The 144,179-nt window shown below is 37.0% G+C and overlaps 3 long non-coding RNA genes across 5 annotated transcripts; all 3 read right to left on the bottom strand.

Annotated features, from left to right (window-relative positions):
* Positions 1–10,203: 10,203 nt before the first annotated feature.
* LOC140002885 (uncharacterized) lies at positions 10,204–11,480 on the bottom strand. Its single transcript, XR_011810501.1, has 2 exons — positions 11,364–11,480; positions 10,204–10,470 (listed from the first exon to the last, which is right to left on the bottom strand). It is a non-coding gene; the product is annotated as an uncharacterized lncRNA (long non-coding RNA).
* An 18,072-nt stretch (positions 11,481–29,552) lies between these two features.
* LOC106016405 (uncharacterized) lies at positions 29,553–81,140 on the bottom strand. Of its 3 annotated transcripts, none has more exons than XR_011810526.1 (5): positions 81,044–81,140; positions 80,176–80,217; positions 47,512–47,596; positions 30,866–30,992; positions 29,553–30,436 (listed from the first exon to the last, which is right to left on the bottom strand). It is a non-coding gene; the product is annotated as an uncharacterized lncRNA (long non-coding RNA). The 3 variants fall into 3 exon arrangements; XR_002401107.4 differs by having other exon boundaries at positions 29,553–30,458; positions 80,797–81,124; XR_001189111.5 differs by having other exon boundaries at positions 80,797–81,124.
* A 19,222-nt stretch (positions 81,141–100,362) lies between these two features.
* On the bottom strand, positions 100,363–113,204 carry LOC106016398 (uncharacterized). Its single transcript, XR_003498575.3, has 3 exons — positions 113,030–113,204; positions 107,873–107,973; positions 100,363–100,961 (listed from the first exon to the last, which is right to left on the bottom strand). It is a non-coding gene; the product is annotated as an uncharacterized lncRNA (long non-coding RNA).
* Between the last annotated feature and the right edge of the window lie 30,975 nt (positions 113,205–144,179).

The raw sequence follows: 144,179 nt of genomic DNA, 5'->3' as shown, positions 1-144,179 counted from the left end.
AGGACACTGTAGATGATCAGAAAGAATCTGACCTCCTGGTAGAGATGTGCTGGAAGTTATTCTCTGCAGAGCTGAGGGGCTACAGCCCCTGCTTGGACTCTGTCAACTCCAGTGTCCAGCTCTAGACATTTCAGTCCTAGTCGATAAGCCAAGATGACATTGATTAAACAGCATAAAGTCTCCCATACTCATGAGCTGCTTTGCTATAAAGTTCTCTTCTGCCTCCCTCCTCTTTTGTCATTGAAGTAATTTGACAGCATTAGTGCTGTAATTAACAAAGTCAAGTTCCCCCGTGCAAATCATCTGGATAAGCACTTTCTGTCTCTACACAGGAGTCATCATGAATGCCCCTAGTTATTGGCTACAGGACAAGCTACAGAAGATGTGAATTAAGTGTTATTGTACCTCATTCAAATGCCTTAAATTTCAGAAGGTGTTTTATGAGCTACAAAGAAAAAGTATTAGAGTACCCTTCCCCCCCAAAAAGAAGTTTTACCTCTTCTATCTCAAGGACTGAAGTGCGCTGCCCATGTGAAAACAGTAGAAATAAGAGTGAATTTTCAAGATAACAGCAAACAGCCACATTAAATAGCTCTCAACAAAGATGTTACATAAAGAACGAAGAGACCTGAAGCATGCAATGCAGCTACATCAGACACCAGATGGAAAAGTACCATATGAGGAGATGGAGAGAGTGAAGTACTATAACATCAATTAAAAGAATAAATCAAAGGGTAGTTATGAAGTACAATCTTTTTCCACTTTGGCTTAAGGTCACAGGCCATTAAGAATCTAGAAAGGTCAGCAAGAGCAAAATCTCAACTATCCTGCATGGCCAATGCCTACCTTTCATGAGATATGATACACATCATTCCCTCCCTCAAGTCACAGCTAAAGGTTAATTTTAGCTTGAATGCCTCTAAGCCATTGAAGTCTACTCATTCAGTGTTTGCCTATGTACAATCCAACAGGGACAAATGGCAGAAGACTGCAGGGAACACTCTGCAATGCCCAAGTGAAACAACTGACTCCACATATATGCACAGGATGCATGAAATTCTTTCTAATTAAGTAAACAAGACAGAGAACACAAAAAGAAACTGAGTTGTCTAGACTAATATAAGAGAACATTCTTCATCAAAAACTGTAAAAAAAAATAATATATATATATTATATATATTATAATATATATATATATATATATATATATATATATATATATATATATAAAATAATATATATAATATATATATATTATCACTGCATGGACCAGAAGTGATGAGTAATTCTAATCTTCTCCTCACATTAATCTTCATGTTGCATTACTTCCAAATATCCCCATTGTGCTAGGTAGCAAAACCACCTCAAGATTTAACAAGTGCCTTAAGGTCTTGAAGATCTGCTGCTAAAGCTTTGCTCACCCTCAAATGTTAGTGAAGGGGAGGCTCACATCCTGCCTTTTAGTACAAAAGGGCTGTCAGGTTGTTTTTTTATTTGTTTTTAATCAAAGAAGTTACATGCATGTGTAGAAATATCTAGATTTTAAGGGCCAGATACAAAACTGTGGCAGAACTGTGACAATACTTCGGCTTCTCATTTTCTATATTACAAATTGTGGAAGGTGTCGTGCCCAAGAATCCCACAACAGTCATGAGTTGAGTTCATGGTGCAGTTCTCAGCCAGCCAACAGGAAACCCCAGAGACAGGTGTCTTTTTCTCAGCTTTGGCGTATAGCTAGAGCAAGTAGGTAGTCATCTCTGTGATGTAGTGATTCACACTACGAGACCTTGTTAGATCTAATGCTTGGCACCCTCCTTCTTACTCTAACTACATCCTTACTCTAACTCCCATCTCACCCCTACAGAAACCGTCCTGGGACACAAAAGAGTCTGGATTTCAGGAATTCCTTAGTGTCTAACCCCAGAGCTGAGTTCCCCTCACAGCTTTTGTCTGCAGGGAAGCACTGAATCCTATCCTCTCCAGTTTTCTTAATTGACTAGTTTCATAAAAAACAAGAAACACACACAAAAATGCATAACCACATACCCCTCCCAAAAACAAACAAACAAACAAAAAAACATACACTATATAGGCTCTGATATTTTTATCCCTTTTAGTTGAAATTGGGTAAAAATCACAAGTTCCTAGGCAGAACTGACATATATGCATAGTACTATGCCTTAAAATGAATTTTCTCAATAGAAGTAGCTTATAATAAAAAGCCTAAAGAGCAAGATTTAGAATTTAACTTTCTCAGTCAAAAGGGGGGAAACACCACACTGGAGTACAAATCAAATCACAGCAATATATTTTATTTATTTATTTATTTGGCTTGATGACTTATCTGACATACTGTTTAGGAGCTCTCTGCCTACTTTACCAGTATTATTTTTGTTTCTGATTTTATACAAAAGCTTTGGGAAACAGTGTCAGGTAAGAGAGAAAAGACTGATAGAACTAGAAGGGGAGTACAGAAAACAAACAAATAAACAAACAAACCTTTTAATTAAATTCCATTGCAAAAGTTCAACACAGTATGTATTTCAACCAGATCATAGCTTCCCAAACCTAGAACACAGAGGACCTGGCCACACCAAGGTTGACAGATAAACTCCTCCACAACACGGCTCATTCCAGAAAGAGAAGCAGAATATCAATTTGGTGTCTATGTCCTGCTTCAGCTTAGCAAGGCGGTCACTAAAAAGCAGCAGGGAGCTGCTCATCTCAGAGAATGTCACCACACAGAAAATAAAGGCAAGACACAGACAAATGTAATTCCTATTGCCTTGTTCTTCTAGGTTGGAACGTTTCATACATATATACAAATCACCTTCAATGAATCATGCCCCTACAGGACACCAGTTGTTTTTTTTTTTTTCTCTCCTTGCAATGCCACAATTTCTGTCATAGCAATGGTTCCACTCAGCTGCCTATGAACTTCCTGCAGCCTCATCACTCATGCCATGTCCCATGATCTCACATGCCTTGTGCAGAAACCTCAGGTAGCAATGTACATTCTGGTAAGCCTTGCATTAAAAGGGGAAGGCACAAAGGGCTAAGGAGCATGTCTGCATAAATGCATGATTGCTCTCCAGGGACCAGGAGCATTCACTCACGTTCTTCTTGCTGCAGTTTGGAAAAAATAAAGCAGTCTGCTGGATTGTCTTAATAAAAAAAGAAAATAAATTAAAAAGCACATGCCATTTTAACTAAGCCCATCATTCATATCACTAGGTGTAAGAGACGTGATCAGCCAACTAGAAATAATCCAGCTGGTGGGAGTCAAGTGGAAAAATGCTCATCCTCAGTTCTTCCTCCACCTACTACATAATAAACCTCTAGTTCTGAAGAGTTTTACTCAAACCTTACTAAAACTACAACGGTTCATTTTGACCTGTAACTTAAAGAAAATCCTTACCAACAGCACTGGGAGTGCAGAATAGAGAATGGTTAAAGTAACACAGGGAAAGATTTTAATACACTTCTACCCCTCATGCATATGATACTTCAATCCAGACCCCAACCTTAATACCAGCTTTGCTGAATTCATAGTTATATGTAGCCTGCCACTTCTGGACTGATCCCTAAAGCTGCTAGTCCTCAACGACCAGCCTATATACTTTTTACTTGATGTTCCTGGTACCCAATTCTCACCTCATACTCCTCAACAAGAAATATTCAATATCTGGAAGCATTCTAGGGTTGCGGGAGGGCCTGAAGTTGCAGGAACATCCTCTGCTGCTTATCTTCCAAAATGCTTGTTGCTCTCTCTCAGTGCTTTGCAAGTACCTACGTCAGGTGGAATCACAGAATCACAGAATTTCTAGGTTGGAAGAGACCTCAAGATCATCGAGTCCAACCTCTGACCTAACATTAACAGTCCTTCACTAAACCATATCGCTAAGCTCTACATCTAAACGTCTTTTAAAGACCTCCAGGGATGGTGAATCCACCGCTTCTCTGGGCAGCCTGTTCCAATGTCTAACAACCCTTTCAGTAAAGAAGTCCTTCCTAACATCTAAACTAAAACTCCCCTCGCACAACTTTAGCCCATTCCCCCTCATCCTGTCACCAGGCACGTGGGAGAACAGGCCATCCCCCACCTTGCTACAGCCTCCTTTAAGGGACCTGTAGAGAGCAATAAGGTCGCCCCTGAGCCTCCTCTTCTCCAGGCTGAACAAGCCCAGCTCCTTCAGCCGATCCTCGTAGGACTTGTTCTCCAGGCCCCTCACCAGCTTCGTCGCCCTTCTCGGGACCCGCTCAAGCACCTCGATGTCCTTCTTGTAACGAGGGGCCCAAAACTGAACACAGTACTCGAGGTGCGGCCTCACCAGAGCTGAGTACAGGGGGACGATCACTTCCCTAGCCCTGCTGGCCACACTGCTTCTTATACAAGCCAGGATGCCGTTGGTCTTCTTGGCCACCTGAGCACACTGCTGGCTCATATTCAGCCGACTGTCCACCATCACTCCCAGGTCCTTCTCTGCCAGGCAGCTCTCCAACCACTCATCTCCCAGCCTGTAGCTCTGCTTGGGGTTATTGCGCCCCAGGTGCAGGACCCGGCACTTGGCCTTGTTAAACTTCATGCAGTTGACCTCAGCCCATCGGTCCAGCCTATCCAGATCCTCCTGCAGAGCCTTCCTACCCTCAAGCAGATCGACACATACACCTAACTTGGTGTCATCTGCGAAAAGTGGAGGCACTTTCCCTTTGAGAAAAATGCAATTACTGACTTCCTGAGCATCCTGCTGGTTCCTGTTTGTGAACAACAGCCAATCTTCCCCCTCTAGTTATCAATTAGCACCTCTGAACAAAATGAGACAAAACCACCAGCTGTACAGTGACATTGGCTGGGGCTTTAATGCAGTTTCTTACATTATAAAGGGTCATATGGAGTGAATATCCTATTGTGTCCAAAGTGAAAGTTAACTGCTATTCATCATGACTCTGGGGATACAAACAGCATGACTACACCAGAAAACAATGTTTCTTGAAAGGTAGTAGGAAACTATATTTTCAATCTATTTTTCACTTTTGCCTCCTTTTTGGTGAAAAAAGAAAATACAATGATGTTTTGCAGCACCATGCTGTTTCAATACTAGTTTATATGTGAAAATAAATCTCTATACAATTGAAATATTTAATTTCATTTTGTTGAAATTGAACATCCTAAAAAATGCATGCTGTAATCCATAATTAACATCCAGTTTTATTTTTTCAGTTAAAATAAATACTTAAAATAAAAATACTTTATTCAATAGCAAAACCAACCCCTTCTTCTATGAGATTTTAAAATGCTACAAAATAAAAAGAATGCACAAACAAGCCACACAAATATCTCCTGCTGAAACTTCATTGAAATCAATTTTTTTTCCAATAAATCATTTGGCACCAATACATTTAATTTAATCCCAGTAACTGATATGATTCAAAACATTCTTACAAACAGAAACAAACACATAATGCTACTGTCTGTCTCAAAAAGAGGGAAGAAAGTAAAACTTCAGAGAAACAGCTTCTAGTTCTTTTGACATCTGCCATTCAAACACAGCATGTTTTTAATGTTCCTTCCTGTTACTGAGCCTTCATATATCCAGCTTGATAACAGATGAAACAACCACTGCATAACATTTCTAGAGCTCAACAGAAATAACAGTTTTACTACCTCATGACTTGCATTTGTTGATGTATTTCCTCCCAAAGTGTTTTACAAACAGAGGACATCTATGAATTTGATATTTAGAGAAGCAGATTCATTCATGTAACAACTCATAAAATAACAATGAGAAAAGATCATATACAATTCAAACTGTTCCTCTTTCTCTTTTACTGTGAGGAAGCATTTTCTTTTTTTCATTAGAAGTCTGATAGAAGTGTCAGTGTATTCACAGCAATGAGTCACCTTTTTGTTAAGTGAGGTGATGAGCTCAATGGCCTCCTCCAGCTCCTCAGCTGCTGGGGCCCAGCCCCGTGCCAGGAGACCTGGGGTCTCTCCCCAGTTTGGGGGACATTCCTGCCCCTTTCCCCTTTGAAGGTGCAACAGCAGGTAGCAAAGGTGAGCTCATATCCCAGAGACACACAGCCAGGACACTGACAAGAACAGTCGCACAGGGTGTTCAAGGCGAGGACACTTAAAGCAGACATTCTCCTTCTACATACATTCTTACACTCTTCACAGTACCTTTTTTTTTTTTTTTAATGTTTGGCTAGCAATAATTCTGTCTTCAAAGAACAAAAGTCAAAGTGGTATTTAACAAGAAGCTTTATAAGGACTGTGCTCACTGGAAATGTGGCATATTCAGCAAGTGGTTTATGCCTCATGCCCATCAGTGTTCAAGAGGCATTTGTATAAAACCACAACAATATGCTTTATCTTTTGGTTAGCCCTGCAATGGTCAGGCAGTTGTACTAGGAAAAAAAAAAAAAAAAAAAAAAGGATAATTTTCTGTAACATTTTTTGTAACAAGTCTACAAACTGTACGAGAGGAAACAGTGAGCACTAAATAAAGCAAACATATTTCAGGATGAAAAAGAGGAAAAAGGGACATCAGCCCTGCCTGGCATTATCTCATTCCATCAAACAGCACAGAGACTCTGAGCAGCTGCAGAGCTCCTCTGTTTAGATCAAAGTTGGGCATGGCCTCACCATTTTAGCTTCTGAGACTTTGTCAGGGATTTTAAGCTCTTCAGATCAAACCACTTGCTTGACAGTGATAAAGCTCATTTGCACATCATATGGATAAGTACTTAATGAAAAAAATAAGAATTGCTAAAAATAATAAATGTTGCAGAGCCAAGGACAAGAACGCTTTAAAGAAAATCACAAAAACTTCATTATTTCTGGAAGTAATTTGGAGTCTAAAGGTCCATTGGACATCTCAGCAAGCTACAGGGAAAACTTCATAAGTATCAGATCCTCTGTATTCTGATCAGTTATTAAAAGGCCTTCTTTTTCTCCCACTGTCCTTGCCATACACATTTGCTTTGTCACAAGCTGGTAACCAGATCTAACAACAACAAGGACTGATTTGATGACCCTGCCATCTGTACAAAGATGCTCATGGTTCTCTGATCACCTCTTTTGCTGAAATGAATGCTCTTTGGACTTGCAGTATTGCTCTCCCTAATCTACTAAAACCCTCTCTTAATTATGTTATTAAAATGCTGTTAAGATTATTCCAGGAATTAGATTTATATATATATAAATATATATATATATATTTATATATACATAAATATATATATATATATATGTGTATATATATATATATATATAAAACACTACAAAAAGTATTTCTTCTGGGTCTGTTAAACTAGTGTAGGAGGTGATGAAAACTTCAGAGTAATATGTTCATATTTTACAGAATGCCAAATTTAGATATGACAGGGGAGATTCCTACAGGGGAAAAAAAAATAAAAAAAAGAGAGAGAGAGAATAAAACATAAATAGAGTATTTATGTTTTGAGCTTCACTAACTTCTATCAAAGTCAATGGAAATGTGGCTTTAATCCTGAAGAACTTGCATCTAGCTTTATAGAGACTAAAAGGGTCACTTTTTTTTTTTTCTTTCTTTCTTTAAATAAGTTTCTGACATACTGTCCTGCTCTTCACCCACCCCATTTAAGAAAATTGCTGGCAGCTGATGTGCTATATCACAGCTTTGAGGACAAAGGAGCAACAGTACAAAATAACGAACAAATAAACAAATAAATAAAACAGAGGACCCAGTCAACACACATCCTTGATTTGGAAGGAACTTACAAGTGAAGAACAAAACTTCTCTAAAATTGTTGGGAATCTGTGACCAAGGATATAGTAGTAATATAATAGCTTCTGACTCTGTTGAATTCTGCATGTCATTAATATCAGAAAAAAAATTATTCCTTTCCTAGTGGTCAGTTACTGAAGCTAACACAAATTTCAGCTTCTACATTTTTGCCAACAATTTAAAAAGTAAATAGGAAAACAATCAAACAAAAAACCTTTCCACACCATAAATATATGAGGGAAGGGAAGGGAAGGGAAGGGAAGGGAAGGGAAGGGAAGGGAAGGGAAGGGAAGGGAAGGGAAGGGAAGGGAAGGGAAGGGAAGGGAAGGGAAGGGAAGGGAAGGGAAGGGAAGGGAAGGGAAGGGAAGGGAAGGGAAGGGAAGGGAAGGGAAGGGAAGGGAAGGGAAGGGAAGGGAAGGGAAAAAACAAAACAAACAAACCAAAACAAAAAAAAACAAACAGGAAATCCATATTGGTTCTGTTTTTCAGAGAATGTAGTTCCCAGCATCCCTTTGTCCACAGTTACCTAAATGCAGATAAATAAGATTCAGGTCTCTAACTTCTGATTTGTTCTTTTAGTGTAGGAACTAATAGGAAGACATGTCACAGAGATGTCCTGGTCCATGCTGCCCCAATCAGAGAGATGAGGTTCTCTGAAAAACACTGACTCTTTCCTTCATACGCAGAGTGATAAGTAAAAAACTCAGCAGTTTGTCTTGGAAATTATTTTGCAAAAGTTAAAAGATTTCAGATGTGGTCTGAGGCTTCTTTTTAGCTCTACATATTAATTTATGCAGGTTTGCTAGTTTAGGTCTCTCCATATAAATGAAGGCCAGAATATTCTCAACAGAGAGCTTCTGTAACTGCCTTATGCAGAAAATTGGCTCATAGGATTAAACTCTGGCAAAAAGCCTAAAACAATACTTATCCATGGATGAAATCTATTAAGCATGAAAGAATTATAGGTGTGAGAAAACCAAGGATCAATGGTGCACTGTATGCTTCCTGGAGATACATATGTACGGAAGCTACATGAGATGGCTGAAAAACACTCATATTGCAGAGAACGTGAAAAGAATAGTAGTAATGAAACATTTTAAAGAAAATATTTACTCAAGAACATGATGGGATTGCTGAAATGTTTACCATAAAAAGATGAAGTCAGACTTTTCTCATATTCTTCTCAAAGTTATTCTTATATGCCACAGGAGAGCCCCTTCACCCTCAACAATGCTGAAAAAAAAAAGAAAAAAAAGAAAAAAAAAAAAAAGGAAACAAGACAGGAATGCATCACTGGAAGAAGTGGAAAGTTTAGTGTAAATGATTTGTTGTCAGTGGTGGTCTTGACCAATACAGTGATAGTGACAAGCTTTACTGGAGGATTATGTTTCTAAATAAGTACAGAAAAATATTTTTTCCTCAAGTTACCCAAATATATCAATAAACATTTTGAAGCAGCAAAGAAATACAAGAAAATAAGAATTCTCCTTCTAATTTCTTTTTTTTCTTTTTAAAAGTTTGGGAAACCTTCATTTATGTGAAGTAATAAAATTACAAAAGTAGTTTGACCTCAGTTTCAGGACTGTGGATTGCATTTCTCAGTGAGTCAGGCTGTTTTCATGTACACCTTACAATGCAAGTTGTTTTCATGCATGTTTCTACTCAGCCTCTCTGGCATTGCAGGCAAATGGCTGTGTACTTGCAGCTCAGAATGAAACTCTATTTTCTAATTATAACTAAGTAGAAGCAAGTGGAGTCTGATTCATAGAAACATGGAAGTGAAAGGTTTATAAAAACCTTTTCCTTCTTTCACAAGTAGCATTGACTATATTGACTATCTCTTAAAGAAGCTCATAAAATCAGTGGAGATTGACAATACTGTGTGATGTCATTTACACACCAACTGAAAGTAGATGGTACCCTGCTTCCCCAGGCATACAGGCTTTTTTGTTGTGCTGGGGGAAGCTAACTGAAATGAAACCTGAACATGCTGGTGACACCTACCTAAATTAATCAAAAAGACTGCTGTTTAGCTTACATTCAATGAAGATTCAATTGACACTTATGAGATCTTCCCAGTGTAATTGGGAGACAAGTTGTCCCTTTCTCTTTCAGTTCAGAGTTACAGAACATTCTATCTATATCTGTTCATCAACCTTGCCTTGTGCAAATACTTCCATAAAAATGGAAGCATCTTACTTTCCTGGATTAAAGCAAACAAACAACAACAAAATAAAATAAATAAAACAAGAACAAAACAAACAAACAAACATCAGGAAGATACCAAATGATCTTGAAAAACACCAGAATTAACATTGTGATTTCTGGCACAGAAGACTCAAGGGTAAGTCCATCAGTGGCAATCTAAATTTCCAAAGTAAAACAGACCCAGGAACAACAAAATTTGATAGCAATGACTCAAACCAGGGACAACATCTGTAAGCGCTGCTTTATTTGCACAATTTGAATTACTGCTTAATGTCAACAGCTAATTTCTAATCCAGATAACATAAATGGAAATACATATGGAAATACAACTATCAGAAAAGTAGAACAAATGTACTAGGTGTCTGTCTGCTGCAGAAGACTAATGAATACTCAATTCTTACAAAAGGCTGTTACTGAAATGAGCATGTCCTTGTGACTCAGCAGCTTGCAGAATGTCTGGTTTGTATTGAATCAGGCAAGCTATCTATGTGATCTGCAAAGGAAAGAGAAAATGTTAAGCCAGAAGCCTGTAGCTATGTTATCATCTCTCTTGCTGATTCATGGCATACCTTGGATAACTTTGCAAAGTTATGTTCTTAAATATGGACAAAAAAAATCTTAGAAACATACAGATTCAGTGAATGATTAAAATGGTTCTTGTATAATGACATTAGTGCCAGATACCTGATCATGATCACTTATGACCAACATGGTGATAAGTGTTAACAGTAAAACAACTAAATGAATCATGCTGACGTGTTGCCCTGCTTCTGTACTGATCTCAAAGTGATGCTGTCACACATCACTGAATTACAAAAAAAACAGAACAAAACACAATGCACTCATACATCAGTCAAATATTGTGACACAAACTGGAACAAGTCATCGAATTGAAAGCTAACATCAATCATGAGGACTTTCATTCTGGCCACTGTAGATACAAAAGAAAAACCAATCAACCAATCAAAAAAAAAAAACAAACAAACAAACAAAAAAAAAAACATGATTTGTCTCAAAATCCAGTTGCAATAATATTTTTGTTTGTTTGTTTTGCTGGCTTTTAAAATAGTTTTAATCCTTTTTAATCCTAATCATTATTTATAGAGAGGTTTACATATTTCCAATACGTGCTCATTGATCACCTGCTTCCCTCAAATAATAATATAAAAATAATAGTACTAAAGGTGTATAAATAAAAATACATGTATAAGTAAAAAAAAATCTCCACAACCAAACCCCCAGTTTAAGAACACTCTGTTGTCTTTGAAAGAATTTTAGAACTTAGCTGTTCACCAAAATACAAGTTCTAGTCATTGTTATGGCATAACCATTATTGCACTAAGAGAATAAATTATACAATGATGAGGATTAAGATGTTATGCTTACACTTTGCAGGAAGACTCCAGAAGAATCTTTGAAAAGATTCAAGCAGATTTTTGCCTGAGGATCTGTTGCATGGCTCTGAGAATGATTTTCAAGTCTTACCTCACAGGTGGCCTACAGACATAAGTTTAACAGAATCCATACATCAAACCATCATCTAGTCAAATTATTTAGTAAATTGTGAATAAAAGAGAGCAAACTTTCATGCAATTAAGAGATAGCTCTTTAACCTGAGAAACAGACGAATTCATCACAGGTAATTATTATATCTAATAATCTGCTAATAATACCAATCTGTAAACTGTGGGAAATCAGATAGAAACATACAAAAAAGAAGCATGAAAATCCAGATAGATGAGTATTAATTCAGATCATTGTGGTACAACTATGCAACAGAGAAGATAATAGAGGGCAACAGTGCTAGGAGGGCTTAAATGACAAAAGCAATAATCATGAAACTTTCCAGCAATATGAATGCATTTGTCATGGAAAAATGCTGGGGAGATTACAAAACAGAAGGGTGAAAAAAGAGACTTACAGGAAGTGCTGGTGTTTACAAAAGGCTGAACATAACAGGGGGAATGGAATCAGTTACTTGGAATGAGAGCAGTAGGGATTAAGTTAGCAGTAAGTTTGATAGATGTGTCAGTGGGGCTTTGATCAAACATGAACTGAAAGTCAGTAATAGCCAGATTTTAACATTCCTGCTGGTTAAATAGTACTCAGATGCAAGAATAACTCACTGCAGTCAAAGACACTGCACATACAATACATATGGCCAACATTAATGGACTGTTCTTAAGGGCAGTCTGAACCCATGTGCAGCCTGAATACTTTCACTGTAGCTTGCTGGCAAAGCAGCCACAATGGGGTAATACAAAGAAACAAGACCTCTTCTCACCCATTCTGTTTGTACCCTTCCATCTTTCCCATCTCTGAAAAGAAAGCACAGGTCCTTTGCTCAGCTGGAACTGGCCTTGGACTACTAAAATACTGTGTTGGTGGCAATGCTGATTAGGTACTCTGCCTGGTTCTTGCTCTTCACCCAGGGGAAACAGGATGCAAAGGGTGTTTTTCAAGTCAAAGTATACGAAGCTGTTTACAGTCATGTCTGTTTTTTTTGGTTTTGTTTTCTTTTCTTTTTTTTTGATTAAATTTGTGGTTCATTCCTAGATTAGGAGATACATCAAATTAAAGTGTAATTCTGTGTGCATACACATAAGGAAAACACATTTTAATTGAAAGCTAAACAAACACTACATTTCTAGTGTGAATGAAGTTCTACAGGCATCATAACTGCCTGCTTTTGTCCCTCAGTAACTTCAATGCATCTTAGCCCCTTTCCACTGTACATCCATATTAGTTTTTCCTATGGCTTTGCACTCTTGGAGTTACCTTACCTACAGTTGTAAGCAGTGAAGTTCCTAAGGTACAGAGTCCCCTGTATCAGTGCCCGTCTCTGTTCTTATGTGCAGTAGTATGCCGGGGTGATTCATGAGCCTTAAAGGAGAAGCTTTGATATGCTAATCTTGCAGTATGCATGTGAGTGAGATCAGAAACACATCCATGCAAAATTACTGTTAAATAGCCATGCTGACAGAAACAGGCCCAGAGTATAGGCACTTCCACTTGTGCAGCAAATAGATCCATCCTCTTTTAAATGTGTTTGCATCCCAATTTCATCTTTTTTTTTTTTTTTTTAAATCCTTGTGACTGTTGAGATTTTTGTCAATCATAACAAAAATGTTCTCTTTCTACCTGTCAATAAAATGTATTTTCATCCTTCTTGGGGCAAAATATTATTTTCCTTTAAGGACATCAGCAAGAAAAAGAAAAGACAATCCTACAAATCATCCTAAATGTGCAGGCTCATCTCAGGGACTCACTGCATGGAAATCGTTGAAGGTCACCACAGGATTAATATGTATGGATTAAAATAGATAATAGCAATGTGAAAATGGATGGAGATACGTAGACATGGGCAGAGAGAGAGAGGGAAAGGATGAAGCTTTTACTTGTTTTTCCCTTTGAGGAAAAAAGAAGCGTATATGATGCATAACATGTATTATTATTATTATTATAGAAAGGACATAAAATTTGTTAGTTTTAGGTTAAACTGCTGTTGTGGGTTAACCCCAATAGACAGCTAAGCACCACACAGATTCTTGCTCACTCCCCTAAGGTAGGATGGAGGAGAGAATTGGAAGGGTAAAAGGGAAAAAACTCATGGGTTGAGATAAAGACAGTTTAATAAGTAAAGCAAAAGCTGTGTGCACAAATGAAGTGTGATAAGGAAATCATGCACTGCTTCTAATCAGCAGGCAGATGTTCAGCTATGGTGTGCATGTAATTGCTTTCAGCACAAGTGTCTGGGGGTGGTGATGGGGTCCAGTCCATCCTTATCTCCTCTTTGGAATCTGCAGTGTTCTCCAAAAATGTGGCTGAAGTTAAGGGTCTCCCAATATCACTGTTGTGAAAGGGCTGTGAAAACAGCCAATGCCCCAGAGGTGTGCTTGGTGGCCCTGCAGAGAAGGCCATTGTGCAAGTTCAACACTCATCTGGCATCAAAAAACACACACCAAAGCCGAGCTTTTAGATTTGAATTCATACAAAACCAGTCTCCTTTAGCTGACCCCATATTCCTAGAGCCAGTTGCTAGATCCAGGACTTTTCTGATGAAATAAATTAAATGGAGCAAATTGCTTCAAACCTATTGCCATTTAACAGAAGAGCAGACCAGTAAGCCCTAGCTTATATGATGTCACCCCAAAATTACATGTGATTGCTCCTCATTCAGAGAGGGATTAATGTATGATGAAGTGAACAGCTGACTGGGTTTCTATCCATTTCGGCCTGTTTTGTTACTGTAAGATTTTGAATTAATCACATTTTTCTAAAAAGGTATGACACATCATTGACTTCTAAAATAAAACCCAGACTGCTTTAATCTAAGTGCTTCTTTGTAAGCACCCCATTATCTAGGAAAATAGATATTCTTCAAATCTCTAATTTGCAAAGACATTTTAATTCCTAAAACTCGTGATTATCCACATTTCTTTCTCTATAAACACAGAACAGGCTTAGATTATAACTGCTACTGTGCTGATAAGTCCCAGCTCAAATGAGGATGCTGCTGATTCATAGTGAGAACTAATCTCTGCTACATCACAGACAAGAGGCAGGTGAACTATATAGGGATCATAAGCCATCCTCCCATAACAACAGCAGCTGAATGGGAATACAGTTGATGTCAGCATGACAAGACAGCTGGACCTTATTCCCCATGATAAATCCCAGTTTTGCAGTTGTTGATATCAAAGGGGTCAGCTAGAACACAGGAAAAAACAGCCTGTTTGGGCATACAGGAAAGGCACAACAATGAATCTGACTGGAAAAGAGTGAAGATCATTTCCTTCTGTGAGGAAGACAAGTTCCATGATAAGGATTTGTCTGTTATCAACATGTCTATACCTGAGACTTGTACCTCTTTGCCAAAATTTCAGTGTAATGCATTAAAGACATCTTTGCCACCTTCTCAGTCACAGGCCTCCAGGTCTATGACAAGGTCATAAAAAAAAAATAAATAAAATTCCTCTCAAAGTTCAGGTTTGCTTTGGTTTGTTAATAACTTTTTTCCTTAACAGTGAGACACCAATCTATATTTGTGTGCCTTCTTGGTTGGATTATTGACATTTTCTTGTTTAGTTTAAATTATGTAACCAACCTGCATTCAAGCTTTTACTCATTCCAAATTTTCCTGTTGCCACGTTTCCCCCGTTTTCCATGCATTGTACTGAATTCTATTAAACACTCCATTGATTTTAAAATCCTTACTTTAGCATTTAACAGTTTATGTTCTCTTGCTTGATATGTTTCAGCAGAATTTAGGTCAGAGGTTGGACTCGATGATCTTGAGGTCTCTTCCAACCTAGAGATTCTGTGATTCTGTGATTCTGTAATTATAAGATCATAAATTAAACTTTTTTATTTTCCCTCTCTTCAGTTCAGTCCAAAGTCTTTTACTGTCTAGCCAAAATCCCTTTAATTTTTATACCTAAACCTCAGAAATCCTACCCAAAAGATGCCAAGGAAATGGAATCCATATTATGTACAAAATGGATTTTATTTTCAAATACAGGTTCTGATATATCAGCCTTGTAGCAATGGAAGCTGTCCCAGTAGATCAATAGAGGTTGAGTTTTCTACTAAAATAGCTGCCCAAATTCCTGCAGCATTTCACATTTAGTGCTATTTAACCAGATCTCAATATTAATAAATCGCCAATTATTTTTTCTTCATTAAGTTCAAAAGACAGGTCCTTTTGCAACATTTCCACAAAGCAACGGATTTCATGTATTTATAAGCATGGGAAATCATGTGCTTCATGTCCCACAATGCTCCCAGTTCCTCTTCCATTTTGTGCTTCAAACATGCACAACAGGTTGGATGCCCCTCCTCTGTAGAGCTCTTCAACGTAGCACACTCCTCACTCATGGCTGTAAAGGGTAATTGTTTGGCTTTCTCCTATGGTTTTATCTATGTGATATGATCTGTCACTCTCCCATTTCCCTTTCCCTCCCATTAGCTGAGAGCAATGGTTGGGGTCTCACATGTTTTGAGAGAATTCTGAGTGCATTCAGCATGCAGCCTGTGCAGGCTGGGGTAGTGCCCCAGATCTGCAGAGACAAAAATGCGTTGGAGATGTGTCCAAGGAAGATTAAAACCAGGAGAGTGATTACGAGAACAGTTATGTTTCTGTTACTTGCTAGTGCCAATGACCTGTGTCACACTGAAGTTATTGGTGTGATGTATAAAGAAAAATCAATTGATTATAAGATAAGTATGGAAGTATATATGGATTGGAAATTAATATTAAGAGAATAATTCTTAATGCAGAAAAAAAATAATAGCCTAAACATGTAACAGCTAGAAAGAAACGCTTAGAAAAAAACAACCAGTTGTCTCAAGAATCTGTGTGTGAAATTAACAACAGGATAAGGAAATAATAGCAATGATATTGAGACATGGTTTCCATTTTATAAATACAGACTATGGATATTTGCTTAAAACAGGCTTCAGATGTGCACAGATGTGAGGAAAAATTATGAGAAAGATAATGAATAATGTGTTAAAATGCTATTCTGAAGTATATAAAGAATGTGTGAGGAAGAGGGAGGAGAGGAATGAAAACATAATGGAACAATTTTACAAACTCTTAGGTCCAGGTCAGGAGGGATTTCAGCAAGAGTCAAAAACCTATCAGAGATTATGAGAACTGTGGAAAGAAAAGACTCAAGAGATGCTACTTTTCCAAAGGTATATGTGTCACATGACGCTGCCACTGTTGCCATAATAAGGGGTATGAATAATCTCATAATAAATAAATTATTGAGACAAATTAAGAGCCATCACATGCACCACATACCCACAACAGTTAGACATCCAACATTTTTTTTAAAATAAATAAAAATAAATAAAAAGATGAGGAAGGTACAAGAAGGAAGAAAGGGAGAGAATTATAATTTTGGTCTAATAAAAAAATGAAAAGTCTGATTTTGTTTCTAGATATTTAAATAGAGAAAGAAACCACAAACAGTAATAATTGACTTAATGAAAAACAACACAACAACAAAAAACAGTCATCAAATTAACTGCAGTATTTCAAAGTAAAGCAAGAAGAAATGTATTTGAAAAATGTTCAAATGAAACTGCAATTGCTAAATATCATGTTTGTTTTTCCAATCAAAATATTTTTGGCCGAATTAATTAGTTATTGTCCTAAAATATGCATTAAAAAGAAAGATTTAGAAAATTAAATATTAAACCCTCAAATTTTACTCACGAGAAAGGACAGCATGATGTCTATATTCAGGTCTATATACAAACACTGACTTAAGGCAGGCTATGGTGACAACCTAACATAAAACAATCTATTTTTCGCTCATTTTAGAAGTAGAGAGGGAAGGGATACATTCAAATTGACACAGAGACCACCAAGGCTCAAGTTAATGACTGAGCTATGAAGTTGTATACTGTCAAGGTGTAGGAAACATGCAGAAAGGGTGAAAATACTGCAGGTTTTCTAAATGCTGGCATCTAACTTGTCAGGTATACCTTGTGTAAAACATAGATGAAATCTTTTGTAAGAGGTAATGATTAGAAGTGATGGTTTCAAAAGCTTTACTTTTATTTAACTAAATGGAATTTCAAATAAAGAAAATCATTTTACCTCAAAAAAACCCTTGCCACTAACAACAGAAACCTAAATGAAAAAGCTTGCCTGCCTGGTTACTAAGAAGCAAGATATTTTCAATTTACAAAGAGTGGAGTGAAACTCAGAAAAAAAAGAAAGGGGGAACACAAAATCAAAAAGTACATAATTCTCCTAGGAAAAGAAGAATTTTTCATTCAACTCTTGAAAGCATCTCAATATTAAAAGAGCTATGAAATTAACATATTGTTACATGTCACATAAATGACTGAAAAATTCAGTCAAGTCCCACTTGTTCCTACAGATTACCTTTTAAAGGAGGAAAGGAAAAAAAAAAAAAAAAAGGCCACTGCAAAACTTATTTTCAGTGTTATTGTGAACAATTTCTAATCATGTGACTGGTCTAGCAGTACCCAGCTCTGGAGGGATGGGTGTTTTTTTTCTTGACAGGTTCCCTTTTGTTCTTTCTATTTTTAATAGACAGTATTGTATTCCACTAAATAAAGTAGTATTTCAGACAGACAGATCCTTGCTCAGATTTCTTTAAAATGCACCTTCAAGAGACCCTAAGGATCACTGGCATTAACAAGCATTCTTCAGGTTCTCATCAGAGCTGCCTGCCAACCCATGACAAACTGCATTTATAAGCAAATAGCAACCTTAAAGGCATTATTCTATAAGGTCTGGACACCAAGGAGGGGAAACAGACCTGGAGGTCACTGCTTCCCTCTGCTCTCCTCAATCAGTACCTCACTTGACAGGCAGACAGTAAATCCTACATTTGCTACCTACCATGCAAAAACCCTACTTCATGATCAGAATCCAGCACTCAGGGCTTTCTTTATAAAACATGGAAGGTGATTTCTTTCCTGATTGCTTTCCAAGGGTCTTTGCTAGGGAATATGAGACCTGTGTTAAGATGTCCCAGGCCCAGGAGAAGGTTCAAGGCACAGTAAAGTAGCAAAGGTGAGCTCAGCGTACAGTGTGGAGTGGAGAGGACACTCTGGCTGAACACAGCAGTGAATACGAGTTTGATGACAGACCCATCCTCTTGCAGATCTGGAGACTCCAGGCCAGCACTGGCTGGTGCCATTCCAGTTCAGAGTATGAGGAGCATACTTGCCTGCCCCAGGTGCTGAAGCAAAGCCATGCTCCATCCCTGATTCTCCCTTGTGTCAAAGCACCACAGCTCTACCCATAAATTCTACAACAAACTCAAAAATTTGTCTGAAGTATCTATCCCTTCTTTTCCTCCCTGTTCTGCAAGAGAAAACATGGTCACTCTTCACCTACCCTAGTTTTCTGCTTTCAGGAATATACTAAATTAGACAAAAAGTTTATACTACAATAACTAAGGCACAGAGAACCGCACAGAGAACCACTCCCTTCATCAGCATGGTACCGTGACAACATCCTTCTGTACTCAAGCAGAGCCGGTACCAAAAGTTGGGCAATATCTTGTATAGGCGCAGGAAGCCACCTACCACCATGCAGCTCTGCTATCAGAGATCCAAACACATTCCTCTGGAGAGCAGAAGTAAGACTGACTTTAAAAAGTATACTACAATTTCTTTATATAAAACCTCATGAGGACATCCTTCCCTTCCTGTCCCAGAACTATTGCAGAATAATTTAAGACTGCTGTTCGGTACAGCATGTAAACACACCTCTAAATCAGAGCACCAAGACTGCAAGTGACTGAGGTGGCTAAGAGACTTCTGAGCTTTATCAGTTAACACTTGAGGGTACTCCACATAGCTGTTGACAAGTGGATAGATGAGAACAACTTCATGAAGATTTTTTTAAACTATTTTGTAGAAAAGGCATTGTATCTTTTAAATGTCTTATCACTAACTTCTCTGTCTTTGGCGTGTTTCTGTTTCTCCCTCAAAAATTCAAAATTCTGTATGTGGATAATAGGCTCAGCAGTGAACTTGGTATGCAGATTTACATTCAGTAAAAAATCCTTATGCTTTTGGCTAGAGAAAGTTCCAAAAGCCATAAAACAGATTTATTAGTGGTAGCTTCTCCATTATCTAATTATAACACCCAGTATAACTACATCTTCAGTAGCCATGAACAATTTTTTATTTTCTCCCCCAATATCTTCAGTGCTACCAAAACCTATGGCATGCATTCCAAAGCTTATTTATTTATGCATATGACTTTCATATCTCAAGGCTAGATGCATAAATTTTTTAAGAGCTGACATGATCTTCAGGGGAAAAAAAGTTCCCCCTCTGAATTATTTTATTCACTCTGCAGCTATCCACTGCTACCCCTTGTTTATCAGCTCATTACTATGACTGAAAATAAGTTTGTCAGGAGAAATATAACTTAAAGAATGAAAACACAAACACAGAGGGCATCTTGATAACTCAGCAAATATACATTTTTGTTTTAAACTGAGATAAAACTTTTTCTCCTAACATGCTTTGAAGGATAATTTCTCAAAGCTTTTGTAAAAAGGATCAGAGTAATTTTTACATGAGTGCTTTGGAAGTTGTTTTGCCTTGCCATACATGCCTTCTACATAAAGGAAAAAGGATCATCAACACAATCTGCTCTGAAGATAATCAGTATTTTGTAATTTTAAGTTGCTCCAATGCTGAAACATGGGTCAAATAATTTGTTATTTAGAAGGACGTCTAAGTCTCATCACAAACTCTAAGAAATCAATATTTTGCAAATCTCTTTTTTTTTTTTTTTTTGGTGTATATGTGTGGCAGGGAAGGTAGAACAAGATAGAAGAATGTTGTGAATGAATTTTGCTGTCCAAACTAATACCTTAAAAGTTTTTATCATTTTGGCTAAAGTCCATTTTGAGTTCCTGGGCAATGTGTTATTGTTGATCCTCTTCCTGTAACAAAGGAGATCCATGGAGAGGTGGCAGTGGGGCCAGCCAGCTGAAATCTTGATCTTCCCTTTAGGAAAGAGATTACACATGAAAATGGATGCGAGGAGCTAGTGAAGCATGTGAGTGGAGGAGGGACGTCCCGTCATCTTATAATGGAAGTTTTTTCTAAGACAACAAAAGAGCCAGCAGTTTAAATCAAGTTATTTCCCTATGACATGCTGAGGAACAAGTGCTCCAGCAGAGCCCTGTCTATCTGCCCCAACAGCAAACAACTCTGTCTCCACAGCTCCGTCTTCCAACTTTAGGACCACCACTACCACCAGCAGTGTTGAAACAAGACTAAAGGAGAGAAGTGCTTTCAAATATTCCCAGGATAAACTGATCCATAAATTATGCTGAATTGCACACAGAAGCAGATGGGAAGCTACTGAAGTGCATTTTACCTGTTGACCTCAGCTATCTCCTTTAAATAGACAAAGCCACACATCCTGTTCCCCAGCTGAAATTTGAAAGTAGTCTTCAGACAGGATCCAAAATGACCTCAACATAAGCCTGAGTGTTGGACAGCACGTAAGGCCATGTAGTCAAGCTACTGGTCATCTCCATTCCAAATATTTTACAGCAATCCCCGGATAACTACATTTATTACAGTGCTTCCTTCATTTTGCCGTTCAAATTTTTTTACCCTATTGTTAACTGGTCTGTGTATGTCAGCTGCACATTTCTGTGAATCAGCAAATATTAGCCTTTCTAACTGGTTTAATATACATATATATATATTTTTTTTCCCTGGAGATTTAAGCAAAATACATTCACCTTGCTTCGTAAGAAGGAAGGTATGGGTGGATCAATGTATGTGATGCAACTTGAAAGGTTGCAGTGACGTGTAAGTCACTGTAAGACAAGACCTGTGCTTGGGACAGTTTAAGCCCAAATTTGTCCCCTGGAGATTCTCACCTATAAACCAAGTTGGCAAAGAAACGACCCTCACTGGGATGGACTCATGTTTAAAACTGCCTGCTAGTTTCTGCCTTCCTAAGATTAAAAATTGGGAGAATAGCTCCAACATAAGGTTAGGGAAACTGACTGTGTTAGTTTGAGTTGAATTGAAGTGAGTGAAGTTTATCTGTTTTTGTTTAGTCTTTATGCTTGTTTATCTTGTATTTCTGCTGCCAATTTCATGGCTGATCAGACAACCCAACAGACTTCTTTGTTGTTGCAAGGTAAGGCAAGTCAATAAACAGACAAGTTAAGAGGAAAATATACCCTAAGTGACACCTCCTTTTCCCCTAGCTTTATTAGCCTAGTGCTCCCATCAGCTCCCAGATCCTGATGTGACTGCAATATCATGTATATCACAAATAGACTGTAAGGTTAGGACCTTCCTTTCCACTGCTTTATAAAAACATCAGCCAGACCAGCAGCACTACATAAATATAATAAAATAATGATGATAATGGATGATAGTAATGATTAAAAATTCATATCCCCTCTAGACATGAGATCAGGAGATATTTGCAGCTTCCCAATTTGACTCAGAAGGGACAAGAAGATGCAGCAACATATAAAAGCCAGGAATAGAACCGTGGTCGGGGAAAGAGAAACAACAACAAAAAGAAAAATAAAGACAAGTTCAAGGAATCCCTGGAGAACTCCAGCTTTTGAAGTCCCTTGCATGCACTCACAGCAAGGAACCTGTGACAGCTGCCGCTGTGTATGATACCCTCCCGGCTCCAGTTCTGTCATTTACCAAGCTATCCTGTCATCAGCCAGCACAGAAATAGAGTGTGTTACCCCAGGTCCCATCCTCACTCCTCAGAAAGTCAAAGCTTATTCATAGATCAGAGCTGTTTTGAATGCAAGCATGAAGAAATAGAGATGGCAACAAAGCAGTATTCTGGGCTTTTTCTTTTGCTTTGCTGATACTATAAGAATTGGGCAAACATTTCCAGATGAAACACACTTTTAGTTAGGAAAATGAAGAAAAAATCACCTTAAACTGCAGATCCTGCAACTTCAACATGTTTAGTGAATTGTTTTATTTTTAGTAAGTTGCTCAGGAATTAGAAAGGCTAAAAAAAATTGTAGAAGCAAAGAATTACACTACAGTTTTGTAGATGTCTTTATGTCATGTCAGTCTTGCTAGTGGCTGCTAACAGATACAGAATTATATTTGCACTCTAAATATCCCTTCTTGCACCTCACTGGTTGGTTTCCGTTTCATGTGGTGATGTGGTCAGAGTTTTCTGAATGATTACTTTTGTTGCAATACAAAACAAATTTGGCTCTTCTCCCCTTCCACCTTGAAAACAAACCTCAAACAGTAATCCCAGCAGGAAGTGGAAGTGTTTTTTTTTTTTGTTTGTTTTGTTCTTTTTACCCCCAAACACAATAATCGTTCTGCAAGTCAGAAGTGCCTCTTGGAATGCTGATGTATGTTCATATTTCTTCGAGACAGGCAGAATACATATCCTCTTCATCCATCAATGAATTCTGAGTTAACAGCTACTAATACTAGCACTCTCCTGTAAATACTTTATTGATGCATAAATGCTCATCATAATTGAGATTTTCTTATTATTTTACTATCAAACCCATCTCATGTTTAGCAGCCACATGTCTCCAGAAATTCTAAATTTAAAGGAACAGCTCTATTTTCAGGACAATTAGAACACTAGTGTCAAACTCAAGAGTTACAAACAAAATCCAAATGATCATATTCATGCTACAAGTTCTAAAAAAATATCCTCTCTAAAAGCAAGACATTCATTGCATTAGAAACATTAGTAAAACTCCACTATTTTAAGATTTTGGTATCTAGGTTGTTAAGAAATAAGCCTGAGTATATAAATAGCCCAGTAGTATAAATCAAGCAAGTGTAACATTAACCAAAAATGGGAAATTATATTCAGCAGTATTTCACCAAACACACAAGAAAGGACAATTTTCAGGCAAAACAAATACTTTCTTTAAATGTTCTTCTGTGTATATATAAGGAATAATCAGATTAATAAAACAACAGCGAAGTATCTACAGGGCTTATGTCCCCATAAAAAAAAAAAAAAAAAAGTATGTTTCAGAGTCTAATTTCTTTTCTGACAAAAGCAGTTGTTATTAAACAATTGCAATCTGATTTTGTGCTTTCAAGAGGAGTATTTATGTACAAAGCTAGTGTGCTGCAGAACTCTTGTTAGCTTTACTGAAGTGTGCATGCATAATACATAGTTGCTGGAAGTGAAATAGAACTACTAAACCAAACCAAAGAGCTGGAAAGGGAGAAGGGATGAAGAAAAAGACTAAAATGTCTTTAAACATTGTCAAAAACATATCAACAGTATATGCATATATAATATGCACATATATATATAATGCCCATGGCTATACACCAAAGTTGTGTTGTGAAAAGCAGATTTAGAGAAATAAACTTTTCAGTTAAAAAAAAAAATCTGCCTTCTCAGCAGAAATCACCTTTACTTACTTTATTTTTTTTATCTTCTAATTTCTTTTAATCCTTAGATAGATTTTCTCCTATAGGCTATGTTAGAATAGACATCTCTTTTTTCACTAAAATCATTCTACTTTATATAAATGCATGCCACAATGTTAATTAGAGTGAGGAAAAAATGATCCTTCCCCTTCTAAGCTGGGTGATTTTTTATTTTTTCTTTTTGCTGCAAGTCCATTTCTCATCTCCTTCCTTTGTGAATTCCAAGGGAGAATGAGATCAATTTCCCCTCCCAACTGGTGTGAATGAAAAAGTTTAGGCATTGAAGTTCATTTTACATTAATTTTAAACATTCCTGGCTTTTTTAATTTTCAGGTACTAGGCAATAGCAAAACGCCTCCACTTTTTAAACTTTTTTTTTTTTTGAGGGCAATGCTGAAGGGCGTGGAAAACGGAAGATAAAAGTAGTAGCACAATACTAAAAGGGTTGAAAAAATACTCAGAAAATTTCTTCTAAGGATGGAAAAAAAAATAAAAATGTATGACTTAGATTCAAAAAGCTCAATCTGCTTAATTTATCAGAAAACAATGAGAGGTGACTTAGTTGAGATATGTAAGTATCTTCACAGGGAGGAAGTATGATGCATAAAGAACACTTTAATCTTCGGGTGAAAGGCATCACCAGAGCCCAGCAACTGAAATCAGATACGTAAGAGTGAGAAATTTCCTATGTGCATACTTGACAAGGAGATTGACTAAGAAATTCTTGAGAAAAACAGTGGGGCCTTGTTTATCTCCTCTTTTCAAAGCCATGATTCGATGTCTTTCCTTAACCAAATATTACTTTCTGTTCTGAAATTGTCTGTTACAAGGAGAACGGAGTGGAATTTAACGTCCTGTAATATGAGGCCAGACATATACATCTCAGTCTCTTCTAGCCTAGACAAATCTGGGATTACAAAGAGGAGTAAACAAAGCGTTGGAAAATACAATTTCATCCTGCATTATCAATCCTGTAGATTGGGATAGCTGACATTGTGGAGATCAGTTCCATTGCTCAAGGCCTTGGCATTGTGAGAATATGGCTGAAAACACAGCAATTTTACCAACGTATATCACTTCGTATCTCTTGAACCCCCAGGATATAATCAACCAAGATGTCATTTATTGGTTGATTTTATTTATTTATTTATTTTAACTATTCATAGTAATAATGCAATATAACTTGAGTACCCTCTTATGTACTTATAGATGAAACTACTTTGAAAATTAGATGGCAAAATTTGCAAGCTATAATTGTAAGGCACTAGTGATTTCTTTCCCCCAGAAAATAAAAACACAAGAAGTGTTATACTTCTTTTGAATAATTATCATATGGCCACCTACATTGTAAAGGGGAGCAACCGATTAAGAGCAGACATGGAAAAAATTATAACAAATCAATTCATGAAAAAAATAAGAATAGCACATCCAACTGAAAATGGACAGGGAATGTAGCTAGAGAGAATAGAGACACAATTTGGAGCAATGTGTTATTAAAAAATAAGTCGAGAATTTTCAGGCTTCTTTTTTCACCACTGAATAACAGAGATGAAGAACCACCTAAATTATTTAGACTGCCTCCAGGCTACGTATGGGGAGTACTATTTGAAAAAGCTTGGGTTTGTGTTCAGGGATTTTATTGAAAGGACAAAATAAAACCCAATTCCCTGGCCGGTAGCTCATTAGCTGCAGCCCAGGATCTGGGCCATTACCTGCGACCTGATGATTTACTAGGTAGCACTATGAAAATGCTGGAGACCTGCCATGGGATTGCAATATACCTACTGCACCCACATCTTTCCTGCTGGCTTCCATCTACCCAAAAACTAATATCAAGGTTTGTGGCAAAAAAAAAAAAAAAAATAAAAAAAAAAATCTGAGGCTGATGTGGAAGTGGCATGGAGGAGAGCAGCATTCCAGAGGGCCAAATTAATTTCCCTAGGGATCCCCTACTTGTAAAATCCCATAAAAAAATGTCACTTTTCATTCGCAAAGCTACTTTGATTGCTAACAGCAAACACATGCCTTACTTTGGCATAGAACTCCACGCTATCAAATTAAATAATGTTTTGTTGTTGTTGTTGTTTTTTCCCCCCTAACAATCTGTCTCACACATTCCTTGGCTGCTTTTAAAAGTCACTTGTAAAGTTTCACACTTGCATGCTGTGAACAGCAAAGCTGGAAAGCTCAGTGTCTCCAAGGATCAATAAGCTTTGAATCATTTTTGTTCAAATGGGGTGAAGCAAGTCCAGCAATTGACAACTGCCATCTCATGGTGATTGCAGGAAATGAAAAGGCAGGTCTCCAGATCGTTCCTGACAGGCAAGAGAGAGCATCATGTGATGGCCTGATTACATGTTGCGTACACTTGGGGATATCAGAGATTAAGCAAAAGACATTACAAGGGAACACTCTAAGTTCACTATAACAACAAAATTGAATACTAAAATACTATAACACCAGAATGTTCCTCTGTGCCAGCACCTAAGTATCTTCAAAAGTCTATATTAATGCCAGCAGAAAACATTATGGGGCCTGGCTCAAAAAAACAAATTTATACTAAAAATCTAGGTTAGAACAGAAAAAGCACAATTTAGGCACCCTGCCAGTGTGAGTCCTCAAAGCAGACAACTGGTCAGACAAAATAATTATGTCAATAAAAGGAAGGTTCAATGTGGTGCTGGATATGGAAGTTTTTGGGAAAAAAACAAAACAAAACAAAAGAGAACAGGTTTTAAAATATTCTTCTCAAAGTAATAAATAAATAAATAAATAAATTTAGAAGAAAAAACAGAAATCTGAATAAAATGCTTACACTTGGGGCAATATTAATCACCATACCCTTCTGTGGCTCTTATGAGAAATGTATTTGTGGGACCTTCAGGTCCTAATTATTCCAGAACACTTTGCTCCAAGAAACAGAGAAATGTCTGGGGCCATCTTGGTCTCCCTGTAGGAATGAAACCAGTCTGGATATGTAAGTTTCTTTCAGCACAGAAATTAGACTCTTAAACAATTCCAGGAATAACTCCTACTTAATCAGAACTAAAAGTATACCCTTGGACCAACATGGAAAGCCCTATATCTCTTCATCAGCCCGAATTGTGTCCCCTCTCCGGTCTCCTTTCTAGTGCAGACCCTGGGTCAGGCTTCTCTGCACAGGCTCTGCCTGGGCACCTGAGTGCTACCACTGATTTCAGTTCAACCAAGCCCACATCCACCCTGTTGCATTAACTACATGGTGCTTCATGTAGTCCACTGGTAGCCAGTGCTGTCTGATGCAGAAATCTATTTACATTATAAAAGTCATTGGTTGATACAAATCTGCAGTGTCCAAAAAGACACATGTAGTACTCAGTTCATGTATTTGAAATAGGCTTTTTTTCCTTCTCAATTAAAAAAGTTATAATAGAAGTTGAATGGAGGTAGATGTTGGTATTATGTGGACATAAATTACATTGAGTGCTGATTCCAATACCTAACACTAATTACTCCCACCACCTTATCTAGAAATAATTAGTGAACATTCGCTTGAGAATGGTATCCCTGATTCTTCTCTTTCCTACAATAAAATTACTCAGGCTTTACACCAGTGTAACTAAGCAAAGGATTACTGTCATTGCCTACAGTTTTAAAACTCTTCTCGCCTGCTGAGTGAGCATAGCTTTTTCAGTGCAAGATATCAGGAACTGATTTCCTTGGGAATTACAGAGCATAAAACCTGAAGACAGATACACACTTAGCAGTAAGCCCAAGATTACATGTTTGTACTGATAACAGAGAAGTAATAAAAAGAAGGAAACACTTAGCTTAAACTCTGAGCATATGGAACAAGAATGTGTGTGGAGGGGAAATTCAATTATTTAGTGAAAAAAACATTTTCAAAATAGTAAGTGTTTCATTTTCATGTCCTGCTGTTTTTTCTTTTTTTTTTTTTTTTCCTCCCCTGCTACTCATTTCTTTGGTTCATTTTCAATCCCCACCTGCCTCTAGAGCAGCAGATAGACCTAGCCAATCTGCAAGTCCATAGACCTTGGGATCAGTTGACTTGGGTTCTGCCCCTGCTGAAGCCCTCTGACACCACAGACAAATGGTATTCTGTGATGAGGAGAATTTGCCAGGCTTATTCGGTTTTATTTATGAAAATTGAACACTCACCAAGAAAACATACTCAGATTCCTGAAACACCATCAAAACGTCTACATCTGAAATGGAAATCCGTTAAACCTCTGTCACTGCTGAGCCTTTAGGCACCTATATTCATCCATGTCAAAAATCTGATACTTCTATGCCCATTTGTAGCAATGCCAGGAATTGCCTGAGAATTTACCATGGGGAGTTGCAAACTTAACCTTATGTCTAAATAAATAAATGTGGCCAGCTTTGCTTCTCACCCAGATAGCTGGTCTCTGGGTGCCACCACACTCATTTCTCAAAATGAGAACTACCTATTCAAGTCCAGTGAGAAAGAGAGAGGAGATATATGGCGGTGCCACACCAACCATTAGCTTGGTGGACAGTGCTGCTGTGCACAGCAGAGAGACCCCAGACTCCAACCCATTCTCCATCTGTGAGAGTTTGAACTCATCCTCCCTGCATTCATTTTCTAACTATTAGCCTAAAGCATATTTCAGTGATAGCTTTCTTGACTGGTTATCAAAGTAATGTTCATTTTTTTGTTACTATGAAGATGATAATGAGCAGAAAGGTTTTTTTTTTTTTTTTTTTTTTTTCACATTAAGTGGAATATAAAAAGATATCTTAGCATTACATTCCTGTACTAGATGCTGTTTTGGGAAGATTGGCACCAAAATTTTACCAGTCTCAACAACAAAATCTGGGCAAACTATTTCCGTAATTACATTCACCCTGTGTGACAGCCCTTCTGTAGTTATACTCATGCATATTTGCATATGTACATACAAGATATATTCTATATCCTTCCACACTACATATATACAAACCTCAGGGGATCCTTCTGTAAGGCAAATCAAGAGTTGTCCTCTCCATCCTTTTTCAGTAAGATGTAGTTCACAGACATCCATCAAGCCATTTGCTGTCCTTGGATTCAAACCCCAAGAATGATTAACCATGCTTAGTTAATCTCACTATTACAATCCATCTCATCTTTTATTACAATAAGGACAGAAATTTGCAAATGTAGGTGTTGGGTTCTCCAGCATCTTGATTGGCAAAAGAAACATATCAGAGCTGATTAGCTAAAGAGAGCTCTGGCCTCTTCCCTTCCCTTCCAGACTGCACAATTTCACATCACTCTCAAATGATATGGTAGCAAAAGAGCTCCAATAAATGCTCTTAGCAGTTAAGAAAAAAAAGGTACATGGAATAGGCCCTTTTTGGCTGGCCTTCTGCAGGCCAAATATCAAGGGAGAAAATGCAGCTATCCTGTGGATAGGGAGGAAGGTGGCCAACACATGCCTTTCTGTTTCTGTAATATATTTTACACCAAAATGTATTTATTTCTTCAGTATGAGGTATCAAACAGCAGGGTTTTTTTTTCAACATCCTCAGTCTAAAATGCTTCATGGAAATAGAACCAGCTGGGAGCTTTACAAAGAAATGTGTTGCGTTTTCACTACTATTTGTAGAAATGTGTTATTCAGGCAAATTTCTGAATTCAAGATTTGGGATTTCCTTCTCCCACTCTTTATTCATACGTCATTTCTTGACATTTTAAAATTAAGAGGAACAAACTTTTTGTCAACTGACAAACATGAAAGAGTAGAAACAATGTTTTCAAGATGTTGGAACAAGTATTTTGTGTATCTGTTTCAAACCGAACATTTTAAATACCTTCACTTATGACACAAAAAGTATTTGAGGACTCAAAGATTGAGACAGGAAAGTAATTTCCCCTCCTTATTCCAGTGATTCAACTGTATAGCAGCTGTTCTACACTTTTCCATTGCACTCCACTCCAACAGAACCAGCCTCAAATCTTTCGTAAACATCTATTTTTACCACATATGTCTAATGCAAAAATGGCTGGGAAGACATTTTTTTCTTCCCCTTCAAGTTAATTGAATAACATGATAAATGCCTTCTGCTGAGATCCTCTGATCATCATCATCATCCATACAGCTTTCAGTTATGATACACATTGCAGCTATGCAAACTAGGAGCATTTTATCACTTGATGATTCAAACCGCCCCATCCCACCCTTACCCCAAAACAAGGGAAGAAAAGGCACAAAATATCCCAAATGTCTGAACAACAAAGTAAAAATTCAGTACCTCATTCTAGCAGGCACCAGAACACAAAATTTACTGTCAAACTGGCAGGAGTTTTCAGTGCTAAAAAGTTCTAGTCCAAGTCCAGAGAGAGAATTTTTTAACTGGCCTTTCTCCAGCCTTCGTTTCATTTCTCAGCAAGCTTCACCTGCACTTTGAGAACTAAACCAGAGCAATTAGCTTTTAGCCCTACCTTTTATAGCTAATTGCCCTTAAGGCAACTGCACAGATTCCCAGGTGTCAGCTTTCTGTGGTGTTTATGCAACTCCCTGAAGGAAGCAAGCAAAGGCACTGAAATAGAAAAGTTCTTCAGAACACATATACGTAAAATGGGAGCTTAAAAAGCCAACAAGGCAAGATGATCATTAATTTTCTATGTATATCACGTTCACTCACTGAATTATACAACATGATAGCATTACAAGCAGAAAAAGCTTCTTAAAGACAAGGATTAAAAAAACTCCTCCAATTTCTGCAACCTTACAATGACCCCTAATTGGCACTTGAAATCCTTTAGCCACCAATATTATATTCCTAAAACCCTTGAGAGTGTTTTTATTATTATTTTTTCCTCTCAACATTCGTCTAACAAGCTTATGTGTTGTTTGTCTGAAATAGAGGTCAGCACACATTGCAGGAAAAAATTCTGCTGGCTGGAAGGGGAAAGTTTCCTTTTCAGTCACTGTAGGTGAACTCACCTATTTGTGCAAGCAGGAAATACAGCCACAGATCTGGTTCTCAGCTGAGATTTCAGTCTGTTGGTTTGGTTTTAGGCCCCTGGAGGGGCATTCCAGTGGAAGGTGGCACTGGGGACTCCACATCACCCTAAAGGGGGAGGAGATGAACACTCAGAACCCACACAATTCTGCTGCTGCCACTCAGTAACCTCCAGAATACTCAAGGACATGGCCCTGTGAAGCTTCCACTAAAACAAAGCTTGTATTTCCCAATTTGAGGCACTTTGAAATCTGGTAATGCTAATAGATGTTGACAAACACTTTTTATTTTTTTTTAAAGCAGCTAAGCTGTTCTGGACAAGTCCAATATTTACATTAAAAAAACATGTTATTGTATACATAGTCAAAGATATCAGACTCATAAATGCCCCCAACCTTTACAGTTTCCCACCATTATCTTAACACCTGTCTTGGAGTTTTCCTCTGATCCTGACTACCAGGACAGACCCCTCTTATTCTGTTGTCAGCTTGGAAACAAGATTTTGCAGCTCAATAAAACTGTTCAGACAAGGCCTATATGGTACTTGACCTACAGTGAGGTGTCTTTGCAGAGACAATCATTAGGTTTGTCGGTAGATTCCATGGTTCTACATGGGGAAGTCCATGCAGCATTTCTGTGTCCACAAAGTGACATGAAGACTACCTTTGTGGAGGAAAAGTCAGGAAAGAGGAAAACAAGAGAGCAGGTTTCAGTATTTGTGACACTGTTAATGCCAGGTGTTTGTACATGCTCAGTTGCTCACAGATCTACTGGCTTCTGAGTAATTAGCAATCTTAAGTGGTCCAGCTAAGCAGGTGGCAAACTGGAATGCATTGTTTGTTTTGGTGCCCATATTTCACAGTGTTCTGTTAATGCCTTTTTATTTGTATTTATATTTTTTGCTGCCTTGCTTTGTTTTATAAGTGTTCAGAGTAATGCACAGCATTATGGTACACTATCATTTTTCAAACCATTAAATGTTAACTTCATTTTCTTGTGTGAATTATGCTTTGCTCTTTTAGTTTTGTAATGAAAAATAAGTACAGGTTATGCAAGCAATAACCCCTGTGTAAGCAGCAGCTATCTTTTTAAACGGTTTATTATGCCACAGTCTGGTACTCCATTAAATATAGATTACAGACTGTTGAATAAATGAATATCAACTAAGCAGACCCATCCTTCTGTACATATCAATGCAAATAATGAATCGTGGCACCTCATGAAAATGTATAACCCAGAAGAGTGGGTCAAGAAGTAATTACACATTTGTCTTATCTCATGCTTCTTGCTCTCAAAAACAGCAAAATGCATTTGTGATGGTATGGGGACACTGAGAAAGCTCTTATGACCTGCTTTTCCTGAAATGTGAAAAAACATATATTCTTACTCATAGTTTTATGTAGATGCGTTTAGATTTCCAGGTATATTCTTTATAATACCCTTTGTAAAAATATGCTGTTGTAGTTAAGGGTCTAACTGTAAAATTTGGTTCATATTTTAGCCCTTCGTCATGTTTCCTGTTTTACAACTGAAAGACTGATTGAAGGATTCTGTTCTGGAAATGTAGATAATTATCCAATTAAATAGGCTAGCATATGATTTTGACATTTACTATATTCCATTGTGTAAAAAAAAAATCACAAAAATGTACAAGTGTACTTGTTTATGTAGTTATAAGCATACAAAAATATCTTAGTAATGGACAGCAAATCCGGACAGAAAACATGACTATGATATTCTCTAAAACCAACAAGATTTAAACTGATACTGATTAGAGATAACTATAACTAAAATTTGGAAACAGGAATTTCAATTATGCTTGCTTAATACTGAAATAAACTAACTTGTTGCATATGGAACAGATTAAGAACTGGAATGAATTAATCATTAGGTTATTAAAATAATACCCATTAACATGAGCTGTATAGCAGGAAAAGTTATCTTTAGCTGCTCAGGAGGAATTATCTGCTGATCCCAGCTTGAGTAAATGGACTCAGAGAAGAGGCTATATCAACAAAGAGAAAATAAGCCAAACAATTAACTTCCTTAAGTATCTCTTGCCCATATCTTCCAAGGCAAGTTTTCAGCTACTGACAACTGTCACAGTTCCTCTGATTTCAGCGTTGACATGCCAATTCACATTGCTTGTGAATAATAATTGCATCTGCTTGATAAATGCATCTATATTAATATTAAAAATCTATTCACTGTCACATTCATCCAGGAATTTCTAGCATTTATAGCCAGAAAGCTGGGAAAATAAGATTCATTTTTCTAGTATGGAAACAGAAACAACATTGTTTTTTTGGCCTGAAAGTAGTTTGTTAATAAATTACTAAAGAAGAAAAAATCTTCTTAATTAAAAGGATACCAACAAACTGGATAATTATTGTATATACATTTCCTACCCTTCCTCCACCCAGCCAGCTATGACAGTTAATGCCTGGAACCATGCAAGTTACAGGTAACAACCACCCAGAGCAGGTCATGCTGTGAGCCAGTTAAACCAGCATTGAACACTTTTCATGGGCTGACTTCCTCTAGAGCACCACTGTGCACATAAGAAGAAAAGGGGAACACAGCTTGTTACTGAATGGGATCAACATTTTTATGTTTATTTGAATCACTTGAAACTCTATCTTGGTGAAAAAAAAATAAAATAAATAAAAAATCTCCAATTGTTTTTTTTTTCCTTTATGCGTCAAACAAGAAGTTCCACAAATTTCCCTCAATTGAACACAGAAGCAAAGAATGAAAGACCGAACTGGAAGAAAAAGCATAGAAGGAATTCTATTGTCTGCCCATCAACTCTTTCTTGTTATATGTGGCACATATATTTCTCTCTTGCCCATGCAGATTCACTGTTGTCCTATGCTGTTCTTAGGACACAGTATTTTATCAACATCACAGATATGGACCAGTGAAAAAACATGGTTTATGACAATTTATGGCTCCAAGATCAAATCAATGTTTTATTCCTTAAAAGAACACAGAGGAAGCAGACCTTAAGCATCCTCTAAATTAGCTCCAAGATATACTTTAAGCACTTTTTATTCTTTTTTATTTTATTTTATTTATTTATTTATTTCTTATCACTCTTCTAGGGTCTTGAAATTCACTTAAAATTTGGGGAAAATCCCAATACTACCCTTGGAAAAGCAGAGAAAGTAAAGCATAGGGGGAAAAAAAATGCAAGGTCATACAGAACTTATCTGTTTTTTGTTTTGCTTTTCTACATCCTTATCATAAGAGAGCACAAGCTATCATTCAAAACACTGAGCACTCCGTTCCTAGCCACCAACAATCAAGGAACACAAATCAACAGCCATACACTCCATTAACGGTTCTAGATATGTTTTTTCCAGACAATTGTCTTTTATTTGTATTCCAAATAATCACCATATCGTGGTAATATTAGTATTCTCAATTTATAGGTATAAAAATTGGGTTAGAATGAACCTATATTGTTTAGGCAGGATAAGAGACCAGAATGAAATAGTATCAGTCTGATAAATTTTTCACCATTTTCATAGCAAGCATATATATATAGCTTGCACCTGCAGAGAGACACATATTGTTACATTTGGTCACGTGAAATTACAGGTATCTATTTCCTAGAGAATGGAAGAACCACTCCATTTTCTTCAGAAGCCTTACTTAAGGCTTATTATTTTTTCAGTGATTGAGGATGCTGTTTCTATTAAGAGCCTGCAGTTATGCTTTCTTGAGCACTCAGTGGTGTGGTGTGTAAAACCACAGACAGGATGGGTTCACTGATGTGGTAAAGAGACTGCACTGAAATTCAAACTGTGTGGTAATATGGTGGGAGAAAGATGGTGATTTCATTTATCACAGCTGATGCTACCCTACTTATAGGGAACTTCACAGGTCAGTATTGCAATAAATAACCCAGCACAAGGCAATGATCAAGCTAGGGTCTTCATACAGACACATGACCATTGCAATTGTGTTTATATATTATGATTCGCTTTGCTATCTATCCAGAGAGGACAATATAAAACACAAACCTGAGATTAAAACAAACAAACAAAAAGAAAAAAGCCTACCTAATATACTGGTTTTGCTTGTTTTATGACAGTGTGATTTTGGGAATATTTAAAATTCAAGAGTGCAATTATTACAAAATGCAGTGAGCAGCAAATCTTCTAATGGTAAAGAAGAAATGTGAGAGGTAATGGCTAAATCAATAACACCTAGCTCTTGAAGTATGTTTAGTGTGTCTTATGTGAAATATCAATAATTATTTATAGCGTGCAAAGACGTCTTTAGTGTTCAAGAGATATGCAGAAGAGAAATGCAACATAATGAATTATATACTTAGGTATGCACACTCAATTCAGTTCCATTTTTAAACTATGCTATTAAACATGTCTCCAATAAGCCTCACAAACTACTGATGCTGCTTCCTTTTCAGATCTGCCTGTTCTTGGGGCAGTTGCACCTAAACCAGCTGCCCTCCCTCTATCTGATCATTCGGATCCACACAATTTCCCTTATATTAATACTTAAATACTAAGGTTTTCTTGTCCAAAGATCGAATTGTAAAGAGTGTTTCTCAACTCAAACACTCTCAAAGAGTGTTTCTCAAGGGTTGAGGGTTTCTCAACCCTCAAGCCTGCAACTGAAGTCCAGGTACAGATTTTAATTTACCAAAACCGTCAGTTTGGCATCTGGTCGTAGTAAGAAATATTACTGTTTCCCTAGACCCATAATCACGGTGTAGATCACATGTCTAATACATATCACAGAATCTACCTGTTCAAATTGTGATCAATCTGCTCCAACGCAGCCCCTTGACAAAAAGAACAAGTGGTGCTGATCGCTATGGTCTTGTCAGTCTGGCCCCTATGCCCTTATAAATCAATGAAAGGGAAGTATCTGAAGAATATTGTAAATCTGAGTAAAAGCTATTGTGAGTTTGCCCACAAAATTTTCTAATGTCCCTCTGAAAGAACACCATTTCAGTACTTGCAAATTAGACTGATCATAAGGTATACAATATAGCAAGTATTTCCCATCTAATTTTCAGTTCTATATTCCAGAACACATTTCAGATGTTCCATACTAAGATGACCACAGTGCCCAAAGGCACAAATCATCCTTCAGGTTCCATTGTGCTAAGAGTTATTCAGACACTCAGAGGGCCTTTTCCCACGTAGCTTGTGAGCCTAGAATACAAGCACTGTGCACAGGCTGGGAAAATATGGTTACAGTCACATACATAAAAGCTGATATATCAGCACATCAGGTTTAATATTAATGATAGAAAAATAAATGTAACTGCCAATAAACTTAATCTGCTATTCATCAAGCTTTCATTTGTTGCATGATTTTATAGTGGAGGGGACACTGGAGTAGAAATTTGCATTAGAAGAAGCTAGTAGTAGCCTTCTGCATCAGCAGAGAAAGCTCTCTGATGTGGTATGCCAGACAGCACATTACATGTTAAAAATAAGGCCATGTAATACAAAATATTAGTCATACCCTGTTCAGTCAGGTCCTAAATTCTACTTCACTTATACAGCAATGAAACATTCTAAAGAAATTATTTCTGTACATGTGGATCCACTAATAAAACATACCCAAATCCATTTGTACTCTTTCTTTCATATAATGCCTGAATGGTCACAAAGTTTCCAAACCCTGAAAATCAGCCAGTCCTTTTGAAAATGAGTAGAATGCGTATTAATTTAAGGCAGACAGAAAAACAATGTCACAACCAGACAAATGGAAACAGAAGACTAAGGCAGGAACACTACTCATTCAACTCTGACAAAGGTACAATTCCTGTAATACCAACCACCTCTTTTTCATGGTTTCAAGTCCAGAAGTAGGACTCTTACTTAATATGTCTGCTTGGACACACATAAAAGCAAAAATTGCTTTCATCTAACTGTCCATCAGCAGTTCCAGGGTTCCTTTTTAAATGAATTATAGTAGTGGCAGAGTTCGGGCTACTATAAGCCTGAAATACGAAATCCTGATTAACGCAAAAATTCTAATATACAGTTGATAAAAAGAAAGTTTTTCCCAAGAATATTCCACAAAGATAGGCAAAAGTTACTAAAATAATTTAGGGTGGGGGAGCAGAGAAGAAAAATCCAATTATAAATTGAATGGTATTTGAACCAGTGAATCCAGAAATGACTTTGTTTTGCATGAAAGGGAAAGCTGAAAACATTGAAGAAATTTGGTCTTTGTTCTTAGTGCTACATGATTAATTAGAGATAAGAAATGTTTCAAAATGATTCTTCATTTATTTTTAATTCCCAAGAGTTTATTAGTTTAACTTGGTTCTATGAACAAACTTTAGTCTGGTAAAAAAAAATCCACTTTTATATATACAACTTTTTTTTTTTTTTTTTGGGGGGGGGGGGGGGGGGGGAGGGGAGGTGGCAAGGGTGGGAATAGAATATTTAAAGAGGGAAGATTATTTTCCTCCATTTTATCTTTTACCCGTAAATGGCATATTGACACGCTTGCTTATAACGTACAAACAGGATGATATTTATTTTATCTATAATATGTTGAATTTTCTTATTATTATACTGGAGTGTTTCTATAATCTTCCCAACTTTCTCAGATTCTATTTAGATACCACAGCACAAGCAAAATTCTACTGCTATTCTGGGATCTGCAGTCAATGTAAATTGCTGTATCTCAGGTGTCAGCAGCTTAATAAATTTGTTTGTTTACAGTTCATGACTTTTGAGTGTTCCTGCAACAAATCTTTCTAAATAGTGGATCATTTAAAAAGTATTCTAATGAATGTTTACTAAGAACTCTGCTTCATTGTGTGACTAGCCATGTTATTTTCTTATAGTGCGTGACAGCTCAAGTGCTTTAATATTCCATACAAAATTAATCTATTTAAAAGAAAAATCTAATTACACATGAAATGCTTACATAATTTTAATCTAATTACATAACTATTAAATGATTTCTACATTATCATACCCCCAAATATATTTTTACTGTTCAGATGATATTTCATTATCATAAAATACATTTTTCAACAGATCTAAATTAAATCCTTGTAGAAGATACCATGAGGATGAATATGACTGATTTGTAATTAAAATGGAAGGTTAAGTCATTTAGGCCAATATTTAATGCTGAGCTAGTGATGATTGGAAAGGCAACATTTCTAGCTGCCTAGAGACTCTTGGGCTGAGGTTTAAAGATCTTGATGGTAGAAAAAAGGAACTGTGAACACTGAAGTTCAATCTGCACACGTACTCTGTACTAACATTAGGAGATCAAAGGCTATCCACTGAGATTTTCTAGGGCCTGGTGAGACACTTCATTAGGAAGTTTTAAATGTGGATAGTATTACTGGACAACAGGCCACAGAAATATGTCTTATATTGAATGCCTTATGGACAACTCCTTAAAATTGAATAAAAACCATTCATTTCACTTGGAAAGCCTAGTTCTGGAAAGACAGGAATCTCTAAGGCTGCTAAAAATATATCAGAAAGAACATCCACAGCCATAACTAACTGACAAAGTTGTTAAAGTTGGTGTTTCTGATTGATTAAAAAAGTTCCATCTAGTGAAGCAAACAGCTGTGACTGTGATTAGAAAGGTATTTTATCACAGGTACCTTGGATTGCCTAGAGAGATCTATGCCAACACTTTTTTTTTCTTTAGTCCTTTCAGCCATTTTCACCCCAAATCTCTCCCGTTCCCTATCTTTTTTTTTTTTTCCTTTTTTTTTTTTTTTCTCCCCGAAGTGGAAAATGTACAATACCAGGTGAAAAGAAAACTCTTAAATGAGTCCATCATTTCTCCCATTTATCTGCTATCCAGGACAATCTTCAGCCTCTCCCATAATCTTCCCTGTAACTAAAAGTTGTTGCCTAGCTCTTCAGTAGAGAGCTACGAGGAAACATTCTCCCAGGTTTTGCTTTATATCATCAATCTCCCCCACAGTCCAACTGCAGTTTGTTGCCAGTTTTGCCTTTCCTGGCTGGCCCTACCTTCTCCTTGAGCAATGCTAAGGTAGAGGCATGATGCCAGTCTTCAGGCTCTGACCCTCATTTCCCAAGGTAACAATTTTACAGATCCATAAGTCTTACCTATGCTGCACTGCCAATAGTTGTAGCCCTGATTTTTCACACATAGTAAGTTGTGAAGGATCTGAAAGGGCAATACATTGGTTTATTGTTGCTACACAGTCAACTTGACCTCAGTAAACGCTACTTTTTGTTGTCTCTTAGACTTAGTCCCTCCCAGCAATGTAGTGTGTGGCCTCTTTTCCCAAAGACCTTGCTGAAGACAGACAAATAGCAAACAGGTTTTCAAAAAAAACTTGCTGTAGACTTTTTTTTCCCCCCATGTAACAAATCCCCCTGCCTTCCATTTGAAGCAGAGAAAATGGAACATGTGTCTCACCTTTCCAGTATGTCTCTTCAGCACTGTCCTCCAAAGGCGTTTTCAGGAACCAAAGAAAATCCTGGCCGGTTCATATTCTGACCATATGACTGGTTTGAAGGACTGACCCTCTACATCTAATTTATTTCCCCCTTCTTTCTACCAAACTTTTGGGACATTTACAGGTGACAGTTGCTGCACTTCGACACGAATCAGGTAGGTTTCTCTCCTTATGTTTGGTTTATCCCTGCCCCAAAGAAACAAAAACTTCATGACCATTACATTCATCCAGCTATCTCACTAGTAAGGCACAAACCCTCCAGTCAGTTCCAGTATGGCAGAGGGAATAAAACTGATCCAAACTACAGCTCTGCTCCAACCCCCACCTGAGTACGCTCTGTTTTTGACTACCTCTATGAAAAGTGCCATAGCCCTGCTGCTTCCTTTATCTGCCCCAGAGCCTTCAATAAGAACAGCCACTCCAGGGGTGGTAGAGGTGTGTCAAAGATGACAAATCCTCCTAATAAGGGTGGGAACACAGACGCGTAAGAGTGGCCGAAACTGTCACCATCCTGCTGTCCCCTCCCAGCAGGAACTGTGGCAGACTAACCCAACAGCTACAGTCAGGTCAGGCCTTTGACCGTTTGCTTGCTTTTTTGGCAGAAGTTAAAGAACAATGGATAATTTGGTAGTGTCTGTGTGAATTCAGAGTACTTCCATACCTTACAGAGCCTGCAGTTTAAATTCATTTTAATTCTTCAAGCTCTTGCTGTCTCCTTACATAAGTGTCTTTTCTGGTGCAAAGGCAGAGACCAATATTAATATCCTCAGCTGAAATAATCCTTATAGCTCTGCAGCTTAAGATAAAACTGACAGCTTCCATCAGGTTTTATTCTTAAGGACACAAACTGGGGGTCAAGGAGGCATTTTTTCCCCACAAGATAACATTGCAAATTTGGTTCCTATCAGGATTTTTTTTTTCCTTTCCCTGACCGATCCTAGCACTATAGAGCTAGATTCAGCACACCAGATTTCTACAGAAGTATTTCTGTGCTTTATTCAACTAACACAAACAGAAGCCTTTCCTTGACCTCCTCCCCTACATTAGTAGACACTCATCCTCCATCCTAGATACCACTTTTAAAAAACAGATGAATGAGGGCAAAATCCTTCCCTTATTCAATCTATTGCAGTCACTTTCCACACATAGCATCAAGCCACCTGACAAAGTAGCTCAGAGCGCAAAAATGTAAGGGACAAACACCAGCTATACTGCATTTTATTTATTTATTTATTTTTTCCTCCAAGATGGAATGGAAGTTCCTGCAAAAAGCCAAAACAGGATATATTAATGTCCTCCCCTTTGGCTTACATTTTGGCTTACCCAGAGAGAAGAAATAAAGCTTCTTCTCTAGGGGTTAATAGCATACACTCTCCTCCCTCTCCTGTATGACAAGAATCTACGTATTTGAACAGAATGAGACAGTTTTAATTATACAGAAATGCTTTAGACAAACCAAATCATTCTGATATTTTGAGTACAATGATTTTCTGTGTAAACAAATGGGGTTTAAATTTTCTTTCTGCTTTATATATTTAAACATTTGATGACAAAGTAGGCTGCAGAAACCTTTCCATGAAATCAACACAAGTATACACAAAATATAGCAAATTGAGGATTGTTAAAGTTAAAAAAAAGCAGCGGGCCATTCAATTCTAGTTGAAACTGGCCTGAGACTAGAAGGGCATATGCTTTTGTAAGCACGTACCAGTAAGGTTCAACTGGCTTCATTGAGCTGTTTTTATTTATACCAATTAAAAACGAATCTGAAATTTCTTGAAGGGATAATAACCTATGCAAAGGCTTTTTTTTTTTTTTTAAATAAATCTCGTTTTCTATGAGAGAACCTAATTATTACACTCTGCCAGATGTAGCAAGTCAGACAGATGTGACCCCAAATTTTAGATGCATGAGAGCAGCATTCAATTATTAAGTATGATTTATGCTTCTTTTACTAGTAGCTCCATCTAGGTATTTATGCATAAATTTTAAAGCAGTGGGACTTAGGACACGAGTGAGTTTTGAATACCAAAGGGTATTTTCCTTATGACTTCACCTTTATTTTGTTTCAGATCTACCCTTCTGCACTTTCCCCTTTCGGGTTCAATATGAAACAAGAAACATGATTTCATTCCTTCATAACTCCGAGAAACTTATTTTATTGCAAGTCAAGTGTCTTAATTTGAATATAAAAGGGATTTTAAAATTAATTAGATACAATTAAGGAAATAATTATGCATAAAAGTAACGGATGAACATTTGTCATAGCTGTCAACACGGAAATCTTTTTCTTCTCTTAAAAATCCACAACTACATGTTTGGGAGGTCACAAAAATGAGGGAAAAGCAAGTGGGTGGGTGATTAGAGATAGAAAGGGTTGAACCTTTCCCAGCTGTGAAAGAGAGGATAGTACTCAAATTTGAAGTTTACAGTGGCCAAAACTGAGGAAGAATAGAATAATTATCTGCAACAGAAGGAGGTTTTCCAATTTATATATACACCATTAACGTACCAGGCTTATTTAAAAAAAAAAAAAAAAAGCTTTCTCTGCACTGCAGACTGACATAAAATTCACCTTTCAGTGACTAGATTATGTTTGAAATGAAGTTACAACACAGATGGCTTGTAGCTATATAATACACTCTGTGTATCTTCACCAGAAAAGTAAATGTAAAATGCCAAAACACTAGTATTAGTATGCCAAAATGATGCACTTAAAATAAATAAGGGGCCTTTGAAGGGTTCTTGCCAGAAGCTTGCCAGTACATAATAAGCTTGGAGTCTCCTATAATAGGGAAAAAGAAAGTGATGCTTTCCATAAATCTTCCTTAGCTGTCTATAAAACTTCCAACCTCTCCTTTTATCACACGGTGGGAGAAAATGAATTTCCCAAAAGGAAATAGTGGACAAAGAGAAATTAAAATTACTTAGAGAAAAAGGTATTTAAAGGTATTAAGAATTAAGCTTTATTTATTCAAATGAGGACTTGGAATCCAAGTGCCTTTAATAATCTAAGTGACTAAGAGCTTTGGGTCATACAGAGCAGGACAGAAATTAAGACAGGATTCAGTCATTTGTTTTGTCTTCAGAGCATTTCCCACCTGCCTTATCCTTCTCTGCAAGCTTTTAGCCTCACAGCACTCCAATACAAAACAAAGAGTAAAGGAAATATTTTTAAAAAGGATTAGTAAAAATAAACAATCTAGAAAGCTACATTCAGAGTTCTCTACTCTTGAAGCAAAGAAAATGCTGTAACACAGTTTTTTTTCTTTTTGAAGGAGGGAGGTGTTTTTATTTTAAAGATGAAAAGAGGTGAATTTGGGTCTGAAATGAATAAGGAGTGTTAAGAGGGCTGATATGACCCACTCCCATATTTTAAGCTGTCGTGTTGTGCTACCAAGTGTGGGATCATGTCAGCTCACGTCAGTCAAACTGTGCTGTGGTGCGTAAAGCAACGTGATAGATTGCCAGCCAGCTGTCCTTAATGCATGACCGGCAGAAAGCTGACAAACTGAAACAACATTACAGGAAGATCTAAAGGACAAGCACAGTGATTAGTGTGAAGACTCGAGGCAGATAAATAGCTATTTACTAATGAGGGATGGAGCATGACGAGCTCGTACCCTGGTTGCCTGGCAGAGTCAGGGAAAATAGATGGTTTCCAAGGCTGCATTAGCAAGGGTCACCCAAATCTCAGGTCTGGGGTAAGAAAAGTGTAAGAGGCTGAGGGCCCAGCCAGAATGGGGACAGACTGAGTACCAACAGAGTGGGGAGAAAAGGCAATACTTCATACATTGTTCAGTCCGCTAATGGTAAAAATACAGAGTTCCCTAGAAGGGGAACAAGATATCAATTCATTAAATATAGATTTAATCAGGTGTCTCACTCATAAAGAAATAGCATGTGAGAGCAGACCGCACTTAAAACAAAACCCCTGAAGACAGCCTGGATGCTTGCCCTCTAACTTGTTTAAAACAAACAAACAAATTATGCTCTGTTTACTTGCTTAATCACCCAGCAGTATGAAATCTAGGTTTTTCATTATGATTTTTTTTCCCCCAAAATTCACTTTTCTTAAAACTTCACATCCTGGAATGCTGTGACAAGACTGCGAACTTCTGGTCTTTCATTTGCCTGAGTTACTCATAAAGGAGTATAAATGGATGTTTAGAAACATTTGGCACTTTCACATTTTAAGATACCTTAAATATGTTAGTGCACGTATTCTAGTCAGCTTCAAGTGTCTTTGTGAGAGTCTAGCCATTATGGTATTAAAGAAAAGCTAGAAGTTATAACTGAAGAGGAGAAGCTTCAGAAAGAAAAGACAATTTAAACAGCTAATTAAGACTATTTGAAATCAATCTCTTTTGGAACATAGGTCTATTTCAGTTTTCAAGACCTCAGTTGAATATGCTCTTTATATAACTGTTATATGGCTTAACAACTATCTAGCAAGAAAAAAATACATAGAGAGAACTATATAAACTGGCATTATATGGAAAAGTTTGTGGTTTTTTTTTTTTCCAGAATATTCGCATGCATTTTAGTTGAGCTACTTGTTCAATTAAATGTAGTACAGTGACAACTGATGTGTGCTAGAATAAAGCAGCTGTACCTAGATGAATTGATGTCAGTTTAATATTATTTCAAAATAAAAAGACATTTATGCCATGTTGTATTGACACCCACAGAATGAGAGGACATAACTGCTTGAGTAAGACAGACAGATCTGACACTAGACACTAGATAGATCTCTACCCATTCTTCTGCTGCTCACCTGTCCCAGCTCTAATGTGGAAGCTATGGATGTCAGGTACTCCTGAGAGGACCTCTGACTGACTATACATACCAAGGCAGGCCAGAGAAGTCCAGGTTATTCAGTATCTGACAGTAAGAACATGCTCAGATAAAACATGAGCTGCTTGTAATCCAAACTGACTGTTCAGTAAAAGATGGGAGCAGAAAAAAATGTACAGAGTTGTGTCTAGATTTAAGAAAAATTTTGTGAATTGATAGCATAGAAAACAGGTCTTCAGTATATCAGTATGGTTGTTTTCATTAGTACTCCCTGAAAAATTCATGTTTCATGGAGAACACATGAAAAAGCAAATACAAATACATGAAAAAGCTCTTATGTGACCAAACCAAAATAAATTCAAGCCACATCAGAAATTTATCCTGCTTTGTCAGAAATTGTCAGAAAGGCCAACTTTTTTTTTTTTTTTTTAAATTACGTGCTATAGTTTCTATCCCCCTTAACACAGAATAAGGATTGGACTTTTCAGTTAATTTCTTAAAAATTAGACATCACTTTCAATTTCCCTTACTACTAGGACGTTTTAATAAGAGTTTATAAACCGGAGTAAAGTTCAGAAATCTCATAAGAAAAAAGAACCTTATCTTCGCAATTGCAAATGTTCAGCTATTGTAAGACTTCTTTAGGTGACAAAGCAGTTTTAGAAAAGCATTCAGATCTTTTTCCTTTCAATACTGACTTCTTTTCCCAACTAGTTTTTGTAGTGAAAAGCAATGTAACGCATTCATTCACCTACTTATCTGTAGCCTCATAACTTTCAACTACATTGAACCTTTGACAATTTGCTGGATTTTCCTGGGCTCTGGTAGGTGTTTCTGCCTCTTATACATTCACAAATATTTTTTACAAAGTTATTCCCTGCACCTCCTCCTCCCCCCCCCCCCCCCAATCTTGTATTAGTTTTCATCTTTAACTCAATAGAGACAAACGATGCTAAAGAAATTTTGCATCAGCTCTTGTTAAATCATAGAATATCCTGAGTTGGAAGGGACCCTTAAGGATCATCAAGTCCAACTCTTGACACCGCACAGGTCTACCCAAAAGTTCAGACCATGTGACTAAGTGCACAGTCCAATCTCTTCTTAAATTCAGTCAGGCTCGGTGCAGTGACCACTTCCCTGGGGAGCCTGTTCCAGTGTGCAACCACTCTCTCTGTGAAGAACCCCTTCCTGATGTCCAGCCTAAACTTCCCCTGCCTCAGCTTAACTCCGTTCCCGCGGGTCCTGTCGCTGGTGTTAATGGAGAAAAGGTCTCCTGCCTCTCGACACCCCCTTACGAGGAAGTTGTAGACTGCGATGAGGTCTCCCCTCAGCCTCCTCTTCTCCAGGCTGAACAGGCCCAGTGCCCTCAGCCGTTCCTCGTACGTCTTCCCCTCCAGGCCTTTCACCATCTTCGTAGCCCTCCTCTGGACACTCTCCAACAGTTTCATGTTCTTTTTATACTGTGGTGCCCAGAACTGCACACAGTACTCGAGGTGAGGCCGCACCAGCGCAGAGTAGAGCGGGACAATCACCTCCCTCGACCTACTAGCGATGCCGTGCTTGATGCACCCCAGGACACGGTTGGCCCTTCTGGCTGCCAGATGTTTCTCATAGTGGGAATTAGGTCCTATATCTTGCATTAATCTTTTTAATAAAGAAATACGATATTCTGAAGGCAGAACATACTTAAACTAGCTTTGTAGCAAAACAGCTGGAAAATGTATTTTAGGAATAGCAATGTTATAGACTTTGGAACAAATTAGAAATTGTCATCTTTTATTTCGCTCCAGCTCCTGGTGCGACTGGACTGTGACTGTACATCCAACTGCAAAGAGACTGAATTGGAATATGAACTGAGATATGGGCCTCACCAACGAATAGGTCACTGTTGCAATGCTGGAATTTTACAAAATACCTTCTGATCTAAATCTCCCATGAGAGAACAGAGTGGAAAGTGTTAGCATAGTTAGTCTATACTAATTGAATATTCCATCCATTTTATCCATTATTTTATTACACAATCAAATGGCAGCAGCTACCCTGATGTTATACCAATTTGATATAAGCAACACTATTCGCATTTTTTCCCACAAATACAGTGAGTACTCTGAATGTCCTGAAAAAAGCTGATGCTATTGTTTCAACATGCTCCTTACTAGCAACAGTAATATTAAATATTTACTTAACCATAGTTCTTGCTGAGGATTTTGTTGTAATCACGGCAGGCACAGAAATACAAAAAGAATACTAAGGATAAACTGATGGCCAGTTTAATGTCATTTTGTCAGCCTGAAATGTGCCTGAAAATATTTTAGAGAATTAAATTAACTTAAAAAAAAAAAAAACACAGAAAATTGCTCCTATTGAAGTAGTCATAAATCTTTACACCACGAGTCTGTTGTCAAAAAGTACCTGTAAAACTGCAAAGCTTCATATCTCTTTAAGGCCTGCTTACTTAAAAACATATGAAAAGAACAAGAGACTAAAAAATAAAAAAAAAATCCGAGAGAAGACTAGTCGGCCCAAAGCCCACTAAAATTGAGCTATCGCTTTTCTTACATTCCCCCATATGAGTAACTTGCATATTAAATTTGATATTACTATGAAACCCAGGATACTGCCAATAATCTGAGAATAACAACATACAGTGCCATATAGTAAGACCATCATTCTAACAGTGGATTTTTTTTAATGAAGATGTGTCAAAAAACTCAATGCATTTCAGCCAGCCTCTGGAATTTATGGAACACATTCATTCAAGTTGATTATCTGAACAATAAACTCAAGCAATATTTGTTTGCAGTTAAAATACCTTAATTCAGCACCATCTGAAATTAGAATGAACCCCAGTGGCCTTCTGCATACAGACGGAAGACAAAACCTTTGAAAATATTCTTGAAGGTAAGAAATATATTGGATCCCATCACCATTAACTCACATGAAATCAATGGAATTATACCCAGGTAAAGCCAGTCATTAATAAGGAAAGACTGCACCATTATCTGGAAATTATTTTGAAGAGCTTTGAATACTTTATATTATTGTCTATATGCCCAGTACCATTTAAGAAAAAATTAATACCATTACAGATGGTCTGCATTGTACATGTGATTGGAATTATTTCACGGAGTTAATTTAAATACAGATTTTTTTTTTATTATTATTATTTTTTTAACTAGTTAAGCTTTACTTCTTTCATAAGTAGATTTGCTGGTTAAGTCCCTTCAGCTTAATGCATTTTATCATGTTATAGAAAAAATACTGAAGAAAAACTAAATCGGTTGGAAAAACTCTGATGGCAGCGCTAAGCTCTATAAATCTTGGCCATTACCCAGAGAAAGGAATTTAAAATCAGCATAGAAATTCTGTTACCTTCGTACTGTCCCATATCATCCCAGGAACATCCCGTGGCCTTCATCACATCTTTGTGGGTAATCACTCTTAGTGATCAGTTAGTCTGAATAAGGAAGAAGGAGGAACAAAAGTGAATAAATTGGTACTTATTGGGTCTAAGGGAAAATTTCATGATGAGCAGAAACTATGGAAAAATTTCCAAGCAATAAAAATTCTGATTCTGAGAAAAGTGGGACTTCTGAGTCCATATATCATCTAATGGAATCTGAATTCAAAAGCTGTTTGTTTGACTTAGTTTTGACCCTGTCTTCTTATGTAGCCCACGTGAAGTCCTTGTGAGTCTGACAGTCAGCAGGAAGGCTCCTGCTGATTTCAGTAATGTGATTCCCATTATCTCTTTGTATCTGAAATAGCCATAATACTCCTCCTTTTTGAGAAAATAATAGGAAGCCTCAGGAACCTATGCAATCCATTTGATCAACTAGTCTGATTTATTTGGATCAGTTTGCAAATTTCAAAATTTTTTTTGAACATTCTCAACATTTGTTTTCCACAACATAATTAGTTAGGCCTCATCTGACAATATAATAACAAATGGCGCTTTATCTAGGTCTGACTCCTGTAGATCCCATACAGCCATCGAGAGTTAGTTGTGCATACCTACTCCTTATACATGGTATTGCAACCCTACAACATTCATGCACATAACAAAAAAATTAATCATATGTTTCTCTGGTTTGGATATTAGAATGTCATGTAAGATTCAGAAATCCTACTGCACTCAGAACACGTGGCATTTTCTTCTATACATAAGGCTTGTCACAGAATACAATTACATTTATCTGACATGACTTGTTCCTAATATCCATGCTGACTGCTACTGATTGTTAGATTTTAAGTGCTTAAATATGGTTTGCTTGAATGTGTTTCAGTTTTTGATATTGTTTTCTGGTGTCAGAGTTTAAACTGGAGGTATATAAAATTGTCTCTTTTACTCACTTTCAGAGAGAAATACAGTATTTATCTCATCCCAATCTACTATTGCTTACCTGTCTTCCCTCAGCTACCTAAAGAAACATAGTTAAATATAGTATTTTTTGATATATCCTGAACTAGTCCATATTAAAGCACATAAGTCCAGACTGTTTGAAAACAAGCAAATTATGTGACTGATCTGGAACATAAGTAATACCTAAGATTCGTCACTGGTGCTACTTGTGCTAGATTTTGGGTCATAGCTGGCATTTTCAGGAAGACAAGAGTCGTTTGTACATCTGTTTTCTTGGTTTCACTGGGTAGCTGTTTGTGAAGCCTTTACACTTTCCAGAGTCTGTCTTTTGTACCACACTGGCACATTAGCTATTCTGAGCTCTCCAGGGACTACTGATTTCCTAGAAACTCCAGTGATTTACAGCTCACCATTGGAAGTCCAGGTAACAGTTGCTTACTCACAGGCCACTGCAGGTTTTCTAGAGCTTATTTTGAACCCTTATTCTTCTAGAATGATCCAGTCAACCTTGTCCTGGCACATAGCTCTGTGCATCACTGGACCTTCCATCCCTATTTCTCTGTTCAGTACCATTCTGTATAGTGGATAGCAAACCCAGCATTATAAGGAGGTGATCACACAAGGGTGGCAAAAATCATACTGGGATTAAGGAAATTCTCATCCTTAAAGACCAAAAGTTCTTTGCATAGACTTTCATTAGTCCCTTAATTGTCTGCAGACATCTCACTTGCTAATTTATTATCTTGCCACATTTTGGGCATCGTCAAAACAGCTTTTCATTATTCCAGCTACATGCCTACCAGTATTAGATTTCATATTTTTCCAGGACTTATAGGGACTGCCAACACACTGCTGCACAGAATACCCAGCCACGTCATTCTTTTGTGGTCTTGTTATTCCTGGTATTTTCATACACTATTTATGTATTTCTTACTAGTTATCCGTTCTTGCTATTTATGCCAAAAGCTCCTACATCATGGACTCACTAGTCTGTAGAAACATCGCCCCGTACATTAAGGCTATTAACATCACTAGCTATAATGTATGTTAAGCATAATAATACATTCCCAAGTCAGTATGACATTTAAAGCAAGATGAGATAGCCCTGGAGAATGTATATTATGAAAATTGTCTTCTAATCATTGCCCAATAGAAGATTATTAAGTCAATTAAAAGTGCATATTTCTTTTCTTCTTCTGACATACCATCAGACTACTATCGGCCTACCCCAAATAGAGCTAATGGGAATCTTTTTTCTTAGTTTGTTTGGCTAATGATGGTCACTGATGTGAACACAAGAATAGACAAAACCCAGTCACTTTAATATCCAGTATTCTGGGATATAATGTTTCACAGAACAGGGCCAGACATAAATCACTGATAACATTCTTGCATATAGATACACATACACACACTAACACCAATAACATTCCTTGCTCACAATCAATGTCCTCCTGGCACCAAAAACAAATTTACAGAAAAGTACTCAAAAAGTTCTTTGGGATAGTTTCCAAAGTATCAAAACTTTGATGTTCCTGTTCTGGTTAGGAAGAAACAACCTCACAAGCCTTCAATAAGTAGAATGTATAGCTTGTTCTGTGAAGCTGAAAAATAGATGGGGTTATTCTCCTGTTTCAGTGCAATCATTATCTCTCTGTTTACTATGAAAGTCTTTCTGTAAGTCATATGGTCACTGATAACAGACATTTTGGCTGAAACATGAAGCATCTCCATAACTCTGTTCAACAGTTGGAAGAACAGGCTTTCCAGATGAGTTTTAGTATACTTCTATCCAATGGGCAGCAGCCATTTTAAAGGGCGTGTAACAGATTGATGAGTTGGGCATTTCTTTGTCATTTCCTGTTTGCCCATTTTTCCTTTTTGCATGAAACCTTAAAATTACCCACTGAACAGTAAATTGTAACCTATTGCCATTTCTCCCCTCTCTCCTCTTCTGCACTGAAGAATTGTTTTATTGAAAGAATTGTTTAATGAAAGATAAAAATTAAGACCTCCCATCAGTTTGGGAAATCTCGACCACAAAGCTGCTCAGAAGTTGAGTTTCCCTAGGGCTGCTGCCAGCACATTATCTCATTGCTATAAGCTCCACATGGTAGGTAGTGGAGTACCAGGCAGAGAGCAAGCTACGACTTCTTAATCAGCGCTGATTAAAAGGTCAGTGATTCCTCATGACCGTTTAGGCCAAAAATCATAATCTTAATCACAACTGGAATCCAGCTAAGGTCTCTTATCTGATATGATTCAAGAGACAATGTTTTAATCATAAAATTGCAGTACTACTTCATTTAAAGAGAGTAAAAGGAAAAAAAGAAGCCCTTATAAACTTGCTAATTGACCTTAATCTAATGTGATGTGCAATACTCTCAGCATGCAACTGTGACAGGGGCACAAAGAGTAAGAACACTTCTTAAAACTAAATTAAATTTGAAATAGTAGATTAGATTATTTCCCATGTCCTCAAACAAACCTCTGCATGTTGAAATTTATCTTGAGATTTCCAAGTACATTAGGGACTTCCTACATGACAACTGTAACGTACCTTGAGTACAGCTCAGAAAAGCTGCTTGGACTTAAGCTCTTTATTCATTATAGATAGAAAAACTCCAACTGTTGCAAGGATGAGCATATTTGAAGATCTGCAACACGGTCCTTTAGGTGTCCAGATCTGATGTCCTCTGTTACTTACTGAAGCACTTTAAAAAACAAACAAACAACCAACAAATAAAAACAAAACAAAAAACACACAACAACACTACCTCTTATTCTATAAAAAACACAAGCAAATTGCATTTTGACCTCCTGTACTCTGAAAAAGGTTGTCTGTTTTACTGGGAACAGAACTGAAAATTAAAACAGGACTTTAACAGGAAGTTTAAAAAAAAGCCAGTTACATTCCAGTGTCTCTGAATCCCCTCTTACTTTTTATGTTTTGTGCCTATTTCAGCTGCAATTTCTTCTTGCAAAGAATTTGCGTAACATATTCAAAGGACATTTCACGTGGTTAATCCATGATAGAGTCTTCTAATTTGTTTAAAAAAAAACAAAAACCAAAAAACAGGTTAGTCATAGGTATCAGCACATCCGCAAGTTTATGAACCTGATGAAGATACACTGTGGCATCTATTCTATAAATAATCCCATGTTTTAATAACATGGGTGAAAATGGGTAAGTATTCTTGCCATGAGTGGAGCTGTGCCTATTGTAACCATATGTTGAGTACTTTGAGACGTAGCTATATTAATCCTCTCCTGTAAATTTTAATCATTTGGACTCTTTAAAGCTCAGAGAAGAGTATCTAAAATGTTACTGTATTTCCTAAGGCATCTACTTCACTTTACCCTGTATGTTTTCTTTCATATAATCCATCAAGAGACAGACCTTTAAATGACTTCCAACAGTGAGGTGCAATTCTGCTGCATACATGTTAAGTGGTTTCTTAGGACATTTCACATCACTCCTGCTTCTGGTCCAGACTGCTGCAGTACTAGCTGCTATGAATATGCTGAATAAAAAGGTGATCATTACCCATATAGTTTACAGTGTAGATAATAAGATAAAGGTAGAGATGAAGCAGCAGCAAGGAAACAGCAAAAGAGTATAAGGCATAGTGTAGAAAATAGTTTTAGCCCATTTTTCACCCTGCACTCCCCACTCCCCTTTTGCAAACACTGTAGCAGAGGAGAGCTATGAATAGCTACCCCTAGAAGAATAGCAAGGCAGCTCTTTTCATCTCAATGTAAGAAGCAGCAAGGCTCAAAGTTTGGTTATCTTTGTTTTCCATGAAATTAACAATGCACAACTGAGACCAATTTGATGAACTTATCAAGAGAAAAAGCTGACATCTCAGTAGCAAAGTGCAATAGCTACATATGTATAACATGACTACAAAAAAAAAAATTATTCTTAATGCCTCACATTCTTCTATCCATTTTACCTACCATTGAAATAAACACATGGCTAAGAGAAGAACAGCTCTTGGTTTAGCAGTACTATTTATGCTCTGTGTTGTGATGTTCTGTCCTCCGTGGGTATAGTTATCCATTAAGGTTGTTTTCTGCTATAACAATGTATATTTATAGATTCAATCTCTTTCTAGAAGAAACACTTAAAAAAAAAAAAAGTATATGCTCCTCTGTTTCATTGCCTTCAGTTGTTTGGGACTAAGTTCATAAGATTTATCTTACACCTCCCTTTCCTCTAATTTGCAGACAAACTTTTCCAAGGAAGGACCATGCCACCTCCCGCTGACTTGCAGCAGACCTATGTTTTTAATTTTATTTTAATTTCTTTTCCTCCCAATGGAGTGAAAATTCCTGCCCCCAAACCAATTATCTTTCAATTAGCAAGTAAAATTAATTTTCACACTTCATATGCTAACATGAGAATGACAGAAATGCTTAACATTTGTTAAATCTGTCAGTGGAAAAGAAAAAGACAAATGTGACACTAGATTTTTCAGAAGAGTTTAGAGTCTCAAAGCTCTCTTTTTTTCAGTGAAATGGTAACTTCACAAAGATGCTCTGCATCCTGTTGTATTTGGAAATTGAAGGCATTCACATAGAGAGTACTTGCTGGTTTACTTTTAAAATAAATTTTGTTGAAGTAAATTTTATTAAAATAAATTTTTTCTTCCTTACTAGCAGTACTAATAAATGTTTTCCTTTATTTTCCCTCGTTTTCTTAAAATCTGAAGTAACTTAACATCTGAGGCCAAGTGTATCACTACAAGCAGGCTAACAACTTTCAAAATTGTTATGGAAGTAAATGTAGCCTAAGCAAGATGGAAGACTGAAACCAACTAACTAAATGGTGCATTCTGAGGAAACGACGATTAAATTTATCCCTTGCTTCTGATAAAGCATTAATATTTCATAACACTTCAAGGGATAAATATTAACACTATCGTTTATTGAATAGAACTTTTATAGCAATTTGGTTTCTTTCCTAGATTTTATTTTTTAATATGTATCCATAGCCACAGAAAACTATTGTGATAAATTTGCTAGACTGATGAAAAACTGAAACAAACACCAGGAAATGGAGCCCAGTAACATGCTTAGAGGCAACAAAACGTAAAGGTGTCAGGAATCCAAGTGAGCAGCATACAAAGTGCAGCTCAAAACTATCCTGACTTATTGGCACACATAGGAATATGATATGATGAGGCTCACCCAAGACTGTCATAAGTCTGGTCCTAGGATTCATTTGTAACTCCACAGTTTTCAGCAAAAGATAGCTTCTATTCAATCCATTCAGCTTTCTCCCTCCCCATTAACTTTGGGATGTGAGGCCAATAACAAAAAAATAAGAGAAGTTTCACTTCCCTTATCAGGGAAAAAGATCAATGGAAAGAGAAAATCCCCATCTCAGAAGAAAAACACTGGTTATGCCTGAAATTCCTAGCAAAGTGCTGACCTGAATGCTCACAGACAGAAATCTAAGTGAATTAACAAGAGAATGGCTTCAGAAGCATTCCTGGTATTGTGGCTGAAAGCCTAATTCCTGTTATATTAAATGGCAATCACCTCTTACAACTTAGGCTCCAGCTATTTATACACTAAATTACAAGATCTGTAGGGTCAGCACAATGTTTTAGAAATTCTTCCTTAATTTCTTAGTGAGGTGAAAGCTCAAACCTGCTATCACTGATGACTCCATCTTAAGTAGGAAAACATGTCACGCTTACATGGTGTAACAGAAAAATGAATATTCCATTTTACTCTGATGTTAATTGCCTTCTTCTCCCTAACTAGATGGCAAGTGACCTTTACACATTGTTACTGCTAAGTGGAAAGAGGGAATAATAATGTTATTTTAATTGATTGGTGAATTATTGAACAGGGTTGCTAATACCAACCCTTTCTGACTGGAAGAAATGATTACATTTTCTATATTTGTTATTTAGTATTTTGTGTTTTCCAGTCTCATGTTTTTGTTTGTACGCAATCATTCAAAAACATACTTAGAAACAGAAATATAGCATTACTACAAAGATCAGTTAATGTGAAACGTGAATTTGTAAGGTGTTCAAATACAACCCCCCCAGATTTTAGAATGCGGAAACTTCAGAGTGGGAAAACGTGGGGAAAGACATCTAACAACAGATCACTGTATCCCTCCCCCCACCCCTGTCCCCACAAAATAAACACACAAAAAAATTAAAATATTAGTGAATCTTAAGTCTATAGATTCACCTGGAAATCACCTCAAATGTTCAATCTGTCTTTTCCAGTGAACTGTAGCAGGATCATCCTTACCCAAGTCATTCCTACCACATTTGTCTACACCATTTTAAGGACCTCCAACAATAAACACTCCACATCTTCTCTCTGTAAACTATTCTAGTGCTACACTATTCTCTATATACTGCCACATATTTTTCCAGACTGCAGTTTTGGTCCCCTTTGCTGTAATTTAGTTCCTATACTTCTAGTGGTAGAGAGTCCTCAATAGCTATTCAAAGAGAAAGCAAGTTTTTGTCCCCCACAATCAGCTTGGCATCCACCTTGTAGCACTTTAATGAGATGAGAAACCTGTTCCTCATCTTGCTTTTGATGAAACAATGTGAGAAAACGTCAGAAAGTCTCCTATGGTCAAGATAAATTAAAAACGTATTTTCAGGTACAACAAGGGAAATCTTACCTCCTGAGTATTGAGTTTAACAGAAAGGGGCTGTGCTATTCTTCCCCACCCTCAGCATGATGAACTCTCTCTTCAGGGTTACTCAGTCAAATTATCTTCAGCCCTGACATCCTCAATGAAGTATTTATTTAGAATGAAGCCTACACAATCTTCTTCTAATAATGTCATCTACATTATATATAAAATTTGTCTACTAAAGTACTCCAAGAATTTTCTGGATTATCTGAGTGTTGATGTACTTCATTCCCAGCAGATGCCTAGGCAGTAAAAACTTTTGCCAACACCAAATCATGGACTCTGCTTTATTTAGTTTTGTTTGTTTGTTTTCCATGAAGATGCCTTTTGCCTGTTCCACTGGCTTTGGTGTTTGAAAGCAAACACCCACCACAGAGTTCATAATTTGTTGTTGTTTTTCCCCTTTTTCTTCCCCTCTCTTGATTTCTTACCACCTAGGTGTTTTCACCAGGTCTACCCAGCACTAGAGATCAGACCCATTTACATGGTTGCTTCGTTCTTTCTAAATGAACTCACACACTAACTATGCCAGTGACTTCAATTGCTCTAGAGTCTCAGCTTTTAAGTTAAATTAGTTAAGTCAAGTCAATTCATCCTTTTAGTTCTATATGAGGAATTCCAGGTCCTCCCTTTGCCCTTTATTAGTTTTTGGACAGCTTTGCCATCCAGCAATTTTTGGCAGACCAGCTCGCTCAACTCTTCATCCCTTCTTAAGAAACAGGGATTCCCAGTGAAACAGCTTTACTTGTATAACCACAGACAAGCAACTTTTGTCTCCGCTTATCTGTGTTTCTAGTTCTCTTATCCTTTTAAATATTATTATTATTATTTTCAGAGGAGGAATTTGCACTGGGCATCCATAGCAAAAACTAAATACAGCAGCATCCTTAACTGCACTTAGGGCTATGTCAATGTCTCCCCATAAGAAAACAACTGTTGTATGCTACAAATGAAACACAGTTCGCTGTGGTAGCAGAAGAAAAACAAACAAACAAAAAAAACACACACACATATAAACACACCAAAGCAACAAACACAAAACCACACCAAAAAACAGGGTTTTACCTAGTTCATTTATAAAGTATAGTCTCCTTACCCTTTTGTCCCTTCATACTCAATCTCACTGCAGGTCAGTGTGAAAGTTTAAGTAATTAAATGATTTTAAATAAATATGTGCGTGTGTGCTGTCATTTCCTTAGATGTCTGTAACCAAATTTTAGTGTTCAGTGGAAGTAGCACATCTGTTTTTCAAGACAATTAAGTTATTAGATAGAGATTAATTCAATAAGCCCAACAGATGATCTGAGAATTTTGAAGTATAATCAATAAACCAGGAATGTGAGAAATGGAAATTGGATTTGGAAGATTAACAAAGCCTGCCGTTGAAAGATTGATTTTTTGCATAAGTGGTTGGTTTAATCAGAAGTCCCAAGGGGCCTCATGCAATAGCTAATTAATAATATTGGTTAGAAAGAAATATGAAGAAAGAATAAATATCAAGGAGCATGACTCCAAATACACTAAAAAATGTCTTTTTGTTTCAGGCTTCAGGGAAATAAAAACATGTAGTTCCTTGCATCCATACTGCAGGATACAGTGAGTTTTTTCTAAGTTCCTTTAAGCAGAATTCAAAGTGAGTGGAAAACACAAATTTGAAGGAAGATAAAACAATGCTACTCTACTAAAGATTTAGTACAACAAAGACTAAACAAGACAATGAAGCTCTCTATGAGACAGAACATGGGAAATCTGTTTTCCCAGCACATCATATCTTGCAATTTTATGGGCCTTTTATAGGGATTCTTTGCAGTACCACAACATAATCAGTCCACCGTTGATTTATGGTTAAGATCTCCAGACCAAAATTGACTGTCCAATAGTCCTTTTGGAGCTATATACGATCTTAATTCAGAAAATGTAATGTTTCATTACAGACATGTTAACTGTAGTATGCTTCTGTCACCACACTTTCTCTGTCTAAGCATTGAGAATACACCATTGTGTTTGGGTTGCTGCAGCTAAAAGGTGCTGCAAAGAATTCTTCAGCATGTGGTGGTTACATATATTTAAAAATCAAGGTTGCAGAGTATAAATGCTTTATGATTTGATTTAATTCATGAAGGAATCATTCCTGATAAACAGATTCTCAAGTTGTTTCTTTTTCTGTATTGAAAGACAATTTCATATTTTTATTCAGGCTTTTCTCATTCACAATAGCTCTTGAAGGAAGGAAATCCCTTCACAGACAAGAATTCCACCTTTAGATATAATAAAGAAAAAGTCTAGGTCATTATTCTTTTTGTGTTTAGGCAGAAGAGAGATCCTTCAAATTCCCCAAATACTTTAAACTAAAAAACTACACACACGTTTTTCAGTTTAAGCAAGACTTTTGGGAAAAAACAGTATAGATGATTATGGTACAAGTGTGACAGCTCAAGTAGATAAGGTAGCTTAAAATAATTTATATATATGTTAATCTAAGGCAAACTGAAGGGGATTTTCATGCACCAACTCCATAAATAAGGTGCCTAGGAATTTCTTCTAAAAGCAATCAAATTTCCTTTATTTAGCTGCCTTCAGTGTCAACAAGTGCTGAATTATGCATGGAGGCTATGATATTCTGATATTCACTTTCAGTGACTTTATTAAAAATGGAAAGAAATCAATATTGGCTTCAGTACTGAAAAATGCTGGACAGCTTGATGATCTGAGAAGGCAACCAAAGACATTAAAAAGTCAGTGTCTAGTTTGGTTTTTGAAGACTCAGTGACCTCATGCGTCAGAAACTTGGCTCCTTAAAACTTTTGGGTCTGTTTAAAAAAAATAAAAATAAAAATACCTTTACAAAGGAAATTTATATTATTGTTCCCTGTTATCACTGTGGTCTCATTAATTTTGCTATTAACTTTTATTGAATTCTACATTTGTCTCTGGTTAGTCCCAACAGTGGTAAACAGGAATAAAAATTCGAGATACTACAGAAGTGTTTTCTTATTAGAGGTAGAGCACCTCCTGGGAGTCAACTATTACCCTGTCCAGTAACTGTTAAGTGGAAATGTGTTTCAATGAATCTATCTAGTTTCATGAGCTATTTCTAACTCCTTTACAACACTTTTTTTACTTTTGTCCTCCAGACATGCTGTGCCAATGACTTTCAGACCTGATTTAGTCTCTTTGGTGAAAAGGTAATCTTCATTTGCTTAAAGCTTGGTTACCTTATAACGGCATTGGTTCCCTCTAAGCTATTGAATTGTAAAAAGGTAAATACTCACTTTGTGTACATCTTTTTCTATCCTGTTTCATGGATTTCTACCCTGTTATATTCCAACCCCACCCCACCCCCACTTATTCTACCCTTTGTTTGGTTTATTTGTCTATATAAGCTATTCCATCTTTCTGATCCATCTATTTGCCCTTCTCCAAACTTTTTCTTAAGTTGTTAAATCCTGTTAAAAAGATGAGATGGTCAGAGCTCTGTTCAGTATTCAAGATGTACAGCAAAGATTCATACAATGGCACAACGTTCTGTGTTTTGTCATCTAATCCTTTGCTAATAGCTTGCAATATTTAATTTACCAGTTTGTTAGCTTTTCTGATCTGATGTTTCAAACGAGTTATACACAACAAATCAAGTATACCTAAAACTTCATACTACAATAAAATGTTCAGGTCAGATTGTTACAGATTAGAGCTAAAAATTCACAACTACCTACTTAAAATTACTAATATATCCTTAATAAAGCTCAATATTCTTATCCATGGAATTGTTTCAATGCTGAATATTTGAAGACTGGGAAAGAATATATCACTGGATCCAGAATAGAGAGAGGTGAACTAGAACTAGCAAGAATGGAATGAATCAGTACTACAAGCCAACTCAGAGTTGGGAGGGAGAAAAGAGACATATTCAGAAAAGACAGTTTGACATGGCAGCTGTTAGGATAACTACGTAATTAAAATTCAAAACACTAATCTGCCTTAAACAGTAGTTTAAAATTGTCATGATACTTGGCCAGAGTTAAATATCTATTTCCAAAAATGCAGTTATAACTAATATTCATACTTGAACTCTAATTTTTGTCTTTAGATTTCTTTTCCTCCAAATCATTCTCTTGCCAGTTTTACAAACAAACAGATGTTGCTATCCTACTCTTCTATAACCTTTCATTGCAAAAACTCTGGCATTAGGTCAATAGAGAAATTAGTGGTATCAGCGAAATTGATTAAAAAAATAAATATATATATATGGTACTGTTTCTGCAGTAACAATGCGTTCAGCATTATACTACATTCATAATATTGACCTTGTATGCTTTGGTGTCTGTCTAAATCAACAGACAGCAGCTTGTGTTGGAAAGTCTCCTTTGGGCTGCCTTTGCTGTACAAGTTTGTCATGCATTTTTTCAACATGAAATAATGTATGCTGAGACAAAGTAAGATCTTTTGTCTTGACTAAAGGGACACTGCATCCAGGTCAAACCTTTGACAGATAAGAGCCTTGACCAATGAGAATTTAAAAAACTTAAATAGTTTTCATGAAATTTTACTAGTAACCACAATAAAACCTCAGAAACCAAGGGGTTTGGGGAAATTTAGTAGCCTTTGGATAAAGCCTTAAACACTAATCATAATTAAAATTAGTTTTTTTTGTTTGTTTGTTTTTGCAATGAACACTTAGAAAAGAATGTGAGTAGTTCAGCATTATGAAATACACACCTATTCAATAAAAAAAATTATCAGTAAATTCCCCCACCCCCAAAACAAGTCAATCAGTGAGCTTGAGACCTCATTCCTTCACGTTTTACCGAAGCAACTGCTTTGACTCTATCAAAGCTGTGCTACTGCAACTGTTCTAAGGGGATATCACATCTGAGGAGACATCTCTTCTAGGATTACGATCTGTCTTTGGCTTTTCTCCTGCCTCTTGAACACTGTATCTGTGCATCACAGAAGCAGCTGATCAGAGCATCATGGTGCTTTGATTGCACTCTTGGAGATGCATGAAAGGAAGGATCCTCTTGTGGGTAAATCAGCAGCTGGAGGCATTACAGCGAAAAAATCTCATTCCAGCATGCCACAGTTACATATCTGGCCTCAGGCAAAACTGTAGCTCTGTACCTCAACTTCCCCAACTGCTTTAGAAAGCCTCTACCTCAAGGCTATTGTGCAGATTCATTCATTAATGCTGATTGGCAGATATTATACAAGGAAAAACTGTTTATTAGAACTGTTATCATATATTTTAATGTATATCACTGTTACCAGAAGAATTAAGTGATATCATCTATTTGTATCTACACACATACACATAAATTTAAAAATGACAATTCCATAGGTATCTCGGTTCTTCTAATAAGAAAAATGATGCATGAATCCTGATTAATTGCTTACAGATGGCTTACTTCAATAAAGCTTTTTGCAGAAACTTTCAAAACTTGATAGCAGCATTATTGATCAGGACTGCTAAGTGTCTTCATGCACTCCATACAACTGTTAGCAAAAAAAAAAATTAAAAAAAATCATGTAAGCCACTGAAGTAAGTTATTTTCTTAGGTGGCTTGGGGTGCTTTTTTGTTGTCTTTTTTTTCCCCCCTCAACCAAAATAAAATTTTAGTTGGCCAAACTGAGACCTAACAGAAAAAGAAAGGACTTTTGTAACTTGAAAGGAAAATGCAAACAATGATTTATCCTGTAAAGGACTCAGCTAGTATAGAAACAGAAAATAATGCAGAGTGCCTGCCATAGAGCCATCAAGCACATGTATAACAGGCTGGAAAGACAGACAAAGTAAACTAAGAAAAGACTGTGGAGCTGGTATTTCTTAATGCAATTGTTCTTCTGTTGGGGGGCGGGGGGGGTTGTTTCATGAGCAGTCACTGGGTGCTTAGGTCTCAAATGAAAATTTATAGTATATGGCAAAAGAGGTGTCTTCTGTTACTTCTGTTACAGATCACTTTGAAGGTGTATTCAAGTTCATTATTTTCTATTTTTGACTGACAAATTAAGGTCGTTTTCTCCTTGCATATCATGAAAGCACCGATTGACATAATGCTTTAATGAACAAGTATAGCACCTGTCTTGACACTTGCAAACATTAAAGATCACATGAACACATAGAGGAAAATAAACACAGCTTCAACACTACAACTGAACTGAAGCATGACATTTTAACTTCAAGCCTTGGATCTTCTAGCCCTTTGCATCAGTAACACAAAACCTCCAGAACAGTTCGTCAGTAAGATTTTTTCATTGCTACCTTGTTTTTGTGAAAAACGCTCTGTGCTTGCTTGTTTTTGTGCTTTTTTCACCTTCTAAGTCAGTCATTTGCAAAATCAACTCCATCAGATACTTCTTTCTCTTACCAAATAGTACTATGTTATATTACTATGCTACAGCAGAGCACTGATTCCTGTAGCAAGCAAGTTGTGAAAAAATATTGAAGTATAAAAGTCTCAGGCTTGGGTGCATTCAAAATTCATATAGATGGATGTGTTTATACAGCATGCTGTATTTCCACTTCTTTTTTCATGTGTAATGACCACATCAAAGAACAATCTTACGAAGTGTAAGAACAGAGAAAAGGTCTCTTCCTTAATTCGAGGAAATATTTGATTCTCTGCTCAACTTGATCCTTTTAGCTTCTACTCTGGGCCCTGTGCCTTTTCTTTTTTCCTCCTGTTTTACCTTACTTTGTATCATTTGTCCTTTTCACGTTATAAAACAGATTTACTTAGAATGGTTGTATTCTATAGCTACTACAGACTGCTGAAGTAAGCGTGAGGCAATGAAGATGTGTGTATGTATGTATATATACATAACCTTAACATAGCAAAGAGTCAACAGCCTTTGATAATATAGGCAATTAAGAGTGGCTAGTCATTAAGCAGGTATTTACTGCTTCAAGGGCTGTATACTGCTTCAGGTAATAGTCTTAGTATATGCCCTCAATCTCCAAACCACTGATCAAATGCCCTCATTGCATATCTTGTAGAAATTACATTGAAGATGATTCTCTGTTAGCAACAATGTCTAAAAAAAGATTGTATTAACTATCTTTATAAGTTACCAAGAGAGTTGATCAGAATATCTGTAGTCTGTGATATTTATAGATGTGTCCCAGTTTCCTAGCTATCAGGATCATAATGGAATTCATTGGTTAGTTAAATGGTTGTTTTTGTTTTGTTTTTCCTCCCTCCATGCTGAACAGCTTATATAGAATCAAAGCCATCTAGGTTGGAAAAGACCTTGAAGATCATTAAGTCCAGCTGTCAACCTGACATTAACAATTCCCCTCACTACACCAAATCCCTTAGTGCCATGTCTACACATCTCTTAAATACTGCCAGGGATGGTGACTTCTCCACTTCCCTGGGCAGTCAATTCTGATGTCTGGCCGCTTCTCCAGGTGAACACGTTTATATGAACATATGAGCACAGTTTAAGGCCCAGGATCATATTTTTCTTGACTAAAAAACTGAGAGGCATCATATTGGAATTGGTTTCTACCAGGTCCTCCACGTTCTGCCGAAACCCTTTTTCAACTCATGGGTGCTTACTCAGCCCCAATATTAATTCTAGAAGTTTGATTCGTGTGCTTTGTATATCCTTTTTATTCCCCAGGGCTTTGCACAGTGTGCATAAGTGATGATCAGTAGGCTTGATGGAGTTACATGCAACATGCTTTAAGAAACTGTTGAATATTGGTGTAACTTCAGCCTTCCGGCAAACATTCCCCTCCCTTATGAGTCTGAATACCAGTGTACTTGGTCAGCTGACAATGTTTCATGCTCTTAGTTATAACTTCAAGATAAATAACAGTATTTCCTTTTAGTTTAAGATGCTATTAAAATACAGGAGTCCTCAGTGCATTTACAGATTGTGACCTTTCTACAGTGCTGATGCAGGTGTAGAAATAATATCATTCTTTGTTTCAGACATTGTTTCCAAGGCTACATACAAAACACTCTGTTGCCCCTATTCTTAAGGCTGTTTTTAGGTTCTCAGGAGATCAGCACCCTTCACTGAGTTTCCTTTCAGTACTGGAAACCAAATCTATTCCTTTGCAAATGAAATTACCCAACTCTTCCTACCCTTTTCAGTACTGAAGCTTTATTACACAAAGAGCACATATCAAATCTATTCAATTTAACATTCAACTCAACATTAGAGACATCAAACAAATCCCCTCAATAACTATCTCATGGCCACAAGAGTTAAAAATCATTTCACAAATAGCTTTTCAGAATCTTAGATCTTTATTTATGAATGCAACAGTCTAAAGACCATGTTCAAATTAAAAATCTGATCATCTCTCCTCCCATCCACTAAAGCATCCCTCCAACCCACATTTGTACTGATCTATCATCAGATTCTGGAGGCAATGTTAAAGTAAATTGATCAACAATTCCTCCAACACACATTGAAATTCATATCCACTTCTCCTGTTGAGTATTACCAGATGTGAAAATGCTTGATAGAACTCATTTCAGCACCCCAAGGTATTTTCAAAAACAAGAGTTGCATTCAGCTTCAGTTTTAGAACAAGGAAAGGAAGAGCATCAGACTTTCACTAAAAGTTGAAAAGGATTGATCTTTTGACTGCTAATAGTAAAGCCACATGGCTGAACATTGCTAGATAAACTCAATGGAAGGTCTGCAGGATTCCCTCTCCTCTTCTTAACTCTGCCGCATTTAAGTATTCCTTTTCCCCAAATGTACTATTGCTCTTAAATTCAACCAGCTACAGATCCCAATAAAGAAATTCTTTGCACATGTGAACCTGTGTCAGCATTCTTTGTGCAGCTCCAGATTGACAGATTTGCTGTATAAGCTATAACAAAATGCTCAGCGTTCTACTAAAAATTTTTGTAAGTTAAGCTCAGATATAGTTAAGAGCTGCAAATTGTAGCTGTACACATGTATATTCTCTTTACCATCTGAAAGAAGAAAGCATTCTCATCCTTTTTGCCTAGAATGGGTCCCTCTCCCCCCTTTCAAATAGAACATTTTGCATGGTTTGAGGCTGAAATGCATACCATCTCCAGCGATAGCAATTTTCTATTATATATTAAAATTTACTCATGTTCTTAACTTGAGAAATCAGGAAATTAACTAATAACACACACACAAATCAAGACACCCCACTGAACAACTTCTCTACACCACAGTTTCTTCTTTGTTGCACTTAATTTGGTTAATTGGTTTTTCTTTGTTGGTTTTAAAATCACTCCAGGAGTGCACAACTCCTGTAAGATCTTCAAGTGATCTAAAAGAACTGCAGCAATTAACAGCTCTCAACCATATTCCCCATGAAGCAGCTGGGATTGGGCTAGAGTTGCTAGCAGATATTCAGTGAAGCCTGAGACTTCATTTTTATTAGGATACTAGTCAGGATAGTCCCCACTAATGTTCTTCATGATATCGTCTGAGCTCTATTATTCCAAATCTTTGTTAATACACTCCCTGACATGCTTTCATTCAGTATTTTATTTGAACTAACCATGCCAGGATTCCTCTCCTCCCTGATCTGCTTGAATGTATAGCACCCAGCGCAATAGATTTCCAACTGTGTGATATGGGAACATTGCTATAATATAATGGAAACAGACTAGAGAAAGCCTGGAGCTAGCACTCGGGCTCCAGCTTGAAAACACCATCTCAATGCATCAGAGCACAGGGACTTGAGTTCCAAACAGTATGTTTTTGGACTAGTAACAAAACAGTAGAGAAAAACCTAACCATCATTAAAGAGAAGAAAAATGGGAGACAAAATAGGAGTAGGAAGAAGTGAACAAACCAGACAAGCTCTCAGATGCAGGTCCAGCTCACCTCTGACAACATGGGCTCCATACACTCAATAAACTCAAATACTGATTATTCCCAAAAGTTCTACTGAGTAGACATGCATTTGTCAGTCAGGCCAAAATTCTTCACAGCAGACTCATTTCACCACATCCTACATAAACAGGTTAGGTGATTCAAAACCACAAGGACAAAAGAGGACTTTAAATTTTTTCCACAGACAACTTTTTGAAGTATTTATTACTCTACAGATTTTAGACTTAGTAAGTATAAGCTTGCCTCTCTCTAGTTGCTGCAGACACCCTTATGTCAGTGTTGGTTTCTTTAGCACAAGCACTATGCTTCTCATGCCAAGTATCCAGACTCTGCTGATCAGTAAAGCACATACTTATCTTGGCAAGGACAACCTGTAATGTTATCGGGAACAGTAAGTATATAAAGGCCATAAAGGACATCCTTCAACACTGGTATGGACCCAGCACAATTGCTTCTGCTAGCAGAGCAAGTGCTTTATCCTTTTTCTCCCAAAGCTCCTATTCTTTGCTGATCACTACTTCCAGTTACCTCCTCCTAATCTCATTTCTAAGTGGTAAAGCCTCTAAAAACATAAAATGAACTGCATATGCAGGGCCACTAGGACAAATAGACTAGTTTATATCTAGGAAATATGCACAGCTATTTCCCATACTTGCCATTCAAAATATACATAAATTGTGGTTATCCACAACAGATCATTAGCTGTTTGGGTTACTACACTTTTTCTATAGGGTCACAGGTTTTGCATAACTGCTAAAACACAACACTATATGAACAGACACTTTTCTGCCTCTACTCCCCCTGTCCTACAGGAAGTATATTATGAAGCACCTGACAGAAATACCCGGCCTTACCCTGCTTATGTGACTAGGAGACACAGGAAGTACTTCTCTCTCATGTCAGCTGGGCAGGCAGGTGGACACACTCCCAACAGGGAAATACGATATCCGATCTGCCATCTTGTGGCTGTTCTGTGACTACACCCTCTGGTTTGCACAGTGTAAAGGACTGTGTCCTACAGCACTCAACTAGTTTCTCACACAATGCTCTGGCAAAAGCAAAGCAAAACAAAACACACAAACGCAATCCTATGATGAAGTTAAGAAAAAAAAAAAAGCAGAAGTAGAAATAGACTTATCCTGTAGCATGAAAGCCAGGCTGCTCACTAATGGAAGCTTCCTGAATTCAGGTAGCAGAGCACTGCAATTAGCTCTCTGGGAAAGGTGTTGGCAGCTCTGTCACTGGATGCTTTTAGGAAGACAGACAATATCGTATTGGAACAAGAAACCCCTGTAGACAGATGCCCCCACTCCCCATGGCCTGGTGGGAAAGAGCTAGAAAATAATACTAATCAAGATGATCAGCCTCCTGTGAGAAAAAGCAAAAAAAAAAAAAACAAACAACAACAACAAAAAACAACAAGCACAAACACTTGAGCAGACCTTCACCTGGCATTAAAACATAACAGTTGCCTAGACTCCTTAATAGTTTTGGTCATGATTTGATATTAAAGCAATATGATGGAATGTGCTTGGTTAAGAAAAAGAAAGAGCTATTTCCCACACACTGTTTATGAACATTTTCAGAAATTGTACAGGTTTTCTTTCCCCACAGAGAAGGCATGCTGTGATTTATGGACTGTAATAGTGAGCTTAATTGGGAAGGAGATATCATTGTTGACAGCTTTGTCTTCGCCTGGTAAATAATGGAATAAATCGGCAGGGAGCACTTACTCCCCATCAGGGTTTCGGACAGTGAATTTTGGAGGCCACATGCTTCCTGTTGTATTTGCAGTATTAGCTTGCATCCTGTTGTGGTTTTACTTGGCAGCCAGCTAGGTACCACACAGCCATTCGCTAACCTTGCTCCCCTCTTCTGTCCCCCCACCTCCCTAAGTCGGATGGGAGAAAGAATTGGAAAAAGGTAACTCATGGGTTGAGAGAAAGACAGTTTAATAGGACAGAAAAGGGAGGGAAAATAATAATGATGTGTATACACATGTACACACGATGCATGATGCAATTACTCACCACATGCAGACTGATGCCCAGCCACAGCCAGTCCCTGAGTATTCTTAAATGGGTCTGGAATTTGTTGTTTATTTAGTAACAAAACATTACTTTAGAAAAAGGCCATTTAAGCTTTTTCTTGAGCACATTTTCATTGCCCACACCCATTATCAGTTTCAGAACAGAGTTTACAGAACCAAGAGACCTAAATCATACGCATACATATTGCCTGTAAGAATGGAGCTCAAACACATAACACCTCATTCTCCCCATCCCAAGAGACAGTTAGCTCACACCAGGCTGGGGCCTGCCACATTAGGTAAGGTAACAGACAAGATATCTCAAATCAGATTTCACAGTTCATAGGGAAGGTCTGCAGATCATTAGATTAATATATATATATATATATATATTCATTAAACTAAGGGACAACTCAAGATTGAACAACTACACTATTGTTTGCACAATATGAGCCATATGCTTCTCAATACTAGCATGCATTTCTTACATTGACAAGTGCCACATAAATAGCATGAACTGTGGCAGAAGCTGCTGAATGCCACTGTCATTCTGGGTAATATAGTCCTCCTGCCAGTATAAGGGACAGTTTACTGTTCTTAGCTGCAGTTCCACTTCAGAGAAATTTTCAAAATCATAACAGGTTCTCCATGCCACGTTCTATTGTTTCTTAGCTGCTAGTTTCCATTTGTTTCTCCAAGACTATTCAGCTTGCATTATAAGAGTAGTCGGACTGGCATTTTGCATGGCAAGGGGGGAAGACAGAGATTACAGAAAGTGTTGGCCTTTTTAGTTGAGATAATGGTATTAGAACAATCTGTTGCCCTAGGATACTACTATCAAGGCTCTGCACTAGTCTTCAGAATTCTATGGACAATGAGGCAAAGTAGTTTCACAGAGGTCAAGATGAAGTATCATGGAAGAAGTAGGGGAAAAAAATAAATGATTTCTAGCTTCGAAGACCAGCAGACTGAGGAATGACATCGCATGTGTTTCACAGAGACTCTACACCCTAGTGACCCTAGGTGTTCTGCTTCCCACTCCATTGCCCATGGGGAAGCCAACACTTCAACATATTTGTGCTTTCAGTGACCAGATGCATGCTTTTCCTTCTTAGCAGAAGACAGCAGAATGCATCTAGTCCAAACTGTTGTATTCTAAATCTAAAAAAAAACAACAACAACAAAAAAAAAAAAAAAAAAAAAACCAACAAAACAAACAACAACTATTTTTGTTACTCTTAAACACCTATTCTGAATGTCACAAACTGTCCACTTCTCTTTCCTTATGCCATTTTTTACCTGAAGAATATGCTAATATGAAGTCTTTAGTATTGTGTCAAGATGCCAACCTTTTCTCCTCAGAAGAATGATTCCCCAACAACAACAATTTAATGTGGGGAAACCCAAAACACTTTTCTTGTTTATTGTCTTTTGTGCTATCCCATTGACCTCCTGAGAAGTGGGCATCCTCCCACATATCAAGATTTCATGTTGAAATTCTTTGCTCCTTTTTCACACCCTAATAGGCATGAACTTGCAGCTCAAACTCACTGACTAATCATTCTGGCCTTAGGTTTAAATTTCTTTTCCTTTCTTCCAGCAGAGACTCTCCACCTATTTAAAGTCATGAGAGCACAACACTACACTGAAATAAATACATTTCAATATATATTTTATATTTTCCCTAACAGTTTTCCAAGGTTGCTTTACTCTACAGTTAGAACAAGACAACAAAAGAAAAGCTCTTCAAACTGTTTAGGGAAACTAGAAGTAGTTTCTGTGAAAAGACTGCATTCACGTAACAAAAAGTCAGGTGTTGAGTTTGCCATTAGCTGTTGACTAGACTGAAGCAGTTTTGAACAGTTTTTAATTTGCAACATCTGTGGAGACTATCACTTTGCAAACTTAACATTACTCTCAACAGGCTTGTCTTGGTTTGTTAGCATTCACAGACCCCTAGAAAGAGCCATTGGGTCCCAGGAAGAAAGCAACAGCACACAGAAGCACTATATTTCTCGTAATACTAAATCTGAGATTTGAGCTTACATGAAACTACAGGGTTTAGAGAGGTCAGGGTTGTGGGGAAAGCAGGTTACCTCATCTTGCTACCAGTAAAAAACTAGCCAAAGGTTGGCCAAAGGTTTGATGCCAGAGCTCAGGTGAAATAGGTCAGGTATGACACGGTAATTCATAGTGAGGTTTGTAGCAAATACTGACACTTCTGAGATCATTCTGACCTCACAAATCATTGGTTGTGCTCATTGTACCAAATCACCCACAATTACTCATTATTACATGGTATACACGAGCTGGTATCACGTGTATACATAACCCTTCAAGCTTTGACAGCAACTGCAGAGCCCAAAACTATTCAGAGACTAAAATTATAGGCAATTGTTGAGTATGCATCATATCAGTTGAAATCAATCCCAGAACAGGAATCCAACTCTACCTAATTTGCCATCCTTCTGAAGTAGAAGATCTCACCAGAATAGCCCTACTAAAGGGGTTTGCACACTTTCTTAGAAGTACAGAGCTAGGAGTTGCTTATGTCAATTTACTCAAACTTTTCTCACTGCAGATGATCCTACCATGCAATCCTTTTATGAATTGAAGTTCTGTGAACTTTTTTTTTGTTGGAATTATATTTCATTAATTTGTCCTTTACTTTTAAGCAGGAAGTCTTAAAATTAACACATAGTAAAGTGAGCAAGGTTTAAGTAAACTTTTCAGGAAGAGTGAGTTCTAATTGGATGTGTTTTTTTTTTTTTTTTTCAGGGAAAAAGATTATCAGAAATACATTAACCATATGCATGGACACCGAGGTGCTGAATTACCCCTCTTAACTGTTGTTCAGATCTTTTCCCCTCCACATCCATTCAATATAACCTTGCCTTCTTTTCTCCTTGCCTTTATTCATGACATTCTAACTTCACTCCCCTCAATGTTATTTAAAAAAAAAACAAAAATAAAAAATGAAAGAATAGTCAGTTACACAGACTTAAATTTGGAATCCTAACCTTTTTTTCCTCATAATATAAAGGTGGTCAGGGTGCTAGAAATGCAGTTAAAATTTCCACAGGGCTGTAGACCTCATTGCCACGGAAAATCAGTGAGGAAAAGATGTTGGAAAGATTCCTGGAGTGACTACATATTCACAGACACAAGAGTGTGTGAGATTTTAATCATTAACGAGAGTCTGATTTTAAGTGGGAGTTTTGATAGGCACGTGAGAAATATTAATGATATAATTTAAAATTCTTATGCCTTCTTCTGAAACTGGTGATGCCCACCACCACCATAGAACATGAATGATATCTTGGGTGTGATTTAGTCAGACAGTACCCAACTATACCTACCCCTATGGACACCATATGAACCAGGAACCTAATAACTATAAACAGAACAGGAGACACAAAGGACAGTTAAATGACCTTAATGGATATTATCCGGGTAATTAGTGTGAATAACGATTGCCAAGTTTTTAAATATGAAAACTTTGGAAAGAATAACATGAGCAGTGATTAATAAATGTGATTGTTACTTTCCTCTGTACTGTTTAAGAAAACATCCCTAATATCCAGAAAGTTTCTGCAGCCAGAATACAGACACAGATTAACCAGGCTATAACACAATCTTTTTCTCCTTTAGAAATGAAGATTATAACAAAAGCCTCCAACAAAATGCAGGGAGACCAAGAACATCCTACTGGAGTTATGTGTCTCAGCAAGGAATCAGAAAACTTCCTAGATAAATTATATCAGCAGAGTGAAGCCTTCAGCAGATTTCACAGATTTATCTTGTCCACATATCTGCATATTCTTATGCAGAGTCGCTGTTAGAAAGTGTACATCTCTCTATCAGAAGGTAAATAGGCAGGGATATTAACATTCCTTGCATTCATATCAATAATGTGAAAGATCATCAATGATGATTCAGACCCCATGGCATGTCTTCTTATAAGCTAGCTTATATACCTAATTACTTACAGATACTCATATGTTGCAAGAAGGATGATAAATTACTTCTTTGACTAGCACCTTTCTTGGATTCACAAAGAATCCTCTTAGAGTTGTCATTTTCTCCACTGCCTTGTTTCCCACTCCTTCCCACCCCCACCCCCTTAATCTTTATTTCAGTAACCTTAACTCATAGAAAGGTAAGTGACAGGAGCAAGTGGCAATATTGCTTTCGCCAGCTTCACAATAGGTAATTTCTTGCAATATCAGTTTAGCAACAGGAGGACAATAAAGTGTCATCTGAGAAAAGCAGGGGAGAAGAAAAAAATACGTAAACAATTTATTCTTCCTAAGAGCTAAAAAGTGTGTGTGTGTGGGGGGGGGGGGGCTCACTCATTTCTCCTTTTCTTCCTGTGTCCATTGACCTGGTAGCATAACAGTGACATACAGAAATACTGCTTTCTGTTAGGTCCCACAGGTTAAAGTTCAATAATGAGCATTATCTAGAAAACAGGAGCATCCAGAATGTCTCTGTCTCAATATGTTATAGGGAACATGAGCATTTCTTATCAACATTTCAGTGAGATATGGGACTTTCAGTCTGGTGTGAGCAAAGCACACTTAAATATTAGAAGCACCATTTCCCAAATTGCCTGCCAATTTTCAAATGACAGTGCATAAATTCAGGATGGTTGACCCACTAACAGTTTCCACACCTATTGCCCACCATGTAAAAGCCAGCTTTCTACAGACTGAACAGTTACACAGCATATGTACTTCCAAGTATCTGAGAAGTTGGCATGCCAGACTTTGATTCATTTTAAAATAGAGATAGAATTCAGGATCTTAAAACAGGAAAGTACTTATGCTTCTACCACCCTTTACAAACAGGGAAATTTTATTTTATAGATGTAGAGGATTTGTTTGTCCTAAAGGGCATTTTAAGGGTTTATGATCTCTCATCTTTCAGTTCAATGTGATCTTAAGACCATCCTCATGCATTCCATATAGCTGTTTCTCCCAGCAAGACCGTATTATTCCCTAAGCACCCCATCATCCACTACATTTAAATATAACAGAGGAAACTCTTTGGTGAAAATTTACTCAGTTTGAACTTTTTGTTGATTTAAATTGTCTTTGTTATGCCTTTATTTGAAGGTGGACATGCATTGTAAACTCCCCACACATCCACCAGTAACTAACAAGTTAATTCCTATTAATTATGCCTTTACTATTTAAGTATCAGTAGATGTTTCCCCAGTTTAGAGTGTTGAGTGCCTTCATTTAATGGATATTTAATCCAGAGTTTTCAAGGCAGAAATTAAGTGCTGTTTAAATACCACGTTGACTTTGAAAGATATGTCTGAGTCAGTGACCTCACTGGACTGACTCCAAAGAGCAAAAGAAACACATATGATTATAATCTAAAGAATATCTTAACATTTAAAGGAGGTATTCACATCATCTTACTGACATTCAGACAGAATTACTATAACACTGCATGCAGATTCCCAATTAATCAATACAATTAATCAATCAATTAGTCCAAGGTAGATACAGCACCTGCATCCCCCTGGGGGAAGCCTGATGGTGACAGACGCCTGTCACATTCTTGCCCACTCTGGCTGCCAGCAGTGCAGAGTGAGGTCAAGCAGGGTCAGAACTCTCCCTGCAGCATTTTCCAAATTTATTTTGTACCTGCCTGCCTGCCACACACCCCAGGGTCCTCAGCATATTTCTCTTCTGCATTACATCACCCATCCTCACCATGCCGTGTCTTCTATTTCCTTATCCTCATCTCCACTCTTCCGGATGTTCCCCACAGCATTTGCCTTCATCTCCCACTTCCACCCACACCCTCTCCTCTCTCTTCACAGACCCCATGTGACACTCCTCATCTTTCCTGCTGCAGCAGCTTCTAACTGGGCAGCTTGTCTCTTCCCCTGTTCCTAGCTGATTCTGACTCCTCTTCCACACTTGATAACGGCAACCCAGACTTCCTCACCTGTAACACATCACACCCTTTACCTGCATATTCCTCACCTGTACAGTCTTGTCTGATACACAGTTCAAGTTTATGTATATTATGCAAGGTGTTTCCTTTCACTGTATACACAAGCCTAGAAGAGAGGTGCTTGCCAACAACCTATAGACAGTTCTGAAAACTAACCAGATATAACTGCCTGCTTCCTGGGGCCTAACAGAAAAGGCTCTAGATAGGAAATTTAAGGGGGAAAATAGCATCCTTTGTGACTTACACTACACCCTGCAGTCAAATTATATCACAAAATGAAAACTAATGTAGCTACATCCTTAGCAGTGCTTATGTACTTAGAAAAGATGTACAAAGTGTGTGCAATAACTCCACCTGGTGATTCTCAACATGATCTAGTTGGCTTAAAGTTGTCTCTTATGAGTAAGAGCGAAATATCACTGCTATGCAAAGTAAAAGCCTAATTTGTAATGTAAGCAGCATATAAGCTCTGCACTTTGTTCTTATCCATTCTTTGACTTGACCTGTAGATCTCATTTCAGACTCAAAACATTTATAAACTGGAAAATAGTATCTATCTTGCTCTCAGAATACATATTAAATGCTTGGTATGATAGTAAGAGCTGTGTACATCCTATAGAAGACAGTTAAACAACTATTAAAGTATCCTCTAAATTTAAATATCATATTCAAAGGCAGAATATAAAAAGCATCACCACCCTCCTTCATAACTCATTCTTCATTTTCTAGAAAAACAGTGCATCTGACATTCAAAACACAAAACTGAAAATCAAATAGACCATCTTCCCTCTCACCTTTAAAGCACCAAGATACCAAGAACTGTCCAAACCTATCCATCAGAGGAAATTGATTTTTGATACTAGAGCTACAGACTATTGTGGATTGAAAGGAAGTGTATTGTTATCCTATAGCTGTAACAATAACATTTCTCATGTCTTTCAGTTCAAAATGAGGGGTGCTGAGCTACATCTCCTTGCCTCTCACACAATATCCTTAACACAAAAATTTTTCCAAACACTACACAGAGCCTCTCAGGCACACAGATACAGATTTAATTCTCTGCAGTATATTGTCAAAGCTTCCTGCTTTAAATGGAACCAACCAAAAGTTGTATGTACATACACATTTGCAAGCATGTATTTCAGGTTTTGCTACAGGTTCTGCACATGAAATTTCTCAGCCTCTTGGTAACTGATACTGTCATATACTTACAAGCAATTATAACAAGCCCTGATATAACACGTTGAAAAATCTCAGCTATTTGCATGTCATAAAATAAACATTCTAAAGGTAAAAAAAAAACCTCACTTGACATTGTTTATAAAATATTTTTTCAGTTCAGACAGTACATTTTTAATGTTTTTACAGATGTAGAAAAAAATCTTAGTGTTATCAACTCTTATTGATTTGTAGGAAACAAAAGTAAGACTCTTCCGCCCCGCCTCCCCCCCCCCCCCCCCATTTTTTTTTTTTTTATGAGTAGGAAACTCATCTGATACGAAAAGCATCTCAAACATCTTTTTCTAATTCGATTGCACTTCAGAGAGCAGTGGTGTAGAAAAAGTGTAAATCATCACGGTGAAAGACCACCAGGTAAATACTCCAAGCACAAGTGTATGGATGAGCCTTCTGGTTTCTCCTTCAGTATTGTTAACAGTGCCACAAGTCACTACTTCTTCTGAAGCTGATGCTAGTGCAGCAGTTGCATGCTCTTTAGAGCTATACTTAGACTGCCACAAAGTAAAATGAAAGTAAAGCCATTTGAAATAGTTCTTGCATATAATTGTTTCTCCATTTTACCTTACATGAATCAGGAAGCAACAGCATGCTTCATCCCAAGACACCCAGAAGTCAGGGGAGTAGAAAAAGAGCTCTTTGCAATACAGAGGTGTGCAGACACCCCAAGTTATCACAGAATCACAGAATTTCTAGGTTGGAAGAGACCTCAAGATCATTGAGTCCAACCTCTGACCTAACGCTAACAGTCCCCACTAAACCATATCCCTAAGCTCTACATCTAAACGTCTTTTAAAGACTTCCAGGGATGGTGACTCCACCACCTCCCTGGGCAGCCTGTTCCAGTGTCTAACAACCCTTTCAGTAAAGAAGTTCTTCCTAACATCTAACCTAAAACTCCCCTTGCACAACTTTAGCCCATTCCCCCTCATCCTGTCACCAGGCACGTGGGAGAACAGACCAACCCCCACCTCACTACAGCCTCCTTTAAGGTATCTGTAGAGAGCGATAAGGTCGCCCCTGAGCCTCCTCTTCTCCAGGCTGAACAAGCCCAGCTCCCTCAGCCGCTCCTCGTAGGACTTGTCCTCCAGACCCCTCACCAGCTTCGTCGCCCTTCTCTGGACCCGCTCAAGCACCTCGATGTCCTTCTTGTAGCGAGGGGCCCAAAACTGAACACAGTACTCGAGGTGCGGCCTCACCAGAGTCGAGTACAGGGGGACGATCACCTCCCTAGCCCTGCTGGCCACACTGCTTCTTATATAACCCAGGATGCCGTTGGCCTTCTTGGCCACCTGAGCACACTGCTGGCTCATATTCAGCCGACTGTCCACCATCACTCCCAGGTCCTTCTCTGCCTGGCAGCTCTCCAACCACTCATCTCCCAGCCTGTAGCTCTGCTTGGGGTTATTGCGCCCCAGGTGCAGGACCCGGCACTTGGCCTTGTTGAACTTCATGCAGTTGACCTCAGCCCATTGGTGCAGCCTAACCAGATCCTCCTGCAGAGCTTTTCTACCCTCGAGCAGATCAACACACGCACCTAACTTGGTGTCATCTGCGAACTTACTGAGGGTGCACTCAATGCCCTCGTCCAGATCATTGATGAAGATATTATGAATACTTATGCAGCAGCACTGCCCTTGCTCATTCACTAATTTGGTTATGCTGTTTCCAAGCTACATGCAGCATTCCCCTATTTCTGTAAAAAGCCATAATCAGATACTAACACCCAGTTACACTGCACACAGTAATAACCCTGCAGGACTCTGAATGGGTATGCACACATATGTTTACTTTGTAAGTTGTTCATGAACTGAGTTGGGGATAAAGGGCACTGTGGCTTCAGTAATTCCTTATTGACAAGTATTCTCCACTTTAGTCATCTGATGCACTATTTTCCTGCAGTGATTCACTTTACTATTCACACCAAGCAAGGCTTATTACACGCACACACACACCATCCTCTCCATCAAAACCACTTGTTAATACTTCTGGTCCTTCACCAGAGGCTGGATTTGTCTCAGCTAAATTTAGCTGTCTAGAGAAAGTATAGCTGTTCACAATCAACAAAAAGAGCCTCTAGAGACAAATTCACGTCAGAGACATTTCTTAGTGCAGGCTGATTCTGAAAACACTTCTTTCCACCTATGACACATGAAGACTGATCAGACAATTTTGACTACACAGCAGATGATCCATGTATTTAAAACAAACAGAGAATGGCTACTAGCAGATATCACAACTTCAGCATAACTCTTTGGAGAGCATAACCTCTCAAATTGGAGATATTTTCCCCATGAAAATGGCAGTTGCCAAGATACAATGCAATGAATAACATGGCTCCATTGAATAACAGTAAACATGTCCTGTTCATTCACAAAATGATTTCTGAATCACTTTGCAAGTCCCATCCATCAAGAACCATATGTTAAAGAATTCAGCAACAGCAGTCCTGAGTATAGTGACACTTTTCAAGGCTGTAGCTACTGAAGCCATTACAGTAGAAATATCATAGCCATATATAAAGGCAGATGTAAGCACATTTGTTTTTATTCCTTGCAACAAGTCCAGAACGAGTTCATAAAAAAGATGGAAATTGCATGCAATGCCATTATATCAAGCACAAAAGTCTGACATTTTCTGTAGTTAACAATAAATTATTCCCAATGTTTGCCTGTTTTTAAAAAAGTTATCCAAAACCAACCTCACAATATCCTTAAGTTGTTTCAGATATAACAGCCCATGGAAAGCATTCAATGACAAGGTACGCGTACTGGAAAAACTTTGTGTTCCAAGATAGAGAGTGACATAGTATTCATGGAGATAAGAAAACCTACACACATGGAGCACATAACATGATCTCCTTTACAGTTGAACTACCCTTCTTTGCTCCCACACTTCTGTCAGTCCAATAGGAAGAAATGGGGAACTCCAAGTCCTGAATGGGTGTTATCACTCATTATCACTAAAAGCTGTATTGAACCTGATATTGTTAACAATTAGTTACTAACAGATCTGCAAATGTCCATGATATCAGAGGAACTGCCACCTCCTACCTGAGTCAGACCCATGGTCACAGTCCTGCAGCTTTTTCACTGGGATCAGCACCAAGGGTTTTACATTAGCTTGTAAGCCTTGGCAAATAAAGGATGGCTTAATGTTGCAACTCCTACTGTGAAATATCTTTCTATATACAAAAATATAGAAACCCGTCATCCACTATTGGGCAGCTATTTTACACCACATAGATTTCTCAATCCTTTATAAATAAGAAAATAATAACGATAATAATAAAAAAACCCCTGTTTCTCTTGGCATAGGTAATGTCGGTGGGGCAAAAAAGTTCCACTAGTGCATGCTGTAAGAACACATTTCTCTCAGAATTTAAATATATATATTTTTTTTATATAATATATACTACTAAAGAAATAAGGTTATGGAACAACTGACTACAACTGCATTTGAGTAGATTTTCAGTACCACAGCGGACTAATTGATTGAGGGTTGAATAAAGAGGGTCCCAGTTCCTGTTTATGTCGTGAAGTTGGAAGGGGATGATACCGTTGTCCTTTCTGAGAGCCTTGTCCTACCCAAGTTTATAACATCTAATTTAAACTTTTTCTAAAAGAAAAACAGTCTGACAGATCAACGTGGGAGCTTGCCCAAAACTGTGTTATTCTTTATCATAATCAAGCTTGAAATGGCACTGTTCTTTTTATTTATATGTTGTCATAGACATGCTTAGCCAAGGAAGAAGTCAGAATCACAACAGCATTTTCTTTAACTTGGTGCATTTGGTCAGCATTTCAAACATGATTGAATCCTAGGCGGCTTCACCATCAGGATAAATGACACTAACTTATATTAGCATTTTAATTCTCATCCCTCTTTGTGGCTTGATTGTGTATAGACAGATGTAAAGCAAGATGTATGATGCTTTATGGAACAACTAAGTTAAAAAGCCAAATTCGGAACTTCCTTGCATTTTATAAAACTTCTGGGAAAGTCTCCCAAATTCAGTATAGAAACAAATTCATCCTAGTCTCTTGAGATTAAAATCCCTGTACACAACCTCAAGTTCTAAAACCATTTTTTTTTTTTTTTAATCTGGATCCTCGAGGAGTTACAGTCATATATAAGCTTCTGTGGTCCCTTTGTACACACCTTTGTCTGTTGTGTATCGCACCCAGGATGCACAGCCTGGGGTGGAGCATCCTTGCCCTCTTCCCTATTGTTTGCTCAGGGAAGAGCAGCCAGACCAATGACTTATAGGAAACACTTAAAACTTGTAAGCCAAACAAACAAGGACTGAAATGGAGCAGGTGGAGATAACACCAATTTGGCATCCAACATTATTTAATTGGGACAAGCGTCTTCATCAATGGCTATTTGGAGGGAGAACAAAAGGAGGCTGAACTGGCTACTGTCTCCAACAACTGCTAATTTGTGCTGCAAGATGGAGAAATATCAACTGCACTGTTAATTTCTATATTACAGAAATTAATCCTCTCATTTGCACAGCAGGAAGCCAAATTACACCATCACATGCACAAATAAATCTGACATTTTGAGGATTTGACACTGCACCACAAAGAGCTGGTTCCAACATTACCTCCCACCTCACAGAGATAGCATAAAGGCATCTTTCCTGGACAAAGACAACAACAGAAAAGCAGCCAGTTCCTCAGCTGATGAAATTTGGCAGAGGTCTCCCAGTTTGAAGAGAACAGCTGCCATCCACCTCACAGAGATGCAGAATATAAGGAAAGGTGCATTTGTATGATTTGGAGGAGATATCTTTCTAAACTAGAAAGAGATCTTGTACCTGGACCTACAGCACCTTCAAGTTTCAGCTATAGCAGGTGCCTCATGTGTGCATCCCATAGCTACCACAGGGAACTTTTGTCCTAAAAACAGAATATTGCAACAGACAGCACACAGCTAAAATAGGACAGATGAAAAAAGTCTACCTGCAGTGATACAGAACAGAGTTCCATCCTCTGTAAAAAGCACATTGCCAGTCACTTGACTTGACTAACAACTACAAAATGCCTGAGGAAAGGCAAGGTTTGTGGGGTAAAGTGTTTTAATCATTTTTAGTTAGTTTGGTTTTATTTAGTTTAATTTAATTATTACTCAGAATTTGAATGTCAAAGACTTTCATATAGATCACAGATTTACCAGTGGGGAATCTCATCCACCTGCTGATTTTCTCTCATTCATTCCTCTCTCCTTTGTGGATCCTGTCCTCTCAGTTCTCATTTATAAACGTCAATTTCAAGAAAAAGTTAAAGACACGCAACTTCATTTATTAAATAGCCAACTTCATTTATTAAACAGCCATAAGAGCAATCACACTTTACTAAGTCATTGATTAGTAAGGGATACTTAAAAATTAGTATGCATCTGTGCAGTTAGTATAATCTAAATTGTTGATTATGAAAAGCCTGATCATAATCATCCAACACATGCTGCTTATATCCAAAGCACACCTATATATCTTTTCAAACTCCTGTAAACCATTTAAAGTTGAACCTTCACTTAGGAAGTGTAATTACAAGAAATACACAGATCTTCCACAGAAAACAGAAAATGCACCTGCCAGTTCAAATCTGGCAAGGTGATGCTCATAGCATTAACAGGTGCTGTTTGTGAAGTTTCTGAAGGTATTTGTTTCTCCCTGCTTAGCCCTGGCACAACCACTTCTTCCTGCCTGTCACTCAGGATGGTGACAACCTGGGAAGACAGGCTTCAAGCCACTGCAATGACAAAAGTTTTACACCTCCTGCTTCCCCCCTCCCAAATTAAGCAGAGAAAGGTCAAGATACGTTAGCTTTTACACATCACACAGCTCTAAAGTTTTCTCACATAACCCCAGGATCTATCCTCTATTCTTAGAAATAGAAACATATAGGTTCTCACCTAACTCCAGGAGCTTTGGCCTTAGGAAAGCAAGCACACAGTCTGAAAGCAATAACAAAAAAAGAGAATTAACATCATGACGTAAAAATCTATTAAAAAGAGGATATTTGCTTGCAGGAATTTCTCCCTCCCTTTATTTCCCCCCATAGGAGTCAGTTAAGCATAACCTTGTTGGTAGTTTGTTCTTTCATACAAAAACATAATTATGATCTGATCTGCAACCACATGCCTTAAATAAAAGGCAGCTGCTTATATGATCTGCTCATTAAGTGCTGTATTCTAAATACATACAAAGATGCCAAGGTAATTAACAAGGCACAAAAGCTTCTGGGAGTTAAAGATACAATAAGAGCTGGGTTGAGACTCCTCTTTACATTTACAGGAAAATAGCAAGAAATCTATGACTATAGATTTCATTTTAAAATCACTTTGCTCCTCAGGATGACATTGCAGAATTATTCTCTTTGAAAAGATACAATTTATTTCCCACTGTTATAGATGCTTAAAAAAGGAGTTTTGGTACTTCCAGGATTTCTTCTTTCTGCTTTCCCTTAAGCTTTAAGACTTCTTGATAACGTCTCATGGAATGATTTAAACATTTTTGGAAATATGAAACCTTACCACTTAATGAGTCATTTTTACACCAACTACCACCTCCAAATGTCTGGTTTCCACCTTCTCCCCCTCCTCATAGATCCTTTTACTGTTTTACATTATACTGCAGTCCTAACTTCTCCAAATATCTATGCCACTTCCTTGCATAGAACAAATCTCCTTCTCAAAGTTATTTCACTCTAAAATCCTTGCTTCCTCTTTAGGCACCAAGGCAATTGTAAAGCTAAACCACCTATGTTAAGAATCCACTTACTATTTTCTGTAAACTACACTTAGAGAAATGGAGAAAATTTGTTTTAGCTAGCAAGATACACAAAGTCTTTCCTAGTACCACTACTACCTTTCCTTCCTGTGAACTTCATTTGAAAAGGTAAGAAGTATGGTGAAGAGAATTTAAAAGCCACACCTGTGCTAAAAGGAAATAGATTTCTTCTCACAGATGCAAGTGTTTATGCTTTAAAAAGAAAGAGAAGAGGGCTTTTTACCACCTAGTTAATTAAGCATGCCTCGCAGCTCTCCTAGTGTTTATTTCTCAGTACGGCCAAATTGAAATCCCTGGGGTACTGCTGTCTTCTCAGTAGCAGGTATATACTTCCCAATTTTTCTCCCATGAAACGCTGAGATTTAGTAATACAGCCAAACACTGAGTACCTGAGCAAAAAGCAGTAGGAGTGAAATCTCAGAAAATAATCATTGTACTGGCAAATAAAATGTCCTTTGCTTAATAATTCAAAACCAAAAAAAAAAAAATCAAAATTAAACCAAAGTTTAGAACTAGGTTTACCTTTTTTTTTTTTGCCCTGACCTGCGCAGGAAAACAATTCTGTCTCCCCACTGGCTGAAAGGCCTATATTAGACAATCCCCCTACCAAATATTTGGGGTCAGGGTGTGCTAGACTTGGGTATTTAGTCTTCTGGTCAGAGCAAGGCTTTGTAAAACATCCAGCTAAAGTGGCCCATTTCTCTAAGTGATCTCACAGGCTTGATAATGGAGGGACTATATAAAATTGACAATTAGGACTTCTGTTGGAATACAGAAAATATGTTTGGAGTGAGCTTAAAATCTTTTCAGGACTATACTGAAACACAACATTTCCACAGTATAGCAAAGCCCATTTTTATTTTTATTATTATTATTTTTACTCTTTTTTTTTTTTTTTTTTTCGGGGGGGGGGGAGGAGGGATAATTGTGGGCATTTAAGTCCTCCTGAAATCTAGCTGTATTCCTATTAGCCAGGAGCAATAATTAACAGCTCTCTTTCTCTGGAGTCAGGAAGAGAGAATCATGTGAAGATGAAAAAATTTTATAATAGGCCTAAACTCTGGGATTTCTTATTACCTTTTAGGATGTCTGATCCTGAAGGCCCTTCAAAAACTGAAATACAGTTCACAGATGCTGACATTGCAAAGCTTTCTAACGGGGGAAAATGAGAGAAGGAAAAAAAATACCTATCAGATACATCTGCTACATGGAGAAATAATAAATGCCAGATATAGACTTTTATTTCAAACAAAACAAAAGACACTGAAAAAGCATAAGTTATCTCTTTTCAAAATTGAACAAAATTAGCTGAACCACAGCAATAATAATATTATTAATAATGATCATGGTAATGATGATGAAAAGATATGCACTACTTTAACAAAGACTGAAAACAAACTATACTCTTGAACCTGAAAAATGTGAAACTCGAGGAAAAAGAAAACAAATGAGCATTTCAAAAAGAACAACAAACATAGGAGATAAGTAATCCCAGAGATCACTGAAGTAAGAAAGAACAATGAATTTACAAAGCAGATGGATTTCCAAGTCAAGTGTAGAGAAGCCTGAATGAATCTGCACAGTTGAAGCAACGGCAGTGAGATGATCATAAAAATGTTTAGCAGCCTTTCTGGAGATGTGAAAAGCTCAGTGATTTGTGATACATTTTTTCAATGCCTGGCCATGGCTTTACTGCAGTTATCCACTGGGGCTCTGGCTGCACAGCAGCTGGATGCAGCCGAGGGCAGAGGGCACAGGTTGGTGCTGTCAAACAGCAGGATGCAATGGGATCCAAGCGGCTAGACTTATCCAACACTGATCTCACAGGCTATACATATTTATGCATTAGTGAACAATGTTGCAAGTGGAGCTGCTAACCTCCTCAAATGATAATTACTTGTCCAGAAGTACTTCAGCCAAAAAGTACTGGCTGGCTTGTCTAATAGCTGGTAGAAGTATCATTGACATTATCCCATTTCAGCCATGTTATATATTTGTTTGTAGTCATCACTACAGTGTTTGGTCCTTACCTCTGGGACTCATCCTCTGCATTATATATGAGGAGTTTATACATGAGGAATTTGAGAGAATGTAATCCCCCGTGTCAACCACCTTTTGTCCCCAGTGGCCTCATTAAAGAAAGAAATATTATCCTTAAGCAAGCACATTAAAAAATGGAAATGTGTGAAGACAATAGCTGAATTATTCAAACTGCTCCTTAGTCATCATGATCATTTTAATGCACATAACCCTGATTTGGTTTACATAGTTTTTTGAGGTTGCACTTGATTATTTCTTTTTCCACAATTCCCAGATAAAGCACAGAATTAACTGTTCATTTTACCAAAATAGATGCTCCAAGGCTTTCTGAATGCAGCTTTCCTAATCTTCTAAAAACCTCATCTGGGAATCCAATTCTGATGCATCAGAGTTTCTGCAAATGGTGCAAGCTGCAATGTTGCTTTTGTTAAGGGGGCAATCCCTTTCCTAATATGTAGAAAATAGACTGAGAATACTCAGGACATCTCCCCAAAGCAACTAAAACTTCACTAATAATTTTTTGTCCCTTCCAAGGTACAACAGAATCAATTATCTAGATGGGTGACATCTCACAAACCCATTATGACTGTACATCTCTCATACACTGCTTTATACTCTCATCATTTGGTCATTCACTTTCCCACATCCTCCTGAGCCTGGTGGATATTTAAGAGCAATCAGAAAAAAAATATCATAATAAAACTGCTGATTGCAAAAGAAATATAATGTGCTTGCTGATGGGGGTCTAAGACATTTCTGGAGCACTGGGTCACCTCCTCCATTAAACTACTTTGTCTCTTGAAGGGGATAAAATATGACCAAGTTTTCATGAGGTTACTACCCCTACAGTAATGAGAGTCCTATTCCCTCTTATAGTCCCATGCCTCATCTTTGCATTGGCAGAAAATCTCATTTCTCACTTCTGTACGTCATTCACTTTCATGAACATAGAGATCACACAGTTTAAATGTGACAGATTTTTTGCCTGTTCTATCAGAATATCCAGTGGTGTTGATTTAGTGCTTGGAAACAGCTCTGAGAACCTCTCTGCATGCCTTTTTGGTGGGCTGGAAAAATATCTGTGAGAAGAGACTTGCAAAGATAAATCAAAGTGTGAGAGACTTTACTAAACTAGAAAAATTTTTATAGCATTTAGATGATACCACAACACTGTTAACCACAGTGTAAATGATTGAACAAGTGATGAATCCCTTAGAGGAAAAAGCCATTAGGTGGTTTTAAATCCATTAAAAAAAAAAAAAAAAAAAAAGTATTATGTGCTATAAAGAGCAAAAAGATGTCCTTTTCTTTCCTTTCTAATACAATCCTCATCAGAGTACTCCTATGCAGTCTTCCCAAGGCATTTTATCAACGCATGCCAAACACTATTATGTTGAGTTTCAATATGATTTACTAATTAGCATTTGACATGAAATGCTGCTGATAGGCACCATTTTCATCCACATGAGAATCTCATCTTAACCTACCAAGATGATGCAGAATTTAGTTATTGGTAACTGTGTTTGTTATAGCTCTCACCTCCCAGCAAAATTGTCCAAGCAGATTTGATTTCATAAATCCAGTGAAATCCTTTTCTCACAAGTTATGTCTGCATAAAAATAACAGTGGTTAGGAAATTATTTTTCAAAGGACCCACCCTCTGTCCTCTGGCTGCTTAGTATGGACAAGAGACTCCAACACAGGTTTTCTGTCTTTCCAGCACGGTATCTGAGTCAACATGCTTATTAGATCTCCTCAGCTGTGGCTGCTGAAAATGTCCAACTTTGTTTAACTAATTAAATAACCACTGGAGCAGTAACCTGACTTTCCTCTCTCTCGCATGACTTCCCTAACCTCTTTCTTGTCCAATGAATGTTTAATTACTGAGGTGAAGTGAAACATATGCAACTGAAGAGGTGAGTAGATCTTGCCTACAGCATGCTTGATAGCTTAGTTATTCAGGCAGTCTGATGAACGAATGGGTAAGATAGGGTTAAGTATCAACTTTAAATCTTCTGAGCTCAAACTTCTCCAAAATTAGCAACCCATTCTCCAAAGTGGCCTGTGGCTAATTAAGACATGTGGTCTGGTTAGCTCACACTTTTGAAACTTACTTAAGAATCTAAGCTAATAATTTTTGCTACCACCTTCCACACCTGCAATGCCCCTGAATAAAACTTTGGGAGGGCACCCACTATTTTTAACTCAAAGCTCTATAAATGAACATCTAGGGTTAAGAGATTCATTTCTTCAGACCTCTGTGACAATTGGTAAAACTCCCTCCATGAGAATATTTTCATAGCATGCCTGATGGACGGTCACTTGTGCAAAAACTTCTTTCCCTTGCTCTTTCAGTAAATAAAAGTATTGTATACTCAGTAGAACAACTAATGAATGAAAACATAATCTGGGTATAAACTCCCATAGGTTATAGACATATAGGGAAGAGACAATACTTTCTAGAAAGAAATACAGATTACAGAAGGAAAAATTGATTTCTTCCCACTGACTGCAGGTGTTTGGGGCTGTAGTTTTCCACTTCCAGGACTCCTAGAATGAATTCAGATAACGAATCAAAACCCCACTCAGAAGAAAGAAATCAAACATCACTCCTGGTCCTTACATCTGTGATGGATTAAAGTGTAAGGAACATTGTGAAACTCTGGGTCAGCTCATATTAGACATTTTCTGTTAGCAGCTCCCCATGGGAAATGAAATCATCCTAGGGCTCAAACCTGCAGAGGCCAGGCCCCAGCAGAATGCAGGCTGAAGTGAGCAGATAGCTGCAGCCATGCCTGCTATTGCATTGACTCCAGCAGGCATTGTTCTAGACTACGGGTTTAGGCAGTCCTTCAACACAAAGAAGAAAATGTGCTGACCTCCACCAGCTCTGACAGAGTGTAAATTTTGACAAAGTGTAACTAGAATCCCAGAAGACCGCAGTGTTTTTTAACAACCCCTTACCATGGTATTTTTCCTATATCCATTAAGGTTTCAGAACAATCAGTATTGGATCCTCCTTGACAAAAGATGATAAAAAGAGAAGTATTCCTGTGCCTACAACCTGACAGGGTGACCCCTGAACAAGCATATTGCAACTTCCATGTTTCAGATTCTGCTTCTCTCCTTCTCTCAGCAACTGCCTCTTCTCTTTTGTTAGCAAAGTAACTAGCTGTCTGCAATTTAATTGGGGCAGTGAGAACTACTCTAAGACTCGACTACTTCAAGCAAGCAAGCAAAACTTCCCCTCTTAGCACCCTGCTGAGGCTGCTGCTTCTTGGGCTTAAGGTTTTTATTTGTTTGTTTTCTTTTCAGCCCACTGCTTCCCAGCAGATTTTCTCCTGTATGAATTCTGCATGTGTGCCCTTTATAGTCTGGGAGGTGAGCTGAGTTTTCATTTACTCACAAATCTCACAAGTGTTCTCTAAAATAATGCAGGTCAAGGAATGAGAAGCATCCCTATTCTGTACTTGAATTTGAGAAGCAAAGACTGTTTTAACCTAACCTGCCCATCACAAATAGAAGTTGTCACAGATCTTTCTAAAGGAAAGGAAAACTGTATATCAGGTCAGTATTCTCCTTGTCTGTTATCTTAGTTGTCAAACAGAAGGAAAAGGGCCTAGTAGAAAGGTGACAGCAAAATAATGATTTTACTATCAGCTTGCTGGATTAGGAACAATCTTTCCTATGGACTGTGAAATCTATTGTTGATGCTAATTATTGTAGGTTTTAGAGGCAATGTCATCTTCTCTCCAAAATATCATAAGCCACGCTTTGTCACACACTGTCCTTTTTTGGGACCCTGTTAAGCAAACACTGAAACAGAAAGATTGACTTCAGTGACGACAACAGGACTATTCTCACACTTAGAGTGATGCATCTGATTAAGAATTTAGCTGAAAAAATAATAATAATAATAATAAATTAAAATTCTCTTTCTTATTCTTTAATGTTGCTAATAATGTTATGTCCCACTATTTTCTTTAATTCTTCTCTATTTTCTAATGATAACAGTTCTTCATTTCTGAGTTTCTAGTGTGTCCATTGCAGTGAAACAGGAGTAATAAATTAATTCACCTGTACATTCTTCATTCTTGCCTTTGCCTGATGAAAGAGGAAATAATCCATGCAAGTAGATCAGGTTACTTCTCTTAGTGAAATATTCTGTTTCTGTGTACTGTATTTTTACCCAGTTTGTACATAAGCTGCAAACCTTATTTATAAAAGTACCAGGCTGCAAAATGAAATCCCAGCACACACACTTTTTCTCTTGCTACTAAGAGATGTCATATTCACTGTCCCATAATGCCACCCCATAGTCATAGCAAACCTACTGTAAACCTGCCATTTTGGAGAACCTGTAAGCTGTGTACCCAAGCAGGACTTACAAGCAATTGCTTCAGAAGGTACCTTCTCCCTGTAAGAAAGGGAAACTGAAACATGTTCCTGGTGAAGAATGGGTCAAGAACTGGCTGCAAGGGTGAACACAAGTTCTGAGACTCCCCTCTGAGAATTAGTGCTGGACAGCATGCACATACTGTAGCAGCTAGGACTGAATGTTGCTGCCCACAAAGGGAAGGAATTAAGCAGAAATGTTGCCTCCAAAACATGAGATTTTCTCCAAAATCCTTAATACAGACAACAGGCATAGCCACTGGGTAGCAATGTCCTTGGCTGACACTCCCAAACAGTTTTGATGCTGTTTCTTCATCATCATCATCAATGGCAAGATAATTAAAATTCCTTTCTGCTACAGGAAACATTTCCATATCCACCCACCCCAGTGCTTCCCACAACACAACTTTAGTGAGCTGCCCTTAATTATTACCAACCCAGCATATTACATGTATTACATGCCTTGTGGCTCTCATCTTCCAAAGATGCTGTCATGAAGCTTAGCAAGTCAGAAACTAGATCATCTCTGATGTACAGGCAGGTCTGGAACAGCAAAAAGGTGGTTTTTTTTTGTTTGTTTGTTTGTTTTTCTCCCACCTCAAATATTGGCCTCCTGCTCCTGGACAGTGAGGCTCCTCCCTTCCAGAAGGCAGGCTTCATCTGTGCTCCCTTCCCTGATGTAGGGAAACCCTATCTTTTCCTTCACTGATGTTCTCTCTTTTGCTTTCTTATTCTAAACATCTCTCTGAACGTGTGCTCTTTCTGAGAGCACAATAGGAATATTATAAAAGGATAAAAAATGTATGTATCATGTTCCATTGAGAAGCCTACAGCAGACCAGCCTATCTGCCATTGCTGATGTGGCAGTTCAGCTGCTTGGAAACAGGGAACAGAACAAGTTCTGAGGAATGTTTTGTTTGTGTGTACTAATCCTTTCTACCCATGTGTTCTGTGATTTTGAGCTAAAACCGTAGGGACAGAAAGATGATAGTACTGCCATCTCTTCCAATGTCCACTCTCCAAAAATACAAAAATCTCTTGAGAGAGGATGTTTAATGGGGCAATGGGCTAAGCAAATATCTATCATTCAGAAAGTTCTCTTTTTTTTTTTTTTTTTTTGAATGAGAAACATTTTCAGTTCCCAAGAGAATGAGTATTGCTATCCTTTTCAGTCATTTCTATATCTATGGCTGTGTGTGTTACAATCTCTGTAATGGATAATATAGGATCATGATTGGCAAAAATGCAGTATTATATTGAGGAAAAATAGCTTATTCAGAAATCTCTGTTTGAAGACACTGTCCCGTGTTACATATGAGGTCAGTTTAGGAGTGCAGTGTACTCCAGGCTTTTTTTCTGTAGTTTAGTTAGATGAACTGCAGGCAGTAATGACTTGCATCCTACATAGGACTGCAGAGAAAAATAAAATAATAATAAATTTTTAAAAAGGTGTGTGTGTGGGGGAGGGGAGGGAAGGGTCCCCAATTCTAAGCCAATGTCACCTATATCTTTAACGTAAAATTATTCTCTAATAATATGACTACTGATCTCATATCACACACATATTGATTCACATTTGTCACAAACGGCATTTGTCACAAACTTGGCATTTCATGATCACCTAGTTCATTCTGAATGATCTGTTGCTACTGAATGAAACAGCACCTACATGTATGATCATTATATTCTAAAAGCATCAGTGCAAGAAGCAATGTTTTTGCTAGGAAGGAGACATTGGCTTTTTCACTCATTTTTTAAAAATTCCAAACCCTGTTGCTTTGACTAGATTATATATTTTTTTTTTTTTCTCTATTCTGATGTAAGTTTCCCTGCAACTTCAAAAGTAGTCTTTTTTGGTGGTGGTGGTGTGTTTTTTGTTGGTGGTGGTTTTTTTTTGTTGTAGGTTTTTTTGTTTTTTGTTTTTTTTTTCCTTATCTTGTCATTAACTTACATGTCACTCTGGCTTTCGTGTTTCTCTGCCATTCCAAGATTAAAATGTTAAGTAGAATGAATGTGTTTAATAACATTGCTGCAATCTAATAACCAATTGTAATAAATCTTCATCTGTTTTTTCTTTTTTCTTTTTTTTTTTTTAACATTTTGAAACTTCATCAAGAAATAGTGCTAAAAGAATTAAACTCAAAATAAAGGAAATTAGACAATAGGGATACTTTTGTTGTTACTGTTATGTTTATCTTTTGGTTGTTCGCTCTGGGATTATGTTGTTATTTTTATCTAGGTCTTTATCTTTGCCCTGTAGGCAAATAGCTTTATGAAAGTATTCAAAGTGGCCTTTTGACAGCTAAATAGGATAGAAGCAAAATTTCCATTTTATTCAAAGCCTCCTTCACAAACCATGCAATTTTCCTTATCCACCCAGTTTAAATTCAAGGCTTCTCTAGTGATATCACACTCAGTCAAATCTGACAGGTTATTTCTATTAAAGTTTGGGGTTGAATGGAGACTAACTAGAATGTCGATTCTATTGCTAATATTTCATTCCAGTGGCAGAATGCAGTAGCTTGGATGAATTTAAGATGATAAAATTTATAACATTGCTGGAATTGAAAAACTGTTTGTTGATATGGTTCAATTTGTTTAAATAAAATAATAGTCCTCCTGATGCCTTTAAGTGATATTTTCTCTGTAATTGCTTTTAATTATTTTTGCTGGCATGGCCTTAATAATTTGGCACTGTAATAATTTGTTATTTAAAGGATTTTGTTGTATCATTATATCCTGAACCATATAATAAATGATCAATGCGCGTTAACTTACCATTTTCTGTTATCTTACTAAAGGAAAACACACTTTAGCATTTAAACTCATGGGGAAAATATTGTGTATTTAAAAGCTCCCTAGCATCAATTGCACTTTAGAACTTATTTTGTTTAGCTTAATGTAGTGGAAGCTCATTCATTGCTTTTCTGTTTCTTTCTTCTGGCATGTTCAGCTTGTTATTAAAGGAGGGATGAGAAAATACAAATTATTGCATGTCAATTGCAATTATTGAAGAAAGACAATGACATAAATGACAAGAGTACTTGTGGGAACATTGTGTATTTCAATGGGAAGGAGTGGGGTTATCCTCCAATAGAACCTATATTTTCTGCAGTGACAGTATAGCATGAAAATGTACAAATGTAACGTTATAAAATGACAAGCAATAGGCAGACCTTTTTATCTATACAGTACTTAATTTCTCATGTATTGTTTAGGCTTACCATGCTGGCAGCTAACCAATTAGAGTTTAAGTAGCTAACAATCTAACTTTATTTGAAGAAAATGCTATAATATGTATAACATATTTTAGAGAGCTGGATTGAAGTACTAGCATGCAAAGGGCAAGTTAAAACTCTCACAAAACTAGTGTCACGTGTTAGGCTGTTCATAAACTCTTCATAAAGCAGATCTCAGGTATAGGCTGAGATTGCACTGGACTGAAGCTTGAAAAATTAAGTCACATTTCTTGACTGTTTCTGCGTTAATCTCTGTGTACGGATCAATCATTTTTATTAATTTCCTAGCTGATGGACCTTTACTGAGTTCCATTCATCCAATTGTCTGACAAGTTTTATAGTGTTAGTGCTATCTTTTACACCAGTCTTTCGTCTCAGAAAATCTGTATGCTATTACAAAATTAGCAGCAAAAGAACAGTTTTTCAAAGCAGAGTACAAAAGATATATCTATAATGATACAGTAACGGTGTGTACACATGAATTTGAACAGACAAATTGTGCATACTGACTACTCAGGTAAAACTGTATTTGTAAACAAGTTTCTTGTTTTCTGTATATTTTCACTCCAAGTCACTATTCTTGGATTTTGATCATTTAGTGAATGATGCATTGCAGTGTGAGTTTTGGTATAGTATCGGTCTATTTCAATTCTCTTACCACTGACTCCTGCCCTTTTGGGCTGATTTATACAGTGTACTGCTAGAGAAGGAACTGCCAACGACAAAATAGAACAGACAACCTGGAACTTGTCTTCAGGGAATATTCCAGCATTTGAGCTTAATATTTGCTATTCATGGGTATTTCTCTCCAGCTATGCTCTGCTGCTCAAGTGTTCCCAGACAGAAAATGCATCACCATTTAAACACAAGCAAGATGAAATATGACATCATCTCCCTATTTTATTACCTGATCATCTTCCAAATTCAAACAGATATTAATGCATTTCATTTCACCTGTTATTTAGTTATGATCTTAAATAAGTTCTCAACCATAAAGTTAGGTCTATGAATATCAAACTTTGAATGCAATGATTATCCCAGAAAATCTCTGAAATTCTGTTCACCAGGTGGGGAGAAGGATAAGACACAGGGCTACATAGCCAGGGAAATAATTCTACTACACTGTAGTGTAGTAGTGTAGTGTAGTTTCAAATTATAGAAATACTGAAGTCATTTTCAGACAATAATTCAATAATTTTGAACAACACTTGTGAAATGCACCAGTGTCTCTCAGGCAAGTTTGAGTCTGAAGTGGATGGGTTTTATGGTTTTCTCTTTAGCATCTGCAGCAAAGAAGATGTGTATGCCTCTCTCTTGGCTTTTTCAAGACCAAATAGGCTTCTCTCTAGTGATAGACACCTGAGGTGTCACCTCTGACACCTCTGAGCTGTCAGAAGCTGCTTCAAATAAGATTCAGCTGTCTTTGTCTAGCAGGACTTTAGATGCCCTTCAGACATCCTGCATGGCATCCATCTGTAACTACAATAGGACACAGATCTTCTTGGTTTATATCTGCCTTAATTCTGTGTTAATGCAACTCTGGGTAACCATGATAAGATAAAGCACAGGACATACAGGGAAAGACATATACCTAAGATGTTTTAATAATCTTCAGTATGTCAGCTACATCTTTATCCATTCATGTTTAGGTGTGGTGAATCCAGATTCTACATCAGTGAGTCCCCACAAATACATTGCAAAAATGGCTGATTTCAGACAGGCAATCCAATCAATTTCTCCTGTAGTGGAATTTTCTAACTTAATTTCATAGCCCTGGGAGCACAGCTATCTATCTAGGTCTATTGACTGGGCTGGATGTACACAGGTCATTTAAAAGATAAAGGCCACATACATACCAGGCCTCTGTACCACATTTATTAGCAGCGGCATCCTGTCTTTCAACATCATCAGTGTCATCTGGACCAATGCTGGAGTAAATGAAATGTGTCAGAACAAAAGACTGTTGCCAAGAGTATAGATATACATTAGTGATACACAGGGAGGTTCAGTCACAAAGATAATAACCAGCATAGTCTTTGCAGGAAACTGCCCAGCTTGGTGATTTTATAGCACTTTTAATCAAAGGGAGAATAAAAAGGAAATTGCTGACTTGAGTTTTGTGGAACAATATATAGAAGAAACAAGTTCAATAAAGGCATGTTTATTGCTATTTGATATTCACATTTCAGGAACATGCAAAACCCAAACAGAGGGTCTCCAGTGAGAACTATTGTTCATTATTGTTACTTTTGGAAATCAGTCTGTATGACTAGTGACTTTCTTACAGTTGCCTGGAATCTGAATGTCTGACTGAATTGTCAGGGACTGAATAGCTGCATGCAGGAAATGTATGGCCCACTGCAAATTCCTTCTGATTATAAAGTCATTAAACTCTCTTTGAGACCTGTATTAAATAGGTTTCAGTACAGCCAATGCTTGTATTATAGCATAGGTTTCTCTTCAGCTTTTGTCAGATATGATGATTGCCAAAAAGAGATTTTGGTACAACTGTACTAGTGCTCATGAGAAAACATTTTGGGAGCCATTTTTGTCAACATTAATTTTGTCCACTCTGTTCAAAAATAAATAAATGTATTCTTACCTTAAAAAAAAATAAATCCCAAAATGATATTTAAAAACTTGAAGATTTTGTATATTCTCTTTCATGATCTTGTGGAGAAATAGGCAAGGTCTATCTTGCAGGTTGGTCACTACCCCTAAGCAAACATCAACCCATTTTGGTGTTTAAGCTGCACAGAAAAAAATCCTTAAGGAGCAGATAACTTGGTCTTCCTGCACTAGGAAAATGTATTAGCCAGGTTTATTTATTTTATTTTATTTTATTTTATTTTATTTTATTTTATTTTATTTTATTTTATTTTATTTTATTTTTTATTTTATTTTATTTTCTAGCTGAGTGCTACACTGATACAACACTTCCAGATCCATAGCCCCATGAAATTTTTTTCACCCTATAACATTCAATTCACAGCAGAAATGCTTTGTTGCTTTGAGGTCTCATTTTCCCAGACTGCTCTGTGAATTTATATTTTTCATGAGTCACCACCATTTTCTCTGTTGCTCACTTGCCATATGTACAATGGGAGTCCTGGCATACAAAACAACACAGAAGAAATAATCCAGGTTGGAAGCCCTGGCAATAAAGATGAAAGGAAAATGCAGCATACTCAAACTTTAACTTCCACAAAGTACTGTCGCAGTTCTTTAAGGCCGAGACTTTCAAGAAAACAGAGATTTCCAAGGGGAACATAAACAAATAATTAAGATTTTAAACACTTAAAAAAAAAATCCAGAGGAAACTTTCCAGCAAAACTTCCTTCACTTTGGAAAATATAATGCTATCCATTTATATATTCCAGACATGAAGCACTGAAGAGAAGACCTCCTAGAGAGAATAAACACATGCCAGTACAGAAAACTATGCCAAAAAGAATTTGATTTTTTATTGTTAGGCTACTTCAGATCGCAGTTTTCACAGTACCCATTCAGATGCACCTTCTCGCTGAGAGCTTTGTTTCAAAAAGCTGAGAACATGCTTAAAAAAGCAGCTTTTAATGCACTTCTTGAAAATAAGATTCTTGCAGGACTTGGAAAAGCTTATTCCTTGCCACTGAAGGATTAGTGTTAGGTTCAGTTCTCATAGACAGCCAAGACTTAAAGTCTCATGCATCACCACAGTTACTGCATGTCTACTCTAACTGCATAACCCATATGGGGACTGGGCCTCATCTCAAACTCTTACTTGCAATGCTAGAAAACATTATCCACCCAGAGGTGAGCTGAGGACATATTCTCCTGCTTTCATTGCACATTTTCTATCCTTTCAATAATATCCTTATGAAATGAGGATATGGAAATTATGTGGAATAAAATGTTGCACCAGAGAAAATTTAGATCAAAAAATAGCATTGGCAGTTTCCTTTGGTAGTTGTCTGATCCCTTCTCTTGTCCCAGGGCAGGATGGGCAATCTTAAGACATTTCTAGCAAGGACAAATGGAGACTCCAAAGCCTTACGGACAAAACAACTCCCATGAATCAGTCTCCTTTCTCTTACAAAGTTTTTTTGTTGTTGTTGTTGTTTTTTGTTTGTTTGTTTGCTTGCTTTTTCTCCAGATATTTTTTCCAAATTTTATTTTATATATATATATATATCCAAATCTTTATTTTTCCAGATATATAAACCAAATCTTCCTTTTGAAATTTAAACTCAGTACGTTTCCTGAGCAGGAACTGTACAAAAAAAATTATTACATTTTTGCTAACAGCTGTTTCTTGCGTATTTGAAGACTCCTCTCATGTCTTCCCTTCTCCTAGATTAGATAGACCAATAGATCACAAATACGTTTGTGCTTTCATAGTGTATTTCAGTGGTTACTGAAATCCAGGAATCAACTACGTAGTTTACAGGAGACTTGAATGGCAGCACAACAGGATACAAAACCCAGTGTTGTGTATGAATGAAGAGTGTGTGAACGCTTATTTAACATCAGTATTTGCTTATGGTGCATTATGGCTTTTTCTAATTAATTGCTTTGTGAAGTGCTTGATTATGATAGCAGTGAATGTCTTACCTGTCTCTTCTTATCATTTACTTAGAACTATTCTTTTCAGCTGAGATATATATGTATCTGAGAGCTCATTGAGATATGAGGTAGGAAACAGTAGATTCTCATTCCAAAAACTTGTTATCTGATTATCATAGTTACTAAATAAGGCCTCTTAATACCTCCAGCAGATCAGAGTATTCAAAAGTCAAATGAGAAAAAAGAAACAACATGAAGTATTTAATTTCCCCATTTTTAAGATCTTTCTTATATTTTTCCCTCTTTGTGCCAAACTTTCAAGATGTAATTGGAAATGTTGGATACATTTCTTCAAAAATGTCCTCTGAACAAATTACCAAGTACCATTCTGTGAAATAAATGGATCAGAAAGAGCAGCCTTTCTTCAAAAGAAAGCAGGCAAGCTGATATTCAAGTATTCAGTCTTTTATAGGTTGTCACTCGTTTCCTCAGAACATTCTTGGGAACCAAATTATTTTATTTCTTAATTGTTTCCCAAGCAAGATTCTTTATGAGGCTTTCCTAATTTCACTGTCGATTTTAATTTAATGTTTTCATTCATTTCTTTGTAAAGTTTCACTTTAAAGACATTACCATTTGGGAGATGGCAAATTCATTCCTGTATCTGCTGTTTTGTGAACCATTATTGCTTTAAGATTCTTTTTCATCGGTCGTACATGTATATGTATACCATCCTACATCTTTAAAATCTAAAGGTCAAAATTGCAATGAAGAAATAAAACAAAAACAACAAAATACACAAACAAACAAACAAACAAACAAAAACAACCAGCATATCTAAAAGGTCAATAAAGAAAAAACTATCTTGTCAGAAATGAAGTACATCATTCACATGTCATTTCCTGGTCTCCTTAGTCATGTAGCAACAAATTGCTCATGTGTGAACAGACTATTTATCCATAAACACAGATGACAAGTTCAGTGGGAGTCTCAGAAAAGAGAGTTATCCTTATGCACTGAGCCTGTGAGCTCTCTCATAGTGCACAGCAGCATGGTCAGAGCTGTTGGGAGTAACAAACATGGGCACAAATAAGTTTAATAACTTCATTTACTGTTACTGTCCAGGGAGGGTAGTGAAAATGACATTATAAAGCATCCTTAATCTTTATATCAATGATGCTTTTACTGAGCCAGAATCAGAGGACAGAAGGCCTCAATCCACATCTGTCTGTGTCTGATATTTGAGGGTTTTCACAGCAGAAAAATTACGAGGCATCACCAAAAAATTTTCTTGCTTGTACTTAGACCCAGAAGCAACAGCCAGAACATCCTGAATGAGTTTTGATTGTGGGAAATGATGAATACAGTGTGACTTGAGAAGAGTGCCAATTGTCTATAAAAGGTTTACTGTAAGGCTAAAAGAGACAATGGACTGCATAAGATCTTCAAAAGTGTTTAGCGTTTTCATTTCAGCATTTTCATTTACCATCTTTAGTGGACACTGTGTGGATATAAGACAAATCTTCTCATGACAAATCTTCAGGGAAACGACTGCAATGGGAAGATGCATAGAGAAGCAGAGAGATGAAGGTAGTTCCTGAAGGATCCATCTACAGAAAATCAGGGCAACATTTTCTTTTGTAGGCTGTGAATTTTGTAGGCTGTGAACTTACTTGATGCATTGGTTCATAACTCTGAGACCAAATTGATGTTTGTTTCTAAAGACAGCACTCCTTGGATGATAAAGGAGTAGGAGTGCTCCAGGTGTCTCTGTCCACCACAAATGACAGAATATTGACTGACTCATTTAAGCAGAATAAACAGTAGTATATGAACCCAAAATAGTCTGTGCAAGGGTCATCATCCTTCTACTGGTGGTAACAAAAGAAAAAAAAAATGCAGAGAAAGACTCATAGTCCTCTTACATAAAACAGCGACTATGATGCTATTTCTCCTCTCCTTACAGTGGTTATACATGGCTTAAACATGTAAGTGACTGCTACAGTTTTGCTATTATTTTCCAGATTCCAATGAATAGTGAAGCCGAGTATGGAAGAATAATTAAATGCAGTAATAATCAGATTGATTAATACTGGGATCATGTCTGACATTTGTAATACAAACTGAAGGACAACCCATAACATGGATATGTGATGTCTGGTTATGACATTTCTTAAAGTGCATTCAGAGATTAAAATCATTAGATAAATGTGAATTATTACACAGTTATCTTGGTGTTTTCCCCTTTTGAGATCCTCTCCTGCGGTGACTTGAGAAATAATAGAATAATAGGAAGAGATGATGTTTGGAAGCTTTTATGAAAAGTCTTTTTTTTTTTTTTTTTTTCCCTGGCTGCTTCAACAGCTAACCAAAGAGCTTCTGAAAGGCAAATTAAAACCTTCTTATTTATTGAATTCAGAACAGTGCACACAGCCAAGGAATATATTTCACTGCAAGGTGGACACATTGTCATCTTGCAACCTTCAGCCCTGTGGACCAGCTTTTGGTAACCCAAGGCTTAATTTGGTTCAGCACAGCTGTGTTACCCTGGATGTTTCACAGAGAAAATTGTTAAAGTCTGAGAAAGTCCATGAACTCAAGTAGCGCAAGATAAGCAAAAGCACAGAGAGAATTGTAATTGTTGAGATGGTGACAGAAGCTCAAGGATTCAAGAGGAAAGCCAAGAAAAACTGAAGCTCCCAAAGGAAAAAATAAATAGGAGAAAGGAAAGAAAGAGAAGGTTTGGCTGTCTTCTCCCTAAAGATCAAACACAGGCAGTTAAATGAAACCATCTGATTTTTAATATCATTTATTTTCAAAGATTGTTAAAATAAGTATGAGTCTTTCCCAGAATTTCTATTTCTATTGAAATAGAAAATCCCCAGAACGCCGGTGTTTTCTGTGAAAAGCAACTGGAAATATTATGTCACACTGTAGTTCTGATAATAAAGACATAAGCAAGGAAAATTTTGAAGGGAAAGCAACATATATTATTAGCAGGTAATAATCAGTAATTGCAATTTATAACTCTGGCCAATTCTGTTTCTGATCTGAAGAACAGTTTATATGTTTGAAATCTTGTCTGTGTTCTTTTTCCACCCAGTTATGTCAACTGATTTAATAAAATATATTAACATTTGCCAACAAAACTTTGTTGTGATAGTATAACCCTTTCACGTCCTTTCCTATTTGTATTCTGTGCTCAGGGTCAGGAGCAAAAGACAAGACCACACTGAGGAAGCAGCAGAAAAACTACTGCCATCTAATTTTCTCATTTCTCATTTTATGTTGATTTTTACTTTTAAAACAAAAGAAAAAGAAGTTCTGAAACATCAGAACATTCCAGCTTTCATTACTCTAGGACTTAAACTTTGGGATCTTTCAGTATTAAAATGGCTTCGTATGTCTCGTATGTCAAGAGACTTTTCTATTTTATAAAAGCATGTATCTTAAAATCAAAACATAGGTTACTTTTCTTTAGAAGCATCTCAGTTCATCTAGTATTCTTATGCATAAAAAAAAAAAAAAAGATCCATCCAAACCATTTTTTTATATTTCTTCATGTATTTATCAGAACTAAAAAATCACTGAAAGATCAATTATTCCAATAGCTCAATTTCTGCTCTATATGGGCAGGATGATATTTCTGACTGTAACATTTTTTCTGTATGGGTCTGCCTCAGCTGATCCCCTCCCGAGAACATATCATGAGATATGCACCATTTACTTATGAAAGCACTTCATTGTTCTCATGCTGTCAGACAGCAGTTTTGTTACACCATACATTTTCTCCAGTAATTTACTTCCTTCTGAATTGATGTGCAAATTCTCTTACAGAAGCCAAGAAATTCTGGACCATTATCAAAGTGTAAAGCATGTTAACATTATGCACACCAGGATAAGGGGATAAATCTGTGCATATTTGGTCTGGTGCATATTTACACAGGTTTCTGAAAACTTGGGACAGAAGCATTGTTAAATAAGTGTCTACTTCAAAAAGCATATTTTATTATTTGCTCGTTAGGTTAAACAGGATATCTAGAGCTCCTCGTGATAAATATTACACTTAGCAATTAATTTTTCATATTTACAAGTGCATATAGTTAAGGTTCTAAAGTAACTAATCTTCGTTTGCATATATTTCAGTCCAAAGGGCATCATTAGAAGATAGGATCTCCAAGACAATAATGAGCTGTTTTTATTAACTATGCCCTAATGATTACAGCAAGCTTGTACTTCAAGAGTGGTGAGATAGTTTCCTGGGTAAGACCAAAGAAATAATTATGCATCATTGTCTATTTCCCCTTCCATGTAAGTCACTCAGCTACAAAGCTGTTTCCTGCTCCTGGGTTGATGTACTGAGGAACCTCTTGAAAAATATTTAATTGAACTTGGCTACAGTGTGAATAAAGGATCAGGATATGAAGTCTGATCTCTAGAGTCTATAGCTCTGGAAATCCAGAATAATGCAAATGATGTATTATAGGAAGGAGGAGACTTTTTTCTGCCTCTACAGTTCTGAGCATGAACAGATACTCTAATCTGCTTGTTTCCTGTTATTATTGTCAAATAAAATGGTATGTTAAAAAAGGTTAGCAGGGAATTGATAGGATTTTTCCTAACCTTGCAATTGTTTGTTTATTTTTCAAACACAATCTTTCCATGGATTTGTAATCACAGTGTAAGAACTCTTTAAGTTTTAATTTAGAGAACTTGTTATTCAGAAGTGACTGGTCTTCCAGATTATTTGATTTATTTTCATATTTTCCATGCAAAAATAAAATGATTTTTTTTTTTTTTTTGCTGCTCTCAGGTGTTTCTGGTTTGTATTTGATGAACATATGTTATTCCCCATAGTGCTAAGCAATTATCACTGAAGAGGAGAAAACAGATCTATACAGGCTTTCAGTCAATCACATTGTTCATCTTTTGCCCACCATAGATCAAGTAGATCTTTATTATTCCAAATGAGTGTTTGTCCAGCCTGCTCTTTAAAGGCTTTAATGATGATAGAGCTTCTGTAGCCTCACCAGGCAATCTATTCCAGTACCTAATTATCCTTACTGTTGGAAAGTGGATTTTTTTTATTTATTTATTCCTTTTTTTTTTTTTAACATCCAAGTTAAATTTCTCTTGCCACTATTAAAAAGGCCATTGCTTTTTGTACTATCCACAGTGGACATGAAGGAAAAACTATTCATTTATTTTTTTTGACAACTTTTTATGTTTGATGATCACTATTATGTTCCTTATCAGTTTGTTTTGTTTTGTTTTTTATTAAAGAATCCCAATGACTTCATAGTGTATTTATCAGACACATTTTCAGCCCTTTCTTACTGATCATACTTCCAGAATCTTACAACATTTTCATTGCACTCTGGATATTTTGAAATGGTCCATTATCTTTTGTCTAAGTGCAGAGCTTAAACTTGGACACAACATTACAGTTAGTGTCTTAGCATTTGCACAAGAAATGTTGTCATTATTTGGACAGCTGTAAAAATAAATATTCTGAGTCTACATGTTTCTTTCTCAATTTATAGCTAATCCCCATTTATAGCAGATCCCCACTGCGACATGTTCTGATGCTGTAGAAATCAGGGATACTTCTCAGTCTTCTTTTATGCCAGATCAGGATCTCCTTTACCAGTCTCAAGCCATCCAGACGTCCACCACATGTTCATCCACTTCTGCTGGTTTAAGTAAGGACATTTTTGTTACAAATTGTTGGTCAAGTGCATAGTCAGTTATTAAGGCTCCAGAGTTGAGAGGTAACTGAAGCCCAATTCACATAATTTTATTCTGTCACTTAACATCTCTGAATGTTATCCAAAATTTGGATCAATCACTAATGTAGCCAAGTAAGTATGTTATTTTATATAATATTCATTAACCTATGCCTATTCATTAACCTACAGCATCTCATCTAAGAGAGGCTGTCATGTACCATGAATGATCTGGGTTCCTAGGTTCAGCTGTATGAATCTTAAATTCCATCACACCTTCCGTGCATATATTTTCACCTACTACTTCGTAGAACTGTAGAGTGTGGGCGGGAGAAGACCTTCAGAGTGCCTCTGGTCTAAGCTCTCCCTTGAAGGAGAACCATCACCAGCCTGGTCTTATCAGTCACGCCTCTTTGCAGTTATTTTTCTTCTGTACTGATGTAAACACAGTGAGAGCCCTGATTCAATAATTTAATGAAACATATGGTTAATGCCATTCTGCAAACTTCAATAAAGCTGCTCATGTACTTAAACTCGAACTCATGAATAAAAACCCAGAAACTGAAAGCACAAAAAAGCTGAATTTATACCAAGGTTGAGACTATACTGGGAGAATCACCTGCAGAGGAAAAACCAAATTGTTCTTTGGGGAATACTGCAAAAATTGAAATAAGCCAGTTGACGTGTTTTGTGATGAACTTCATTATTCTGTGTACAATCTTTCTAGATGTTTTCTGGCTTCCTAAAATGCTTGTACTGATTAAAATCCAGTCCCCAGGTTCCTGGGTAGTCAGGTTACATGAAGGAAGGTGCCGGTTTCAAGTGTGAGCCATCAGTTTTGCTCCAAACATCAGACATTAGCTGGAGAACTTAAGCCCAGTCTCAAACCTGTCTTAACCTCAGTCCTCACCAAAGGCCTGTGAAGCCTACTGTGACAGACATTAATTGATCATTATAGGAAAGACTAGCCAAAGACTGGATAAGTCACAGAGCTACATACGAATAATGTTAAGTCATGGTGGAGCAGGCCGGACCTCACTATGGCTGAGTCTCCTGAGTCCTGGCAGACCCTGTATCTGCTCCCTGAGGACAGAGCCTATAGTCATACTATTAATTCTCGTTCAAAATCCTGAACAGTAAGTAAATAAGTAAAAATAACAAGATGGTGGTTGGTTTGAAGAGTATGCCCTCACTCATGATGTCCCTCTCTTCCTCACTATATTTTAGGCCCTAATCCAGTTTCAGGAATCCTCCATGCAGGTGCACATATGCACAAATTGCAGCCTTTTCTTGCCAGGTTTAGGATATTTCAACCTTCTAGGCGTTTGGTGCTTTTCTCCTGTAACTATCCTGCTCACACCAAGGCACCAAAGTATGAGAAACTTCCCAGAAATCTGCTGGCCTCCCACAGTCTCTGACGAAGTTCACTGGGACAGAGCAGTATAGTCAATAAAAGCAGGTCTTCTTGCTGCTGTTTCAAAGCTGGGTACGGTTTTCAGATGCCATGAGGAGTTTGTGGATTTGTGCAGAGCTGGACAATGTCAGGAGTTTGCCTAGCAAACCAGATATTATAAAAATATATGTTCTTGTCTGGTGTCTTTTGGTTTTTTTTTTTTTTTTTTCCAATGAGGGAGTTTGAGCTTGATCTCCAAAACATGGCAAGAAAAACTACAATAAGGGGAATTAGATAGTCCATAGGTAAACAAAGCTATAGATGTTAACATAATCCTAAAATAATACTTGGCTTTAAAACAAATAGTTGTTGTCAACTAGGTAACTCAGAACTTTGTATGCCTCCTCTGAAGTATAAGCAATTGGAATGTTACTCCCTAAGTTCCAGATAAGACAATAATTAAAGTACCTGCCTAGCACCAAATACGTGATGAAAGAAGATATGTATCTGTTTAAAAACAGAGTAATTTTTCAATATTGCGTGTAAACATTCTATTAGAAAAGTACCAGAAAGAGAATGTGGGGAACGTATTTAAAAGTATTTAAATGTCTGCATATGTAAATATTCATAAATATGCATAATATGTATAAATAAATGCATGTATATTTTTGCATGTGTAAGTATGCATATAAATATATGTGTGTGTGAATATTTACATATAGTATGGATACGTACCTATTTGTATTTGCATTTCTTTTCTCCCATTAATCTTCAAGATTTTATATCAATAACTGCATTTGGTAAGGTAAATTTCAGTTTCGCTCAAATATTGTTTTGTTTCAGAAACAGTATTTAAACCAAGTGTAAATATTATATATGTACTTTGTAAACAAAATATAATGATTCTGTAATTTCCATAAAAATTACAGTTAATGTATCAAGAAAATAATAACAACATTGGCAATTTAAAAAAAAAAAAAAAAGAGGAAAAAAATTTTAAATACAAAATTATGCCTACTTTTTCTTTTTTCTCCTCTTTTTATTGCCATCCTTAATTATCTGTAGCTTTGGCTGAGGACTATGAAACTGTCCTCATATTTAAAATAAATATTCACGCATATCTAACTGACTCATATGCTCCTTCAGAACAGCTTTCTTCTCTACTCTTCCCCATCTGCTTCAGGGCTGAAAGGAACATGAAGGCTGAGTCCATACAATGTTTTACAAAACATGTTTTTTCTTTCTTTTGGCTTTGTCTTGTTCTACATCTGATGTCAATTCTTTAATATAAAGACTCAGGGAAATGAACAAACAAACAAACACATAAAGACAAGAATTTTTCTTCAGTACATGACATTCTCAATAGTGCTACACACTGCTACTGACTTTTATATTAAGAAATTATGCTTTCTTTTATTCAGATTGATTTGTTGTTGTTTTTTGTTTTTGCTTTGTTTTGTTTCAGAAAGAGGGTGGATGTTCTTATGTAAAACCAGACAAAACAATTACAATTGGTCAGGAATCATGATCCAAATGAACATGATATTGAAAATAGTCTCTAATGTAAACAGATTAAAATATATTTCCATTCCACTATGGCCTAATGCTGAAAAAGTGTACAAATGGAAGTAGAATGGATATAATATTTACAGAAATATCAGAGTTGTGATACTCAATATATTGATCAGCAATGATATTTGTTTAATGAAGTTAAGAATAGGAACAATTCCATCAGAGGTGTTCTGGAAAACATGTCAGGCAGTTTCCTTTCATGGCATTAATCCTAAATGGCCCACTGTCCATGTCAGAATGAATTGGAGTCTCAGCTACACTTCCTGGGTGCTTCTTTTGAATTTTGGAAATGACAAAGGTAAACAAAAAGCAGAGATCCTGTGGTGGGTCCACTGTGAATGTAAATCGGTACAGCCCTACTGAAATAGTGAGCTGTCTTGATTTACAGCTGGGAAGACAGTACCAACAAATTATATGTATAGCAAAATAAATGAAAAGAAAATCAGGGAAAAGAAGATAATTTGTTCTTAAAGACAAAAATATGTTAATTAGAAATATTTAAGTCTGACAGCTAAGATTTATGGAAGCCCTTTTGGGATTTGCATAGCAAACTGTGATTCAGAAAATAGCTGTTTTCCATCACCCTCTTCTCCTTAACTGCCTAGAAGTCTGGAGTGCCAATTACCCTTATCATTACCTCATGAAGGGCTGGATAAAGCACTCCATCATTCACTGATCATGCGTAGTGCACAGTCTGTAGACACCACTTAGAACACTCACTCACTTATGAGTATAAACTTGGTGAGGCTCATAAGGAAAAAATAATAATAAAAATCTACTGCATAAAAGCTAAATAAATGTCATTTCACACACTTAATCTAGTGCCAAGATAATAGCTCTGTGTGGAATCCACTGGCAAGTAAGTGTTTAGACTCCATATCCACTTTAGTGTCGGAAAGAAAGTTTTTTTTATTTACCATATTTTCATTTATTTTCAGCAGATTTTCAACTAAGAAACAAACTATTGATTTACAGTTCAACTGTGCTTTGTAAATTAGATCCAACCATGTTTTACCTAAACGGTAAAAATGAATTTAGAAGAAACATAAGGAATAAAAGAGTATCAAATCCCAGGAACGGGATAATACATTTTAAGTCACCACTAGTATTGAACTAGGGGGCTGGGGAAGGTTGGGGGAAGAAGGGTCAGAATTTTGATATTTTCTTACAATTCAAAAAAGTTCTCTCTGTTGCCTCTCCTAAGTTTATACAGATTGTCAAACTGGCTAAAGAAATGATAAACTGAGTATCATATGTCCAGTCTAGTGCCACCTGCCTTGTTGTGTCTCTGATCTATGGGTGTCTCTGCTCAGCCACTTCTTAAATGGCCAAACAGCCTTCTGCCACTAACCATCTTTAATCAATTTAGTGTTTTGCTTTTTTTTTGTTTGTTTGTTTGTTTTGTTTTGTTTTGTTTTCCCATGAAGTAACACTTCTGGATAGTTTGTAGGAACAGGTGCAAGATTTAAATGTCATTGGTCTTAAAGCTAATATCAGGAATCCCCACACCTGTCTGTAGTACTGATGTCGGCAGGCCATGTTTCACGATGGCAACTTTGCACAGGAGGGTGCCATGTTGTAGGTAAGCATGATGACTTCTTCAGTTGAGTGAGAGGAAGATGCAGACTTGATTCAGACTTGTCTCTTTGCACACAATTTCATTAAAACAAACAAACAAAAAAATCAGATATTGTTTCCATTCAAAGGCAGAATAAGAATAAATTTAAAGTTTGTCACAAAGTGGACCTGTCAGATATTTGCCAGCTCTCCTCCTTACAGCCTTTTACTGTATGTGAGCTGAAATGACTCCTCAGTGAAAAGTTGGATCTTGCTGTTTCTGTCAAGGATGTCAAATTTAGACAATACCCACACTGTCTTAAATGATAAGGATTAAAAAATAAACCAAACCAAACCAAAACATACAAACAAACAAAAAACAACAACAACAAGCAGATAATTTCCTAATCTCTCATTGTTGCTGTAAAACAAAAGTGATGTTTTATTAAATTACTTTTCAAGCTGACTCTTTTAGAGTAGGTAATACACATTCTAGGATCTTCTTTCAGAAATTAAAACTTATGAGAGGCTGTCAGAGGTCAGGAAACAGACATTGCTTTAGAAACTTAGGCATTAAAAAAGCACTTAATTGTCAATTATACAGAAAGACAGATCCTAAATGATCTTTAAAACCATGAAAAATTAAAATAATTCATAAAATAAGTTAAAGATACATGCCTTCAGCACTGTTTATTGTAAGGCTTAGACATATTTCACCTCTTAGTCCCACATAAGGCTGTTCTCTAAATTTCTAACACAGGCTTATAATATGGAAGAAAAGCTCTAAAAGGGACTTCACCTCACATAAACTGTGATTTTTTTTTAAGGACTATTCTATTTGAGAAGCATAAGCACAAACATACAAATCACTTTTCTTCTATATTTTAGCAACTAATGGTATCCAAAAATTTGCTGAAATCTCAACTGCCTTTTATCAAGAATCAATATCAAAGATCAAATTTATCATCTTTTATATCTTTTTAAGTTTCTCAGAATTCAATCAGGTTGCAGTTTTTAGTGAAAACTGGAATTGCCTCTATCTTGCACTGAAATTGGGACATTGGGAACAAACAGCAAGAACAAGGAAGTGCAGAGACTCACTGTTTCTAGCTGAGTTTCTGGTTTGAAAAGTGGGTTGTAATCATCCTGGTCTTGCGGTCTGATGGTAGGCATTAGATAACTGCTTAGATAACAGCTACTTAAAAAAGGGTTTTGGGTACTGAACAGAAATGTATTGGGAAGGAAGAACTTTTAATAACTTTAATGGGTTTAGATCAGGTCCCTTTTTTTGCTTGCCTACAGCAGATAATGTTTCCTGAGAATCATGGGGGGATTTGGTATGGGGTATTTTGGTGTGGGGTTAGAGTAAGTGTGAGTTTCTAGAATAGTTCTCATAACTTACTTAAGAGGACTGCAAAGTAAATGATAATTTAAAGTTGGCAATAATAATAATAATAAAAATCAATGTAAATAACGTGATTTTACTAAATCTTTTAATTTAATTAGATTTGCAATCTGATAAATCAAAGAGAAATGTCTTTTCTGCTCTGCTTTTAGTTGGCTGGAAGGGGCACTATGATGACAGAAGAAGCCTTTTGGTAAGTATCTAGGAAAAAAGAGGACATAGACTTGAATCTGGCTACAGCTGACCAATTATTAAGATGCAACAACATTTATTAAAGGCTGAGAAGGCTCCAATGGGTCTCCCATACAGATTTATTTCAATAAGTAACTAACTAACTAAATAGAGTTAGATTTTTATTATGTGATTGATAAAATAGAGCTATATCTACAGCAATTCATATTGTTCTATGCTATGCAGGACCTATTGCCCAGTAAGGATAGCTCCAATGAGCAAAACCTTGTTTCTGCCCTCAATTTGCTGTTAAGGCAAGCTTCTGCTTCTGTCCTTATCATTCACATTTCTGAACAGTAAACTTGCTTACACATGGTGATTTTCTGTCATGATATGTACTATGTAAGTCTCTGTCTTCACCTAGTCCTCTAAATATTACTGTACAACATTCAAGTCATTAATAGTGAGAATAAACCTATGTTAAACAGCAGAGATGCCGACCTATGCAGGTAGAAGTGCTAGCAAGGCAAAGTAGGCAGTAGGTTTACAAGGATGTCATGAAGCCTGGAGGGGACAGATGAAATTTTGTGGCATAAAATGGACTTGTCTTCCTGTCTACAATATGGTCCAGCCTAACAATGGCTGAACATTAAACAAGCATAAAGGACAGACTAAACACTTAATACAGAGCCTATTCTAGGAGAAGAAAAAAAAAAAAAATGTATTAATTTATTCATTTGCCACTAGCCCACTCTTGTCAAAGGAGATAACACCTACCTTGAACAGGGAATGGAATTTTCCTGCTGGTTTGTAGGTTATTTAATTGACCTCTGATTCTCAGGGATACATTCGGAAAGTTTACTTCTTAAATGGTATTTCTATAAAAGATATAAGAAATCACTCCAAGGGTATTTACAGTGACTGGTTATCTGGTGTTGACATTAATTGTGCTAGCATATTTTGCAGAACAGCCTCAAGTGTAAAATTAGCTGAACTGTAAGACCCTTCCATATATAACAGTCTAGCTTAATATACTCCATCAATATATCCCCTGCTTTGTGCCTATTGCTTAGCTGAAAGAATGTGGACAATTTCATGCAGATGTCCCTTGGGCTGAGCCTGTAGGTGCATCCACAATGTTTAAGGATGTGCTTTTCTTTGCTGCATATCTGTACAGGCTTTTTTTCAAATCTGTTCAGAGATAAGAAATAACCTTTCTGAGAAAAAAAAAAATCTCAAAATCAAACTAACCAAAATTCCATAGCAGAGCTCAAAACTTTTCATAATTCAGATTATATTCTTCAAATGTATATAGCCTTTCATCATCTCATAGTATCATTTATCACAGAATCACAGAATGGTTGAGGTTGAAAAGAACATCTGGAGGCCATCTGGTCCAACCCTCCTGCACAAATAGGGACACCCAGAGCAGGTTGGCCAGGACCATGTTGAGATGACTTTTGAAGATCTCTAAGGAGGGAGATTCCACAAACTCTCAGGGCAACCTGTGCCTGTCTCCAACATCGACACACCTGATGTGAGGGATCCTGGCACTGGGTACCAGTGAAAATAGGATGTCTCTGCTTTCATTGTATCCTTCCCTCGGGTATTTATACATATTAATACATGTAAGGTCCTCCCTGAGCCTCCTCTTCTCTGTTTTTGTTACCTATCTCCATTGTTAATACTCCCAACCATACTTAAAATGTTAAACATGTCACATTGAATATCTCAATGGAAGCAATTAGAATGATTAAGCTAGAGCTGGGGTGAGAACAGGGGAACACAACTTTCTAAACAGAACCACAGAGCTTGACTACCTACCACGTGTTATACCTGTAAGCAGCATGGGTGAGCTGCAAATGGAGACTTTCCTAAGCAATCCCTTCCCTATTGTTGCTGATATTGAGTGTCAGGTCTCATGACATACTTGACTACACTCTATTTTTCTTTATCCATCACCAGTTTAAAAAGCTCTTGTTAAAGCTATCAAGTGGAAGATAGTTCAAGACACAATAGACTCTATCAGGAGGCAGGTATTTTAACGAACCAGTCTGAAATCCATAGGATTTCAAAAACTCTTTTCATGTGGTGGCAGGCAGGCAGTTTTGTATTCACAAAGTGAACTCAGCTAACAAATTCCATCCAGGAGGACAGTAAGTCACTAGGAATACCTAAAGCTCTGGTTTTTTTTTGTTTTTTTTTTTTATCTGTTTGAAATTCTGAAGCCCACTGGTTCTTATATGGACACCGAATATTTGAAGGCCAGCATGGGAAGTGAAGAAATACACTCTGTCCAGCTGGAAACAGTACATATCCAATATATTCAGCATTACAGTAACCTTGGTGGACATAATTTGTGTCTCCCTGTCTCACACTGGAGTGGGATGTGGAAATGAATGGTCTCCTTCAAGAGCAGACACCCTCTAAAGCGGGTAGTGCACTCCAGACACCTACCACATATCCTGCAAGTCCTACCGGTCTGTTTTCAGTGTTTTACCATCCAACTCTCTGCTCTCCCAAGGTGCCTAACTCTCCCAGGCTTGGCATGAGAGCTCAGACACCAGGTTGCCACCTTGGGTGCCATCATAGCAGCTCCAGCCATTGTCATTCAGTCTTTCAGCCTGGGCTCTGATGTCTTCAGGCCTTCTGGGATGAGATATTATTCTGCCAAACACGCTCTCAGTGCTAAAGTGTTTCCATCACATTGCTAGCCGTGGATCAATCCCAGTGACAATGATTAAAAGACCTTAGTATGTTAAGGCTCCTGTTGAATGATTACAGAAGACTCTGTTTTTTCCCCTCTGTTTGTTTCAGAGGGAATTCACATAGTGATGACAGAATTAAATATGATGAATAGAGTGTTTGCAATCAACAGCTACTGCTATCAGGAAAAAGGGATCCTCCAGTTTAATAGGAGGACACTGGTTTCCCAGATTCTTATGTTCTTTTCCTAAGCATTCACTACGGGTCCTGTCAGAGTTACACTAGTACTGCTGATGGTACCTGGGTTTTACACTAGATAAAACCATATTCTGCATTTCTTACTAACAAGGAGTAGAGAACAGGACACAACTGACACCAAACATTCTCTGTTGCAATCTGTCACTTAAAAAAAATAAAAGCCACAGATCAAACAAGGAGGTATGAGTATGGCAGGTCATTAATATTATCTACCATGCAGCAAATTGCTTGTCATGCTTCTTTTATACTCTTTTGTGTCTAAAGAAGACTGTTTGAAATGAGAGGCAATAAATATTTTTCACACAGCCTCATTTGTTAAGAAAGATGAATTCCTAAGTTTCCCAAAGAAACAAGAAAGATACACAAATTTCTGATCACAGGAACCTCATGGACATGTAAATAATTGATGTAAGTAGTATTATAAATCTTACAGATCTTATTTCTATTTGGAATAGGATAACATCATAATTGAAAATAATCATTATCATCAATATTGTTTTTCTCTATAGCAGAAAATAGCATGTGTTTATTGGAGACTGGTTGGGAGGTAGTCATTAATATTTTTGCAACTTCAAAAGCATGAAATCATTATGAAAACATCAGTGAGATGTGCAACTCTATTTCATCCAAGATAATCAGTTTTCTTGGTGGAGGTGTTGCTATTTTCATCATCAGTGACTTCAAAATGTACCTTAGGTACAGTCTTTTGATAGCTGAAAGCCAAGGAGCAAATCCTGAAAAAATGGAAGAGCAAGGGAGATATTTCCAGTAGACTTATCATTCCTAAATCAGATCTGGATGAGCAGCTCTCTCAGAGCTGATAGCATTACATATACAGGTTTCATGGAAAAATGGTCAAGGAAATCTAAACTGATTAAGAAGTTAGTGAAAACAGTCTGATACTCTGATTAATGTCTTTATTTTCCAACACCTTTCTGCTCTCATCTGGAAGCCTATTCTGGAACAACTTCACATTTTTGTCACTGAGAAACTGAGAATCATGTCTCACTTATTGTCTTAGGATATTTTCCACTTCTGAGTTGAGAATTCAGGGATGGGATTAGGACCACTCATGCTCATTTTTCTTTGGTAATTTTTGGTTTTCCTTGTCCTGCCATTATTATTTTTTAATTATTATTTTGATGGTGGTGATGAACCTTTTACTTATTACTTGCTTTTGCAGGAAAGAATTAGGCTAGAGAGTCAAGCTTGGCTATTCTGCTGCTGAAAACAGATATGTAATGACAACACTGAAGGTATTCCACAATGTACTAAATAATTGAAATAAAGGCAGAGAACTCAGAATACACTGAGAGTAGATGAAATTATTGATGGATAAGTTCATGATGATCTTCGTGCTTACTGAAGTAAAAATAGAGCCAGTGTTATGAGAATGTGCTGGGTAGGTGAAAACATTCATGTTGCTTTTAACAAAGGGTTCTGAGAGTTTCTAGCTAATTTAAAAAAATAAAATAGAAAGTATCTAAAAGAGAAAAATTAGTTAAATATTAGAATCAATGAAAATGGGATTAAAATTTGTTGCATGGTAGTGTGATGGGTGCTTGTGGTGGTATTCTGCGATATGAGTGCTTTCAAAGACATCCTTAATGGAAGTTCTTAATGCTCCAATCTAAGGAGGAATTATTTCCTTCTTCCTGTCCTTCTGAGACACACAGAGCTGGCTAGCCATCTCTCTAATAAGAAAATATACTGAAAACTAGAAGATAAGTGGTGATCTTTCAATACCTGCTAACTCACAGGGAGAGGAGAATGTACCTCATTAACTAACTCTCCAAATTTTTAATCCTTATTCTCAAAAAGTTCCAACCCTTTCCAAGTTACACATGTTTTACATGCAAGGCTAGCAAAACTGAAATCATCATTGAGTTCAAAGGGAGCATCATCAATGTGAAAAGCTGTAAAACATCCCAAAAGTAATGTATCAGATTCTCTGCTGATGCAAACTGATTCTGATTCATTGATTTCATTGTTACTGTTCCAGTTTAGCACAAAGAAAAACAGATATAGAATGATATGTTATGTTAGCTTATACTCCTCAAAGGATAGGTTTCTATCAATGCTATTGGAATTGGGGAGGAAGAACATCAATAATCTAATTCACAGAATTGAGATAAATGATATTCTGTGGTCCTAGTTCTACCTTACTGAACTTATATAAATAACAGCTCACTTCTTATATATATATATTCCACCAACATTCTGTTATTTTAAGTTGTTAAGCCATTTTATGCTCCCTTGACCTAAAACAAAGTTCATACTTGCTTAGAGAACTCTTTTAAAAATGTAGATTCTTTGACTGGGATATCACTCATATAGTACTTAAGTAACATATAAACATGATGTCTAGACTGAGCAAGGGGTGCTGGAGATTATGTCAGATTACCTCCTGCAATCTCTTCTTTAGTAAATGATTCTGTGATTGTATGATTCTTAGTTTCCCACAAAACTCATTATTATTAGACAACTCAGATGACTGTTATGCTATATTCCATTCAAAAACATGCAACATGTATAGGAATTACAGAAGGGTAAAGACCTCAAAATCTAAAATATTTAACATAGAAGTGCCAGTGAGGTACTCTTACACTTTATACCAACTTCACTTGGTGTTAATATATGAGCAGAAGATAAGAACCACAAGTGGCATTAAGTATACCTTTTACTCAAAGTGACAATGTTTGATGGAGCATAGACTATTCTTATCCACTGAGAATAGTTACTTTTTGAGGCATGAACACAGTGGCAGGACAGTTCAGCATACCATTCACCCTGACATCCACGGAGGAGGCATGATTTCACAGTCACTAATTACTTGAGATGCATCTCCATGGCTCAGTGCAATTCTTGTAAGAAGGGTACAATCTAGCCCTGGGTGACCTTGGCATGGTCACACACCATAATGCTACACCATACAGGGATAATAACTTATTATAGGACTAATTAACTTACACTGGAGGTAATTCTTCTCAGCAGGTACATTTAGGACAAGCATAGCACTGCAGTGATTCATCTGTACTTCTTCCAGTCCTTAAATTATCTCATCAAGCTCTGACAAGGTTTCACTGATAGACATAATTCCAAGGAAAAAAGAAGTCACTTCCAGTATGCATGCATGTAGATATCTATAGTTACACAGAAAAAATGTACAAATTAATACATTTTTATTCAGACCTTTCCTAAATTGGCATTGAAATATACTTAGGAAGAACAAACTACTAGCATAAAATATTTAATGAACAATCCTTTTATTTATCATCAATAGCCTTTTGCTTATATGTCAATAAGATCCTCTGGAAAATAAAAGAACAAGAAGAAGAAGAAGAAGAAGAAGAAGAAGAAGAAGAAGAAGAAGAAGAAGAAGAAGAAGAAGAAGAAGAAGAAGAAGAAGAAGAAGAAGAAGAAGAAGAAGAAGAAGAAGAAGAAGAAGAAGAAGAGGAGGGGAAGGGAGGGAGAGAGAGAGAGAAAGAGAAAATCCAGCAGGAATTGTATTTACCATCTGCTCAGCTCACCACAGTACAGTAGTCTAAATTGTTTAGAGTAAAACTTTCTGTTTGTGAAGGCATAAACTCTTCCTGATTTATCTCTGTGAAGCCAATTAAGTGTGGTGTTTTTGAGAAGGGTGGTGGGACATACCTATGAGTCTGTAGCTTGGAAAAGAGGATTCTAAGGTTTTACTGATCCCATTTATTTATTTATTACTAATAAAATTCTATGAAAATCAAGGGCAGAACAAAAGAGGCTTTACACTAGGCTTTTCTATTTAAAGCTATAGCTTTTGAAAAGGCCCCATTTCTACATCCAATGGAGCTCTAGTAAATCATCATGGTCTGTCACCACCAAGACATCATTTGCCTTATATTTTTTCCCATTGATCATGGAATACCGTTGTCCAACCAATTATTCCAAGAAAATGCGGATAATCTGATCCTGAGGAAAAAAATATTTTTCTGTATTCATCAATAGGAGAATCAAACAGACGACTCTTTCTGATTTACAGAATGATACAGTAAAATATCAAAAAATTCACGTGCAATAAAAGTAAATATAAGAACACATAAAACTTTAAAATTAACAAGGTGGACACGCTAAGCCAAGATGATTTTGCTACCAACAAAAAGAGACCCTCTTCTTTGTGCCTTTGCCCTTCATCAAGACAAAAATATTTCTCTCCAGATAAAAGTTTTATATGCAATCCTGCTTCTTTTGGGATTTATTCTTTGGGTCATAGTTCCACATGCTGCAGGTCTATTAAGACAGCACAGAGTCATAGAAGACAACATTTTCATCTTGTGCCAAGTAGACAAAGCTCACTTTACATGAACAAGAATTAAAACAAAAGGGCTGAACTTAAAATGGCAGCATAAGCAGATAAATATCTTAACCTAGATTTACTGAGATAATCAGTTAGAGTTCTGATGTTCTCTCTTCCTCATTCATTTCATCTTCTGTTCACTAGTCTGCCCTTCCTCTGGTAGATGATTTCATACTTCAGAATTAAACCCTTAGATTATGATGCTGGCAGCTGCTTTATGTCACTGATTCTATTATAATAAAGAAGTCAGGTTTCTGACCAGGGAGGATATCATAAGAACTTATAAGGGAAAGAAATAATTGATTGCTGTAAAGGTAGCAGCCAGACCTTTAATAAACTTCACAGTATATTTAGGAATCTTCAGACATGAAAATTAAAGGCAATGAAAATGAGGATAGTTTTTATTTGGCAGGTGCTGATTTGGAACAATAAATGTTGCATAGCAGGATAATAGATTTTTACTCAATGAAAAGGATAATTATAGCATACAAGAAAACAGACTGTGGATATCACTAAATAGAGGTCTTCAAAGGACAGGTAAAGTATCTGTTTCGTTTAATTTTATTTCTTCCACTTATTAATTGTTCCACTATTTTACCCACTCACAAAGTCATATGTATAGCTTAACTGATCTTCAGTTTTTTGTTGCTGAAAAGCCAGATGCCTTGTCTAAATTGATCATCTAGTCCCTCTATAGTCTAAGCCACTTGAATGGGGTGTTTTGGGGCCATCCTAAAGATGGGATCCCACAAGAGCAGATTAGATCACACTTTAAAGGTACTTCTGTTTATTCTTTAACAAAACAGAGAACCTTTAGACTGGATGTCTTGTTCTTACATGGTTAAATTGATGTCAGATATGTGCTATTCCCAATCCTTATTCATAAGCACTATCTTCTTTTCAATATGACATAATCTGTCCCTCAGATGGAAAGTCTGACAATCAGAAGTGCTAACCTTCCCAGATTTGGATTAGTTATCATTAAATATAGCTTTCAAATATCAAGTGGGTTTCTTGAATGGAAAGCAGCCATATACCTGACTTTGAAAGAAGAATCATCCTTCAATATGAAGCTAGTGTTTAATAAAAGTCATCATTATAAATCACTTTACAGCTGCTGGTGAAAATCCATTCCTGAAACTGGTAAACTACATGTACATTCTTATAAATGTTTAAAACAAACAAACAAACAAAAATAATCCTGCTTTTTACTCACACAGACACTTAGAATTGACAGCTTTCCCCTCCCTTTGCCATGAGTAGCATATGCAAAACTTCCTGGAAATCAAAACTGGCTTTAATTGTATTGGAAATGCACAAAGACTGTGTCTCCCATATAATCTGAAGATTGGAAATCATTTGCAGAAAGTTACGTGTACAACGCTGAGAAAGTCTAGATTTCTCTTTGGATAATTTACAGACAGAAAGAGGAATGAAATTCATTAAATAAAATAATATATTAAGATTTCTATTTTCCTAAAGAAACTCAGTTAAGTTCCTGGCTATTGAAAGCTCTTATGTATGACGACATGTTGCTACACAGCTTTTAAGAGGTTATTTATTAGCTGATTTTCTCTGGGGAGAGTTTGAAGAGAATAACTGACAGCCCTAGCTCATGTAAATGTGTGACCAGCCCTAAGGGAGTACAGGCTTATTTCTGTTCACTTTAGCACATAGATGGCAAGTAAAGTGATTGCCATAGATGGCATAAAATTTTAAACTTTCCACTTAACCTTTCCACTTAGCATGGTATGTAAGTAAAGAAAAACATGAGCCCAGTCCCCACAACAACATGGCAGTACCAGGAGTATACTATGCTCATGGGTTATTCTTTCTTTAGCTCTTGAGCCAGGTAGGTGTCTGCTGCCTTAAATGACCCTTCATCAAACTCCGCTGTGTAATGTCAACTACTCCACACAGATTTCCAAGTCCTACACTCTTAATGAATACTAGTCTTGGAAGGTAGGACCTCTGGATCTGTGTTAAATTACACTGATTTTTTTTTTTTTGGGGGGGGGGGGGGGGAAGGTGGTAAAGGTTAACACTATAGACCCTTCAGATCAATTGTTCAAGAGCACACCAACTCATTTTACACTGCAAATGAGGCTTCTGGTAAAGAGACCACACATTTTTAGTTTTTTGTTTTGTTTTGTTTTTTCCCACAGTGTCGATGAAGTACTTCATGTTGAACTGGATACATTGTCTGCATTTTTTTCCAGAAAATTCAGATCAAGTACATATTAAGAGAAGAGATTAATGTTGTTTTTCCTATATGCTTTCTTTCTCCTACCACTAGTAGCTATCAGAATAAATAACAAACCAACAAAAACCTGAAGAGTTAGGGGGTGGTAAATAATGAGGTTACTGTTATGTAAGCTATAAAAGGTTAAAACAAAACAAAACAAAACAAATACAACAACAACAACAAAAAAAAGCAAACACACACACACAAACATACTTTGCACAACTGAATGGAACATCACGTTTCCACCACAGATAAATCTTGCAAAGGTAAAAGACAGACAGGCTCTGGAGACAGAAGTCATTCACTGGAATCTGAGGTTTCAGCAGAAGCTGTGCAAATTTATCCATGTTGCTTTTTCTTTGTACTACCATCCAGAAGCAAAGGAATAAAACTGTCTGCATAGACTACAACAGGTCCAAATGCCAATGCAGGATAAATAGAAGAGATTTCACAGTGGGAATTGTGACTGTGAAGTGCTTTTGATGGCTGTTGGAAATAGGGCAGGGGGCATTTCCAATGCAGAAAATCCAGCACATTTTGAGTGAGATGGGCATAAGCAATCATTTATTCTGTCCAAAAGTAGTGGGTAGGAAGCTTTTGGAAGAGAATGTCTGTCTTCTCTGACTACAGAAGTTGAGTAGCTTAAATTAAATACCTAATCTTTGGAAGGCTAGAATTGGCTGGTATTAAACCAACGTGTCTATGCATCCATCCCTAAGACACTAGAGGTTAGTGTTGGTAGTGATGAGATCAAATGAGGAGGAAAAGGGCATGGTACTTCATTAAAAAATGTTTCCATGATATATTTCAGTTTATAGAAGTCCAGTTCATTACATTTATGTTAAAGCTTGAGCTTTATGACAGCGCTACTGTGACTCCCCACAATGTCAATGGCATTTAAACTCTCCACTCTCATTGATCTGCCCAACAGTACCCTTCAAGCACATACAAAAAATGACTGAATCATTATCTTGCCATCAAAAGAAGTATTTCAATGACTTTCCTTCAGGCATGAGCTGCCGTTTGTGAAAGGAGTTGTCAAAAGGCCAAGGCCAAATGGCACAATTTGTAAATAAAGCTGTCAATCAGTCCATGGGGTCACAAGAGAATTGCTGCAAACAATTTTTTCTCTTTCTGCTCAGTTGTGGCAGCAGTGTTATCTTAAAGGATCCTCAAGACTCAGGCCAGGCACATGTGCCACCTATGAATCCAAGGAACCCAGTTTTCTCCTGTCTCCCTTTTTTTCTTTCACAAATTTAAACACCATTCCTTGGCCAACATCCTTTCTGGTTATGAAAAGTGCTGTCGCGCACCTTCTGTATCTGCCACCCAGCTGCTGAAAAGAAAACAAGGTTCAAAGAGTATTATCTTCAGGGACAACTGAATTTCACCAAATTTTCTCTTTCTTTGACTTTATTAACTATGGAGGCTGGTGGGTTGAGTCCTAGCTGACGGATGTATTTTTTAAAGGCCTTCAAAGAGAGAAGGTTTTACTGTTACTTGTCCTCCAAATAACCCATGAGAAAACATGCCAATGTGATTTTTTTTTTTTTACACTCATTTGATGTTATTCTGCTTAAATGTCTTTGGTACTTTGGGGTACCAAAGATGGTACTTTGGGGTTCATCACAACAAAAATATATGAGTGAGGGAAGCTGGGAACTGGAGAACATAAGCAAGACATAATCAATGAAGAAGAAGCAGATTTAAACTGGTTCATTGAGGGGCAAAACAGATAATTGCTTTATTCTTTCCTAAGCTGCTGTCTCCTGCCTTTACTTTTTGACTAAACTGAACTCCAATTTTTCATGTTTGTAGCTATTTATCAAAATGCTTCTCCATGACCAGGATACATACTGAACTCCCAGTGAGGAGTAACTGATTGTGATGAGCAACTGGAACAGCTCATGAATTTTGACATCCAAAATCATGACATGAGATTTCCATTTCCACAAAGTGGTGGGACTGAGCTTTATATTTGACATCAATATTCCTATGATTATTTTTTCTTAATGGTTGTCTGGGCATGTCTGAGTAACATGAACCATCCTACAGGAAAGAAATGTTAGACACAGGAACTGAGGTGAAATTTAGATTCTTTAACCTAGACTAGTCCCTTAACCTGGACTTGACTTCCCATAATATGACTTTCAATTCAAAGCAAAGCCTTCATGGACAATGTTAAAGTGTTAAACAGCACAGTAGTTTGAGCTTCTCTCTGACCATAGTAAGATGGAAAGCACAGTCCTCTTGGTGAGAAGTAAATCCTGCATTTCTCAAATTCCAGGGATCTTATACTTTGAGGTCTGGGATCTTTTCCTCCCAACAACAACATATTTGGAACTGTCATAATTTTACAACAGTCAAAATGTAAGATAACATGGAAAGACTGACAATTTTTGGAAACCTGAAATTGTATTTTCTGATTTCTTAGTAACAACAATAAGATTATCAGTTGTTCTAAACTAATATTGAGTCCTTGATTCATGATGATTTTGAACTAATTTGATAACTTTATCTGATGTTGAAATCCAAGGTAACAAGACCACAGATATATCTCTTTGATTTGATTTGATCATTTTAAAGTCTATGACTGTATTTTCTCTTCAGCTTGAAAGTTAACTTTGTTACCTGAGAGAAAGGTGAATAATACATTAGAAATCCCATTTAGAGTGTGTACACTCTAAGTATAGAAGCAGGAGTAGAATTATCAAAAGACCATATATAATAAATGGAAATTATTGCTACAGGCAAATTTGTATACATCTAAGAGCACAGTATACATAATCCAGTTATAAATATAAATATGATTTTCTGCTTTATGGTTAAAAAAGTAATGTTGGTATCAATTTTGAAGCATCTTTCTTATGCTCATAAAAAATATAGCATGTCTTAAGTAGGATTTAATAAATAATAAACAGACAGCAGTCTAGTGGATGGAGGTGATGAATAACCAAAAGGAAGAGACTAAATACAATATTTGTGTATAATTAAAACACTGAGCTACTGCTGGTTGATTTGATTAATGGCACCTTCTTAATTATAAAGTGTCTTTACTTATAATTTAAGACAGTGACAGAATGTCTTTTGCTCATCCAGAAGCATGAGACAGTGGAGAGATGAAGTATTTTATTATCTTTCTTGAATAAAGATGAGTTCTAATGTAAGGCGAGCACTGCAGAGCCAAAGTGCATGGGAGGTAAGGGAGCTAGAGGTTAGGACTCACAACCAGCAGATGGCACTCATTTTATTTAATTCCATTCTACGAACAAGAGCAACTTCCTTCCTTTATTTATTTATTTATTTTAATTTTATTTTAAGATAGCAACTTTTGTTGAAGGAAAATAAAATTGTGGAAGCAAATGTTTAAAATTTTGTTCTCATGATGCTCTTTAAAAAGGAAGAAGAGAGAGAATTCCAATTTGCTTTAAAATTTCCAAAACTAAATTTTAATTACAAAAACAAACAAACAGGACTACAAGTTTAAAAGGAAGCTAAAAATGGCACAGAACCTTATCTCAATCTAAATGATATGTTTCTGGTAAACCCACAAATAAATATAATTTCTGTTTTGTCAAAAATCACATCCTAAAGATTTATTTAATTAATGCAAGCCATTTCCCTCCTCACCATCTTTTCAAACAAATGATCTATTGTAAAACAGTATCACTGCTTGAACTACAGAAATGTCACTTCTCAGTTTAGACTGGAAGCTCTTCACCATTGTTCTCCATATCAATTTGTGCAGATAGCCTTAATCACAGGCAGGCTTTCCTTTAATGGAGGTGAAATTCATTTGTCCCACATCTCAAGTTCAGGCAGACCTGCCACAAGAGCAGCCCTCACCACCACATCTGTAGGGGGATAATTGCAATTCTGATTTCTATTCTAGAACACAACTAGACAAGGATTTTCATATGGTCATCAACAAGCATGGGACTTTCAGGTCAAAACCTACAGACATCTCTACAATTACTTGTGCAACTATTCACAGATTCTATAGAGTTTACCACTAAAACAGTGTGTCCTTTTTGCTTATACTCATAAGTGCGTTAGCACAGAGTTGGTACCATTAGATCTGTGAGGGTTATTTGCAGGTTATGCACAATTACAATCTAAGCAGGAAGACGGGAAGAAGAGAGCATAACTTAGTTTTATGTTTCATGGTCCTGTGCTGGTTTCATGTTTCCTGGAAAGGGAGTAAGCTGGTAGCATGGCAGATATGGAAATCACCCAGGAACAATGAGCAGAACCAATACAGACAACTGCCAGTTACTCAAACCACTTTCTACAGCATGCTGGCCTTTCCCTAAATTTAATAAAATTATTAAATAGATCTATCTCTATTTACAAAAATTCTTGGTTAGGAAAAAGAAATAAGGAAAGATAAAAAAAAAAAACAAAAAACAAAAAACAAAAAACAAAAAAAAACCAAACAAACAAAAAAAAACTAAAATCTCCCTTAGAGACTTGATAATACAATCACTCCCAATGTTAGAACAATGCTTTTGCCAAGCAAACTGGATGAATGAAATAACCTGTTCTACAGATAAGATATTGGCTAGTCTGTAATTTCTTCTGCCTGGATAAACCGATCAGTGCCTTTTTAGTGTAGTTCTAATGCTGAATACCACTTCACAAAAGGAGACTGTGAAATAAGATTCTTGAAATGCAGCCAAAAAGGTCTGGATTTTTATGGAGTGATCAAATTTACTCTGTCTGCCTCTGGTACAAAAGTGACCTCTAATAAAACTGAGTTTATGTCCCAGCTGCATAGTTGTTGAGGATGCTATCATATTACCTTTTTCCCCCAACCTCTAGCAGCATATGTATTGGATTAAGAATTGAGGAAGTCCCAGAGACTTCACCTTGCTATATTGGAAAGCATTTTCAAGAAACGTATGTGTAAGATTTAGAATAAATGTACCCAGATGAAAGCTAGATTCAAAGGCACGTGAGCTCTGAGACTTGGACAGCAGTACTTTTACATTTGTGTGTTATATTTGCACTGCAGTAAAGGAGAAACTAACACTTCACCTCATTCAGTTACCTCCTGGCCTAGAGAGGCAATATGCAATGTTGAATACAGTAAATAATGCTGAAATAGACTGTAAAAAGCCAAGGCTGTGTTGAGCAATACAGAGCCAAAGAAAGCAAACCCTCCACCATTCTTACCAAACACTGGAGATGACAGCGAGTACTGTGGCCAGCCACCCAGAAGTTTATATGTGGCCTGTCTAGGCACACTTTTTTTTTTCTTTTTTTTCTTTTTTTTTTTTTCATTTATCCACAGCCGTGTATGCTCCTGCTTTCCTTCTACATGAAATCTAATGGAAACACAGAGCAATAACATCTGAACTATTACAGTTCTCAACAAGCTGAGATTTGTTGTTTACTGAAAATACACAAAGGTCTAGAATGAAATGAATAAGGTCATTGTGAGTTTGTTGCTGATGTATAACACCCAGCTAGGCATGCACCTAGCTGGGCAGTCCAGACATTCTCATCATGGAGTGCATCAACAACTTCAGCTTAGTGATGGTGCAGTAGGACTCAGATTCATTAGATGTTGCATTGCTCTTTAGCAAAGTCAGACTTGCTGGTCTGGGAAGTTAAGACCTTTCCTTAAAAAGAACATTGTCCCAAACTAGAAGTCAACAAGGACTCAGACTGGCTTGTCATGGAGTACAGGACCACTTGAAATGAACAATTCTTAACAGATATATTGGAGACCAATTGGAAATCTTTAACCTATAGGTTTCTACAGGAACCCAATAGCCTCCCTGATGCAAATGCTTATCAGGTAACCAAATGGAACAGGATCAATGGGCACTTAGAGAAGTGATTTGTTGTTTAGATCCTCCTTCCACTTTTACTTTGATGTACACGTGATGCATCGACAAAATGGAGATTCTCAGTTCTTTACTGCATGGGAACATGCACATATATTTGGGGAAAAAGTTTTTTTTTCTTTTTCATTTTCTACCTTGTAATCTTATATTTCCAAGAACTGTTTTGACTGTTTATACTAATATTTAAGTATGCCATTTTATTTGTATTTTGTTCTTTTATTTTTCAGATATTTACAAAAATCAAGAGGAAGTAAGCTACTGAAGTAAGCTACTGAAGACAGAATGAACTATTTGATTGCAGAAGTGACCTAGGTTTGAAGTAGTGTGTGGAAATCACCTTTACTGTTATTGCTGCCCATCACTTTTTGTACTTGACAGAGGACTGCACTATTATGGTGCCCCTCTTACAGAACTGAGTCATTTGTTTCTATCTTGCACAATGCCGAGATATTTAAGGTACCTGTGAAAGCTATTTCCTAGATGATTTGCCCCATATTACTCTGTGTTACCATTACTAAATTGCCCCGAGTAAGCTAGCTTGACTATCTTCTAACAACACTCCTAAATATAGAGTGCAAACAGTCACAGATACTCAGTCTTCATATTGCATGGCTTTTGATAGAGGAGTGCAAAAACCCAGGCAGGGCTTTACTATGAAAGCATTAGAAAAGAGTTGTCATGGCAATTTTTATTTATTTATTTTTATTTATTTTGGTGGTAGTGTCACATGAGCTACAACTATTGATTACTGAACGTTTTGTAAACGAACCCACATATTGTCACTGTGGGTGGCATATTAATTATTAAGTAAATAAGAGAAAATAAATGTGTGCAATGTATTGTTATTACAAGCAGTAGGAACCATTTATCACAGTGCCATATGAATTCAAACTGAACAGAAGTGATAATTGAATCCCTTAGTTAGTATTATTCCTCTGGCAGAGGATCTCTGGGAAGCGTGATTGTTAATTGATTGTCTTGTATGATTAAAAATGCAGAAATAAATCTCCACAATAGTTTACATATTTCAGTTTATGTGTCAATGACTTTACAGCAGGTATGGCTTTTGGTCCAGGTTAATAAAATAGAAGACAGATTTAATTTTTTATCCTTATGTTTTCATAAACATTTCAGTATTTTTTTATATTGTTCTAGACACTCTATCAATACACAAGACAAGATGCTCTCACAGTTGTCATCTCCCCTGATTTTTATTATGGGATTTGCAACCTAAAACAATTTGTATAGAGATCATTTGTAGGAGTCGTATTGTTATCAGAGAACCTCAACTTTTATTAAAAAGAGAAAATTCATTCTATTCTTCATAGTTTTTTTCTACCTGTAAAATGTCAACCTGAAACATTTGGTAGCAAAGAAAGATAAGAGATGATGTTTTAGGATTTAAGAATGGTGAAGTCAAGTCATGATTGCTGAACACTTATGTCAATGTACTTTTACTTTCCACTGTCATGATGCTATAAATTAAATATAAAAATCACAATGGAAATAGAGTAATAATGTCTCTCTATTTCCTCTAATAAATCAAGACTCAGACAAATTAAGTAATTTATCCAATGACTGACAGACAGTCTATATCACAGACCAGTTATAAGCACAACTTTGTCACAAGACTGCTGTCATTTTCAGATCATCATTACCCAGAAATTACCATTGCTGAGAAATGTAAACTAATAAAGTTTGTCAGACAGGTTAGGAATCCAGCACCCAAAGAAAGGCTCAGACCAGATCCACTCAAACAATATTGCCAACAGCAAAAAACAAGTACAGAGATGTAATGGTTGCTGTTCAATAATTTAATCTCAGACTGTTTTGCCATTAGTGAAATAACATTTCATGATCACATTCAAATATAAAAAATGAATCAATAAAAGCAAACCACATTAAAACTTTAAAAACTGAACTTGTATTTGCAGACATTAGAATGAGATTATCTTAATGGCTCAATTGCCCTCCATCAACGTAGATGATTACTGATATAGAAATCTTAATGAGTCAACTAACATGCAATGACAAGCTGTCTACTTGACAATGTTTAAAAAGGTTCTATTTGTTCTTCAGGCTCAGTGGTAGGATGTGTTTTATGGAGAAAAAAATAATATAAAGGAACTGTATCTAATCTTATTTTAGTTGCCCTGTGCAGTTGTAAACACATTTTCAGGGTGCCTAACTACAATTCATCATAGTTTTTGAGAACAAACATTAAAGATGCTTTTTCTTCAAAGGTGCAAGGATGAATATTAAAGAAAACTTGATTCCAGGAATCTTGTGAAGCTCAACATATCAGGAAACATGAATAATGTCACACGACTTTTCAGAGAAGTTCCACATAATAAAATAAATTATTATTTTTTTTTTTTTACTGTTTTAAGTAGCTCTTTATTTTTAAACCAAAGTGTAAACCTCACTATTGGTGTTCTGTAGGGAAATAAACCTTCCCTGTCTCTTTCACATTGGGAGTTATTTCAAAATTCCCTATTGGGAGTTATTTCAAAAGCTGCTATGGCGTTTCCTTTCAGATTCCCATCTAATCTTTTGGACATAACAACTACATTTTGACCAATGTCATATCACCATCTTACTCTGTTTCTAAGTAATTTTCTCTTGTAGTTCTTTGTTTTTCTTACTAACCTCAGAGCAACTAACCCCCTGTCCAACAGATAAAATCTGAGCAGGCAAACAGGTGTCCACTCAAGGAGAAACTGTTCCTTCCACTCTTATTTATAATTACTACATTGGATTACTACTCTTTCTGCCTCGCTTTACCTGTTTCTTGTTCAAAATGCCATCACAGCTTATCTCACTAAGACTTTTCTACTAGAAATTGTTCTTTTCTGGCTTCTCTTGAAGACCTCTTCTTGCTTTTTCAGAGAAAAAAAAAATAATAAAAAATAATAATAATAATAATAAAATCATTATTATTGACCAAGTCATCCCTTTTTCTCTTTGGGCTTCTAGACTTTCTTCCTGCTTTAAAATCATTCCTTTTTGGGTTACCTTCCCTGATAGTTTATTTTGAATTGCCTGGACTCAAGAAAGCAGGTGCCTTAATTATTTTCTTGTCCCAGTTAATTTTCTCAGCTGAAAAAATTATATAGTTCAGAGTTACTTCATACTTTTGAGATGCTTAGAAATGACAAGAATTCCATAAGCAGAAAAGGAAGATAATTCTCTAGATGACTAAAATTGCTTAAAAAGTGATTTATTGCATGTCTGTGAAATTTCTATAAAGTAGGTTCTGTAAAATTATTTATGTGCATAGATGTTTAAATGCTTTACTGGACTGCAGGCATAACATAGCAGATACATTCCTGTGGCAAATTAGTCCTGAAGAGCCAGTTACAATCTTAGAAAAACACCAACATCCATGTTTTTAGGAGAGTTCTCCTTACAGATAAACCAGTGAAAGGTTCAGATGAATGGGGAAAGATATATTCTTTGGGTGAAAAACAAAGAATTCTATGCTATCAACTTTTTTTTTCCCCCCCTCAAAATAAATGCGTGTTGGATGTTTCTGCTGATTATTCTTTGAAAGCTTTGAATCTGGAACTCAGATTTGAGACAAGAGGAGCATGAGGTGCATTGAACAAAGGGAAAAGGTTTGAATAAACAGACTGACACTTCAGAAGACCATTTGGAGAACATGGATTGCATTCCCCACCTGAAAGACCTTCATGGAATAAGAACAAACCATTCTAATAGTGTTCTTTTTCTTTATCCCTGTCCAAAATCTGGCCAGAATTCTTTGAAAACAAACTCACTTCAAGATAAATTAAGTCTATTAAAGGAATCCAAAGTGGTCATCAATACACTTACTACAAAAGTTCAGCCAAGTTTTACAACCTCCTATGTCAAATTTACCCTGTAGCAAACTTCAAATCTTTTTTAGGCTGATACAAAGAGAATGAATTACTGGCAATTTCCCAAAATGAAGTGAGAAATACTCACTTCCTCCATCATTTTAATACTTGTAGTTTATTGCTGGTGTAAATAGGTTTATAACCTTCCGGTATGAAGCACAGACATCTGCTCAGCTCAGCACTAAACATCTGGTTATTCCAACAAAGCATATAATTATATTTAATGGATGAGAAGTGTTTGATGGATTACATCCAAGTATCTGAATAAGACAGTTATGCATAAAGACTATTTGCATGGATTATCCTGACAGGATAACAAGACAGTGGAACATTATTTTGTCTGATAGTTATATTGATATCGATTGATGTTTAGCATTGCAGAGGCTGCAGACATTTATTTTGGTTGCAATCACAAATTCTCCCTTTTTTTTTTTTTCTTCCCTTAGGCTAGACAGCCACAAAATGTAGAAATTTTGATTTGCTAGGCCACCAAGTCCATCCTACTAACACTGTAAGATTCCAGTGTACTTTGACAGTGGGTCATGCCTTTCAAGCTTAATATTAAATGTTGAAAGAGAGAATTCCTCTAATACTTGCCCCCATAATCTATTGTCATCAGCTAAAATGGAGTTCTGTCAGGAAATTTTCCTTATGCAGAAAAAATGGAAATTCACATTCCTAAAGGCTACTAGCAATCTATAGCCCCTGAGCTCAGAAACTAGAAATGACAGAAAATAAGGCAGACTTATGTGTGGTGGACAAGACTTTGAACTACACCAAAACCTCAGATGTAAACTATTTCTGTTGTGGAAATATTAGCAGTGTGGTATAGGGAGTTTGTCTGGAAGACAGTCTGCTGTTCTGGCCACACATATTCGAGTAAGATAAAATAAAACTGAGCAGTTATGGAAAACACTGATAGGCTGCTTGGAGAGCTTATCTTATCACATGTATATAAAAGAGTTTGTCCTTTTTGTTCTAAGACAATCTGGGAGATTATAGAACTGATCCCTATAAGTACATCACAGGAAGAAAATAAACCTCTGAGGAGAAAGAAGAGCTAAAGGAGCTATTAGAAATTAAATGATAATTTGGAACCATTAATACATTGACATAAGCTTGCTTTGAATAAATTAAACTTGTAAATGAGTAGACATTTCCTACCCACTTGGTTAGTAACACTGTAGAACTGGCTTCCAAGAGTATCAGTGAGTAAAGTTCTAAGACAGATTCTAATAAATTTATTGAAGTAATCATATGATATTGCTCCCTATAGCAGCATAGACTGAGTTCAGACAATGTATTTTCCAGTTGTATGTCTGTGTTCCTGTAAAAGCAATAATAATTAGAACTGCATTACTACAGAATCACCATGGCACAACTATACCAACCACTACCTGGTTCTTAACACTGTAGAGATCCAGTGAGTAATTTAATGCAGGAATTTGGCAAACATCTGTTGAAAATAGAATGTCCCTCTTTGATAATATAATGCTTAACATATTACTTCAGTACTGGCTATAAGTAGACTGTTTTCTAGAGGGTAGAATTATCGATATAATTTGCATTGTGAGATCAACTGTGTAACTGACTTATATGCTGAGAGGAATTTCTTAAAAACAAAAGCAAACTAAACAATTGAACAAAAATAAAAACAAATTAAACTCCTCCCAAAGCCTAATGTACTTTTTCTTTGTGATAGTCAGTTTTGTCAGTCACTCACTTGGTATAAGAAAGAAGAGCTTCTCAATAACTGATCTAAGAAAATATCAATGTTTTAATACTGATAAAGATACATAACCTACTTATACGCTGCACATAATGATATGTACATATTTGAGCACCAGCTACCCAAATAGCCAGGCAACCTTCTTCTACCAGCTCTTGCATCAATGCATTTTTAACTACCCATCTGTCCTTTCACTGTCTTTCTAATAACTTTGTATGCCAAGACAGCACTGAAGGTAATGGTAACAAATCGTACAAGAAAGCAAGCTGAATGGATTGCCTGTGCTACAGTCCTATTGGAAATGAAAATGAAATTATCTTCATGGGTGGTATTTTAGTAGCTGTTCAGGAATTTTATTCTGATTATGGCATGGCTTTTGGCAAGTGTTTTCAGTTTAGGTAATTCAGCAAACGTGTTATATCACTGCATCCCCAGTCCCATTTTCATACAAGTTTACTATAATGTAAGATTTGGCAGTTGCTAAAACCACATATGAATGCAGAAGGTCTAACACTTTAGATCCAACAGACTAGACTAACACACTTTACCAACATTTATTCACTGTTAATACAAGGTGTATAGAGATAAAGATGGAGCTATCAGTCTCTTTACTAGGAGCACCACAGCAAAAAACATCTACCCTAAGTTCTGAGTAGTGAATAGGAGTACAAATCTAACCTAATAACAAGATGTGCTGATATGAAGATCCCTGCATTCTTCTGGTATTAGATACAGCAATTGAGATCAGAAGAAAATAGGGGCCCTACTGAATCACAACAGTAGCATATCCTCCAGAAGGAAAAAAAAAGAAAAAAAAAAATCTTAGGAGAAATTCTTCATCACTCTAATGAGCAGTCACTGTAGAAAGGACATAAGAACAGTCATATTGATTCACCCCTATGTAACCCTAGCTAGAATCCATTAGTGAGCTCAAGTGAACACCTCAGAAAGAATAAAAACAATGCAAGGATATATGATACTTTTTTCCCACTGAACCTGCAGATATTTTAGGGGATTTTCTAAGCCTATTCCGGAATGCCTACTTCCCAGATTATCACTTACAAGTTCTTCTTAAGTTTTGGACTCAAATTTTTTGCATGTGCAGAATTCCTTGGTAATAGTGTTGAAGGAGAATAGTTGTTAAGTTTAGAAAGAACAAGAGACAAAAAGAAAATGTCATCAATTATAACTTCTGTTCAAGACTTTCAAGAACTATCCCAAAATATGACCATTTCCAGTACTGCTCCATCAGAGACATCTTTCACAGAGACATCTTTCATATGACACTAATTCTCCAACCCAGTGAAATCAAACAAGTCTAAATGTCAAATTAATATATATATATATACACACACGCGCGCGCTGTTCTGTAGACACTGGTATGAGTTCCGGATACTGTGATATGTATTTCAGTAACAGTAAAGGGAACAGAATCTAAGAAATATAGCGTGCTTTATTTGGTAAAGTAGAGGTCCTCTTGAGAGTAACTGACCCTTGCAATGCTCTACTAATGACTGAAGATTTCTAGTAACTAGGCTTTCTAAATTCAAGGGATGTTGTTGTTCTCAGCATCTTAAAAGGACTTAATTCCAGGCATTTCAAAGGTCTATGTCATAGCAAAGGTCATACTACACAATGGGTCCTTCTACAGGCATGTAACTTTTTCAGATGCAATCCTTCTGTATTTACTGAGAATACAGGAGTTCTTTTTTTTTAAACAGAACAGGGTGTTGTTCAGTGGGACTGACCTGGCTTAGTGGATGTTAAAGACCCCTTGTTATAAAAAGAAATAATTGAAAACAGTTTCTTTTCAGCCAAATATTTCTCTGCTTCTGAATAAAATAAATGGGTGTAAGGAAAGAGGAAAGAGTATCTATGTCTCTCTGTGTGTAGGTCTATGCTGTGAAAGAGTTTCCTTTCAGAACAGTAAAGATATCAGTTTTTGTCTACTGTAATAGGTAGATTTGTATTTACTTTTACAAACTCAGTAAAAGCTAGAAACAAACTGGGCTGTGATATTGTGTGGATACTGTCATGAAACCTTTAAGAACTTCACAAAGAGAACTATGAAGCATGCTTGACAGAGTGTGTCCTTCCTTCACCAAGGCAGACCAAATAATCATGTTAACTGCAGGACTGGGTGTTTGGGTAAAGGCAACAACAATCCTCATTTCCCTTCAGAGGCAGAAGGAGCTTTCGATATAATTCAGTTAAATGCAAGAGAGAGATGAACCATACTGATGAACTACTGAGCTGAACACCCTGAGTACACAGAAGAGGTGTGCTCTTCTTCTCCTAAACCGGAAAGGGTATTCAAACTTTGCAAACAGATTTATCACAGTTGTCCAGTAAATTCAGTGCACAGACACAAGTCATGCCTTGCTTGACAGATCAAAAGCCAGCCTGATGTAATCCTTGATCCAGTTCTGCCTAAGAGATGTGAGGCAGTGCATCTTATCGGTACACAAAGCAATTTAAGATCCAGGTGTCTTACACTTCATTTGCTCTTATAGCATGTTTTACGAAGTTCTGTCTGGAAAGCACCCCAGAGCTGATTGAACTGCTTGGCATTGGTGAAGTTCTCACATTGCAAAAGCAGATGGGATACATGATGGTAGACATATGTTGGAAGAAAACACAGAATTTATACTTTTATGTTCACATTGCAGGTAGAACTGTTCTTAGGTCTGTGTTCATTTGCCCCAAGACAATAATTGAGCCTGTATCTGAACAGAAATTTGCACCTTCACAGTGTGATAAGTTTTTTTGGGGGGGGAGGGGAGCAGTTGAACAGTGTCTAACACAAAGTACAATAAAGTAATAGGGGAAAATGTAACTAAGGATTCAGAAGCAAAACCATATGTTCTGTGAAAGACCAATTCTTGCACACATCAGACAAAAAATTTGGAAATTCCCCTTTACTCTATTAAGAAAATAAAATAAAAAATAAATTAAATTAATAAAATTAAATTAAATGTCCTTACAGTCAGGGTCTGAATCAGTTTCTCAGTGAGACACAGATATCCCGTTCCACTGCCACTTCTTTATCCATGTGAACTGGTCTGTAGACACATGCATCGTTCCACACCAGTAACTGCACAGCTCCTTTCATCCCTCTGCTGTCTTCTAGCTTTTTTTAATTGAGAAAGTATCTTCCAAAATCATCGGAGCAGCAAAAGAAGAACCACATCTAAGCTGTGGAATCCTGAAATCAAGTTCAGAAGGAAGGAATGTGTGTCTGTGTGTGTGTGTAGAACAGAAGACTCACATTATAGAAAATGCAAAGATTTAAAAATGTAACAACCTATATGCAATGTGACCTGTCTGCATAAGTTGCCCACCTCTCCTAGTGTCTTAGCTCCGGTAACAAGCAGTTTTCCCATTATTATAAAACAAGGACCACCTTAAGGAATTCCATTCTATACAGAAACAGAATGAACTGAAATTTGCTTCCTGCCTTTGTGTGTGGTAAAGCAAACATCCAGTCCTGTTGCAAAGGCTTTTTACAGTAAGTGGACATGCACGTGTTTATACACGTGAAGAATAATGAGCGAATGTTCAGCATCGATTTGCTACCTAAATAGAAATATTTAATGCTAACAGTTGGAGCCCTATGGTTGACTGCAAGCTAAAAGTGGTTGGGGGTTACCTTTGTCTCTCTGTGTGCCTTTACTGTTGAATTTCAGTAAATAAGTAGAAAATCAAACTATTTCAAAACAAGAACTTATCTACAATAAGACTACAGCTGGAAGATCTGCTTTTGGTGGTCACAGGGTCTCCATTCCCAAAATCTAGACAGAATGATGGAATAAATATGTCATCATCGCTAAATTAATTCAATATTCTTCCCCAAACACTATTATCAGGACACTTAGGTATATTTCCAGGGAATCAGAATGATCAGTTCCCACCTTGAAAATCTCAAATGACAAGGATCAAGGAACATGTAGGGGGGGGCAGAGAATCCTCGGACCCAGATTCTCTGGAAGAGCACTTTGTGCAGGGGGAGATGCCTCATAAAAAAAATGAGGCATGAAGCATGCAACTTGCCCAGGAAAAACAGTGTCTAGAAGAAACATGCACGGGGAAGACAGAAACAGTTTAAAGAGGTAGGGGCTGAAGAGTATGTCTTTGCCAAGGGAGATATTAATTATCCTAGTGTAAAGGAGAGGAGGTGCCTTTTCAGCTTAAAACTAGAACTGGACTTGACACAGAAGTCAGTTTAAGAAATCACAACTATATATATATATATTTTTTTTTTTCCCTAAGTTTTTTTCCCTAAGAGATCGCATACCCGTGGGGAAAGACCCTTGGCTTTTCCTGTATCACTTTTACCCAAATCATAGAAAGACTTAGAATGAATAGAGGGTTGAAGCATAGACTTGAGCTCTGATCTGACTAGACTAGAAACTTCACACCATTTGAGTTAAACAACAGCCTCTAGCTATACTATTGCACTCAGAAGGCCAAAGAACTCTCTTTGCTGTGTGGTTTGATGTACTAACTTAAGTCTGATGCTGCCAAAATGTGCTAGGAGATTTGAGCTAGGTCACATGCCACCAGCAGCCTGAGAAATGTGAGTTGACCCCATATTAATTCACATAGACAAAATGCAAAGTATATTAGGACACGTAAACTGCTATTATTTTTTTCATCTCTCCAATAATACTATACTCACATGGAGAATGCATGGCTGAGGATGAGGGTTTTGTTTGCTCTGAAAATTATTTAATTTTTTCTGTTTCACTAAAAGGGAAAACGAGATTTGCCTATTTTATGGGAGAATAAGAATTGTATTTGCAGAAAGACATAATCTTGGTTCTTGAATAAGGAAGGACAATTATTCTAAATATTTGCATATAAAACTGTATTAGGAAGCATATTCATGTCAAAGGGGAAGATGCTACCAGTGTACATTTTACTATAGTCATGTAGTTTTTTTTCTAGAGCTAACATTTCACAATAAGATACATGACCAACAGATGAAAAAGAACTGACAATATTTTGTTCCTTTTTCTATAGAAGAAGGAAAATGTGGACCCATTGGTTAAAAGGTGTTTGTCCATTTATAGAACAATTTTTGATGAAAGTAGGGTTTCTGCTTCCTTTTGTTAAGCCTGTTTTTAAAATTAGTCTTTTGTAAGTCACCCTTAAGGGTGATTTCCTTCAAATTAGAGAGATTACAGGTAGAGATTACATCGCTTACAGGTTTCATGAGTGCAGAGGAAAATTTTAGTTGCCTGGATAGACTTTGCAGGATTTTTTTTGTTCTTTTTTTTTTTTCTTCTTCTTCTTCTCTCCTTTTCCTGAACACAAGGCTTTAATTTTTTATTTTTTATTTTTTTTTTAAACTCAATATCACAAATTAAGTCCTTGAGTAAGGGCAACTGAGCTGGATGCTTGATGCATGGCTTTGTATCCTCCTGCCTATGTAGGATGATGTGTTTCATCCCCTGGATTCCTCTGGGAACATATCCCAACATAGGCAGAGAGGAAACCTAGCAGTGCAAGTCTAAATGATCAGGGGACCTGGACTACCTGCACTGCAGTGTAAACATAGCCATGGTGACAAGGTGATCACATAACTGCTCTTTTGATTACGAGTCCCAGCACCACTGAAACATTGCCACATGGCTCCAGGTGAGAAGGTGGTGTTCATCCTCACCATTGTGAAACAGTCTAGTAACACTCATGAATATAAACATGCCAAAATAGCTATGACTTTGGGAGGAAGTTCTTGTGGGCAAGATCTTTTCCTCCATGACTTTATACTTTATAAAAGATACATATTTGGTTCTGTAAACTTTATGTCACTTAATACAGAGTCCAAATGTTCAGCTCTTGCCAGGAATGCTCTTTGCAAACAGCTCTCAAGCCTTCACATTGCAACTTTCTGAACTTCTGTGATTCTCTTCGTTTTTCTTTGAAGCACAATTTACATCACAGGCAGCAGTGGGAAGCTGAGAATTCACAGATCCCATAGACTTAAAATTAGTTTGCTTGGGAAAAGGATGAAGAAAAAAATTGCCTAAAAACTAAATAAGCACTTTCACATTAATAAATATTAAAAGCAAAGCTTTGCACTTATATAGCAGCTTCTATCTGGAGGTTTTGCCTGGCTTCATAAATATTAACTATCCAGTTCCGTCAAAATCTATCAGAATATTTCCACTGGGAGCCCTTGAAAATGGATCTTGTTTTTCGTTGTTGGTTGGTTGATGATTATTTTTTATGCTTTCTTCTGACCCATAGCAATCCTGTTCTTCCCTGGACCTTTTCAAGCACTGGAGCACACTCTCTCTAAACATGCTTCCATATGAAAACCTCTCCTTGATTTGAGAACTTCGGTATCCTTGAATGAATTATTTTTTCAAAAGATGGTGACGCCCTATGTTTCTTTTTTTCCTATTATACAAGCACCAAGGGAGGGCTGGTCAGAAAAACATTATCATCAGAAACAGACATATTTACCTCACCAGGAAATAAAGCAGGATTCAAAGCCCTTCTCTTATTTCATGCACCCTTTTACCTGTTAAGTATTTTACTGATGCCAGCAATCCCATATGGTATGGAAGGACTCTGGACAGAAGCAGCATTAACATGAATATCATGAATATCTTCCATGAATACCTTCATGGAAAGAGGGCTCAAAATCAGGTGCTGGGAGGTGGGATAACAACATAAATGACATCATATTTGTCAATATTGTAGGTTGTTTTTTTTTTGTTTTGTTTTGTTTTTTAAACCAGTCTGCCCAATGGCAGTAATTCTATGAAGAGTTCCTGTACTGCAGGATGGCTGGATGCATGTCACTGGAAGACCCAAAAACTCATGGGCCCTTCCAAGGCCTCACTGGAGGCAGAGTTGCTGTTTCCCATGACAAAAGGTTACATTTGAATTGTGAAGTCAACAGGAGTCTGGAGCTGCTAACTCAAAGAAGCCAAATTTGGTCAGTTGAATAAAATTCATTTTCCCATTAGGATACTTCTTTGTTCGTTCATGTAGGTTATTTGCTTGTTTTATTCTCACTTGGCTTTTTCTCCCTTCCTCAAATATTAATTCATTGAATAATTTCTCTCAGAGTATCCACAGTGCCAGTAGAAAGAATAGCATAACTCCATGGATAGGGAATTTTCTGTGATGTGGTTTTCTGTTGACTAAGAGTTTGCTTTGTTTAAGTTTCAAGATGCAATCCTTGCTATAGACTGTGACATACTACTGGACACTTACTGTTTTGTAGAGTTTCCAATTGAAAGCAGCAGGTTTAAGAATACTTTTTTTTTTTAAACAAAGTTTTTTTGGGATATTATTTTTAAACAACGGTCTTTTCACATTTAATTTTATAGGAAAATAAATATTTGAGATTGGATTTGCACAGGAAAGACTGTTTTCCCTTCTTCCATCTCCCTCATCTCTCAGTGATGAAACATACTCAAGTAATGAGTTCATAAGATTATTTGACAGTTATTTTGGAAAAGAGGAGAATAGTGAAGAAAGGAATATGCTTTTTTAAAAAAAGTCAAACAAATCATGACTAAGACAATTCTGATTTAAAATAACACATGCAAAACAACATTGTGGTCTGATTCATCATACTTTCAAAACGAAAAAAAAAAATCAAAGAAATTTAATAAGTCTTTTAAAAAAAATCAATTCTGCTCTGCAAAAGCCAGAATACTAACACTGTAAGGAATACAAGCCTTTAACATGTATCAGAAGCCAATATCCTTGCTAACAGGGAGAGAGTGGGAGGTTCCTTTCAGGTGCCTTCTCCTTGGTGTTTTGTGTTATGGTTTTGTCCTGAATAAATGGTTTCATAAGTGAGCAGTTGAAGTAAATTGCCTTTAAATTACATTATGAATAAACTGTAAATAACAGAATCTTCACAGTGTATAGGAGAAATGTTACGTTCAGTTTTATTCCTTCTTGTATCTGAAAGACCTGAATATGTTGTAGAACAACATGCATATAACACAAATGTTACAGCATATTTATTTGCTTAGAGAAACTGCAGATCATCGACTCCATAAAAAGTCAATCCGTCCTCAACTGATATTCCAAAGAGTCCAGATAGGGAAGTTATATGGTAACTTTCTGCAGTCCCTTCCAGGTAAATCTGAGGTTTACTTTCAAAATCTAAGAAAGTTACCATCAATCAACTTTCAAAATTGATTTCTTGTGCATAATGAGATAAAGCTAAGCCACTTGTGGCTACCGAAACTATCAGCACACCTACAGAACACAACATACAAAGAGAGACTGAAGGATCTGTACTTATTTAGACTAGCAATAAGGACATTAAGAGGTGTGCTGGTAGTGGCTACTCTTACTAAGTGGCTGCTCTTACTATGACAAGCACCTTTTTTTGAACCAGGGGAACAGCAGCACAAACACCCTGGGACCAGCAGCCAGTAGCTAATGTAGGTGTTGGGGATGCAGAGTCATGGGCAACATGACTCGATCAACTTGGCCTACACATTCCCTCTGCTGGCTGAGACTGTCAACATTAATTCACACAAAAGAGCAGCCAGAGCAAGGAAGTCATAGCCCATAGACCAAACATCAGCTGTCAGATAGTAATGATGTTTGATTTCTACCTGACCTGTCTCATTTCTTAGATATGAAAGGGTTTGCACTTCACTGATTCTTCTGCGAGCTAGCCAAACCTGCCTTGCCATCCCACCTAGAAATATAAATTGCTTAAAAAAAAATAAAATTCCTGACTGCTCAGGAATTGACCTCTGACAACAATAACATGAGAGGAGAAACATTATATGAAAGTAAACAGCCTACACCTGAAAAAGGAATTCACTGCTTGAAATTTCACCATTAAAAATAAAACCACAAAACCCACTTTATTTACCTTTCTCTACTCACAGAAAAACATTCTACTTACCCTTTCCAAATGCCCTGGGGATTTTGTGGGGATTCCTTCACAATAGCCATATTTTTTTTTTGTTATTTTTTGGTGGGAAAAGTAAAAAGAAAACAAAGCAGATGAATATCATTCAGACTCTAGGACCTCTCCCTTAGTCCCCCACTGGGATATTTATGTTCACATTCCTCCCAGAGCTTCTTTTTCCTACACCTCTGCAGGCTTTTGTAGCCACAACCACCAGCTTCTGCCACAAAGTGAAGATCTTCAGCTGTTTTGCTGAAGCAGTGTTAGCATCAGCTGCTGGGATTTGGGACACCCCTCCTTCTGACTGGCAGGGGTGCTGTGGCCTTTATTACTTGTGACAGAAAACACCCCCAAGCAAAGGAAACAGAGAGAGGGATCCCGCATCAGGCTTTTGCTGGAATGTGTTTTCCTTCCTGTAAGGCAATCCCTTGAGACCAGGACTCGTGGGTGTGCAACATATGGCATCCTCTTCCTGCACTGTGTTTTTGCAGGGCTCATTGAGCCACGCAGACATTTGAAATAAGAACTCCTCTCACAACATCCCCCCACCCCTACATAGATGTGTGTCATGGGCTATACAAAACTCTCTCAGGTTAGAGAGAGGCCAGGTTATTTTTCAGTTCTGGTCTTTCAGGTCCTGAGAGGCATCTTGTGCTGCAGTGCTGTGTCAGAGGGATGTACTTCTCCCAGCACACTTTTGATTCATGAGAGGACAGCCTTTGTAAGAGAAGCTGAGAACTTAAGCCATCTCTCTTTCCCTACTGGCTACCAGAGCTCTTGTTCTTAATGTTGCCTACAGATATTTATCTCCTGCACAAAACTATCTTATCTTGCTCCCATAAAGAACACTGTATGAGATGCATCTGGGAGCACTGGAGATGAATGCATGTTTATCTGAGCCAGCCACTTTCAGGATGCCTTAGCTTAGAGATAGGGGAAAGGATGCTAGACCTTTTGTTTTCTACTGTGAAGAAAAAAAAAAATCCATGCTCTGGGGGCTGCTGAGAGACTTGAAATGAGAAATAAGGAGTCCTGAGGGGGGTGCAAAAAGAGTTCTCACAGAGATGAGGGTAAGAAAAAAATAGAAAGAAACAGAACTAGATGAAAAGGAAAGGGGTAAACAGGTATGAAGGGCAATGGAGAGAGCTAGTGAAACAGAGCTAGGAATGGAGAAAGGGAAGAAAAAGAAGACTGTTTTCCGGAGAGAAAGCACAGATCTAAATTCTGCAGGCCATTATCTATTTCTGAAGGAAAATGTCCAAACAGCAAGCAAAAATAAAAAAAAAAAAAGACCACATGACATCTCCCTCAGGACATGATCTTGTGGAAAGCCATATGGGATGGCATCACTAACAGGTTGCTTTCCTGTGCAGGCAGGGATCTGGCTGTGCAGGGAGCCCAGTGCATCCCTAGAGAGATGAGAAGACCGCACATCTGCTCATCCTGGCCCTGTTATTGGTTGGGGTCTGAGAGATGCACAGGGAAGAAACTGGGGCATTTTTGGCTGTCTATCTGGTTATCCAGGCACTGTTGTCTCCTTCCTCATGCTCTTCCTGGAAATCAGGAGCAAGTAATCTCCTTCCTTCCTCAGGCATTGCAAAGCTCCTCTGGATATAGTTCAAGAGGAAGAAGACAGTGCAAGTTTTTGGGCTGCCAGGACATCGCTTTGACCTTTGTTGTGCCCTCCTTTCCTTTCCCTTTCCCATGAAGATGATTCCAGCTGCTGTAGTTACTGTGTTTCTTTTGGGCTCCTTGTATGTAGGCATCACTGTGATAGAAGTTAGGGCTGACAGTTCAAGTACAGAGAAAAAGGGGCAATAATAATAATAATAGTATGAAAGATGTTATATATTACATAATGAGACAGAGAGAAGAGAACAGGAGAGAAAGAAAGAGTAGGAAAGTATTCTGAGGTTCCAAGGCCTAAGATAGTTCAGCCTGTTCCCAGGAATTTTTTCTATCCTTCAGTATTGGTTGCATTGTGTTTTCCTTACAAATTTCTCACAAATCCAAAAGCCAGAGTTCCTACTGACATGGAGAAATCCTTCAAAATAAATGCTAAAATAATTTACCTCACACCCCAGAGACACACTTTCATTTTGAAGTTTGGCAGAGTTTCTGTTAGTTCCCAGTTTCATCCTCCAAATCCCAGAACAAAATAACACAAGCTACAGTCTGGAAAGAGAAACACCCATTTCTAAATTAAAGCTTTAAAATTCTTTCTACAAGTAGTTAGAAAAACTTTTTTTAATTGTTGTTATTTTTACTTAGTAGATATCCAGGGAATCTAATCTAATGTGCCACCCTGCCTTGCAGTGTTGAAGTCCACCAAACTAAATTAATTAACTAAGTAGAATTAACTCCTTTGGGATCACCCAGTTGAGAACAGTGTTTTGTTGTTTTTAACCTTCAAAATGGTACCTGGGAGAAATGATTCTTTTTAAAGAAATATGTAAATGAAAAATTGTTCATGCTGAAAATAATGTATTTTCTATCTCGAACTAAGATTATTTAGGCTTCCTCCTCATAATGCCATTTCATACTGCCATTTTTCCTATTATCTTTTTGTCTGTCTACCATTCCAGATATTGAGGTAGAATATAAGATTTCAGGCCCAAATTAAGGTATAAAAGGCATAAGGCATAAATTAAGGCATAAAATATTTAGAACAGATTGAAAGAGCCTAAAGCACTGTTTCTTTCTCTCACTGTTTTATCACAGGTCATGTTTGCTAAAACAGTGATCATTCACTTGGTCTCCCCTGAACTCTCCTCTCCTCTAATACTTCACAAGTTTTCTGTAGAGGACTACAGGAAGATACACACAGTAGTTTATTTAAAGCCCTGTTTATCTAAAGCTCAGACGGCTTTCTATATTTTAATTGGTGACATTACCATTTATATCTTTATTTTCTCATGACATCATGAACATAACATGGCTTGTTCATCTATTATGACCCTCCAACTGGAACAAATGACGTTATACTGCTACCTATTCCCCACCCTCTGTATGTGCTCTTAATTTCTCCTTTCTCACTCTGTCTCATTCTTCCTACTTTGTATTTTGTCATTCCAGATTATTTCCAACCCTGTTTACAACATACCAGAGTTAGTTTGAATCCTTACCTTCTTCTCCAGTGTCCTTGTAAGTCCCTCTCTGGTTATCTTTTACAGTTTTCATACCCAATTTCTATTGCATCTGGCAAGTTGTTAATGAAAAAGTTAAAAGAAATTCAGGCTATAGCTCTGCAGAGTTACATGCAAAATATTATTCAGTTTGAAGCCTGAATCACCAATAACTACTTTTTAAATGAGTTGGCACCCATTGGACATCAATTTCATCAGTCTTCCTCCCTCAGTTTTCTTTTACTGTTTCAGATAGTCACTGTGTATCCCTTCTCCACCAGCATCATCCCTTCACAACTGATGACAAGACAACACGATCAGGAAAAACACTCTGAGGTTTGACTGTTCAGTGTTCTTCAATTCCTGCCCAAAAGCCTGCTAGACCAAGTTTCTCCTGGTTCTTTACTTTGTTGCTAAACTGATACAGAGTGCACGAAGTATCGCTTTTTTTTTTTCTCCTGGGGACTGGGGAAACACACCTTCCTATTAAAGACCATAAATAACTTCCTAGTATTGTCCCACCAGTGATGAAACCACTCATTTCCTTCTTCCTGGATGTACAAAAACATTTGTCCAGCCATGCCAGATTGCCTGTCTTGTTATTCGCATATTATAGGGACATGCTACTTGGGGTAACACAAATCAAAACAAACCTAAACCAGATATATTAATAAAACTGAGCAGAATGAAGAACCAAGGTTTATTGTCTATTCAAAGACACCTAATTTGGTAAAATACCCTTTTATTGTAATGTGTCAATCACCGTAGCTTTATTGTCCTTAATATATTTTAAAATATATTTAAAAAAATATTTTTGAGAATCATATCCAACATTTCAAGACCATGTTCAGACCGCCTACTACAGCATCTAATGTAGAATTAGTCTACATTGTTTTATCTATTGCCAAGAACCAATAAGCAGTATAGACACAGATGGTGAAACTCATGTCACAGATGGTGAAATTCACATCACCTAACTTGTAAAGTCTTCAGGGTTTCTATCCACATCTAAAGTAGATAGTCTAGACTCCCTTTATGGAAAGTGGACAAAAATAGGAATTTCTCATTTGCAATTTCTCACTGTCTAAATTAAATGTTTAAAAAGCATTAAACAAATCATAGCCTGAAAACACCTATTTCTTTCCCTTAGTCATAAAAGGGATCAATATGATTTGTATATTCATACATGTTATCCATATTTAAGTTTGAAAAAGCATAATCTCAACTTGGAGCTGACATCCCACACAACCCACAGACAGAAGCAAAAGTTTTGGCAAAGTTATTTGACCTGTCCTGTCCTACCTTTCTTTGATGACCTTATGGGAATTGACATGGGGAAGCTGTGAGAAAACATGGGCCCTGGAAATGCCACCATTCCCCAGAAATGGAGGGCTACATTAAGAGCTCAAGCTTCTTCCCCTTGTGCTAAATAGCAGAGAGGTGACAAATAATTGGACTGTTCCAGTTTTCAAAACCGAGTCACAGAAGACAAAACAGTAAAGTTCATATGCCTAGCTTTTCTCTAAGAATCAACCTTTTGATTTGCTAACTTAAATTGAAGTGATATGTTAACAGGAAAGTGAACACATTTATTAGGCACACAGGCATCTTTAAGAATGCAACACATGAAAGAAGTCTGATTCATGGCTTTGAAGGTGTTATACAGAACCTTTTGAAATGCAGAGCAATGGATGTGACTTACACAGACTTCATATATCACCATGCATAGGCAAGTGAAGAACAATACCAGTGAAGGCAGGGGAAAGGACCAAGGATTTAGTTTGTAGAAATCCAAAGATATAGTATTTAAACATAGCAGGTACCCAGAAACCATTGCTGGTAAACACAACATGAGGATCTAGCATTTTTTATCCATCCTTTTTTCAGGTTTGATTCTGAAGTATTTCAGTTGCAGGCTGCTGTTCAGAAGAGACAAGATTTGGTCAGAATATACAGGACCAGACCCTCAATTTAAAGGAGCTACGTTTAAGCATATTAGTTGAAATAATTAGAATATCAGATACTTACAAATGGCACTTCATATTTGGGTAACAAAAAGTTGATGAAGAGACAAATTTCCAAGGTTTCAGAAAGCATACAGCAATACATCAGAGGAAAGGTAGTAAAACATACAAGCCCTCAATTAAGCAAAACCCTTCGCTTTCTTTTAAAATAAATATAAGTTTTCCAAGGGTGGAGGAAGCAAAGGAACTGGTGACAGTCTGAGTAAGCAATACCATAAGTACATCCTACCCAATATTTTTGTGTTATTTATATAGAGAGAACCATCAACACCACCCAACACAAAGCCAGGCCTCAATAACTACCAGACGGTGATAGATGAATGGACAGAGGAAGAACAGGCTTATGGTCTGAAATGGAAAAGTGTTCCAAAAAGCTCAGGAGAATAAACATGTTGAACTCAGGAAGGAAACAGCTAGCTGTTTCAGACTACCATTTCAGACACCTTAAGGAAAAGTGCAGCCCTTTAGAGTGACCCAGCTAGTTTCCCACTGTGAATCTATTTGAATATTGCTCCTTCCTTTCAGGGATCACTTCCAAAAAAAGCACTGGAAGCAACGATTTTTTTTTTTAATTTGTTTTTTCCTGTTGATGTAGACAATGAAATTGTCTTTGATTTCCAAGGACATCCTGAAAGCAGGTAGCAAGTACTCTGTGCTTCAACAAATGGATAACACATTAGAGATAAATATAAAAAAAAAAAAAAAAAAAAAAAAAAAGCTTCAGCACTCCATTTGTTCTGAGACATTTCCTTTGTGTATCTTTCTGACTGGCTATTTAACATTGTTCTATACCAAGTGGTCACAGACACTACCATATTAAAAAGCACTGGGCAGAGTCTTCAGCTTCTGTAAGTTTTATATGACTTTCTATTAAACACAGTAGCTAAGCTACTATAGTCAAAAATATAACTAATTTGCAGTCAACCAGGTGAGATTTGAACATACAGAATCCATGTCAGTATTCAGTAATTAGGGAGGCTTAACTCTATACTGCATGCTAAGAGATGCAGTCTGCTCTTCTAATTTCTAGACTATGACAACACAAGAAAGAACAAATCTCCAAGAACTGGAACCCGGACCCACCATGAATGTTATTTATGTTGGAGCTACATTTCCTGAAAAATAGAAAAACTAGGTAGGTGACAGATCTGCGTATGCAATTAAGCTTCTGCTTGCATGACCTGTGTTACTCTGTTTATGCAAGAGTTACATCCTAGATCACTGTTGTATCAGCAAACTTCACAGACAAGATGATTTTTTGCCATATTTACAGTCTTACCATGAACTTTTTCAGTGATTTGGGGTGCTTTTACTCATTTTTGACTTCAGATATTTCTGCTCAGACAGAAATTATATGAATTTTTAATTGCTTGATATAGTATTATCAATACCCAATATTTTTAAAACCACGAAAAGTATTTTTCACAGGAGAAAAAGGAATTGATGACATTTCAAAAAGCAAATTATGATACAAGAATTTTCGAAGACAGTTTTTATTGGTACTATTAGTATTATTTAAGTAAATAAGTGATGTCTTAACTATATACGAAGAACTATAAAAGAATCTTCTACATGAAGGAAGAATACAGTATCTGCCCTAACCCTGACAAAGCAACATCTCTTGTGATGGCATCCACCAGCAGCTGTCTGGAGAGGTAATTCCAAGATTCATCCTTGGTATTGTTGTTTTGGAGGACTCCTTTCTGACAAAATACTCTCAATGATAATTCATCTGTATTGGTTCGTATCTTATCCATCGCTTTCCAAGAATATATTCCCCTGCTTGTAAATTACATACATATTAATCAGACTTCTGAAGCCTAATGGTAGATTTGAACCTGCACTACCGGAAAAAGTTTTCCAAGAGGGTTGCGTTTGGTTCCAGAGCCTGCAACCTCATTCTGGGGCGCATGGCATTGCTTTGATACAAGCTCATTCCAGAAACTTCAGTAGAATTGCACATTGTATAATCCAGCCTGATTGAATTTAGTAACAGATGCCCACAGCTTTCAAGACAGATGCCTCATAAGTA

The sequence above is a fragment of the Anas platyrhynchos genome, chromosome 7, assembly GCF_047663525.1.
Source record: "Anas platyrhynchos isolate ZD024472 breed Pekin duck chromosome 7, IASCAAS_PekinDuck_T2T, whole genome shotgun sequence".
In the NCBI taxonomy this organism is placed as follows: Eukaryota; Metazoa; Chordata; class Aves; order Anseriformes; family Anatidae; genus Anas; species Anas platyrhynchos.
This window is presented reverse-complemented; position numbering and strand designations above follow the sequence as displayed.